The sequence below is a fragment of the Pistacia vera genome, unplaced genomic scaffold, assembly GCF_008641045.1.
Source record: "Pistacia vera cultivar Batoury unplaced genomic scaffold, PisVer_v2 Contig112, whole genome shotgun sequence".
Classification (NCBI taxonomy): Eukaryota; Viridiplantae; Streptophyta; class Magnoliopsida; order Sapindales; family Anacardiaceae; genus Pistacia; species Pistacia vera.
The window spans coordinates 1-144,179 of NW_022195160.1; the positions used below are offsets into that span (position 1 = coordinate 1).

General features: G+C 37.8%; 8 protein-coding genes and 2 pseudogenes across 9 annotated transcripts; 5 read left to right on the forward strand and 5 right to left on the reverse strand.

Moving 5' to 3' along the window:
- Window positions 1-3,584: 3,584 nt before the first annotated feature.
- LOC116141805 (epidermal growth factor receptor substrate 15-like 1) lies at window positions 3,585-11,189 on the forward strand. Of its 2 annotated transcripts, XM_031427288.1 has the most exons (14): window positions 3,585-3,792; window positions 4,222-4,933; window positions 5,075-5,452; window positions 5,813-6,031; window positions 6,132-6,337; window positions 6,855-6,929; window positions 7,418-7,489; window positions 7,583-7,681; window positions 7,829-7,897; window positions 7,977-8,091; window positions 8,601-8,669; window positions 8,852-9,191; window positions 9,380-9,503; window positions 10,182-11,189. In XM_031427288.1, the coding sequence occupies exons 1-14, from the start codon at window positions 3,649-3,651 to the stop codon at window positions 10,989-10,991; spliced, it is 3,432 nt and encodes a 1,143-aa protein (XP_031283148.1). In that variant the 5' UTR covers window positions 3,585-3,648; the 3' UTR covers window positions 10,992-11,189. The 2 variants fall into 2 exon arrangements, with proteins under 2 accessions (XP_031283148.1, XP_031283146.1); XM_031427286.1 differs by having other exon boundaries at window positions 4,222-5,452.
- Window positions 11,190-11,962: 773 nt separating this feature from the next.
- LOC116141894 (amino acid transporter AVT3B-like) lies at window positions 11,963-13,568 on the reverse strand. Its single transcript, XM_031427376.1, has one exon. It carries the CDS (start codon window positions 13,413-13,415, stop codon window positions 12,129-12,131), a length of 1,287 nt encoding a protein of 428 aa, XP_031283236.1. The 5' UTR covers window positions 13,416-13,568; the 3' UTR covers window positions 11,963-12,128.
- Window positions 13,569-16,589: 3,021 nt separating this feature from the next.
- Window positions 16,590-18,779, reverse strand: LOC116141913 (pentatricopeptide repeat-containing protein At2g17525, mitochondrial-like). The gene is given in 1 exon segment (XM_031427398.1): window positions 16,590-18,779. A coding segment is annotated over 1 exon segment (1,878 nt). The 5' UTR covers window positions 18,491-18,779; the 3' UTR covers window positions 16,590-16,612.
- Window positions 18,780-20,770: 1,991 nt separating this feature from the next.
- LOC116141926 (54S ribosomal protein L19, mitochondrial-like) lies at window positions 20,771-21,474 on the reverse strand. Its single transcript, XM_031427403.1, has one exon. The coding sequence runs from the start codon at window positions 21,436-21,438 to the stop codon at window positions 20,971-20,973; it is 468 nt and encodes a 155-aa protein (XP_031283263.1). The 5' UTR covers window positions 21,439-21,474; the 3' UTR covers window positions 20,771-20,970.
- A 1,544-nt stretch (window positions 21,475-23,018) lies between these two features.
- On the reverse strand, window positions 23,019-25,950 carry LOC116141905 (probable protein phosphatase 2C 47). The gene is made up of 4 exons (XM_031427386.1): window positions 25,212-25,950; window positions 24,213-24,407; window positions 23,814-24,019; window positions 23,019-23,739 (listed from the first exon to the last, which is right to left on the reverse strand). Exons 1-4 carry the CDS (start codon window positions 25,419-25,421, stop codon window positions 23,184-23,186), a joined length of 1,167 nt encoding a protein of 388 aa, XP_031283246.1. The 5' UTR covers window positions 25,422-25,950; the 3' UTR covers window positions 23,019-23,183.
- Window positions 25,951-32,373: 6,423 nt separating this feature from the next.
- Window positions 32,374-34,973, forward strand: LOC116141819 (annotated as a pseudogene).
- Window positions 34,974-45,519: 10,546 nt separating this feature from the next.
- Window positions 45,520-51,555, forward strand: LOC116141795 (stemmadenine O-acetyltransferase-like). Its single transcript, XM_031427277.1, is given in 3 exon segments — window positions 45,520-46,387; window positions 46,390-46,533; window positions 51,287-51,555. Coding segments are annotated over 3 exon segments (1,281 nt in total).
- Window positions 51,556-52,688: 1,133 nt separating this feature from the next.
- On the reverse strand, window positions 52,689-54,912 carry LOC116141830. Its single transcript, XM_031427305.1, has 6 exons — window positions 54,633-54,912; window positions 54,284-54,537; window positions 53,856-54,185; window positions 53,710-53,769; window positions 53,261-53,392; window positions 52,689-52,796 (listed from the first exon to the last, which is right to left on the reverse strand). The coding sequence occupies exons 1-6, from the start codon at window positions 54,910-54,912 to the stop codon at window positions 52,689-52,691; spliced, it is 1,164 nt and encodes a 387-aa protein (XP_031283165.1).
- A 16,175-nt stretch (window positions 54,913-71,087) lies between these two features.
- LOC116141840 lies at window positions 71,088-72,453 on the forward strand (annotated as a pseudogene).
- Window positions 72,454-112,750: 40,297 nt separating this feature from the next.
- LOC116141848 (classical arabinogalactan protein 1-like) lies at window positions 112,751-113,134 on the forward strand. The gene has a single exon (XM_031427320.1). It carries the CDS (start codon window positions 112,751-112,753, stop codon window positions 113,132-113,134), a length of 384 nt encoding a protein of 127 aa, XP_031283180.1.
- The last annotated feature ends 31,045 nt before the right edge of the window (window positions 113,135-144,179 follow it).

Sequence of the window (144,179 nt, forward strand, 5' to 3'; positions counted from 1 at the left end):
TTTTTTTTATATGAATTAAAAACATATATCAAAAACTTTTTTTTTTTATTTATTTTTAAATCATAGAGTCCTTTTAATGCTAATCCAAAAATTAAAAATTGTATAGATCACACAGCAGAAAACAGACATTCAAGATTAATAACTTATGAATAAAATCACACCATACAAAGAGGTACAATATTTACGTGATTTGGCATAACTCGCCTACATAGTTTCATGATCACGATATACAAGAGTACACAACACCATAAACCCCGATATATAACCAGTACACTTTCTAATGCACATCTAATAACCTTTACATTAAATGCATTATGTTCTCATATTCTCTCACAATATTGAATTGGTTATTACCTTTATATTTATAGGTAATATAAGACATTATATTTCTAATAGAATCAATATTTTAATTCCTAATAAAACTCCCATAATTATATTTCTATTTACAATTGTATTATTTATTAAATAGTTTTTCCTAAGGACATATTATTTTACATGAGAACATAAAGGAAAGCGAGTCACAATATCCAAATAGTGATAGCTATCATACATTTAAATCACAAACTATTATTTTACAAGATTTATGTCTTTCTTTATTTTACTTGGACAACAAAGAGCACAAACATAAATGAATTAGTGCCTCACATTTTTCAAAGACCAAAATATGAAAATAGAGAATTGAGTATATAAACAAACATACCCAAAATTTTTATTAGATGTTTTTGTTAACATTCCACATCGTTTGGGAATGAGAGGGCTGAACTAGTTAAATATCCTAAGGTTTCTCAACTTGTTAGACGCGTTTTGGGGATAGCCCAAAAGCAAAATCGCGAGGGTTAGGAAGGGCAAGGCCCGAAGGAGAACCCAAAGCGGACAATATTTGACAGTTGGGTTGGTATGCAGATGATCAGAGTAGGCCCAAGAAGGGTATCAATGAGGATGTTGAGCCCAAAGGGAAGGTGATTTTGGGCAAAACCATGAGGCACATGAAGGGCAAGTCCTGAGCAAAAAACTAGAGTAGCCCCAGGAAAGGTGTCAACAAGGATGTTGAGCCGAAAGGGGAGGTGTTTTAGGCCAAACCGTGAGGCCCAAGAAGGGCAAGGCCCGAGCAAAGCTGTGAGATACATGAAGGGCAAGGCCGGAAGGAGGGCCCAAAGCGGACAATATCTAACAGTTGGGCCGGGGTGTTTCCGTTTTATTCGAGTATGTTAAAAATTAAAATTGGGTAAATATATTAAGATAACAAAGTTTTTTTTTTTTTTTTTTTTAAATATCTCAGAAATTTTGATATGTTTTCTTATTTATTTTACAGTGTGTTTGGTTCAGGGAATGTTGTATTATTGAAAATGTTATATTAATAGAAAGATAGATTACCTTGAAAATTACTATAATGTTTAGGAAAATGTGTTTGGTTAGGTTAGAATAAATTGGTGGATATATTATATTGATATGTTTGGTTGGGAGGGTAAATTGATGGGTATGTTATATAGATTACTAAATTGCCCTCCTTTTTAAATATTAATATAATATTATTTTTTGAATCATTTCATTTAACTCCGTACATTTGAAATTTTGCTAAAACACCCAGCTTATATAAAACTTTAACTTGTAACAAAATCGCCCCCACCCATCCCAATCCATTGTTGGCCGGCAGCCACCATTGCCAACCGTCATCGAAAGTGGCTGAAATGGTGCACGACCGACAGAATCTAGCCGGCTATGCTATAATCTGGCCGAAAACAGCTAGATCAATGGTCGTTAATGGCCAGATCTGTGGCCATGGATCTGGCTGTTAATAGCCAGATCTATTCTAGCGTCTACAACCATGGATTTGGCCGTTTTCGGCCAGATCTACGACCATCAATATGGCTGAAAACGGCCAGATTAGTGCACAATCGCCCAGATTCAACTGATTGTGCATCGTTCTGGCGATTGAAGGTGATGGTTGGCCAGCTACCGGCGGTGGTGGCTAGCGGGCGGCAATGGTCTTAGGTGGATTGCAATTTGTTTTCAATATAATGATATTATTGTCCAAAGACTTAATTAATTAGAGGTAAAATTATAATGCAAGGTTCGTGTAAATTAATTTCAAAATAAAGACATTATTGTCCAAAAATTTTATTAATAAAGGGTAAAATGGTAACAAAAATAAGATTACTAAGTAATCTTAAAATACCTAAGGTAGCTTTTGGTTCGAGGTGATATAACATTAATCCTGTAATCTTTGTTTAATTTTCAAGATTCCCTCATTTGGTTGTCAAGTAATAAAATATTACGTAATCTTTTATTGCAGATAGTGTTTACTGTTGGTAATATTTGGGGGTAATCAGATTACCTTCCCAAGGGGTGTTAATATAAGATTACCGAGGTAATCTTAATTTTGACCATATTTTGCCCTTAATCTTTTATTATTTCGGACAAATTTGCCCTCTTATGTCTATCAAATAACAATTACCTAGACCCCATACATTTGAGAATTTAGCTAAAATACCCTTGCCACAAAAAAAATTTAAAAGTTAACAAAATACCCCCAACCATGTAAGACCACCGTCGGCCGCTAGCCACCACCACTGGCCACCAGTGAAAGTCGTCATATCGGCATAAGACCGGCAGGATCTAGTCGGTCATGTGCCAATAAGGACGTTTTTAGCCATGGATTTGTGATCCATGGCCGGAAACAACCTGATCTGGCTGTGAAAAGGTTAGATCTTTGGTCGTGAAATGGTCGTTGTTTCACAGCCAGATCTAGCTGTGAAACGGCCATATCACGGCGACACGGCTAGATCTAGTCGGATTAGTCCTTATCGGCGCACGACTAGCCAGATTCGGCCGATCGTGCGTCATTATGGTGATTGTTGGTGGTGGCTTGGGGTGAGTGGGGGTGATTTTGTAATAAATTAAAGTTGTATATGGTTGGGGTGTTTTAGTAAAATTTCAAACGTAGGGAGGTTAAAAGAAAAAATTTAAAAAATAAATTAATAAAAATAATATTATATTATTATTTAAAAATGAGGGAAATTTAGTAATCTATATAACATATCCACTCATTTATCCTCCCAACCAAACATATTATTACAACATACCCACCAATTTATTTCAACCCATCAAACACATTTATCTAAAGATTCCTTAGTAATCTATCTTTCTAGTAATACAACATTCTTCAGTAATATAACATTCCCTAAACCAAATGTACTCTATATAACCAATTTTTAAAGAATGGAGGTTATTATTACCTCCTATATAATCAATATTAATTATTATTGGTTTGGAAAGATTATACGAATCTTATATTACTTGACAACTAAACGTAGTAATTTAAGTAATTAAACACACCCTTAGTTTTAACACGTGTAAAGGAACGTCAGTACACGGAGGAATGCCGGCGCTTATATAAATCGTTCCTGTCTACTCATAACTCGATTCCGTCAAACGACATCGTTTCAGGGCAGACCAAACCGTACAGTTATTGAAATACTAATTCCTCCGCTTAGCGAATGAGATCAAGCCAACTCTCGGCATTTTAAGGACATTTTTGGGCTTCCCCACACTATTTTTTTTTTTTTTTTTTACAGCCTCTCGAAACATTGATTTATTTAATTATCTCGTCGCGATCCGGCGAGAGTTTCATCTCTCGATCGATCAGAAATGGCGGGGCAAAATGCGACCAACACTGATCTATTCGATGCGTATTTCAGACGAGCAGATTTGGACGGTGACGGTCAGATCAGTGGAGCTGAAGCCGTCGGTTTCTTCCAAGGCTCAAATTTACCCAAACAAGTCCTCGCGCAGGTATTCATCCTCTAATTCAATCCAATCCGTACCGTTTTTGTTTTCCTTCGATTTTTTCGTTTTCGAGAGTTGCTTGTTTCGTTGAATTTGTTGCGAATTTTGAGTTGGAGATTTAGTTTGTGGGACAGTTAGTTAGGGCTAAGCTTTGGAGTTTGATTGAGATTGAATAGAATGGCGATGTTGAATTATTTGGCTTTGTTTTGATTGGATGTTTGGCATTTCGTGTTTGTAATGGCTGTTTGGTTTTGTTGAGATGCTAATAGTTTTAGTTTCGTTTTTGAGTCCAGAGGCAGTGTTGGGAGAAGAATAAGCGTTGTGTGTGTGTCAGGATTGAGTGATTTACTATAATGGTTTCGCAATTTTTTTAACACACTTTTTTGTTGGGAACTTGATCTCTTGGCACTCTATGGATGGTTCTGTTTTGTGCAGGTATGGACACATGCTGATCAGAGAAAAGCTGGCTTTCTTAATCGAGCAGAATTTTACAATGCTCTTAGACTCGTTACTGTGGCACAAAGTAAGCGAGAATTGACTCCAGACATAGTGAAGGCAGCATTATACAGTCCTGCTTCAGCTAAAATCCCTGCTCCCCAAATAAATCTTGCAGCTACACCGAGTTCTCAGTCTAGGCCGGGAGCACCTGCTCCACAGTTGAGTGCTAACCAACCACCATCACCTCAAAACATTGGTGTTAGAGGACCACACGGCCTTGGTAATGCAAGCACTGTTGGAAATGCTCCACAGTTGAGTGCTAACCAACCACCATCACCTCAAAACATTGGTTTTAGAGGACCACAAGGCCTTGGAAATGCAAGCACAAACCAACAGTTTTTCCCATCTCAACCAAATCAGTTTAGGCCACCCCAATCAGTGTCTTCTGGTGCTGGACCTCATCCCCAACAAATGCTTGCAAGCCGAAGTATGCTAAGTGGAAGTACTATGCAAGTGGCTCGCCCTCCAACTTCAAATGTATCAACTAATTATCTTGGTGGAGCTACAGGTGGTCCTTTGGGGCCTGCAACTTCACAAGTGCCTACCAGAGGGATTAGTCCTTCCAAGGCTCAGGATGGATTTGGTTTGACAGCTTCAAGTTTGACTCCCTCTGTTCAACCTAGACCACCAGCAACATCAGGGCAGACTCCAGCTACTGCTCCAGCGCACCAAGTTTCAAATTCTGAAGCTTTGGTTGTTTCAGGCAATGGGTTTGCCTCTGGCTCACTTTTTGGAGATGTATTTTCTGCAACTCTAGTTCAACCAAAGCAACCTGTCGTGACATCTTCTGCAGGTAGCTTACCTGTCTCAAGCACAATTGTTCCAGCATCCTCTGCGCCTGAACCATCAGTGAAACCCAGTTCAGTTGAATCCTTACAGACTTCAATTCCTCAGCAACCTTTGGGTGGTCAGTATCAGCAAGGTCGGTCAGCAGTGAAACTGAATAACCAGTTTCCAGTTCAGAGTACCACTGCTTCTACTTCAACTGGGTTTCCTGTTGGAGCTGCAAATCCAGCTTCTACTCAGCCCAATATTCCATGGTCAAAAATGACTCAGTCTGAGGTTCAGAAGTATACTAAAGTTTTTGTGCAAGTAGACACAGATAGAGATGGGAAAATCACTGGTGAACAGGCGCGTAACCTGTTCTTGAGTTGGAGGCTCCCAAGAGGTAGTATTTGAGATGTTGAGATGTTCCTTTTTTTTTTTTTCCTGCTAGGATCCTTCTGTTGGTTAAGTGTGAGCTCAATTTTGGTCTAGTCTAACTTGTATCTCTATATTGATTGTTAGTTATTTTTTGGTTGTAAGGCATGCTATTCATTTAAAGATAAGGTTTGTGGTCATCTGGTCAGAAAGAGATAACTGTTGGGATGTTTTGCAATATGCTTTGCTAGCTTTTGGCTGAACATTTGACATGACACTATAATAAATTTGGATTATACAAATTTGTGAACAGGTTGGTTGTTGGTGGGAACTAAATTTTTCTCTTACCACATGATAATTGTGTATGTTATTCTTGTTGGTGTTTCAGAGGTTTTAAAACAGGTGTGGGATCTATCTGACCAAGATAACGACAGTATGCTCTCTTTGAAGGAATTCTGCATTGCTCTCTATTTGATGGAACGTTTCAGAGAAGGGCGCCCTCTTCCTACGATGCTTCCAAGCACCATCGTGCCTGAAGATGCTCTATTTTCTCTTCCAGGCCAGCCTACAGTTCCACATGGTAGTGCAGCTTGGGGCCATGTTGGAGGTATAGTATTTCTTACTGTGTCACAATCATTCGATGTAGTTGCAACCCTGTCTCCCTTTTATTTATGTATTTGCAAGTTAAAAAGGAAAATTTTGAACAGGTTTACAACCACCACATGGTGCTAGACCTCCTGCAGGAAAGCCACCAAGGCCGGTTCCTGCTCATCAGCCTGATAGAACTGTACAGCCGGTTCAACAAAAATCCAAAGTTCCTCCTCTGGAAAAGCATCTTGTGGATCAACTAAGCAAAGAAGAACAGGAATCGTTGAACGCAAAGCTTAAAGAGGCAACTGAGGCAGATAAAAAGGTACTTACTATGCAATTACTATGTCTAGTTTAAAGCATGCATCACCTGTTAAGGCTCATGCGTTGTATTTCTTTTAATATAAAAGTCATATATGTTTACATCATTTCCAAATATATCTGGGAATAATTTCAATCGGAATCCACATTTAAGGAATCTCTTCCAAATCATTTGAGCAATTTGTTAATTCTTTAATCATTGACCTGACACTGATTTATCCAGTTAAATCAAATTTTACATGTTTGTTTATTCTATAAATTATGGTTGTGTTCCAGAGTATTCGGTCTACAGTTAATTTTTTTTTCTTTCTGTGTGCATCAAAATCAGTAGAATTTGACTGACTTTCGCAGTCTTATATATATTGTTTTGCATTTAAGTGAGACCAATCAATTGTATTGAGACGTGGAATGGTTTGAATTGCACTAACTACTGTTCTTATGGCTATATTTTGAGTGGAAGTACTCATTGTAGCTTTTTTTGGAAATCTTAAATCTGATTTGTTTCTCCTCTATTATTTAAGGTTGAAGAATTGGAAAAGGAGATATTGACTTCTAGAGAGAAGATACAATTCTATCATGCCAAGATGCAGGAACTTGTGAGTATGCCCCGTTGAAGTATTTCCTTTTCAACAACCATCTGATTTTTAAAAGTAGTCATATTGATTTGAATTATGCCAAACGACCACGATAATCATAGATAAACTTAGGTTTGAAATGATTTCATGCTTTTATGCTCACATGTTATGTGAGTTTTGGGAAATTAAAAATAGTTATGCAATAAACAAAACAATTAATATTACATAATTAAGTTTTCTTTCCGTATAAAATCTGTTTAGCTGCCTTATCCATACATATGGTGCAAGTAGTTGCAGATTTCTCTTTTATATTTTTTTAATTTTTTATTTCTTGTAAATATTTTTTGGGGTGGTTGGGGTTTTGGCTAGGAATCATTAATTTATGATAGTTCATTGAAGGCAATTTAGGGGGAAAATTTTTATATTTGTCATTTTTGTGATGGAAATGTCAAGATGAAGTGCTGATATTTCCTTTTCTTTACTCTTTATTTTTCTTTTACCCGGTTCAGATTTTATACAAAAGCAGATGTGACAATCGACTAAATGAGATCACAGAAAGGGTGGCTGGTGACAGACGTGAGGTATCTCCTTTTGTTATTTGCTTATTTGCTATACATGTGTTCGTTATATTATTTTGCTTTGTATTGGACCAATTGGGGTGACTTGTAATTCAGGTCGAGTTGTTGGCGAAGAAGTATGAGGAGAAATATAAGCAGTCTGGAGATGTAGCCTCCAAACTAACTCTTGAAGAGTCCACATTTCGTGATATTCAGGTAATTTTGGTTCAGTGATGGCCAATGAATGTTTTTTCTTCTTTGGAGTCAGTTGAGGTCATTTTGCTATTAATTTTGGCTTCTCTAACTGCTGTATAGTTCTCCTTTTATCTAACTATATGATATTGCAATTGGTTTTACTTGCAGGAGAAAAAAATGGATTTATATCAGGCAATTGTCAAAATGGAAGGAGATAGTGGTGATGGTTCTCTTCAGGTATGCTTTTTACTGTGATTAGTTAGGCGGAGATTTTATGAGAACATATATTTAAGTCAATTTTTATTGGGCTTTGCAGCAACGTGCTGATACAATCCAAGTAGGCCTGGAAGAACTAGTGAAAAATTTGAATGAACGCTGCAAACAATATGGATTGCGTGCTAAACCAACTTCACTGGTTGAGCTTCCCTTTGGTACTTTTCTACTGTCTTACTAATGTTATGGTCTGCTTAATTCATGCCCCATTGGAGGCTTTTATTTATCTGACTATGATGAGGAATATCTTTTAAATCAAAATATCTATTTTCTGCAATTATTTTTAGTATATGAGAATCACAATTTTTGTACGTTAATAAATCTCTTGTATATGTGTCGTTTTGATCTTTGAATAGAGTAAACCATACTGAATATGATGTATTTGTACATTATATAATGTGCTCTTTGATGTATGTATAGGGATATTGTTTTTTGAAATGACAAGGGCTGTACTTTGATAAAATGGGTTACATAGGTTTAATTGTATAGATAAAAAAGTTGTTATAGTGGGTTTTTGTGTGTTATAATTTTTTTTCTTGAGTTTTATATTATCTCTCATCCTTCTAATTTTCCTTTTTATCTAGTTGCGTGATTGATATTTATTTATTTATTTATAAGAGATCATGCTTTAACTTTTCTCAATTTTTTTTTAATGGTATTCCTTAAGGTTGGCAACCTGGAATCCAAGAAGGAACAGCTGATTGGGATGAAGATTGGGACAAGTTTGAAGACGAAGGTCTGTCAAAGAGTTGCCTTTGGGATTTGTTATTATTATTATTTGTTTGGCCTGAGAATTTGTAACACAGAACTTATTTGGTATCATAGAATTGTATTCTTTTGATGGTTTGTTTAAACTTTTTAGTTGTAAATTGCATTGCAATATTATTTGGATGAATTGTTATCTTTTATGTATTTCAGGATTCACTTTTGTCAAGGAACTCACGCTTGATGTGCAAAATGTCATAGCCCCGCCAAAACCAAAATCTTCACTAGTTCGAAAAGATGTGACTTCTATGAACAATGGTTTAAATACTTCATCCTCAGATACTGAAGCTAAACCCGAGAAGGTCATGAGTAAAGGTGAAGAGAACACTGAAAATGAATTGGCCCATGATCAAACTGAGAATGGCTTGGCAAGAAGTCCTCCTGACAGTCCAGCTGGAAGTGCTGCAGCAGAGAGCAAATCTCAAGAAGTCCAAGATTCCCAAATGAGGAACATTGGTGCTGATGGCTCACCCCATGATAAAGAAACACGAAGGTTTGTGGCTTTCTTTCTTATTTTAATTTAATTTAGTTTGTTTCATTTTTCATCTTTGGAAAGGGTCTGCAGGAAGCCAATGTTGTGTGAAGCATGCTTGCAGTTGGGATTCTGTTTCATTATCATTTCTCTACTTCGTTTATGTTATGCTTCATTAGACTGAAACTTTTGGTGATTTACTTGTTCAGTGATCAGGACGGTACTGAATCCGTTTTTTCGGGAGACAAAGTATTTGATGAACCTAGTTGGGGAACATTTGATACTCATTATGATACAGAATCAGTTTGGGGCTTTGACACAGAGAGTACCAAGGTTTGTGAACTATTATTGTTGTGCACTGCATTCCATGTGCTAGTCGTGCCGCACTGCAATACTGGAGAGCGCCACTGAATGCAATGCTCTTTTATTTTGATTTATCTTTTCATATGATCATTTATTTTCTCTTATATTATTGTGTAGGCTACATGAATCCTATTTTAGCATCCAAGTATTCTGTAATCTGTTTTAAGTTGAAGCAGGAGGCTAAAATCTGTTTTATCTACTTTTAGTATGTTTTGTTTTGGTTTTATACTGATAGGTGAAAAAGAAGAAGAGAACTTTATATATTATTAATATTTTTATATCTGCAAGGCTTTTGGTGTTAGCCTGTTAGTTTGTTTTTGGTTCTATTCTAGACATGTGAACTGGCTCAGTTATCCTTGGAGAAATTGCTCAGATTAACTCATGCATCAAAAACCTAAATATTTTATTCTTCTTCTGTGTTTTAGAACATTTTATTGTATCTAATGCGTTAGATGTTGCTTTAAAAACTGTAATTTGAAACGGGGATCATTTTGTAAAGCTAGGGAACAATTGGCTGCTTGCATGCTTGTTGAGAAATTTGTGAAAGCTTTTTGGTGAACTTGTTGCATGAGAAAATTTGTCAAGTGTGATGAGTTCTTAAAATGCACATACATTGGTTCAATGATTTTTCTCTCTTTTCCAATGCAGGACATGGATCATGACAGACGTGAAAGTTCTCTATATGGTCTTGATGACTTTGGTCTGAAGCCCATAAAAACAGATTCCTCTCGCAGCAATAACATGTTTCTGGGGAAGAGCTCATCAATTTTTGCAGATTCTGTTCCAAGCACCCCTGCTTACAGTACTTATGGAAACTCTCCACGGAGATTTAGTTCAGGGCCAGATGATTATTCCTTCGACAAGGGGAAGAGTATATTTGCAGATTCTGTTCCTAGCACTCCTGCCTATAGTTTTGGAAACTCCCCACGAAGGTTTAGTATGGGATCAGAGGAGCCTTCGTTTGACAGCTTCTCTAGGTTTGATTCGTTCAACACACGTGACAGTGGATTCTTCCAGTCTCCACGCCATACTCTTGATAGATTTGATTCTATCCGTAGCACCAAAGATACTGAACAGAGTCATGGTCTCTCAATGAGGTTTGATTCATTTAATGCAAATGATAGCGGATTCTTCCAATCGTCACAGAGTTCCCTTGCAAGGTTTGATTCCGTCCGCAGCGCCAGAGACTCAGATCATGGTCATGGGTTCCCAGCATTTGATGAGACAGATCCATTTGGATCAAGTGGACCATTTAAGACATCATCAATAGAGAGTCAAACTCCAAAGAGTAGTTCTGACTTCATTGATCCATTCGGGTCAACCGGACCATTTAGCATGTCAGTAGAAAGTCAAAAGAGAAGTTCTGAGTACTCAGATCCATTTGGTTCAACAGGGCCGTTTAGCACATCAGTAGAGAGTCAAACTCCAAAGAAAACCTCAGAATGGAGTGCATTTTAGTAGGAGAGAAGGGAGTGCGGTACTATTAGATTACATGTTGTCTTTCTTGACAAATTGAAGCCTTCCTTCCTTTGCTGGTAAGATTTATTAAATATTGGATTAGGTGTGGCGGCTTTGGGTTCTTTGAAGAGAGTATATATAATGTGACAATTGAGTGATTGTGCTATAAGGTTAATTTTGTTCTTCAATTTTTGTTTTTCTTTTCTTTTCTTTTTTGATGATTGAATTACTTATTGTGTTGTATTCTTTTGTAATATCTTCTTCTTCTTCTTCTTCTTCTTCATCATCATCATCAGGATAGCCTCGATATACATGTAATTCGCTTTCAAGTATCAGGCGTTAATCATTATTTGTGATATTTATAATCTGCATCATCTTGTTCCTCGACTACATTTTCTTACTCTTTTGTTGGTCTTTATAATGGAGGATCCAAGTTTGCCATGGGATTTTTGAAATGTGCTTTTTGGGTACACATATGTGATCTACATTTATTTTTGTTGGGCATTTGTGAAGGCTTTATAACTGTAATGAGTTCTTGGGTTGACGCAGGGTTTACTATAACTCAATGAACAAATGGGTTGTCGAATTCGCATTTTGATAGAAAGGAGCCATAAATATTAAATAATAGATGATCATTTGTATTTGACACGTAATCTCTTCTAAACTATGGTTGTCCAACAATTTTATATGTAATCTCTTCTAATTTATTTATTTAATTTTTTAAAGCTTTAGTTTAAAGTAGTATATAAAATATTGTACAAGGAATCTTCTAAATAAATTAACAGGGACAAAAAAGGAAAAAAATTTATACAACTCGGTTCCTTTTGAGGGGCTTAAAAAAAGGGAGAATTCAAATGGTACACGCCTTTGTGTAAATCTAAGACGTGTGGATCCATCTAATTAACCATTTCAGGGACGCACCCATTATTTCATCCAACATCAAAACATTGATAGATTTAAAACATTACAGATAAAATAATAGATCAGCTGCAATTGATTGATTAGCTGTTCATAATAATTTTGAACAAGCTACACATAATACTAATAATATTACAACACACACAATTTCACATTCAACAAACTCATATTAACAACATTGGTTTATTTCTTCTAATAACAATCAAAAGGCCTCAACTCTTAAGCTTTGGATGCAAAAATCTCCATTAGTGAAGAGTAGGTTCCTGTGATTCCAATGATCACTCCAAATACCACAATGCAAGCATCCCAAGCAATGCCGCTCCATCCCAGTTCTTCCTTGAACACCAACCAATGGAACAAAGCAGGCAACACAAATCCCAGCACACAGCACACACTACTCCCCACCAGTGATAAAAAATCTGCAAAGTTAGGCACCAGTAGAGCCACCAGACTCACTGCCAATACAATCAACCATCTCAGCCACATGCAGTACCTGTAATCACAAAATCGCCTCTCGAAAACCTCATAAACTGGGTTCATCATCAATGGAAAAGTGAAGAACAGATTGATGCACAGTCCCAGCTGCACCAGAGTGCTCACCACTCCTGGTCCAAGGTTGGTAGTGATTATATCTTTCGTGTCTTCACCAAATGCAAAGTAACCTAAAGCCCCAAATGCTCCATATAACAAAGAAATGAAAACCATACATAAGGCTAGTATTTTCCCAAATCTACCTTTGTTTCTAGTCTCAGATTCCAGTGGCATTATCATGCCAACACCTTCAAAAGCATAAACTGCCACACCAATACCATAAGCAAACACAGAAAAATCACCAAAAGCCTTTAAATCAGGCATCTTTTTGAGGAAAATCATGACATCCTCCACCATCACCACCCCCATAGCTCCAAGATCAACCACATCAGCAAAAATACTCAGAGGAGCCAAATGGGTCAATGATGGAATTGAATTTAACCCCAATTGAAAAGGAAAACAACCCCAAATATATAAAGCTTTTGGGGTCAAAAAACCTAGAATTTTACCAGCACTAGTAACATCATCGTATGATTTATTAAATAAATGAGCCAAAGTATTAGCAATAAAAATGAGGTAACTGATACAAAACCCAGCTTGCGCAAGGACAATCATGGCATCAACAACAAGACGACCAATTGAACCACACACAGCAAACCCGAGATCACCAAATGAGGCAATTTTTGAGAAGCCATTAAGAGTGTCAAGCTTCCGGCGTGTGACAACCAAGAGCATCATACAGTAATAGGTCAAAGCTGCAACAGAGAAGAGCATGAGTGAGCCCATGATCCATCCTGTTTTTTTGAAGGTGTACGGGAGGCCTAAAACTCCAGCACCAACTATGGCTATAAAAACGTTTGCAAAGGTCTTGGATCGAGTAGAAAGTTGCGGTGATTTGGTTAAAAGTGGAGTATCTTCTCTGGGAAAAGGAGGCAACACATGTGAAGACGAACTTGCCTCTTTATCAAACCCCATGATTTGATTTTAATTAGCTCCAATTTTGATCGAATTGGTGAAATTTTGAGAGAGAGATGGGTTGATTTGCAAATGGGGATTCAGAAGTTTTGAGAAGAGTTGTTGAAAGATTGTTGCTTTATGGCGATGAAAGATGGAGACTGGAGATGAAGAAAAGATTTATAATCGCGAGAGTTCGTACTGTTGTGTAATGTTAAATAATAGGTGTTGGGATAAATACATTTACATCCCTCAAGTTAAAAAAGTAACACATTGATCCACTTTTTATTTGGTTAAAAAGTAACACATCATCTACTCGTATTTTCGGTTTTTTTTTTGTGATCCCTAAAATTTAAAAAATATCTCCAACAGTATAATGTCGTCAGGTTTCAACTGTTAAAATAAAACAATGAAATTACAAGAGCACCCTTTTCTTTGTAAACGGATAGAAAGCAAAGTGTTACTTTATGTCTTATGATTGATAAGTGAAAAATGAATAAAGATAGGTTTACAAACACTTTTCACAATTTTCTCTCATAAACGCTAACGTGGCAGCTTGCAATTGGTTAGCTAACATTTGGACAGACGAGACTCATTACGAGCTGATAAATTATGAGTTGACATGTCATGTTTGTGAAAGAAAGTTAGTAAAAATGATTTGTGAGTGTAATATTATTAGTGGAAAATTAGTCTAAACTCGAGGGATCTATATGTAATTAACTATTGTGGTTTTAATTTCTTTTGGGTAAAAACTAAAAAATCTTAATTTATTTTAATTTCAAGGGAAGCCCTATAATTTAACAAATCTCTCCGACAGTATAAAAGTGATTAGATTTCCTTTATTAAAACCACTGAAATATCAATAATGCCCTTACTTGTCCGATATATTGTTGCTTACTTTTGTTGACTAAACCTTTTTGTATCTATAAAATAATAAGAAAATAAACCTCGTGCCAATATTTTTTATCCAATACATGAACCCACAGAAAACAAACCCCGTGTCCGAATTGTGATTATTGTGAATTACTATCCATACAAATTATATATAAACTCATATATACCCACATGGTTACCTCTACTAATTCTTGGGTTTTTTTTTATATCTTAGATTGTTCGGGTTAGTTTACGCATATTTCAATTAGTTTTCTGGGGGTTTTAAAGTTGATAGTTAGGTAAAGCTCTGGTGACTACCCATTTATTAGTAGTCGTGAGGATTCGAACTCAATATCTCTTGAATAATACATTCAAAAGTCCAAAATGAACCACCAAACTACCTAGAGGTAGTTATGTGTAAGTTTTTCTTTACCTTTTAATTGAGCAAATAAAGTAATAATAATGCTACGGACACTGGTATTTTTACACCGAAATCTTGTACCACCTTACGTGTCCTGTGATTCACACCAGCAAACCAGACACGTTTCATGTTATTAATTTTTTTCTAATGAACGGCTATTCACTTACATGGACTCCCGTCCATATTATTGGACGAGAGTCCATTTACTACAGATGGACATCCCGATTTAAAGGACACCCGTCCATTAGTAAAATAGAATAAACAATTTTTATAAAAATTAGGAACGACCGTTCATAGGTTATGGACGGCTGTCCCTAAATATTGGACGAGTATTCATATTTTAATGGACGTCAGTCCATTAACAATTCTATTTAAAAAATTAAAAAGCATTTAGGGACGGCCATTCATCAGTTATGAACGGTCGTCCCTTTATTTTGGATGGGCGTCCGCAAATAAGAGACGTCCGTCCTTAATCGAAATATGAAAATTAAAAAAAAAAACTTTGGGGACGCCTGTCTATAACTAGTTTTCTAGAAGCTTTAAAATTAATAGTCAGGTAAACCTTTAGTAACTATCCATTATTAATAGTTATGAGGATTCAAACTCAACCCCTTTTAAATAATACATCTAAAAATCTCAAATGAACCATTAAACAATAGTTATAAAGTTTTTCTTTTACCTTTAATTGTGCAAATAAAGTAATATTATTGTGATTGATAGAATACCACTTGACAAATTTGAATCATGAAAGAAGCCAATTGGAAAAGAAATGAAGTGGTAAGAAGTTGGTAGAACGTCCAAGAACCCACATGGAAATTGACATCCTCCTCCATCAAAACGAGATCTCAACATAATATAAAGCGAAAAAAAGGCCGAAAAAAAATAAAAATAAAAATAAAAAACTCTTGTCATAGATATGAATCTTTGGCAGAATGGGGTCAAGGTAAAATCATTTTCATTTGATAAATGCGTTATGCGATCATAGACAGTAAGTAATAAGCAGCCCAGATTTTTATGGCCTAACAAAAACAACGAACACAAATCATTGAGTCAACATCTAATCAATCACACAGTCAATTATAACGGCTAATACAATTACAAAAAATGTTTGATAAAAGTGTCGCTATGCACATAAATTCTGCAACCCTCCACCATACAAATGGAAAAATACAAGGAACCTAACATGTTGTGGGCCAAATGACTAAGACTTTATTATTATCCGTACACGTTAAGGCTCAGTCTTATTGGACCAGGTTGCCTGCCTGTCTTTGATTTTTCTTTCTTATCTTTGTATAGAGGCAAGTCATCTTATCATTTATATTACTTATATCAATTCACTTTGTTTTCTATTATATAGCCAGGAAACCATCTTATAATCAAATAAGTCCATTTACACATATTTCAATTAATTTTAAGTAGAAATTAACACAATAATTTATTGTTAGATAATTAAATTTGAAACCATATGTTTATTCATATCATCTCCAATCCATCTTAACTATCTGGACCACTCACAAATAAGTTATATAGACAAACTCTTATTAGTTAATTATATGTCTATTTGATGCACTAATGCTATATTATGTATACAATTAACTAATAATGACGTATTATATCAACAAGAATAACATAAACACGTCTCATGGTTAGTTGGTTGTATGAACATCCATTGTATAGAAGATTTCATTTTAATGGTAAAACTAAAACTCCTTACCACTTCTTTAAAACTGTTATGCGGAGAAAGTGACATGACAAATTTGATAAGTAAGCAAGAACTCTTGTGATATTATACCTTTCTGTTCTAGAATTTTGACAGTTTTGTTCATTAATGACCAGTTAAAACCATTTGGGGCACATCAAAATACCACTGCAGATAATATGTAAGTGCTATAGCTCCAAGAATGATGATTCAAGTCTTTATAATCTATTGCAATAATTTGTTTAGATTGGACATATTCTTGCTCTCTAACCATATTGTTTGTTGACTAAGACAAAGAAGCAAAGAGTTCCATGTTGAATAATCTGGAAGGAAACCTTTCTCAACCATGTGTGAGAAGATCTTCAGAGCATTCTGGATATCTCCCTTCCTACAAAAAGCATCAATCAAAGGATTATAACTTTCTCTATCAGGTACAGAGCCTCTCCTTACTATATCCTCCATCAGCTTCAAAGCTGTCACAACATTTCCTTGCCTGCAAAACTCACTAATCAGAGCATTGAATGTCGATGCAACTGGAAAATAGCCATGCTCAATCATCTCATTCATTAGTTCAAATGCTTCTCGCACGTGCTCTTTTCGGCAAAAACCATGGATTAAGCAATCATAAACAAGAACATTTGGAACTCCCCCTTCTTCAGTCATCTGATTGAAGACCTTTTTCACGTTATCTATGCTACCATCCTCACAAAAGCCTAATATCCTTAAGCTTCTATCAACAGCTTTTGGGAATAACTTTTCCATGTTTGTTAGAAACCTAAGTGCTTCATCCTGTTGATTGTCCTTGTACAAACCATACAACACACTATTATATGGACTAATGCGGCCCTTGGAATCCTCTTTACCATCCTCCATCAGTTCTAAAATCTTAAACCCGTCTTTTATCCTCCCTCCTGAGCACAAACCCTTAATTAATGTATCATATGTAACAAAGTTCCAATTGATCCCATCTGTTTTCATATCATTAAACATATCAAGAGCTTAATCCAACATCTCAGATTCACAAAAACCAGAAATCAATATATTATATGTGTCTGCATTCGGAAGACAACCCTTCCTCTCCATCTCTTTCAAAAACCGATGCCCAACTTTCGCCTTCCCTAATCTACAAAAACCCTTTATCAAGGTGTTATAAGCAGTGACATCAATTACACCTCCCTTGCTCTCTACTCTCTCAAAAATTTCAACAGCTTCCGTTACACGGCTTGCATTGCATAGAAGTTCCACAACCTTAGTAACAGTGACAATATTAGGTACATAGCCAAAATTAAAGCATTTCTCCAATAACACAAGAGCATTAACTAAATTCTCTTCTTTGCAATAAGCAGATATCAACACGTTAAAAGTTACGTCATTGGGTTCCCGCATCTCATTCATCAAACTCCTTGCCCTCCCAACTTTTCCATTTTTGCAAAGTGCATGAAGCAACGTGTTATAAATCACACTACTCGGCTTTACACCCCGAGATTTCATAACTTGCAAGACCTTAAAACCATCACCAATCCTATTGGTCAAGCAAAGACCCTTCATCAAAATACCATAAGTGTATTCATCACCTTGAATCCCACTTGCCATCATCTTCTTCCTATAAAATGCTCTTGCCAAATCAATATCTTCCTTAACAAGAACGTCAAGAATGGCATTAAAAATTTTAAGGGATGGCGCCTTATTAAACCTTGAAACCAAATCAACGACTTTAGTAACTTCTTTAATCATCCGCGCCCTGCCAAGACCGCGGACAATTGTGATGAAAATAGATTCATCCGGGGGTGATTGAATTGAGTGGGGCATTTCATCAAGCAGTTCCTTGACGGTGTCAAAGCGTCGGAATGCACATAATTTGTAGATCAAAGCACGGTAAGTGGATTGTGAGTGGGTGAAATTTGGGACTTTTGAAGCCCATCTGAATGTCTGAAGAGCTTGGGAGGCTGATTTTTGATCTAAAATGAGACGGGCTATATGTTCGTGAGTTGGCACTGGAAAGGATGACGAGGAACTGGGTTTTGATTGCGAGGTGAGAAGTGGGTTTAGACAAGCAGTAGCTTTTATTAGCGTAAGCTTTAAAGGGTTTGAGATATTGAGCATTGAGGGAGTTCTTGGACGCTCTTTCCAATGGTTAATTACGACTTTCTTAACTGACTCACTTCTGCTTGGAGTGTTTCAGAGTCGATACTTCGTTACTTCACAACTTAAAAAGAATTTACAAGACTTCAGTTCAGTCCATTCAAAACTGAAAAATGAAGAAAAAAATCACTCTTTCATGTTTAGTTGACTAATCCAAATTGTGATGTAATGGAGTTTATACAAAACCCTTTCATCAAAATAGAACTCTTTCCACATTTATCACCCATTGCTCTTAGCAAACTCTCTTGTGTGGAAGCTGCTGGCTGGTGGATTTTGCACATGGAGTACTTAATTTATACAAAAAAGTAAATATATCTTGTTGAGTACCAAAAAATCTGCAGTTCCTAATGGAATGATAGGTGACAAAAACTTGACACAATTGCTACTTGACAGGAACTTACTGTCGCTAGTCAGTTCATAACTCACAAGATATGAAGTGATCACAGCAGTAATATGGGCATGAATAATTTAGCAACACATTAAGCTTGATAAAGTTGGCATGAATAATTTAGCAAACACATTAAGCTTGATAAAGTTGACATTCTCCTTAATTAGTTTGAATTTTAATCAATTCAAATTCTTGTCTTAGACAAAGAGATAGGAGATGATTTGTTCAGAGATCAGTCAAGGAACGAAAAGATTGCAGCTGGTGGAACCATCAATGGTCACAAGCAGAGGCCAGTAGACTGTATATTAAAACAATATACCAAGATTTGCTGCTAAACCCAGAAAATCAAGAAGAAATACAAACTCAACATGCTTAAACAAAGCAAGTTTCTATTACACTGTAAGCATGAGGAGAAAAAAATAAAAAAAATTTCCTTAATTAAAAATTTTTTTTTTTATTTTTTATTTTGTGATGTAATGCTAAGGAGGTTGGAATAGAAAAACAAGACAATAGATGATTGACTTCCAACGATCAAGTAGGAGCTAAGTCCAGCAAACTTAAGAATCATAACCCAGAGATAATTCTTCAAAGCTATAAACCAAGAAATTTATTTAGCATCCAGCGAAATCTAGGTTATAGAGCTACACAATGTCCGTATCAACCAAGCAAATAATATATAAAGAAAAAACTACTAGTATCATCTCCTTCAGCAAATCTAGTTCAAGTGTTTAAACCACAAGTCCGAAGTTATTTTTCAGCAACCTCATGACATGCTGAAAACCATTGAAATAGCTTGACAAAACACACTGTGAATGAATTTTTCCCTCAAAATTTGAAAACATATTCAGCAAATTGGCAGAAGTCACATAATAAATCCCCATTATTCCAACTTCAAAATCGTATCCAATATGGAAACAACCTTTTTCCAGAACGACCAAGTCAATGAACACTAAAGTAACAACTACCCTTGAAAAATGGAATGAAATCAGTGTCCACTGCCTAATCTTACCACATTCAGATCAGCATGAGAATGCCACAAAACCGACAAATTATGGTAACCAAAATGTCATTTCGGCAACACAATTATTAACAAAGTAACCACATATGAGATGTACAAATCATCATTTTAGTAACATAAAATAGGTGATTGATAAATGTTAACTAGCTTGATGGGGATTACACTTCTACATTAGATCTCCATTAAATCAAGATATCAAAATAACCTTTGCACTGAATCCAATATTTCAATGAACATTAAAGTAACAACAACCCTTGAAATTTCACTATCCATCTATTAAAGTGCAAATGAAGTCATTGACAGTGCCTAATCTTGCGACTTTGCATAATGCAGGTTAGTCCTACTGAATCAAATGGGTTGCTGTAACCTACAATGTAAATTTCCAAACACCTCAAATTTAATGGAGTAACGAAATATGAATAGTAAATAAAATCATTGCACTGACCTAGGATGTGTGATCTGTGTATAATAGGTATTGGAACTACACTAATGGGGAGTACTTCCATTAAAGCAGAACTTAAGAAAAAAAAATATACAAACACAACTTATTCACCTCAAGATGAAACATTAACCAAGAACAAATATTCTCCCTCAAATATCGACAACATATTCAGCAAACTGGCACCATACACAGCATAGATCTCTGTTAATTCAAGCTAAAAATCATATTAATCATAGGATATTAAAACAACCATTTGCCTGAACTCTTGGAAAACCAAAAAGAAGGCAATGTCCATGCCTAACCACGCCATGTTAAGATCATGCATGAGAATGCTACAAAATCAAAGGGTCATAGTAACCACAATATCATTTTCATAACACAGACGGCTAACAGAATAAAAAACTATGCAATATACACTACATTATCTTAGTAACGTAAAATGTGTGATTAATAAACGTTAACTAGAGAAATGGGAGGTAAAACCCATAAAAATCAAAGCTTAAGAAAACAAAAACAATTCTTATCCACCGAATAAAAGAAGTACAAACATTTCAAAATTTTTGTTTAGACAAAACCCTAAACACTGATGTTATTTAATCCAATTCCTTAACAACCTTAATCCCCATACTGTTGGCAGTCCCAATAATGGACTTACAAATACTCTCCAACGACATGTACTGGCAATACGGGTCCGACTGTTTAACTTTTGCTATCTCATAAATATGTTTAAGCGACAACGTCGAGGCCACCACGTGCCCAGGCCGGCCGCTACCGGATTCGATCCCCGCCACCTTTTTAAGGTACCACGTGACTGAAGGAGACTTAACGGTGAACTCGAAGGTGTTGTCTTTGAACGCCGTAATCGTCACCGCCATCGGCGTGTCTGGCTTGTACTTTTGTGTACGGGCATTGAAATCCTTGCAGAAAGCCATTAAATTGAGTCGGTACTGACCCAGAGCTGGACCCACCGGAGGAGCCGGCCTTGCGGCACCGGCTGGCACCGTCAGCCTGATCGTGGCGGCGACCGGGCGGCGAGTGAGGATCTCTTTTAAAGTTGCCATGGAGCCTGAGGGTTTTGGAGTGTAAACTGAGAGCAATGTAAGTTGTTTGAGTTTGAGACAAAGAGGGTTTATTTGTAATTCCTCAAACTTGGGATTGGGCTTGAGAATCCCAGGCCCAGCCCATATCATGTACTATTTATTTTTCTCTAAAAAGAGCAAGATGATATTATATTTAATCTCACCGATAATGCATGTCAATGTTTATGAAAAAAAATAATATTACACATACAACATTTTTATATAATATTTCTCATATAATATTATGTGACAAAATATGATTAGTTGATTTTAAATTAAAATTAAACTTTCACCCAATCATCTTTTACTGCTTGTATGAGAAATGTTGTATGAGAATATTATATGCGTAGTGTTATTTTATGAAAATTTTCTTCAAAAGAAAGATAAGAGTTGTTTTTATTCTCAACAATGGTAATGTTAGACACAAAATAATGGGAATAAATACAATCATTTATGACACATATCTCCTTATTCATATTGCAATTTCTTTGACTCGTTAACCGAGTTTTTTTTTGCAACCGGGTTGTCCAGACCAATTTGTGTGTATCTTAACTAATTTTGGGATCTATTAAACATCTTACAAGCCCAATGGGCCAAGTAAAGTTTGTGCATACCACAAGTAATTTATGGGGTTTATTGAACACCTTATAAGCCCAATGAGCCAGGTAAAGCTTGTGCGTACCTCAAGTAATTATGGAGTTTATTGAACACTTTACAAGCCTAATGGGCTAAGTAAGTCACTAGGGTCCATTGAACACCTTACAAGCCTGAGATTCATTAAACACCTTACAAGCCCAATGGGCTATGTAAGTCACTAAAGTCCATTGAACACCTTATAAGCCTAATGGGTCGGGTAAGTCACCAGGGTCCATTGAATACCCTATAAGCCCAATGGGCCAGGTAAGTCATCGAGGTCTATTAAACCCTACAAGCCTAATGAGTCAAGTAAGTCATCGGGCCTATTAAACATCTTACAAACTTAATGGGTCAGGTAAGAGTTGTTTTTATTCTCAACAATGGTAATGTTAGATACAAAATAATGGGAATAAATACAATCATTTATTATACATATGCCCTTATTCATATTGCAACTTTTTTTGACTAGTTAACCGATTTTTTTTTTTTTGGGATAACCGAATGTTTGAGCTAATTTGTGCGTACCTTAACTAATTTTCGGGGTTCATTGAACATCTACAAGCTCAATGAGCCAAGAAAAGCTTGTGCCTACCTCAATTAATCTCTGGAGTCCATTGAACACTCTACCAAAGTCCATTGAATACCCTACAAACCCAATGGGCCAGGTAAAACTTGTGTATACCTTAACTAATCCACAGGGTCTATTGAATACTTTACAAACCTAATGGGCTAGGTAAAACTTATGCGTATCTCAACTAATTCTCAATAAGTCAGGTAAATCACAATTATAATAAGTAACCACTTTGAAGGATTCGAACACAAGACCTCTGGAGTTTGGACAACCCAAAGTGGTCCACAAATTTATGCTCTCCACAGTGGTACACAAATTCGACATTACAGTGAAAATAAATGCAAACCATTCAGCATATTAAGAGAAGAAGAATTATTTCTCATTAGATAACATGTTTGAATATCACCATTAACTCAAAAATACAAACACTACCAAAACTGTTAAAAGACTCACATTAAGTCATATCAACAACAACCACCAAAAAAAAAAAAAAAAAAAATTACATAACAAAGTCGAAGTCTCATAAGCTATTCAAGGCGCCCTTAAGATGATCCAGGCCTTCAGCTGATATACTTCTTCTTCTATGATATTTAGGAATTTCAATCTTAGGAGGTGGATTTGCAGAAAAACAGATTACTACAACTGTAAGATTGTCACATGTGTTGCGCTGAAGTGCTTCTTTCACAAGTGCCTTTGAGCACTTTTCAGGATCATTATGTTGCATTAGTGCTTTCCTCACCATTGTCACTGCACATTGGCTACTCATTACATCCCAAAGTCCATCACACCCCAAGATCAGGAACTCATCTTCTTCTGTCAGGATTATTTCCTCCAACTCTGGCTCTGAACTTAGAGGACAATTTGAACCCTTTGAGCCCTTAATGTGCCAGTCTCCAAGAGCGCGAGCTACTGATAATTGGCCATTCAAATACCCGTCGTATATAACACCTCCTAATTTTTCGATTCTTATTCTTTCGGAGGTTACATTGGGTTTATGATCTTTCGACAATTCAATTGCTCTTCCACGTTTGCCTAATACTGCTCGAGAATCTCCAGCATTGGCTATCAGCATCATTCTGTAAGAGTGAGTGTCAAACAAACATTCATAAGTTATGGATTGGTGTCGATTATAACTAGTAAGAAACCACACCTGTCCAACATAAAAGCAGTCAAGGCAGTGGTGCCGGAGGATCTATCAAGAGACTTGGCATCTGCAAGTGCATGATCAGCCTTGGCAAAAGCATTCTTAACAGCCTTTTTTATGCCGGCTGGGAAGTGGGAGTCTTCGACTATAAACTTGAGGATGTTACTTCTGGTGAAAGTTGCTGCATCGATGCCACCATGTCCATCAAACACCTGCAGTTATGAGGAATGTTTCAGTGCACAACCGTATTGGACTCGTGATTTACAAGGTAATTTATCATTTTAGTGTTACAGATTGCCACATATGTCTTGGTTTAGGTCATGCACCAAAAACTGTCATTATGAAAGTTAACAGAGATTTCATCTATTATATCAAAGTATTTCAACCGAACAGCAAGCTAAGTACCCCATAAAATGCTGCGGGAGAAGGGAAATTTGAAGATGAAGGAAGATGTTCACGAAGATTGTCAACACAGATGAACTCATCTTCCATGTACTGTTTTGGTCCTTTCTCAGAATAGCTTCCTGAACGAAATACAGGTGAAAACACAGAATTATCAGCTGGCAGTAGCTTTAAGCCTGTAATTCCTTTTTCTAGTTCCTGCATGAAGAAAGAATGAAAATATTTAGATAAAATCTTATATCCACAATTCTACGGGCAGTGAGAATATATCAAATCTGTTTCTCATTCTCAGGTATCAAAGCAATGGGCTGAGATAAGTTTATAAAGACTTAATCAAGAAACTACTGAGAAATATGCGTTCCACCTTAGCTAACACATAAACATCCACACACATACGTACACGAACAGAAGCACACAGAATTAAACCAGATTAAGCAGACACAGATAATAGACGCAGCGGTTTGGGCTCAAATTAATCATGGGGCATTATGGCAACAGCTTCAGAAGAGAATGTTATACCACTTCCAGCAAGCACTTTGCTGTAGGAATTTTCAGATTTTGCCATGAGTTGCATGCTTAGTTCTGTCCTAATTCTTATATGTGGTGTATTACTTCCTCGGTATCAAGATTTAGAGAAAATCAGCATTTGATTTTTCCTAATTTTTAAAAAACATTTTTCAGAATTACTTTTGGCATAAAGTGAAATCAGAGAAAACAAATCTTTTTCCTGAATTTATGTTAATGATGTTTTTGAGAGAATAAACCCTTTAATTCAACAAAATTCTATGGCAAAAATGCTGTTATTTTTTCATGACGCAAGATCAATAAAGAGGATCCCCACAAAATTTCCATGAAATTCTCACAATTCTTTTTCTACACAAATCCAAACACACCACTTGAAAAAATTCTTCAACCCAAATCATAAAAAATGCATCATCCCAATTGATAAAACTTAACTGCTGAGCATACCCAATTGAAAAAAGATAAAGAATTTTTACTAACCGGTTCAGACAAAAAAGCAGAGCTACTGCAATGCCTGACAGTAGAGAGACTCCTGGGGGGTTTCCCAGCAGAGATTTGATTGGAAGTGTCCAAAATCTCATCATTTTCCTCAATTGAATTTGCTGACACATTCCCATTACACAATTTGGCATCCAATCTGGCTATGTGTTGTGGTGAAACAGCCATTCCCCCTCCACAAGTCACAGACATGAATAAAAACTAACTCCTCCTACTCCATTTTCAATATAATTAAAACCAAAAAAGCCAGCCTTTTTCGTTATAACAAATGCACTTAGCTGGATCCTTGAAAACAACTTAAAAAGAAGGCATATTTAGACAACCCCACAAATAAATAGCTGTCAGAAACTGTAAAATAAATAACTTGATCCAAGATTTAAACGGTGGGTTCACGATAACCCAGAAATCTGAAAGAATTTAGAAATTCAAAGGAGGAGGAGAAGAAGAAGAAGAAAGAAAGAAGAGGGTAAAGGCAAAGCATAGTAGTAGGGGGAGGGAAGGGGGAGAAAGAAAAGTAGTTAAAGTTAAGCCACTGGAAATTCCAGGTTTCCCGGTAAACCTGAGACGGAGAGTGTGTCACATGGGGTTCTGACACGTGGCTTGACTTTAAGATCTTCTTGTTCCACTACCCATCATGGATCTCTTTCCCCCTGTCTTTGCTTGTGCTTATGGTTGGATTTTACAGTTTATTTAGTTGATCTCGTAATTGTTTCTCTCTTAATTCTACTTATATAATTCTATATAACAATGTTGTATAAATATAAATATGTGTTGCATTATTTTATGTCAAGAGATTTTGAGGGTTGTTATTAAGATCTTTGCGAATTTTTAATAACTTATGAGGAGATTATTATCTACATATTTTCACAGTTTTTGCCTCATTTATTTCTATATTAAACTATTTTTAAATACTTTTAAGATTAACGTAGTAGGACATGCATTATGCAGAAAATTTGAAAGTTTGATGGAAAATTTAACAATTAGTGGCCTGAATATTGGTTGATCATATTCCTCCCAATCTAACCTTCATGATATCATAGAATATTTGTTGACATGTGTTACACATGTTGATAATGATTGGTCATAATATGCCTAGGTATAGTCTATAGATGCTCGGTCAAAAAGAAATATAAATTTATTTACAGATTTGGTGAAGAACTGAGACCTTTCGGTGGCATGAAAGAATTTAGCTTGTTATACTATAAACATGATAAAAAGATAACACAAAGTTTGTCTCAATTAAAGTGTTAAGCTAGCTATATGCTTTATGGATGATTCATAGAAGCACTAAAACTGTATATTGTTTGATATAAGATTATAATCAATGGGTTAAAGAGGTACTGTAGAACAGTGAGAACCCATCTGCCAATATAACTATTATTATAATCAGAAAATGGGATTCAAGAGAAAAGCTTTCATTCACATAGAATTATAAGTATAATCCTTCTTAAACATCTATTGTGAAAAGCAAAAATAATCTGTGATCAATGAAGAATATCTACACCTGTATTTGGATAATTTACCTCCGATTCCTAAGAGACTTACCTTTCAAGGCAAGTTAAGCCTGCGAGACAAATTGCTGCATTTCAACTTTTGATAACCCTCATTGTTCTTCATAAAGTTGTGCCATTTCTTGTCATTTCGTCTGAAGTTGCTCAACTATATTTTTATATCTCTATTAATAACATTAGAGATTTGCTGATGATTTCTGCAATCTGTATTTGGTTGTTTTCACCGTGACTAGAATTTTGCTGTTGGGTTTAATAGTTTTATACACTTCGTTTTCATCTGGGATTACTTCAAACGTTGTTACAATGCCCCCTGTTGTAAACATTGGGGCTATTTTCCCTTTCAATTCTACCATCGGCAAAGTTGCAGTAGACGCCTTAGTGGAAGTGTGAATTCTCAGTTTCTGACCCAAGCTAATAAGCTCAAGCTAATAATGGAGGATGCAAATTACAAACGGATTTCTGGTCATGGTTCAGGGTGAATCCTTACAACGTTTAGATAAGTTATTTGAATCACATTCATGCCATAGTTTCTCATTTTTTAAATTTTGAATCATTGTCTACAGCTTTAGTGGTGTTGGAGAAGAAGATTGTGGCTGTAATAGGCCCCCAATTTTCAGTCACAGCCCATTTAGTTTCCCACTTTGCAAATGAGCTTCAAGTCCCTTTAGCAACAGATCCAACGCTAACTCCCACTTCAGTGTCCATTCTTTGATACCACAACACTATTGTGAACTACTATGGATGGAGAGATGTAATAGCTGTGTATATTGATGATGATCATGGAAGAAATTAATACCTTTGCTGAACTCGGAGATAAGCAACAGTATTTGAATTTTATCATGCACTTCTAAAGGCAACAAAGAATTAGTATCTAAGACACTAGACATTAAGGAAAGACACTCCGGATTGTGAACAGAAAAGGGATTTTGTGACTAAATGGAAGAACAACTTGAAAGTTAATGGCCAACTTGACAGTTAATGTCTTCCTCTCAACTCACTGCCAATTCAGTATCATAGGTCAAGAGTTCAGCAGAACGGGGTGGGGATTTGTAAGTATTTCTTCTTCAATTGAACTTAATTTTGTATCATTTGGATTCTATACTTCAAATGATTATAATTTCTTGATTCTCTACCAGGCCTTTCCAAGGGACTCACCGCTGGCAGTTGACTTGTCAACTTCCATTCTACATCTAGCCGAGAATGGAGATGCTCAGAGAATTCATGACAAATGGTTTTCGAAAAGTGCTTGCAGTTCACAAGGCACAAAAGAAGTAGAACAGCTTCATCTCAGAAGCTTTTGGGGTCTATTTGTTATGTGTGGTTCTGTTTGCTTGATTGCTGTCATTTTATATTTCATAAATTTAGTCCACCAGTTTGCCAGACATCACTCTAACCTGGATAAGGTTGAGTCTGCAGATGGAAAATCACAATTCACATGTCTTCGAACATTTCTTTTATTTGTTTTTGAAAAGGCATAAGCCACTCCCAACCCAACTCCAGGAGAAGAAAATTGAAAATGGCTTCATTATAATCACCGAAGAACCTATTTTTTCTGGGAACATATTTTTGGTTGTGGTCAAGGATATAAGACGAAATTCTTGTTAAATTGTTCTATTTCAGATATTTTTCTGGTGATTTGGCCTGAAAGTAACAAAAGGGTAGTTTAAGATAGATGCAAAGAAGACATAATTATTCTGTAGAACAGAATTTTGTTCGCTTACTTCTTTTCGGGCATTAGTCTCTAAAGTTTTTCAGGATACTTCTTTTTCTTTTATACACTTAGATCGGGAACCGGTTTTGGGTTAAATTCATACTATTGGCACTGATGTTCGAGATACCAATCCAATAGACTGTTCATTCACTTTTTTGTAATTATTTCAATCATGTTTTCACTTAAACAAAAAAGTGTTTTTATCAGCTGGCTATCATGACAGACTACAAAACGTTGGAGGTTTTGTCAATGTCCAGTGGCAGACCCACCCTGCAATAGGATCACTGACTTTTCTCTAGATGTTAAAGGAGGTCACTCTTGGCAAAAGCATTAATTGGATATTGAAAAGCCCTGAATATCTCTTTGTCGAAATTGTTGAAGTGTGTCTCAAGATGCTGCAGAGGGTTGCTAACTTGGTGACTAGATTGATGAGGTGGAAGCTGGAGAATAGGTGTTTTAGTTGCTGTTGAATAAGTCAAGTTTTGAAGCTGTCAAACTAGTTGTTGCTAGAAATTAGGCATTAAGTTTGTTAGCTGCTCTTCATGTAAACGTGCAGCATTTGTGTAGGCTTTTTTCATGTTTTTTCTGTTGCATTTACTTGTATAAATTACACTTTTCATTCAATGAAAGAAATACAAAAATAGCAGTCTATTTTCCTCCTATTTTTGCTATCATTCTGCCAGTGCTCTTGTGTAAATCAACAACATATTGGTATCAGAGCTGATTTCTTAAGGGATCTGTGAGAGTTTGTCTTGTGAGTTGACCTTAAACACAAACCAAAACAACTCATCATGGCCGCAGAAGCTTATTCTTCAACAGTACCACCTCTCTTTTCTAGAGAAAATTATGAGACTTGGGCTGTCAAGATGACAACTCATCTGCAAGCTCATGATCTATGGGAGGCAGTGGAAGAAGACTACGAGATTGCACCATTGCCAAACAATCCTACAATGGCTCAATTGAGGAATCATAAGGAGAGGAAGATAGGGAAGTACAAGGCAAAGGCTTGCTTATATGCTGCTGTGTCAGATGCATTATTCACCAGAATTATCAAGTTAGAGTTAGCAAAAGATATCTGGGACTTCTTCAAAGAAGAATATAAAGGGAATGAAAGGACCAGAAACATGCAGGTGCTGAATCTGAGGAGGGAATTTGAGATGCAGAGAATGAAAGAATCAGAGACAATCAAGGAGTACTCTGACAGGCTTCTCAGCATTGTCAACAAAGTAAGAATTCTTGGTGAAGAAATGTCTGATGGCAGAATCGTAGAAAAGATTTTGGTGACTCTTCCTAAAAGGTTTGAATCCAAAATATCTACTCTAGAAGAGTCTAAGGATCTGTCAAGTATTTCCTTGGCAGAATTATTGAATGCATTGCAGGCACAAGAGCAATGGAGGTTGATCAGAGAAGAGGGATCTGTGGAAGGTGCTTTACAAGCTAAGTTGCAGATTCAAGATGATGGCAAAGGAAAGAAAAAGAAGGGAAGAAAATACAATGCCAACAAAGGAGATGCTGGAACAAATAGCAATGGAGGAAAACATCTTCCATGTCAGCATTGTGGCAGAACTAATCATCCTCAATATAAGTGTTGGAGGAGGCTTGATGTGAGGTGTAGAAAGTGCAATCAGATTGGCCATATGGAAAAGATTTGCAAGAACGAAGGCAATCAACATAAGAATGAGGCTCAGGTTGCTGACCAACAGGTGGAGGAGCAATTGTTTGTTGCTACTTGTTTTGCAAGCAGTAGCTCGAGTGATTGTTGGTTGATAGATAGTGGTTGTACAAACCACATGACAAATGATGAGGAGCTCTTTAGAGAGCTTGATAAATTTGCAATTTCCAAAGTGAGAATTGGAAATGGTGAACACATTGCTGTTAAGGGCAGAGGGATTGTGGCCATTGAAAGCTTGTCAGGTACTAAACTCATTACCGATGTTCTTTATGTGCCTGATATTGACCAAAATTTGTTAAGTGTTGGTCAGTTGTTGGAAAAGATTTTTAGAGTGCTCTTTGAGGATAAAAAATGCAGGATCAAAGAAGCAAATGGCCAGGAGGTGTTCACAGTCAAAATGAGAGGCAAAAGCTTCTCTCTAGATCTAATGAAGAAGGAGCAGTCAGCTTTTCCAAGTTTTATGAGCAATGTAGAGATATGGCACAAAAGGCTAGGTCATTTTCATCATAGAGCACTTTTGTTCATGTAAAGGAATGAGTTGGCATAAGGCTTACCAACTTTGGAGGAGGACTTACGTGATTGCAAGGCCTACCAATATGGCAAGCAAGTCAGGCTGCCATTTTCGAAGACTACTTGGAGAGCATCACAAAAGCTTCAGCTCATTCACACTGATCTTGGAGGACCTCAGAAAACACCATCATTGAAGGGAAGTAAATATTATATAACATTTATTGATGATTTAACTAGAATGTGCTAGATTTACTTTCTAAGGTTCAAATCTGAGGTTGCTGTTGTGTTCTGGAAATTCAAGGCATGGATTGAAAATCAAAGTGGCTGTAGAATGTAAGTGTTAAGATCAGACAATGGCAAAGAATACACTTCAGATCAGTTCAACAGGTTTTGTGTGGAAGCAGAAATAGAGCATCAGTTTACAGTTCCTTACACTCCACAATAGAGTGGAGTGATTGAAAGAAAAAACAGAACAATTATGGAAATGACCAAATGCATGCTACATGAGAAGGGCTTGCCTAAAGAATTCTGGGCAGAGGCTGCAAATACTGCTGTTTTCCTGCTGAATAGGCTTCCAACAAGAACTTTGGAACAAAAAACACCTTTTGAAGCCTGGCATGGGTATAAACCATCCTCGCAGAATTTTAAAATATTTAGTAGTTTATGTTTCTCACATGTACCTCAGGTGAGAAGAGACAAGCTAGACAAGAAGGCAGAACTTGGGATTTTTATTGGCTACAGTAGCATCTCAAAGGCCTACAAAATTTTCCAACCTCAAACAGGCAAGATTCTGGTAAGCAGAGATGTCACATGCATGGAAGATGAGTAGTGGAGTTGGGAAAGGTAGAGAGGAATTGAAACTCTGAGTTTTTGAAGCATTTTGAAGATAATGTTGATGATGTGCCAGTTAGAGGAACAAGGTTGCTGTCTGATGTTTACCAAAAGTGTAATGTTGCTGTCCTTGAGCTTGCAGGATTTAAAGAAGCTGAGAAAGAGCAGAAGTGGGTGAAAGCTATGGAGGAAGAACTAAGAATGATAGGGAAGAATAACATTTGGGAGCTAGTGGAGAGGCCTCAAAACAGGAAGACTATTAGGGTTAAATGGGTGTATAGAACCAAATTGAATGTAGATGGTTCTGTCAACAAGCACAAGGTAAGGCTTGTGGTAAAAGGCTATGCTCAGATATTTGGAGTGGACTTTTCTGAAACCTTTGCACTTGTTGCAAGGTTAGATACAATTAGAATGTTACTAGCAATTACAGCTCAAAAAGGCTGGAAAGTGTACTAGTTGGATGTTAAATCAGCCTTCCTAAATGGATTCTTGCAGGAGGAGATATATGTGGAGCAGCCAGAAGGATTTGCTGTAAAGGAACATGAAGACAAAGTGTACTTGCTGAAAAAGGCTCTACACGGTTTTAAACAAGCATGAAGGGCTTGGTACAGCAGGATAGATGATCATCTGCGGAGTCTAGAATTTGTGAAAAGTCCTAGTGAAGCTACCTTGTATGTGAAAAAGATTGCTGCTGACTTGATTATAGTATCTGTTTATATTGATGATTTGCTTGTGACAAGAAGCAATGAAGAACTTATTAAGGAGTTTAAGGCAGATATGTTAAAGGTTTTTGAGATGACTGACCTTGGCATGATGTCTTACTTTCTTGGAATGGAAGTGAAGCAAAGTTAGAATGAAATTTTTATCTGTCAACACAAATATGCAAAGGAGATCCTCAGAAGATTTCATATGAAGGACTACAAAGCCACAATTACTCCTATGAATCAAAAGGACAGATTCAGCAAAGAAGATGGAGCTGACAAGGTTAATGAAGGGCTTTATAGAAGTCTGATTGGGTGCGTAATGTATCTTACAGCAACTAGGCCTGACATAATGCATGCTGTGAGCTTATTGTCTTGGTTTATGCACTGTGCCAGTGAGACACACTTTCAAGCTGCAAAAAGGATTGTTAGATATATCAAAGGCATAGTCGACTATGGTATTAGATTCTGTCACTGTCAAAATTTTAAATTTCATGGATTTTCTGACACTGATTGGGCAGGTTCAGTTGATGATATGAGAAGTACAACTGGATTCTGTTTTAGCTTTGGTTCTGGGATGTTTTCTTGGTGCTCAAAGAAGCAAGAATTAGTGGCACAAAGTACTGCAGAAGTTGATTATGTAGCTGCTATAGCAGCTGTTAATCATGCTTTATGGTTCAGGAAGGTGTTGATAGGTTTGCATATGGAGCAGAAAGAAAGCACAGAAATATTTGTAGATAACCAAGTTGCTATAACTATATCTAACAATCCAATATTTCATGGTGGGACCAGCATTTCAAAATTAAATATTATTTTCTGAGGGATGTGCAGAACGAAGGAGAAGTACAATTGTTTTATTGCACTGCCAAAAGCCAGATTTGAGTTTCTGAGAGGAAAGCTGGGAATTTACAGCATCTGATACAAGGAGGAGTGTTGAAGTGTGTCTCAAGATGCTGCATAGAGTTGCTAACTTGGTGACTAGATTGATGAGGTGGAAGTTGGAGAATAGGTGTTTTAGTTGCTGTTGAAGAATAAGTCAAGTTTTGAAGCTGTCAAACTAGTTGTTGCTAGAAATTAGGCATTAAGTTTGTTAGCTGCTCTTCATGTAAACGTGCAGCATTTGTTTAGGCTTTTTTCATGTTTTTTTCTGTTGCATTTACTTGTATAAATTGCACTTTTCATTCAATGAAAGAAATACAAAAATAGCAGTCTCTTTTCTTCCTATTTTTGCTATCATTCTGCCATTGCTCTTGTGTAAATCAACAACAGAAATTATTTGATTGCTTTAATGCCTGTCAAATTGATATGTCAGAATTTCATTGATTTTACATGGCTTAAGCTAAACTCGTGTCTTTACAAGATACTACTGTTCTTTCCCTATAATTCCAGCATTGCTTAGAAGTTAGAACTGTGTGCTATGTCTTCCCTATTCAATTAAGCTTTAACTTTTGATCAATTTTCATCTTTTGGGGACATAACTTTATAGAATACTCTCGACTGATTTTGACCAGGAAATCAAGAGTTGTTCACACCACTACAGATTACCACATTAATGGATTGCCCTTGTTAACTCTGCTTGTTTTTTTGTTGCCTGTAAAGAGTAGAACATATCTAGTTTTGAGCCCATTTATCAGTTATTACTTTTAAATTCTTTCCCCCTTTATTGTTAGCAAACTCTTGGATGAGCTTAATCTGCAAGTAATGAAAATGAAGGGGTAATAAAATATAGCCCCAACTCCAATTCCATACAGTTAAGTTTCTCAAGAAATTGCTGCCATTCAATTTTTGATCAGCCCCATTGTTCTTCATAAAGTTGTGCCTTTTCTTTTCATTTCTTCTCATGTTGCTCAACTTTCCTTGATTTTTTAGCTTGGTCTTTTTCCTTTTATATCTTTATTGAGTTCATATTTACTCAAGTCTTTGACGGGTGTTCCTTTCATATTTTTATACATTGAAGATTTTCTGATAATATCTGCAATCTTTATTTCGTTGTTTTCACCATGACTAGGATTTTGCTTCTGGGTTTAGTTGTTTTCTACAGTTTAATTTCGTCTGGGATTACTTCAAATCTTGCTATAGTGCCCCCTATTGTAAATATTGGGGTTCTTTTCTTTTTCAATTCTACCATAGGTAAAGTTGTAAAAGTTTCTGTAGACGCTGCAGTGGAAGATGTGAATTCTGACCCAAGTATCCTCTGTGGAACTAAGCTCAAGCTAACAATGCAGGACACAAATTACAGCGGATTTCTGGCCGTGCTTGAGGGTTAATCCTTAAAACATTTCATTTTTGTTCTTTCTAAAAGCTAAGCATGTCAAGAGTTTCTCATATTTTTATTTCTTTTATCATTGTCTCCAGCTTTGGTGTTGTTGGAGAAGGAGACTGTGGCTGTAATAGGCCCACAATTTTCAGTTACAGCTCATTTGGTTTCACACATTGCTAATGAGCTTCAAGTCCCTCTCTTATCATTTTCAGCAACAGATCCAACGCTAACTCCACTTCAGTATCCATTCTTTGTTAGAGCAACACAGAGTGATCTCTTTCAGATGGCTGTAGTAGCTGATATTGTGGACTACTATGGATGGAGAGATGTAATAGCTATGTGTGTTGATGATGATCATGGACGTAATACTATTGCCGCACTAGGAGGCAAGCTGGCCGAAAAGCGCTATAAACTCTCATACAAAGCACCCTTGAGTCCTACCGCCAACCATGATAACCAATACACTTGCTACTGTGGCTTTAATGGAGTCTCGGGTTATTGTTCTTCATCTTTATGATGATGACAGTTTATACAAGTGCTTGGTGTAGCACGAGATCTTGGGATGATTAAATATGAGCATGTGTGGATGATGAAGTTGGTGATAATCTACTGGAAATGGAACAAAATTCGGCTGAAGGTTGGAACAAAATTTGGCTGAAATAATTCTGTTTTGGTCAGGCTGCAATAGTTGATGCAGCAGATATTTGGCATAGTCAAGTTGCTTTTGTATGACATGTTTAGTTGAGATTAAAACTTGTTTTGGTATATGTATTTGTTTAAATTCAAATGTAATATTTTTCATCCACTGTAGTAGGTTGCTTTAGGTAAAACAGTGGGACTGCTTTGGATAAATGTTTTTTTGTTTAGTGAATGATACATACAGAGAAAAACTTTCAGATTTTGTCGTCCCTTTCTATTGCAAAACACTCTCACTTTACTCTCATCATCTCTCCATCTGAACCAACAATTGGTATCAGAGCTCTACTAATCTTAAGGGCCTGATAAACTCATCTCTTTTCACCCATTTTCTCAGCCTTTGTTCTGGTGAAACCTCCTGTCAAACTCCACATAGCCTTATTCAATGGCACAGTACACAACCTCTCTTACTCCTCCAACCTTCAACGGTGATCAATACCAACTATGGGCTATCAAAATGAAAACCTTTCTGAGGGGACAAGGTTTATGGCAGTATGTTGAAGAAAATAGACAACCACCAGCATTGGGGCCAAACCCCACTCTTAATCAGATCAGGTTGCATGATGAGGAAGCCACCAAATCTCCTAGAACTTTGTCACATATTCATGTAGCAGTGACTAAACAAGTGTTTAAAAGAATCATGGCATATGAGACAGCCAAGGAAGCATGGGATAAACTCAAGGACGAGTTCGGTGGCAGTGATACAACAAAAAACATGCAGGTGTTGAACTTAAGGAGGGAGTTTGAAATGCTGAAGATGCAGGAGTTATAATCAGTAAAGGATTATGTAGATATGTTGATGAATGTGGTGAATAAAATCAGGTTAATGGGAGAGGAAATGATAGATAAAAGGATAGTGGAGAAAGTCGTAGTTAGTCTACCTAAGAGGTTTGAATCCAAGATATCTTCACTTGAGGATTCTAAGGATTTGTCCTAAATTACTCTCACCGAATTAGTATATGCTTTGCAAGCTCAAGAGCAAAGGAGATTGTTGAGGCAAGAGGATTCAAGTGAGGGAGCAATGGTGGCAAGATTTAAAGGCAAACCAGGTCAGGGAGGAAGCAAGAGTCTTACGGGAGATAAGAATGGGAAGGAGAAGATGGCCAACTAGTGGAGCAAACCAAGTGGAATGAGAGACTTTCCACCGTGTTCTCACTGCAAGAAGAAGGGTCATGTTGAAAAAATGTGCTGGTTCAGACCTAATGTCTAATGTAGGGCATGCAAGCAATATGATCATATTGAAAAAGTGTGCAAGAACAGACCAAATCAGCCAACACAGCAAACACAAATTGTTGAGGATCAGCAGCCAAATTTAGATTCTGAGCAATTGTTTGTGGCTCCATGCTATGCAGTTCAAGCTTACAATGATGCATGGCTGATAGACAGTGGGTGCACCAATCATATGACAGCAAACCTGGAGGATTTTATCAATTTGGACAAGTCATACCATTCCAAAGTTAAAGTTGGAAATGGGGAGTTTGTGGTTGTCAAAGGGAGAGGTTATATTGTTGTGCAAACAAGTTCAAATATCAAACTAATCCCTAACGTTTTGTATGTGCTTGATATAAGCCATAATTTGCTTAGTGTAGGACAAATGCTAGAAAGGAAGTATGCCCTACACTTCCAGGATCAGTTTTGCACAATCTTGGACAGTGAAGGCAATGAGTTAATGATCGTTAGAATGATGGAAAAAGCTTCCCTATTAGGCTGGAAAAACCAAAACTTGAAGCTTATGTTGCTGATGTGAATTAGTCAGAATTATTGCACAAAAGATTAGGCCATTTCAACTATCATGGTCTTAGGGAAATTCAAACCAAAGAATTGGTCTACAATCTACCAGAATTTGTGGAAACCAAAGTTGTATGTGCTACCTGTCAACTTGGTAAGATGAGTAGATTACCATTCCCTGCAAACAAAGCTTGGAGAGCTGCTGAAAAGCTCTAGCTTATCTTCACAGATGTGTGTGGACCTATGCAAACACCATCTTTAAATGGAAGCAAATAATTTGTTTTATTCATTGATGACTTGTCCCGGATGTGTTGGGTTTCCTTTTTGAAACAGAAAAATGAAGTTGCAGCTGCGTTTGAAAGGTTTAAGCTGTAGGTTGAAAAACAAACCAGACTTACCATCAAAACTGTAAGGAGTGATAATGGGAGTGAGTACACCTTTAGTGAGTTTGGAACAATCTGCAGGAAGGCTGGAATTGTGCACTAGTTTAGCAATCCCTACACTCCACAACAGAATGGAGTTAGTGAGAGGAAGAATAGGACTATTATAGAGATGGCCAGGTGCATGGTTGCAGAAAAGAAGCTGCCCAAGTCTTTTTAGGCGGAAGCAGTAAACACAGGGGTCTATTTGCTTAATAGACTCCCTACTAAGGCCTTAACAAATCAAACACCCTATGAGGCCTAGTATGGAGTGAAGCCTTCGGTTAGAAATTTGAAAATTTTTGGGAGTGTAAGCTATGCACTCATTCCAGCAGTTAAAAATAGCAAGCTGGATGAGAAGGCTATGACATGGATCTTTATAGAATACAGTAAGCAGTCTAAGGCCTATAGAGCTATGTTCCAGCAACCAAGAAAATTCACATCACTAGAGATGTGAAGGTAGATGAAAGAGGGTTCTGGAATTGGGAGAAAAATGAGGTTGAAGAAGACTCAAGAGGGCAGATTACAGAGATTGCAGCAGATAGATTTCATGATACAGAAGAGGCAGATTCAGTTGATGATTTTCTAGTTCGGGGTACAAGGCCTCTGGAAGAGGTTTATGAGAGATGTAATGCAACCTTACTTGAACCTGCAAATTTCAAAGAGGCTGCTAAGTCAGAGGTTTGGAGGAATGCAATGGAGGAGGAGATAAAAATGATTGAAAAGAATGGCACATGGGAATTGGTAGGTAGACCAGCAACTAGGAGAGTAATTCAAGTAAAATAGATTTACAAAAGGAAGCTGAGACCTGATGGAGCAATGTACAAACATAAAGCAAGATTGGTTGTCAAGGGGTTTGCTCAACAATTTGGAGTAGACTTTTCGGATACATTTGCACCTGTGGCTAGGCATGACAAAATTAGGCTTCTCTTTGCCTTGGCAGCCCAATTTGAGTGGAGAATCTATCAACTAGATGTCAAATCTGCCTTCCTAAATTGTTGGCTCAATGAGGAAATCTATGTGGAACAACCGGAGGGTTATGAAGTGGAAGGGCAGGAGAATAAAGTCTATTTGTTGAGGAAGGCCCTATATGGTCTGAAACAAGCTCCTAGAGCCTGGTATAGTTGGATCAATGAGCATTTGGTTAGCTTGGGATATGTAAGGAGCTCAAATGAATATACACTATATGTGAGAAGGATGGAAGGGTAATTCACTATAGTGTCATTATATGTTGATGACTTACTCATCATGGGGAGCAACTCCACTCAGCTAGAACAATTTAAGATGGCCATGCACAATGAATTTGAAATGACTGATCTTGGGGAAATGTTATATTTCCTTGGAATGGAGATTCATCAAAGTCGGCATGGGATATTTGTTAACCAAAGGAAGTTTGCCAATGAAATTCTACATAAGTTTGACATGGATATATGCAAACCAGTGGACACTTCATTAGTTGCAAATTTGAAGCTGAGCAAGGATGATGGGGCTGTGAAAATTGATTAAAAAATGTATAGAAGTCTGATTGGGTGCCTACTGTACTTGACTGCCACCAGACTAGACTTGATGTTTGCAACAAGCATTCTCCCTGGATTCATGACCAGCCCAAGTGAAATTTATCTCAAGGCAGCCAAGAGGGTGCTGAGGCATGTTAAGGGGAGTGCAGAGCTTGGTGTACGGTTCAAAAAGACCAAAAATCTGCAGCTTATTGGGTACTTTGACAATGATTAGGCTAGATGCATTGATGATAAGAGAAGTACTTCAGGTTATGTCTTCTTTTAAATTCAGGAGCTATATGCTGGCTTTCCAAGAAGCAAGACACCATTGCTCAGTCCACAGCAGAAGCAGAATACATTTCTGCTACTGCTGTAAACTAGGCCATATGGCTTAGAAAAATTCTGCAAGATTTGAGACAAACTCAGAATGAACCAACTGTGATGTTCTGTGACAATTAGTCAGCGATTGCAATGGCAAAGAATCCCATCTTACACAACAGAACCAAGCATATCAAAATCAAATTCCATGCTGTGAGAAAGGCAGAGAGTAATGGTGAAGTGAAGCTAATCCACTGCAAGGGTGAAGAACAAATAGCTGATATATGACTAAGGCTTTACCTAAAACCAAGTTTGAGAATTTAAGACTTAGACTTGGTGTTTCCAGCAAGATTATCAAGGAGGAGTGATGAAGTTGGTGATAACTTGCTGGAAATGGAACAAAATTCGGTTGAAGGTTCAAAATATATTTTTGGCGCCAACAATTCTGTTTTGGTCAGGCTGCAGTAGTTGATGTAGCAGATATTTGGCACAGTCAAGTTGCTTTTGTATGACATTTTTAGTTGAGATTAAGACTTGTTTTGGTATATGTATTTGTTTAAATTCAAATGTAATATTTTTAATCCACTGCAGTAGGTTGCTTTAGGTAAAACAGTGGGACTGCTTTGTATAAATATTTTTTTGTTCAGTGAATGATACATACAGAGAAAAACTTTCAGCTTTTGTCGTCCCTCTCTATTGCAAAACACTCTCACTTTACTCTCATCATCTCTCCATCTGAACCAACAGTGGATAGCTACAGACTGGCTGTCAAGTGTCTTGGATACTAATTCTTTGTTGCCTTTAGGGGTATATGATAATATTCAAGGAGTTCTCACATTACGAAAATACACTCCAGATAATGAGCAAAAAAGGGAGTTTGTGATAAGGTGGTAGAAGAACTTGACACTTAATGGCTTAATTGGGTTGACTGCTTATGGTCTCTATGCTTATGATACAGTTTGGCTTCTTGCTGATGCAATTGATGCATTTTTCAATCAGGGGGGAAATATTTCATTTTCCAGGGATGCTAAATTATCAAATATACAGGGAAAAGATTTTCATTCTGATGCAGTGAGCACATTTAATGGAGGGAATCTGTTGCTACATAATATTTTACAGGATAATATGACTGGTGTGACAGGTCCCATGAGATTTACTTCAGATAGTGTTGAGAATATGTCTCAGCTGCTGATTTGGCATGATGAGGTGGTTACTGATTTGGTCAAGGATTGCTGCATAATGGATGGTTGCTGATTTGGTGCTGAAAGTTGTTAAACGTGTGTATTTCCAGATTTAGTCTTTGAAGTAGAGCTGGTCATGTGCTTGTTTTTAGGAATACGTTATCTCAGTAGTGAATAAGTTGTTAGTGGGTGGAGTCATGTTCAGTGTTTTTAGCAAGTTTGTTACGTATTTTTGTTACAAAATCCTGTATATATTTGCTGCTGATTCAATAAAGATTGTTGCAGTTTGCTGTCTGTATTAAGCCTTTTTTTGCATTATAGTTGCTCAGATTTTTTTCTTGCACAATTAAGACTACAAATTGGTATCAGAGCATTTTTTTCTTAAGGGATCTGTGTGACGTTTGTGAGTAGTGTTATTTGCAAACACCAAACCGGAAAACAGAAACCTTGATTTAATGGCTTCCAATGCATTCTCTCCAGTTTCTCCACCAGTTTTCACTAGTGAAACTGCACACTATCATACATGGGCAGTTAGAATGTCTGCTTATTTGCAAGCTGTGGACCTTTGGGAGGCAGTCGAGGAAGACTATGAAATTGACCCATTACCTGACAATCCCATTATGCAGCAAATTAAGGTTCACAAGGAGAGAAGAACTAAGAAGTTCAAGGCCAAATCATGCCTCTATTCAGCAGTGTCTGAAGCATTATTTACCAAGATCATGAACTTGGAGTCAGCTTTTGAAATCTGGCAGTATCTCAGGGAGGAGTTTCAAGGCAACGTGAGAACAAGAAGTATGCAGGTGTTAAATCTCAGAAGGGAATTCGAGCTCCAGAAGATGAAAGAATCTGAGACTATCAAGGAGTATGCAGACAGGCTTTTGAGCATTGTTAACCAAGTGAGGCTTCTTGGAGAGCAGTTTTCTGACAGAAGGATTGTGGAGAAAATTCTGGTGACCTTATCTGAGAAGTTTGAAGCCAAGATATCTGCTTTGGAGGAGTCTAGAGATCTTGTAGAGGTCTCATTGGCAGAACTTTTAAATGCTTTGCAAGCACAAGAGCAAAGGAGACAAATTAGAGAGGAGGGGTCTATTGAAAGTGCTTTACAAACAAAGTTGCAAATCTATAAAAGTGGTAAAGACAAGAAGACAAAATGGAGGAAACACAAAGGTGCTGGAGCCAACAGCAGTAATGGGAATGCAGGTGCTCAAAACAACAACAGTAATGCTGGAAGGTTTCCTTCATGTCCTCACTGTGGAAGGACTAATCACTCTCAGAACAGGTGCTGGAGTAGGCCTGATGTTAAGTGCAATAGATGCAATCAAATGGGCCATGTGGAAAGAATTTGCAAGAGCATAAGTAACCAGCAGGAAGATGAGGCTAAGGCTGTGGTTCAAGAGGAAGAAGAGCAACTGTTTGTTGCATCTTGTTATGCAAGTAGTAGCTTGAGTGAGGCTTGGCTTATAGATAGTGGTTGTACAAACCACATGACGAATGATCCGGAGCTCTTCAAGGTGTTGGATAAGTCTGTCTTCTCCAAAGTCAAAGTCGGCAAGGGAGAGTATGTTGAAGTTAAAGGTCGAGGGACCATAGCTATTGAAAGTGTTACAGGTACTAAACTAATCAATGATGTTTTATATGTACCTAGGATTGACCAAAATTTGCTAAGTGTTGGACAGCTTCTTGAGAAAGGGTTTAAGGTGTTTTTTGAGAACAAGAGGTGTATCATTAAGGATGCGGAGGATCAGGAGGTGTTTACTATAAAGATGAGAGGCAAGTGCTTTTCACTAGATCTCATGGAAGAGGAACAAGCTGCATATCAAATTTCATTAAACAATGCAATGACATGGCATAAGAGATTAGGCCATTTTCACCATCAAGCACTCTTGTTTATGCAGAAGCATGAGTTGGTACAGGGCCTACCTCCACTGGAAAATCACTTACCAAGCTGCAAAGCTTGTCAGTATGGCAAGCAAAATAGGTTGCCAGTCCCTCAGAAATCCTGGAGAGCCTCACAGAAGTTGCAACTTGTGCATACTGACCTTGGAGAACCACTGAAGACTCCATCACTTAAAGGAAGTAGGTATTATATTGTTTTTATAGATGATCTAACAAGAATGTGTTGGATTTATTTTTTAAGTGTTACAAACAGAGAACTGATTGTAATTTTCTTATGTATTGCATTGACAAATTATACATCAATATATAGGAAAATAAAGAACTAATCTAGGAAATAAATAATCTAATCTANCTAAGCTCCAGAAAAAGTTGTATATATCTCACAAATGGATGTGGACAGAATAGGGAACATTATGCCTAAATGCATGATACTTCTCCAATTTCTGTTTTCACCAGATTTATTTAAGATCCAAGTGGGAATTTTTTGAACCAGTTTAAGTGCTTTGATAAAGGGCTCTACCTGAAAAAGGGCACAGCTTCTTGTAATTAAGCAAATGTTGTCTAAGCTTCCTAAGCTCCAGACTTTGAAAGTGGATCTTCAGGACCAATCTGTTCAAGTATGGCTTATAAAAATTTAATACTTAGTTTCTCATTATGGGTAATCTTGTGTCTTTAATTCGGGGTAATTTTGTGACTAAGTTAGTGTGAGATGTGGCTACGGTTCAGCACAAGTATGAGAGAGAACATGAGCAAGAACTCTTAACACGAGAGATTTTGAGTGATTAAGATATAGAAGGTGAGAAACGATTATATATTGTAATTGTATTGTTCTCTTTAATCTAGTGAAGTATATAACCTCCTGTGAATGTAGACATTTTTTTGATGAACCACTTACAATCACTTATATATTGTGTTGCGGTTGTCTGTTTGCTTGTTGATTGGTTCTTTATTGTCATTTGTATCACTTCGGTTCATTAAATCCAAGGTCTTAAGATGTTCTTTGTATTATTATTTGACAAAAGTGCCAACTGAGCATAAGTGACACTAATTTTGGTTTCAAACATTGTCTTCATCACATACTATTGCAGCACTCACATCCAAAAATAAATGGGTGGGGTTTTGATAAATACTAAGCAGATTATCTACCTTCTTTAAATCTCTCATGAGTTAGCACTACCTCGGAGAACCCCCATGACAGTGACAATCCAATTTTCACATTGCATTTTCCTATTTTGATCAACGTGAGCTTTCTTTAATGAACTTCTGATCCGATACATGTACTATTATTCTAATTATTTTCTTTTCATAGTGGAATTGCATTACTATGGCCAGTGTTTTGCATTTTGTTATCCGGTAAATCACGAAAGAATGATTCCCAATTTGGCTAGGAGATATCTCGTGATAAAGACTTCGCAAATCAAGAGGTGAAAATTAAGTCAATTTTTTGTTTCATTGATTTTGTATTTACTTACAATTCGAACTTGTAATTGGTACAGTATATAAACCCAAACCCTGGTTCTTTTAAGAAGAAGACATAAGAGTCATTACACAGATTTATTCACAAAGAGACTGAGAAAAGAGATAACTCGAGAGATTCGCCATTCTTATAAACTCTCAATAACATTATTTTTCCATTGATCCATATCAAATCCGTAAGTCTCAAGTAGATTCCTACACAGATTCATGCATCTAGAATCATGCATACTTGTGGTTGGTGCAAAAAATCACACCAACACGTCTTATTTGAACCAAGATTTGGGCCCAATTGTCTAGTTATAACAACGTTGAGTTTTGGGTCGTTTGAAGGTGTTCCTAATAGCACCCAGCAATATTTAACACCTAACTCTCTATATTACATCAAGGCATTCAGCAACAACCCATTAGATTGCATTTTATTATTATATTACGGTTGAAAGATGGACTAAGGGACCCTTGATTTTGGAGAAACTGGTGAATAAAACTTCAAGGTTTAGATCAACGCAATTTTTTTTTTTTTTTTTTCTTTTGCATTATGCTCTCGATCTTTTATTTATTTCACCCTCATAAATTTGATTGTGTGAAAGATGAGGTCCATTAAGGTTAAAAAAAAAAAAAACCAGACCCAGTGGCTGGCAGCTGCCGGCATGCTTATTAATGCCGTAAATATGATTCCACCAATAATTTTCTATTAATAATATACACGTATATATTCATGCATGTACCAATCACCATTCCTCCAATTGGACTTCAATGGAAGACACAGTGCAATGATATATTGCCTCTTCATTTTTCAGTAACAAGTTTGTCCTAAACAACTAATATCGGCTTCAGGCTCTACAATGAATTTTGCAATTAATAATCTATATACATGTATTCAGGACTTATATTAGTTTCTTTTTGACCATGATTTATTCGCTAATTTTTAGTAGAAGATCATAGGAACATAAGCATGGAGGAGCAAAATGATCTATAAGGGAAAAATTAAGGCTGCTGGGGAAGATGGTGTGATGGTCTCTCTCTATTAAAGATCACTTTTGTAAAGCACCATCAACTCCAGGAGGAAACGCTGTACCTATTCTGTAGTTTGTGATTGAGATTATATTTCCTATGTTGTGCATTGAACTCTCCAGCTAAGCAGCCGGCAACTAATCTTAATGAATGGAATGTATGACGACAAATTTAATTTAGGCAGCGACTCAATTAGGTCAACTATTTGTTTGGTAAGGTAATTAACAAATATTCTCTCATTAAACAAGGCTGAAGACCCTAGCTAACTATTGTTAAATCCAAAGCTTAATTATATTAAAAAAGTTTCGATTATTACATCACCTGATGTAATCGCTATGGATTAAATTAAACGAAGAATTAAACTGACCATCTATTTGATCAGAAAAGGGAGACTTATCGAAGCCAATTAACACAAGTACTGGAGGATCGTCGGCGTGCATGCAATTCAAGATTATATGCCTGGTTGAAGTTTTGAACCAAACTTCGCAGTAAGGTACGCATGGACATTCTGCTCATGGACTTTTGTGTTTTAATTATAACGCTTAAGTCAGAGTTCGAGATTGTAATTACTTGTGTCAAATATGTTAATTTTGCCATGCATATTACTGATAATTTCTGAGCCCAAAACTCAGTACAATTTGGAGTATTCAGAGTACAGGGAAGGATGAGTAACAATGGTGTTCAGTGTTATATATAATCACTTTACAGTTCTTTAATTAAAGACACCAAATTTGGACTGCATTGGGATTATTTATTATAGATACATATCAAGAAACCATAATTTTTTTTGTTTAATTACCTTGTCATACTTGATACAGGTGAGATTTGCAAGAAATTCGATCCGAAGGTTTCTTTAAATTTCTTCCAAAGAAAATGGACTTGAATGTTCAGATCATCTCAAGAGAAACCATCCAACCTTCTTCTCCAACACCATCTCACCTAAAAATATATAAGCTCTCTCTTTTTGACCAGTTAGCTCCTCCTGTTTATGCACCTATTATTCTCTTTTACTCACCAACTGATGAAAATGATTCCAGCAAAAGATCTAATCATCTTAAAAAGTCCTTGTCGAAAACATTAACCAAATTCTACCCATTTGCCGGACGCGTCAAAGATGGTTTCTCAATAGAGTGTAATGATCGTGGTGCCATATTTATTGAAGCTCTTGTTGATTGTGATATGTCCATGGTCCTTAAACAACCAGAAATTGATCAGCTTCAACAGCTACTACCTGAAGTCAGTTCTGATCAGACGCTCCTAGCCGTCCAGGTCAATTACTTTGGTTGCGGCGGCATAGCGGTGAGTGTTTGCATTAGGCATGTGATTGGCGATGCCTCAGCAGCAGCACATTTTGTTAAAACCTGGGCCGCCATTGCATGTGGTGAAAATATTAATATTGATGATGCGATTTTAGATTGCACCTCTTTATTCCCTCCACAAAATTTCTTCGGCTTCTCAAAGAATATCAGCAAAAACCATGATTTGTTACTTAACGTTGCAATGAAAAGGTTCTTGTTTGATGGCTCCAAAATAGCCGCTCTGAGATCAAAAATAGGGAAGATTGGTCCGAGTCTGGATCATCCAACGCGTGTTGAGGCCGTCTCAGCACTCATTTGGAGTGCTGTGATAGCAATAGCTACAGAAAGAGACAAGACTATGCCGATGCATGTGGCAGCAACTGCTGTAAATTTGCGAAAGAGATTGAATCCACCGTTGCCGCAACAAAGTATTGGTAACATCTACCAAGGACAATGGCAAATTGGTTGATGGGGAAGACTACAAACTACAATGATTTAGCAGAAAAAATTCATGAATCCATAAAGAAGATGAACAATGAGTATATAAGGGAGCTTCATGAAGGTGGTGGGTACTTGAATATAATGAGAAATGCAGCTGAAGGACTTGTGTTGAGAATATGTCTCAGCTGCTGATTTGGCATGATGAGGTGGCTGCTGATTTGGTCAAGGATTGCTGCATAATGGATGGTTGCTGATTTGGTGCTGAAAGTTGTTAAACGTGTGTATTTTTAGATTTAGTCTTTGAAGTAGAGCTGGTCATGTGCTTGTTTTTAGGAATACGTTATCTCAGTAGTGAATAAGTTGTTAGTGGAGTCATGTTCAGTGTTTTTAGCAAGTTTGTTATGGATTTCTGTTACAAAATCCTGTATATATTTGCTGCTGATTCAATAAAGATTGTAGCAGTTTGCAGTCTGTATTAAGCCTTTTTTTGCATTATAGTTGCTTAGATTTTGTTCTTGCACAATTAAGACTACAAATTGGTATCAGAGCATTTTTTCTTAAGGGATCTGTGTGACGTTTGTGAGTAGTGTTATTTGCAAACACCAAACCAGAAAACAGAAACCTTGATTTAATGGCTTCCAATGCATTCTCTCCAGTTTCTCTACCAGTTTTCACTGGTGAAACTACACACTATCATACATGGGTAGTCAGAATGTCTGCTTATTTGCAAGCTGTGGACCTCTGGGAGGCAGTCGAGGAAGACTACGAAATTGACACATTACCTGACAATCCCACTGTGCAACAAATTAAGGTTCACAAGGAGAGAAGAACTAAGAAGTTCAAGGCCAAATCATGCCTCCATTTAGCAGTGTCTAAAGCATTATTTACCAAGATCATGAACTTGGAGTCAGCTTTTGAAATCTGGCAGTATCTCACGGAGGAGTTTCAAGGCAACGCGAGAACAAGAAGTATGCAGGTGTTAAATCTCAGAAGGGAATTCGAGCTCTAGAAGATGAAAGAGTCTGAGACTGTCAAGGAGTATGCAGATAGGCTTTTGAGCATTGTTAACCGAGTAAGGCTTCTTGGAGAGCAGTTTTCTGACAGAACGATTGTGGAGAAAATTCTGGTGACCTTACCTGAGAAGTTTGAAGCCAAGATATCTGCTTTGGAGGAGTTTAGAGATCTTGTAGAGATCTCATTGGCAGAACTTTTAAATGCTTTGCAGGCACAAGAGCAAAGGAGACAAATTAGAGAGGAGGGGTCTGTTGAAGGTGCTTTACAAGCAAAGTTGCAAATCTATAAAAGTGGTAAAGACAAGAGGACAAAATGGAGGAAACACAAAGGTGCTAGAGCTAGCAGCAGTAGTGGGAATGTAGGTGCTCAAAACAACAACATTAATGCTGGAAGGTTTCCTTCATGTCCTCACTGTGAAAGGACTAATCATTCTCAGAACATGGTGCTGGAGTAGGCCTGATGTTAAGTGCAATAGATGCAATCAAATGGGCCATGTGGAAAGAATTTGCAAGAGCAGAAGTAACAAGCAGGAAGATGAGGCTAAGGCTGTGGTTTAAGAGGAAGAAGAGCAACTGTTTGTTGCATCTTGTTTTGCAAGTAGTAGCTTGAGTGAGGCCTGGCTTATAGATAGTGGTTGTACAAACCACATGACGAATGATCCAGAGCTCTTCAAGGTGTTGGATAAGTCTGTCTTCTCCAAAGTCAAAGTCAGCAATGGAGAGTATGTTAAAGTTAAAGGTCGAGGGACCATAGCTATTGAAAGTGTTATAGGTACTAAACTAATCAATGATGTTTTATATGTACCTAGGATTGACCAAAATTTGCTAAGTGTTGGACAGCTTCTTGAGAAAGGGTTTAAGGTGTTTTTTGAGAGCAAGAGGTGTATCATTAAAGATGCAGAGGATCAGGAGGTGTTTACTATAAAGATGATAGGCAAGTGCTTTTCACTAGATCTCATGGAAGAGGAACAAGTTGCATATCAAATTTCATTAAACAATGCAGTGACATGGCATAAGAGATTGGGCCATTTTCACCATCAAGCACTCTTGTTTATGCAGAAGCATGAGTTGGTACAGGGCCTACCTCCACTGGAAAATCACTTACCAAGCTGCAAAGCTTGTCAATATGGCAAGCAAAATAGGTTGCCATTCCCTCAAAAATCTTGGAGAGCCTCACAGAAGTTGCAACTTGTGCATACTGACCTTGGAGGACCACTAAAGACTCCATCACTTAAAGGAAGCAGGTATTATATTGTTTTTATAGAGATCTGACAAGAATGTGTTGGATTTATTTTTTAAGGTTCAAGTTTGAAGTGGCTGGAGTGTTCTGGAGATACAGGGCTTTTGTGGAAAACCAAAGTGGCTGCAAGATGCAAATATTAAGGTCAGACAATGGGAAGGAGTACACCTCGACTCAATTCAATCAATTTTGTGAAGAAGCAGGCATTGAACACCAATTGACAACCTTCTATACTCCACAACAAAATGGAGTAAGTGAAAGAAAAAATAGATCGATCATGGAAATGACAAGGTGCATGTTGCATGAGAAGGGAATGCCTAAAAATTTTTGGGCAGAGGCTGCTAGTACTGTTGTTTCCTCTTAAACAGGCTGCCAACAAGGGCTTTGGAAAATAAAACTCCTTTTCAAGGCTGGTGTACCCTCCTTATTGAATCTAAAAATATTCGGTTGTTTGTGCTTTTCACATGTTCCTCAAGTGAAGAGGGACAAGCTTGATAAAAGGGTAGAGCCTGGAGTGTTTATTGGTTACAGCAGCTCTTCTAAAGCTTACAGAATTTTCCAACCACAAACTGGAAAAATTCTGACTAGCAGAGATGTTATGTTCATGGAAGACGAACAATGGAATTGGAATCAAACCAAGGAGGAACAAAGTTTAGAAATTCCATGTACTCATGACAGCAACATAGATGATCCACCTGTAAGAGGAACTAGATATCTCTCAGACATCTATCAAAAATGTAATATTGCTATGATGGAGCCTGCAGAGTACAAAGATGCTGAGAAACACCAAAGATGGGTGGAAGCCATGAAGGAAGAAATAAGAATGATTGAGAAAAACCATACTTGGGAGCTTGTTGATAAACCCCAAGATAGGAAAATTATTGGAGTTAAATGGGTGTTTAGAACTAAATACAACTCAAATGGTTCAGTCAACAAGTATAAAGCAAGACTTGTTGTTAAAGGGTATGCTCAAGTGTTTGGTGTGGACTTCTCAGAGACCTTTGCACCTGTTGCAAGGTTAGATACCATCAGAATGTTACTGGTATTAGCTGCACAAAGGGGTTGGAAAGTGTATCAATTGGATGTAAAGTCAGCATTCTTAAATGGTTTCTTGCAGGAGGAGATTTATGTTGAGCAACCAGAGGGATTTGTGGTGAAAGGTCATGAGGACAAGGTGTATCTACTAAGGAAGGCTTTGTATGGTCTTAAGCAGGTACCAAGAGCCTGGTACAACCGAATTAATTATCACTTGTTGAGCCTAGGCTTTGATAAGAGCCTTAGTGAAGCCACTTTGTAAGTGAGAAAGGTGGATTCTGACTTAATTATTGTATCTGTTTATGTTGATGATTTGCTTATCACAGGAGGAAATGAAAAGCTTATTAAAGACTTCAAGACAGAAATGTTCAAGGTGTTTGAAATGACTGATTTGGGCTTGATGTCTTATTTTCTTGGAATAAAGGTGAGGCAAAGGCAACAAGACATTTTTATTTGTCAGACTAAATATGCAAAGGAGATTCTAAAGAAGTTTCATATGGAGAGTTGCAAGGCTACAACAACTCCTATGGTTCAGAAGGAGAAGTTCAGCAAGGATGATGGGTCTAACAAAGTTGATGAAGGGTTATATCGAAGCTTAATAGGCTGCCTGATCTATCTCACAGCAACCAGGCCTGATATCTTATATGATGTGAGCATGCTCTCAAGATTTATGCACTGTGCTAGTGAAGTGCATCTTCAAGCAGCAAAGAGAGTTGTCAGATATGTGAAGGGCACTGCCAACTATGGTGTTAAGTTCTCATAGTGTTCAGTCCTTGAATTTCATGGCTTCTCAGATAGTGACTAGGCAGGTTCAATTGATGATATGAGGAGCACAACTGGATTTTGTTTCAGTTTTGGTTCAGAGGTGTTCTCATGGTGCTCTAAGAAGCAAGAGTTGGTTACTCAAAGTACTACAGAAGCTGAGTTTGTGGCTGCTACAGCAGCTGTCAATCAAGCTCTTTGGTTTAGGAAGGTGCTAATTGATCTACATATGGAGTAGAACGAAGGCACAAAGATTTTGGTTGACAACAAGGCAGCAATTTCCATTTCAAATAATCGTGTCTTTCATGGCAGGACAAAGCATTTTAAAATCAAATTATATTTCCTAAGGGAAATACAAAAGGAAGGAGAAGTATGTTTGGCTTACTGCAGAACGGAAGATCAAGTTGCTGATATATTTACCAAGGCCTTGTCCAAAACCAGGTTTGAGTTTCTAAGAGAAAAGCTAGGAATGTGCAGCATTTGATCCAAGGAGGAGTGTTGAGAATATGTCTCAGCTACTGATTTGGCATGATAAGGTGGCTGCTGATTTGGTCAAGGATTGCTGCATAATGGATGGTTGCTGATTTGGTGTTGAAAGTTGTTAAACGTGTGTATTTCCAGATTTAGTCTTTGAAGTAGAGCTGGTCATGTGCTTGTTTTTAGGAATATATTATCTCAGTAGTGAATAAGTTGTTAGTGGAGTCATGTTCAGTGTTTTTAGCAAGTTTGTTACGTATTTCTGTTACAAAATCCTATATATATTTGCTACTGATTCAATAAAGATTGTAGCAGTTTGCAGTCTGCATTAAGCCTTTTTTTGCATTATAGTTGCTCAGATTTTGTTCTTGCACAATTAAGACTACAACTTGGAAAGAGTTCAAACATAAAGGTATTTGGTTTCAGTAGTTGGTGTAGATTTCCTTTTTATGAAGCTGATTTTGGGTGGGGGAAGCCCATTTGGTTAAGCACGGCTCTGAAACTTAACAAAGTTGCTATATTCTTGGACACGAGTGATGGAAAGGGAATAGAAGCATGGGTGGGATTGTCCAAAGAGAACATGGATAAATTTGAACAAGACCCTGATATCCTTGCTTATGCTTCTTTCATTCCAAGCATTTGAGTGTTATTCATAATTAACACTTCATATAATAAGGGATTGTACTTAAGCCAGTTCAATAAGCTGAACACTCGGCACATCCAACTGCTAGAATATAAATAATTGCCGTTGGAAGGTCATAAAGTGCTTTATAATTGTATTTCTATGTCACTCTAGTTACAATGCTTTACAAAAGTGTTTTACGGAAGTGATTTTCCATCCCCACTAAATTATTTTAGTGAACATTTTTTTTTTTTTTGGGTGAATGGAAATAGTATTAAGAAAAAAAATGAATGAGACCCCAAAGAGAGTCTCTACAAAAGTTTATGCATCTTGGACATTCCCAGGAACCAAAAAATACAGCATATACAAAAAAGAAACAACATCATTTACAATCCTGACTACCCGTGATCTAACCTGAAGGAGGTCTAAAATAGCAAACCAACAGCACAAAAAAAGGGAGGCCTTGTATCAAAAAGTGTAGCCCCAAACCTTGTAACCAGTCCACATATTTGCAACAACATGCACTCCTGTCATTGGGGAGATAATGGCCACAAACAGAAGGTCTCTCTCTCTGAAGTGAAAGCCACATCCACAAAAAGGTCCAAACTTATATATTAGCAGCAACCTCACTACAGACCACAAACCAAAGAATCAGCCAACTGTCCCGCGGCCAAACTAAGTAATATTTGGTCTCTCTTTGGAAATCCCTATGAAAGCTAACCGAGAGCCACTCATCAGCCCACAAACAATTCCTGACACCAGCAAAAAATATAATAGACCTCGAACATGGGCAACAGCATGTCCGAATAAAGATTGATCCAAAGGCCATGATGGGTGGCGGCGGCAACATCAACCAAAAGAAACAAGAGATACAACTACAAAGGGCATACATAAAAAAAGAATGGGGCATCCTGCCGAGCATAAACAAAAATCTTCCTTTCATGCAAAACATAAACCAAAATTCCAGATTCCTTAGCCAAGAAGGGTAGCGCCAATAAAAATCCAGACTCCTCACACTCCCATAAAAAGGCCTCATAAAAAGGAATGGTAAAACAAGCTAGGGTGTGCCAGTTTTTATGCAATCCTTAGGAAGATTCCATTCTTCCACAACTTTACGGACTCTTCTGTTATCTTTGAACTTCAAAGAATGAAGTCTAAGTCTGACCTCCCCAAACAACAGAATTTCTAGCATATCTGTACTTCTCCGTGTGTTTTTGAATAATCGAAAGTTCCGCTCCTGCCATAAGAAATACACCATAGCCCTAAATAACAATTTACAGACAACATTTTGAATCTTTTTACCTCTAAATTTAGTTATGCACCAGTTTACAATGTCAATCCATTCCCCTGGTGGTGGTCGAAACTGCCCCTTAATTTGAACAGCCTTCCACACTTTTTGGGAGTAAGGGCAATCAAAAAATAGGTGTTCATGTGAATCCATGGGGCCATTGCAGAGTCTACAACAAAGTTCTGCTGAATTCATCCATCTTTGCATTCTGTCTTGCGTTAGAAGTTTTCAGTTAATGGCAAGCCAGGCAATAAAAGAATGGCGGGGTATACAAGTGCCATTCCAAATTAAAGAACACCAAGGGGCAGACCCATTTTCCATGTAAAGGTCTTTCCAAACTTGTCTAGTGGAGAATTTGACCATTTTTCCATTTTTATCCTGCCAATATAGGGTGTCCCTTGTGCCAACCATGGAGACAGGAGATGTGTGATTGGTTACCACTGGATATTCTTCTCCAAGAATTTCAGGCCACTCCCATAACCCATTTCTAAAAATGTCACTCACTCGGGCATTATGCCCCAACCCTGAAAGGTAGAAGATCTGTGAAGGAACAATCTCGTCAAGGGGTCCCTATGGGTGCCAATTATCAAACCACGAAAAAGTATCTTGTCTATTACCAAGAGTAGTCCGAATATGCTTTCTGACTTGTTCCCTCATTTTCAATAATTTACGCCAACACCAACTAGCATCCCATGCAACATTGATATTCCAAAAACTCCTCCCCTTCAGCCTGTACGTATGGATCCATTTGACCCATAAGGAGTCCTTTCCTGACAATATACTCCAAAGGTGGTACACCATCAATACAATGTTCTTACTTTCGAGAGACCGAATTCCCAGACCGCCTCATTTTTAGGAATACATACATCTTTCCATGCAACCCTTACCTTCCCTTTGCTCATGTCATTGCCAGACCACAGAAACGAGCACATAAGTTTTTCTATTGTCTGGATAACCGAGCCAGGAAGAATGAAGACAAAAGCCCAATAAATATGAATAGAAGAGAGCACCGAGATAATTAACTGTAGCCTACCAGCATAAGATAAACTTTGGGGACACCAAGATATCTGATAGGGAGTTTTCCCTTATCAAAGCCCATAATATTGTTAATAACAGCTTGGTGCTCATCTTTCACATTAAAGAAAAATGAGGAATTTTTGGCAATGTTTGGAACCAGGCCAGATACTTCAGAAAACTCTTTAAAGGGGTCTCTCAACACTTGAACCAAGAAAGGGTCCTCGTGGCAAAAGAGGAATAAGTCATCCGCAAAGCAAAGATGACTTATCCCAAGTTTATCACAACGGAAATGGTATTTGAAACCCCCTCTTTCCCGAGTTTTATGACGGATAATGAGAGATAAAACCTGCATTACCAATGTAAATAAGTGAGGGGAAAAGGAGTCCTCTTGCCTCAATCCTCTTTTCCTTGAAAGAACCCATGATGTTCCTCGTTTATAGCCACCGAAAAAGAAGGAGTGGTAACACATTCTTTGATCCAGCCTATCATTTTTTCCGAGAAGCCAAAATATTTCAAGGTTTGGATCAAGAAGCCCCAATCAACACTATCATAAGCTTCTTGTATATCCACTTTAAAAGCACATCTAGCAGCTCCAGTACTACTGTGGTAGTTCTTAAATAGCTCTTGAGCTAACAAAATATTGTCACTTATACGCCTGTCTAGAATCAAGGCTAATTGATTCACTTCCATAAGGTCTCCTAAGCACCATTTCACTTGGTTAGCTATAATTTTGGAAATGGCTTTGTAGAGCACATTACAGCAAGATATTGGTCGAAAATCACCCATTTTTTACGGCATTTCAGCTTTGGAACAAGCGTTATCACCATAGAGTTCACCTCCCTCAAAAGTTTACCATTGTTGAAGAAGTCAATAATTGCTTCTAACTCTTCATCCCCCACAATACTCCAAGCTGCTTTGAAGAATTTTGAGGAGTACCCATCTAGACCCGGAGCTTTGTCATCCTCAATATAAAAAATAACACTTTTAATTTCTTGTTTACTAAGCTCACGGATCATGTTCATGCAATTCACCTCAGATACTCTGGACTTGAACAAACTATTAAAGCCTTCCATACTTGAGACCAAGGGAGCTGTACCAAGGAGATTCTAATAATAATCCACAAAAGCTTTAGCCATAGCTTGACCTTCCACAATTTCATTCGAATCAAGAGACATTCTCTCTATTCGCCTGACATTCAAAGAAGATTTAAGAGATTTATGAAACAAGCCAGTATTCTGGTCCCTAACACTTAACTAGTGAATCTTGGACTTCTGTTTCAAAAGCCTTTCCTCATCCAACAATGCTTTCCTAAACGCCCCTGAAAAGACTACTTCTTGTTCCCTTAATTCTCTATTATGAGGGTCAACGTCAAGGACACTTTGAATATTTTCAACCACTTTCCTAAGCACTGCCACCTTCTGAGTGAGATTACCTTGCTTCCTATTAAGGGCTCTAAAGTAAGATTTGAGGGCTTTCAGCTTCTACACCACTGAGAATAATGGGAATCCAGGTATATGAGTATCCCAAACCTATTGAACCAATGGTCTAAAATCCTCCTTGTACACCAAATAGTTGAAAATTTTGAAAGGTCGAGGCTTACTCGACATGAGTTGGGGAAAAACGGTCACAGCAGGGTTGTGATCACTTATCCCTTGAGGAAAGAAAAATGTATTAGCTCTCGAAAAAGTAGCCATAAAAAGGGAATTACCCATCACCCTATCCAACTTTTTCATAACCCCATTAACCCCATGGGGTTTAACATTTGGGGCAGTTTATTAAAACAACCTCTCAAGTTTGAATTTAATTAAAAGGCTATCAAGTTTTAAAGTTTTAAGTAAATAGCCAAATTATTGATTAAGGGTAATTAAACTTGATTAGTGCTTAATTAGGATTAAAGAAGTATTATGTAATCTTTTAAAAATTATACTATATTCCCAAAAACCTGAAATTCTTGCAAACAAATCCAAACACCTTCTTCTTCCTCCCGCCATTAACGCATCTCCACCTTGGTTGCTATTTCTTCTTAGCTTCGTCTACATCTTCTTCTTCGTCTGCATCTTCTTCTTCGTCTACATCTTCTTCTTCCTCCTTCCTGTACATCTTCTTCTTCCTCATTCCTCTATATCTTCTTGTTCCTCCGCCATTAACACTTTCTTCTTCCTCCACCATTAACATCTTCTCCGCCAAAGATCCCCCTCCTCCTCCTCCTGACATTTCATGTAAGTATGTGTATCTCTTCTTTACATTTTATATTTAGATTTACAAAGATTTAATAATAGATAGCATTTGGGTTATGATTTTGATTTAGTTGTTTAGGTTGTTGGGTTGTGTTTGACGTAATGCAAGTTGAAAGGAGTGAAATTTGTAGAAAATTTGTTCTAGGTATAATGGATCGATTATAGATGGAGATGACTAAAAATGTGTTCTGGGTACGATGGATCGCTTAAGTGATCTGGTGTATCGCTTAAGCGATCTGATAGATCTGGTAATGCAGCAGATAGATCGCTTAAGCGATCAAGTATGTGGCATAAGATCGTTTAAGCGATCTAGTAAAAGTCTGGTGTATAGGAGCAAATCACTTAACCGATCAGTAAATGACATAAGATTGCTTAAGCGATACAGCAGATCATATAAGTGACTGTGCAGATTCTTTTTAAAATATTTGAACCCTTAGTACAACATTTAAGAATATTTTTTTTCTTGCATTACAGGTAGTTGGCTATTATCACACATGAGACAAGTTGTTTTGGGTATTGAATATTTTGGTGAGTGGGTGGAGGAAGAAAGTAGCTGGAAGTGGATTGGGAAGAGCAAAGAAGTTATACCAATTGCTATGAGCACAGAGGTTAGTTTTGATGAGTTGATTGATGAAATAATTAGAAGAGGTAATTTGAGTTGCTCGCGTAGTGATATAGTTGTGAAGTATGTTTTAAGCAGAGTTCCTGAACATTATAAGATACCTCCTACTATATTAAAGTCGGACGAAAGTGTGAAGTTATATATGATTGATGTGGCCGATAATAGTTCGAGACCGATTTTAAGGGTTTCTTTTATAGAAAAACCATTGGAAGTTGGTTCAAAGGAAGGGGATAGCGAGGAAGTAGGCGGAGATTTGCCTGGTTTTAATTTGAACTACGAGGCCATTGATTTGTTAGTTAAAAAATCAAGATTAGACGGTGAATTGAGTGGTGAGGAGGACATTGTAGAAGAGGTTGGTGATGGGGGGTAGAATGAAAATGTTGAGGAGGAGGACCCCGTACATGTTCCCACAGATGTAAAGATTCCTTTAAATACAGATTATGCAGAAGGCGTAGATTGTGAGGAAGAGAACACTATGGTCGTTTATGCAGGTTCAGAGGGGGCAATTGGAGGTAATAGTGAATCAGCTCATGTTTTTACAGATGGATCGGAGTTGCGCATAGGGTATTTATTTGACAACAAAGAGGAAGTGGTGAGGAAGCTAAAACTTGTTGCCGTGAGAGGTAATTTTGAGTTCATCACCAAAAAGTCAAATTCATTGGCTGTGATGGTTGCATGTCGTGACCGAAAGTACAAGTGGCGGGTTTATTGTAGAAGGTTGGCAAAGTCGGAAAAATTTATTCTTAGCACATATACCCGTGAGCACACATGTGGTTTGGGACACATTTCAGGTGAGCATCGACAAGCGTTCGCTGATGTTATTGGACAATTTGTCAAAAGTTGGTTCGTTGAAGGGAAATGTCCATCTCCTAAAGACATTCAGAGACTTGTGTGCAGAGAATTGAGATGTGCTGTTAGTTACTGGAAATGCTGAAAAGGGAGACAACATGCATAAGATTTTGTGAGGTACACGCTAGAGCACAGGTACGTAGTATTAGAAGTGTACCATTATATGCTTGAGTTGACCAACCAAGGTAGCAAGACGGCTTTGAAGTGGGACAGGAATATGATGTTTAAATATTTTTTTTGTTGCTTATGGTTCTGCTATAAGGGGTTTTGTAAACATGAGAAAGGTGTTGGCTGTTGATGGTTGCTTTCTGATGGGAAAATATGAAAGTACATTATTGGTGGCCACTGCACAGGACAGCGAGAATCACACATATCCTGTTGCATGGTGTGTGGTTGACTCTGAGAATGACGAGTCGTGGACTTGGTTTTTTTGGCAATTACGTACGATAGTGCCTGACAGTGACGAGTTGTGCATAATATCCGATAGGCACAACTCTATAAAAAAGGGGATTGCCACTATTTACCGTCAAGCACATCACGGATTCTGTATAAGGCACCTTGGTGAGAACATAAAACAAAAGTTTAAGTGTGTTGGCCTTCCTCAGACATACTACATGGCAGCACAAACTTATCGGGGTTGATGAGTTTGAGGAGCACTTCTAGCAAATCCGAATCAAGGATGATAGAGTTGCTAAGTATCTTGGACATGATGTTGGGTTCAAGCGATGGAGTAGAGCTTACTTTCCTGGAAGAAGGTTTGATGTCATGACCACGAATATAGCGGAGTCCATAAATTCGAAGTTGTTAATAGAAAGAGAGTTTCCAATAGTTGCACTTTTTGATGCAATCCAGAAGACATTGTCACGGTGGTTCCATGAGCATCGTACGGAGTTAGATAATTTTACTACAACCCTTGTTCCGTCAGCTGAAAAATTATTGCGAGAACGTATGGAACTGTCAAATGCACTGTTTGCCTATCCTCTTAATGCTCAAGAGTTCACTGTGCGCGGCTATAGTCCGGATGCCCTAGTTAACCTTGTTAGTAAAACTTGCAGCTGTAAAGTGCTTGACATTCAACGTTTACCTTATCCTCATGCACTAGCAGCATTGAAACACCAACGGAAGCCGGATTTTGGTTCAAGAATTTACATGGAACTTTGCTCCCCTCTCTATATGGCAGATCACTACATGCTAGCTTATTCAGAAACAATATATCCAGTGCCTCCAAAAGAGCAGTGGGTAGTGCCGCCAGAGTTGGCTAACATTATCATCCATCCGCCATTCAAGAAGACAGCAAAGGAGAGAAAAAGAGTCAAGCGTATTCCATCAGCCTCTGAGGTTCCCCAAAAGATGAATAAGTGCTCAATTTGCAAGCAACCTGACCACAAGAGAAGCAGTTGCTAGAAGTAATCACATGCAGATCCAGAAAATTAGGTTCGAAGAAGGATGGAATTCAGGGAGTTGCGAAAGCCAACCGTTGATGAGTTATTGTTTTCAATTATTGATGTTATAAATTTTATTGTTACCTTTAATAAATCATTCTTTATATTTCTTGTTACATGGCCTAAATATTTATTGGTGATTTTAGTTTGGAATTAGGTTGTCAAATTGAGGAAAAAGTATGGAATTAATACGTGTTGGTAATTTTAGTTTGTCAAAATTCAGGAGAAAAGCTGGAAAGTATATATTGCCCATGATCGCTTAAGCGACTAAGTATATCGCTTAAGCGACAAAGGGTTTTTCAAACAAGATCGCTTAAGCGATATCGACGATCGCTTAATCGACCAAGTGACAAAGAAAAGAATCGCTTAAGCGATATCTATGATCGCTTAAGCGACCCTGTGTAAATGAAGTTCCTTTAGTACGATCACTTAATCAACGAACGAAAAATTTTAAAATTTAACAAATGCACCCCCAACCTACCCAACTTCCCAGATTCCGGCCACCACCATTGGAATCCTATCGGGAAAGGGCGTTACGACACATAGTGGTCGGATCAGGCTGATAGGGCATCGATATGGCCTTTTCCGGCCAGATCAACCATGGATGTGGTCGGAAAAGGCCAAATCATGGCCAGATCTAGCCGTCGACGAATGAAAAAGTCGATATCTGGCCGTTTGTGATGGCCAAATATATGGCCATCGTTTTCGGTCAATGATGCCCAAGATTTGGCTGTCGTTGGTCGTCAACGTCGGCCATTTCTTTGAAAGTCGATGACGGCCAAATATGGCCTTTTTCGGCCAGATCCACAGTGGATCTAGCCGAAAAATGTCAAATCTGTGAATTACCAGCCATTTTCGATCGTTTGTAGCCGTCGGTGGTGCCAGAATCTGGGAAGTTGGTTGGGTGGGGGTGTTTTTGTTACTTTTTAAACTTTTTAGGCTGTATTAGAAATTAATTCAGTTAATGGGTCTAAAATTTATTAAAAATATACTAATATTTCCTAAATAATTAAACAAAGAAATATTTTGGGAATAGGATTTGTAATATTTATAGGAATATTCAACCAAACGCACCCGTTATGTTCTGAACAAAGAAGAAGAACATATGTTCACTAAGATTCCATGGTTACCTTTGAAATATAATAACGGTCATGATCCACTGAACACCTTTGCAAACCCTCTATGTTTAGCATAGACGTAAACAGTCTACACCTTACATGTTTCATACTGACGTAAAAGAACTATATGTTTAATATAAATATAATAACGGTCATAGTCCACTGAACACCTTTGTAAACCTTATATGTTTAGCATAGCGTTAATCGGTTAACCGATGCTCTGAAATACAATAAATAATATCTGAATACATAGGATCACTTAAGCAATCCTCTGTATTTACATAGTCGGTTAAGAGATCCGTCTGTATCGCTTAAGCGATTCTTTGCTTTTACTCTGGTCAATTAAGTGATCCGCCTGTATCGCTTAACCGATTCTTTGCTTTTACACCTGGTCGCTTAAGCGATCGGTAATCGCTTAAGCGATCTAGCCCGCGGCAGATGCCCATATCGAAAATCGCTTACGCTATCCATTTGTATCGCTTAAGCGATTTTCGTAAAAGACTCTTGATCGCTTAAGCGATTTGAGGTCGCTTAAGCGATCTTGGCCAAGGCAGAATGAATCTGACCAGATCTATGATCGCTTATGCGATCTTATCCGAGGCAGTATGAATATTTGCCCAGATCTATGATCGTTTAAGCGATTCTTCCTAAACGAGACTCTGTCGCTTAAGCGATTTAGGATCGCTTAAGCAATCTTGGCCAAGGCAGAATGAACATCTGCCCAGATGGATAATCACTTAAGCGATCTTATGTATCGCTTAAGCGATGCTTCGTAATAGACTCTTGGTCGCTTAAGCGATTTGAGATCGCTTAAGCGATCATATCTGGAAAAGTCTTGGTTGTTTAAGAGATATATGAGGTTGGCCATATACGTAATTGTTTGGTACCATGCCATTCTTTAAGTTAATTAATTTCAAAATGACTGTGATTGGGAAACATTTGTACATCACCCATTTATATCAATCTAATTCATCACAAATCAAAATATAAGAGACATCAATGTAACCTGTTTATCGAAACACAAAATAAAAAATAGGCATGGGATGCGGCAAATATCTAAATATATGGACAAGCTAACCATTAGCCCCAACTATGATGAATCAAATAATCACACCAGTACATCACACGTTGTAGTGATACACAAAATGAAACAAAACGCTAAAAAACCATTATCCAACTTGGGTGAAGCAAATGATCACACCATACATAGTAAATTCAAACTGCTAATGAGATATCTTATATGGAGAAAAAAAAAATATCTCCCAAATGTCAGATCCAATTCTTTACAATGATTTTGCAGGCACAAGGCTTTTGGCTGCCGCAAGAAGAGCCACAGCACAAGAATTTCTATACACTGCCTTTAATTTACTTTTTGATGCCAAAGAGTTTAATGTCACTAACACCTTTGCACAATCCCTTTATTGCAGATGCCTCCTCCTGCCAACCAGCCTTTGAGATGTTTTCGAATTCTGTTTGCCAGCAACCTCTCTAAGATCATTGTTTGGTACCATACCTTCCCAGCAACCTTTATTGCAGATGCCTCCTCTTGCCAACCAGCCTTTGAGAAGTTTCCTCTCATTATTTGCCAGGAACCTGCAAAATTTTTCGGCACACACCTGCAGACACATCAACTTTTGTAAATAAAAAAAAACACGTAAAAAAGTTACAGAGTGGATAAGTGAGAAGTTTACTCAGTCCGTGTCTTTCGGTAAAGCTCCATATAAGCATGACACCTGCAACATCAACACCACAACCTAAGTATCAACATCAAAATCACATAAACAACAAAATTCAAAGTCCAACTTTCATACCTTTTTATTGGGTTCTACTCACTCAAAACGGATTCATCTGCCCATGGAAGCAGTTGACAACCCAGCCCTCCCGACAGTCTCTCATTGTTTCGTCATTCAACCCGTCCATCGGGGTGTTGGTCATGTCGAACTCAATAAATTTCAGGGCATAGACCCCACATTCAGCACTACAATAGGAAGAAGACATTAGCATTAGAATAAACTTATAGAACAATTGTATTATGTAAGTTGGTTTTATACAAAATTTATCTTGACTCATTTATTGGGCTGGTAGAACGCTTAATTGGCCACTTTCCGGTTAGTACTTGATCACCCAAGTGCCCAAACATCCCGATGTCATGCAACTGTGCGGGAACAACCTAGACAGTGGCTCCAACTCGACCTCCAACTGCTTGTCTTGACAAATAGTGGGGTTGCAGTCAAGGATCTTCAGCAACCCCTCCTCTAGATGCGTAACGATTGCTATCCAGTGCATCTCTTTGACGAGGATGATGCAGTACACTCTTTTAACAAAGGTCCAACCGTGGCCATATTTGGGCCGATCCCCCCATATATACTGCATAATTCTGTCATCAAAATGAAAATCATCAGGGATGTAATCCAACTGTACTGGGGCCAATCTTTTTCGCTTCGATCCTTTTGCTGCACCACTAGCAACGACATTTTTAATTAAAGTGCAATATGCCGAAATAAACGTTTTTGGCCAAACACCACATCGGTGATGGCACAGTCTGGATACAACAGATCACCATCAGTAGTCCGTCGTAGCCTCATCAGTGCCAATATCTCATCGATGTGCTGCATCAAATAAAAACAACAAGATAAGTATGGAAAACATAGGCAAAAATAAGAAAAATTAAGCGAAAATAACTCACCGAGTCTTCAAGCCACGTGCCCATCGTCAACAACTTCTCAAACCATTCCTAGGGATAATCCCCTATCTTACACTTTATATGGCCATTACTTCCTGATCCATTGTAATAGGCATAGAAGAGTTTTTCTTTTCCTCTATTGGCCTATACAAATCGACATTTGAGTCCAATTTCCCTTGCCCACTTCCTCCCCCTTCCTCCATTTTTACATCTCCGCTTCTTTCGTCTCCCACCTCGCCCTCATCCATTATCACCACCCCACTTCCTCCACCAACCTCCTCAACCTCCTCCATTTCTGGTTCTTCCTCCATTTGTTTCTTAATTTTCTTCTTCTTTACCTGTGTCACTACCATGTAAGGCGATTTCACAAACTTGCTTCCTGCTCTCTCTTTTCAAGCCAGTTTGCACTTCAACCGCCTTTAATTCTCCAACAACTTCCTTCTCCATTGTACCAACTTCCCCCCACTGTACCAACTTTCTCTCCCAGCTATATCCACTTTCTCCTCCACCCTTTTCATGCACTCTTCCATCTTGTCAAACCTTGCATAAACGGCTGTTGTAAAAAATCTCAAACAGGTCATTTATGAGGTCAACAACCTCATTCTCTGACGCCAAGTCTCGGCAAAGTGGTACTTGTTGTACTGGTTTGCTGAGCATACGAACCTCTTCTCCCCTTCTCCCTATCCTCGGGCCTCCCGCCCATTGGAGCTTCATAATCCTCGTATCAACGACGTTGTCAAGCAATGGCATAACTGTCGTCACATACGTGACCTTTTAGGGCCCGTATTAGTGGTCTATCCGTTCATCCTTTATCCTCTATTGCTTTGAAAGAGTGCATAGTCCTCTTCGCTTCATCCCCAGTAGCGGTGAGAAAGGGACGGAGACTCCTTGCAATAAGAAACAAAACAAATCATTGATTGAAGCAAAATCAAAAAAGCAATGCTATTCAAAAGCTTAATCTTTTAATCTTACCCAGCCGCTTGAATCTCAACTCTATTAGTCGTAATCCAAATGGGTATACCTCTGGACATGCCACTACAACATCCTAGGGAATTCCTGTTCCACTTGGACTGTTGCTTCTCCCCCCTCTTAGCGAACACGGGATGGCCTCGTACATCCAAGCCACATTGTAAAAAAACAGTCCATATCATAATTCAAAAACATATATTATAAAAAATATAACAGAGAGCTATTAATATTTACCTACATTGCATGGAAGCCAAACAATTATACGTGCTTGGTTTAGCCTTCCCGCCCCATTCGGCATGCTTTAACTCCATGTCTGGTTTTTTCAAGCTCTTGATGGTTCGCTCAAAGATATCCGTCCCCAGGATAAGAATTAAAGAACTCTAAGTCGCTTGCAAACAAAACTAATCTTTCTCAACAGCTTTTGTTGAGTCACAGCCAATAAGATAGAATGTAAAAACAATAGCAAGCACACTTTATCTTCTCTCCATCATTAAACTGAACTGTTTCTAGCCTCTTCTCTAAAACTTGTCCTGTAATAGACTTTGCCCTCTGCAAAACCTTATTACGAAATTATGGCTCTCAGACTCGTCCTTATTACATCTGCCTCCGCCTTATGGCACTTCCCCGCATCGTAAGCCCGTCACCAAGGCATACTCCATCATCCCAAACCGTAGTGGCTTTCCGTCCACCACGAACCACATTTCATTTTTTTTCTTGCATTTACTGAGTGCAGCAACATGTAATGCACTCCCTGGCCCCAAAATGCGCTTTTCTAATTTGTTCCGATTCTTAAAAACTACTGAAACAAGTGCCATCGAAATCTCTTTCACCATGCCTCATTCCAGCTAAAATGACCCTATTCTGTCAAAAACATCCCAACTGACCTCACCATCACCCTTGCAGGGAAGTTGGTACATTCTCACTTATAGGCTCTAACTCATAGTCTCTACAGTTTACGGTCCGCACAATCTGGACAATCGATATAAAAAATGCAGCAACAAAAATAAACCAAAACAACTAATAAACAAAATATCAGCAACAAAAAATTACCACTGAGTCACTTAAAGATCTTGACTTACCTCGTGCAAGATCGCTTAAGCGAAAGAGTAAATAAGAATCTCTTAAGCCATACAAAAGATCGCTTATATATCTTTGATTCTGCCTCGACAAGATCGCTTAAGCGACCAAGAGTAAAATGAATCAATGCTTAAGCGATACAAAGGATCGTGCGATCATGAGTAAAACAGATTAATCGCTTAAGCGATACAAATGATCACTTAAGCGACAGTACAAGCAATATTCCCAAACAACGTACGCTTTCTTTGCCGGTCTCCCTCTGTCACCTGAATCCTCGGACGACTCTTCCTGGCCTGAATTCTCGCGAAATCTCTCCTGGCCTGAATCTCACTTGACTCTCGCTTCAGAACGTTTCGTTCTTCCTCGTCTGTGACGATGCGTCTCCTCCTGGGCTCTGGTGCTTGTCGTGTGTCGACTCGTGGTTGTATTGGTTTCTTGTGTTTTGGGCACTGCGTGCTTCTGGGTGGACACCTCACTGATCGAGATCGGAGCAACCATGAACTGTTGCGCCACCAGAATCTAAGATTCGAAGTGGGCTGGGTTTTCTCGTCATTGTAGTGTCAGCCATGTTTAGATTGAATTGTGTCAAAGTTTGCAGTTTCGATCGGAAATGGGGACTGTATCGCCAGAAATCGCATAGATTCCATTTAGGGTTAATGAATCGATTTTAGGGTTCAACAAATCGATCGAAAATCACAACTATATCGCCGGAATTCGCGACTGTATTTGGTTTAGGGTTCAGAAAATTGATTTAGGGTGCAAATTTGCAGGTGTTCGATAGGAAAAAATCGCGTCTCCCTTTCGTTTAAGATATCGCTTTTTGCCCTAATGAATTCGATTAAGCGAGGTGATATGGGGCTTGTTTGAGAAATTTCAAATTTTAAAAACTTCATTATTTTTGATTCGGCCCACATATGTTTTAATCTTTTCATTTAACCCATTTTACGTGTTAATTAATCCTAACTATGGCACGTCATCTTCTCTAAATTAAAAAAAAATGAAAAACAGTTTCAAGGCCATTTTCTTAAATCGAAACTTGGGATGGCCGGGCAGCTAATTTTCTCTTTAACATTCCACGTATACAAAATTCCGCTCTTATTAATCCTCCACCTTAGATCAACACATTCCCTAAATTCCTTCATGCTATGGTAAAATAAGAGACCCTCCCAGACTTTCACTATTTAGAGTTACATGAAGTCGCGATTAACAACCACGAATCATTTAGCATTTTCTCCTAAAATTCCAAATTACGCCAAAGCTCCCTCTATTATATGGTAGTTGGCAGCATAGATGACAGAGTAGAAAAAATAATTATCACTAGTAAGCCTTCGTGGAGACAATGCATAACTTGATCAGTTTTTCTCTGAACTTCCACCTGTAGAAAGCTGGATCCCATCCTAAACAATCATGCAGCCCTGATTCCCTTCATCAAAATTGCAATCCAATTCCATTTCTAAATGTATTATCAAAGATACGCAAACAATTATTGCAAGCTTCTCTGGTTTCAAGTAAAGCACAAAAAGAAATACAACGATCCTTCACAAAATTACGAACCTCCGCTTGCTTTAGGGGTTGGTAAGGCCCCTAAATTCCAACAAGCAATATAACCATAAAAATTAAGAACATACTGGGAGTTGCCCCTGCCTCCCCTGTATTAGTACCCTGTGGATGGTCCAAGTCAACAACCCCTTCCTAATGAATTCCACCCTTGAAGTCTTATCCGATTCAACATCCGAATTGCCCAACTCTATTCTTCTTCCATATCTTTCCTTGTCTTCACAACCACTAAGGACCCTGTATTCTTAGGATGACTAGGACGTTCATCTAGTCTCACCTCTAGGGTTGCGTAGACAATTGGAAGACATTACTCACACTGACAGTTGAATTTACTTTTTGTTCGCACGACTTTTGGAGCCACTAGCACCTAAAATGTCTCCCTCTAGTGATGTCCCTTTACCTTTTCTAGTAACAAGTTGGAACCATTCATTATCCACAGATTTCGCTTTATGCAAATCCCCACTCTCAACTCTACCCTCATGCTAGGCTGTTGTGGGCAATTTGCTCTTTATGACTAAAAATAGAGGCACCGATCACACGGAGAAGGTCGCCATTGAAATCAACATGAACACTCATCATCTTAGTCAAACCAGTCTCCTCACAGGGGTACAACATTCAACATTTCGAGTAGTTTATGAGTAGCTTCAACTTCCACAAGAATTCTGGCATAACCAATACGTCCAGAGCCTAGTTACAAGTGTCCTCCGTGACCCTATCCATTCCTAGAGGCTGCCTAATCCACTGGTAATATAGTCACGCCAACATTATTCCAAAAATCCAAGGAACATCGAACAATTTCACCTATAGTGAAATTACCCGAGGAGCTTCTTTACTAAGTTTCGTAGCTGGACGCCATTTCTGAGAAGAAGAATTGGACGGTTTTGAAAGAGCCATGGACCATCCTTCAAACATGAATCATATCATATTCATTCCCGAATTTAAAAAGAAGAATGCTTATCATTCATCATCACCTCAATGATCCCATATTTCTCCACATTTTCATCGCATAAGATTGAAAAATATGAAATGGCGGTTTATATCTATAAAAGAGCCCACTAAACAATTTGCCCAGCTTCTTCCCTCAATAGCAATTGAAGTTGGTGGGCAAATTGTTGTCACTCCTATTGATCTGTAACGGCTTAAAATATGTCATCGCCTTTTAACTTTGATTTCGATCGCCAGCAACTAACACTCAACTTGTTGCTGATTGCCTATAAATCTCCTTGCTTGGTTTCTTCAACACCCCCACATGAGAGCCCTTTCCACCTTTTTGAAAATTTTCCAAAGAAATGGCCATTTGGTTGTCCTTGGACTGGAATAGTTAGTCAGCAACCCCTCCCTATTACTCAACTCTAAAGGAAGCAGCACCCAACCCATATCCTTCTCTAGTTCCATCTGATCAACCCCAACTTGAGAAGTATCCAGCCCATAAGGAATTGTATTGTTTCTATAATAGTCCCCTTTCACCCCATTCGAAGCTTCCTAGGCAAATTACCCAATCATTAGCATTACCTCCAAGGAGATTTTTCAGCCCATTAGAAATAAAATGGCCTGTAAAGCTCCATCCCTATCTAGCCCAAGAGGCTAACCTTGCACCATCAACCACGCACACAACACAGGCCGTCGACATCTTGCCTTCTGCCGCTACCAAGGATTCTCCCTTATCTCGTGACATGGAGTGAACCATACCATTAATTGGACCTTCACGCCGTGGAGGAGGGCTTCGCGACATGTTTTTCCTGCAATCATCAGCTCCCAACAGAGGAACGTTTTCAGAAGGAGAACTGATCGACTTGAGATTGCCTCCCAATACCATCACCATGTTCCTTTCTCCGCGCAAGACGAACTTCGAGCTAGTTGAAGAGCTTGAGTTCATTCCTTGCATTAGTATCATTTAAGGATTCCACTGATTCCATAGAGATGGGATGTTCCAGTTCGATGATTATTAGTAAGATTATTTCAATCTTGCCCCCTGTGAGTGAATTCATCGTAACAAAAACCTCAATTTCATCACAATCTGCGATTATTTTACCATCCCCCCTAGTGTTCTTACTACCAAAGAAACTCTTAATTCAATTCCTTTCGCAAGCCCTTCTTTACCAACCCCAATTTCTCTTTCATCCCTTTTGTTTTCATAATCTGGACGTCACAAGACGTCAGAATCAGGCGATCCCCCTACCGAAATTACAGGGTAGTGAGTTTCAAAAAGGCACAGACAAGACTCCACAATGTTTTTTATTGTTCACTTTTTGTTTTTTCTGAACTGAATTCTATCTTAGTGAACATTATTAGCTCGTGTGCGAGCAAACCCATAAATAATTTTACAGAAGTGATTTACTAACCCGATAAATTTACCCCTAAAACTAGTTTATTTCTTAATTATTTAATTCAGAATTTACATATACATCTTACAAGTATTTTTTGAAATTTTAGAGATGTCAAAATTATAATAATATACAAGAAAAATAGATGTGTGATATTTTAATACATTAATTAAGAGGTACAATAGATGTAGTGTAACAATGTTTAAATACCAACAGGGTGAAACCTAGCAAAGTTGCAGGTCTCGAGTTGACCAGTCAAATCGGGTTTCAAAAAGTTTAAAATTAGCAAATACACCCCTAAAACTAGTTAAGTCCCTACAAGTTTGAAATTTAGCAAACACACCCCAAATACAAATCGGTAGTCAACTGGTTGCGGAGGCGACACACCAAACGCAATCCAAATCATCTATTGAGCGATCCCTAGAAAATATACCAAAGATTTGGCCGAAATGGAACCACCATCGCCAGTGTTGACAACCTAGGCTAGATCTCACCATTGTTGACATCGAAAACCCTCCCACAACCACGAAAATTCTTCCCCCAGCCTCCTGACCAAAACCCATCTCACCTTACTCCTGTTTACCTCGCCAATCGCTAGCAAAAGTCAGTTGTTGTCGCCACTGGTTTTTTTTTTTTCGCTGATTCACTCACCAAAAATCACTTGTCCACCATTGCACTCACCAGGCACTCTCTTCAAAAGGTTCGACTCCGGCCTTCAATTGTTCACCGATCATCATTCCAAATTCTAAGAAATTGGTGAATAGGGAAATTGGTAACCGACTCAATGAAGGCTCCAGGTCCCGATTCAACCAGCCGAGCCAGACCGGGTTTTAAAACATGAGTGTAACAAGATCGATTTTTGTGAGGAAACATAAGAAAAAGATTGTGAGAAACAACAACTACCAACCACCAACATCATATAATAATAATTGCCATCAACCAACGACCAACTTTAACATCTTTACACTCCTTATAAGTTATAACTCACTCTTTTATCATATTCAAATCATAAATCGTACCTCCAGTCATTGTTCAACCAATATAGTTTATATACTCATTACGCGTTACATTTCTTAAAAAAAAAAATAAATACTTATTAAAATTACTAAGTGAAAATTTGAACTATTAAATATAAGGAATTAATTTGACAAAACCAAATGTGCATATTACCCACCCAGGAAGCCTCTGGTATTGAGCTTGTAAAGTGTTCATGGACCTTAGGATTAGTTGAGTGTGCCTTGGTATTGAGCTTGTAAAGTGTTCAATGGACCTTGGAAATTAGTTGAGTGTGCACAAAACAACTTAGATGTCTCAAACACCCCGGTACTACAAAAAAGGAAAAAAAAAAAGGATAGCCCCTGGAATATTATAAAACTAAAGTAATATTAATAAAGAGAGAAAGTAATATAAAGTAGAGAGATCAAAAAATGAGGAATCATGAGTTGTTACATTCAGTTGTATGAAATCTCAATTTATAAACTTATTTATATATTTTTTTAGAAGATTTTCACTTAAACATCACAGTCACTAATGATACATACATCATCGCAAGACCCCAATAACTTTTACGAGATTTTTGAATCTATAACTTGACTTGACTAATCAAGAATCTCAAACAAAGCATGCTTTAGGGTTAATAATAAATGGCTAAAAGGGAAATGCCCAAAGTGAAATTGAGTTGGTGTAAATTGTTTACATCATGAATCAGTTGATGATACAAAACAAACAAAACATTTGTTAATGAAAATATTGAGCCAATCAAAGCTTCAACATTAAGCCATCTCTTTCAAGTTCCCCAGCTACCCACTTTGTGGCCATCTGTAATCCACTTCTTCTTCTTCTTGAAGAGCCACCAGCCTCACCCACCACTCTTTCACTTAACTTCTTCATCAGTTTAATTTCTTGGTATCTTCTTACATTAATTTGATGAAGAAGCTTCCCTAACATTCCCTAAGATTAGAGTATCCTATTCTCTCTTGGTTCGACTTTATATATCTTCGAAAATAAAAGAGAATCTTAATAACTAAAAAAAATACTTTATAACAGCTTTAGCTTTTATTTATATATATTTTATGTAGTTGACTGACTGTTCACTACTATATAATCTTCTAGATATAGTCATATAGACGATTTTATTCTTACTGAAGGTGTACTTTTTAAAACTGTTTATTTTTGTTATTTTTCAAATCTTACATGATTAAAACGTTATAATAACTAGTTATACAAAAACCTGCTTTCCAATATGATCATCAACCATTTCTTATTCCTTATAAATATGTGTTTGAGTGATACGGTTACTTGTACTGAATTAAACAAAATCAGTAAAACCATACTTTCCAAATCTGCTAATAAAATTTGCAATTTGAGAACATGCAAATCCAAACCATTTCTAGAGAAACCATCAACCCTCTTCTCCAACCCTGACCATTTAAGAAAATATAAGCTTTCTGTTCTAGATCAGTTAGTCTGAGGTCACTCCCCATCATTCTTTACTCTTCACCAGGCAAAGATACGCCGAAACTTCTCGCCATCTCAAAAACTCCTCTCCAAAAGTATTGACCTCTACTACCCTTTCGCAGGGCGCGTCAAAGATGATGATACTGTTGATTGTAACGATAATGGAGCCCTCTTCATTGAAACCAAAGTAAGCAGCCAGATGTCTGACATTCTTAAACGACCGGAGAAGGATGTGATCAAACAGCTGCTACACTATAAGATACATGAAAAGATAATGGTGATCCCGTCAATCTAAGCGTGCAGGTCATACTTTGCTTGCGGTGGTATTGCGTCGGTGTTGGGTTTAACCATAGGGTTGCTGATGCAACAGCTGCGGCAAACTTTGTTAAAAACTGGGCTAAGGTTGCAATCCCAGTAACAATGAGGAAATTAAGAATGTGATTTTTGATTGCACTTTTTCTTCCCTCCGCAGGATTGTAGAATTAAGGAAGAGTAGTCTTTCCAAGGTCAATATGCATCGACGGACCCGAACGTATATCAAAGAGGTTTAATTTGAAGCTGCTAAGATAGCCGCTTAAAAGAAGAATCGGTAAAATTGCAGAATCAGTGGATCGTCCATCCACGTTCGAGGCAGTGTCTGCGGTTATGTTGAATGCTATAACAGCAATGACAAAGACCCTGCACAATTTGTGGATTCATTCCTGTGAATCTGCGAAACAGAATGAAGCCAGAAATACCGGGGGATTGTATGGGGTGCGTGAGTCAAATGACAATGGCAAATGGTCGAACATGGAGACCGGAGTTGGTAGGAATTAGTAGCGGGAGATCTTCACGAAGCTATAAAGATGATGGATGATAATTTTGAAGAGAGTTTCATGCATCTGGAGGGTACATGAATTTCGTGAAAAGTTTACCGGTAGAAGAAATGGCTAAGAAATATAAAAATGAAGTCGTTTGTTATAACTTCATGGTGCAGACTTCCATGGTATGAAACAGATTTTGGGTGGGGAAAGCCCTTGTGGATGTGGGGAAGCTCTGCGGCCAGGAACGAAAACATTGCCATTCCACGGATAACATTGATGGTGATGGCATAGACGCATGGGTTGGTTGTCAAAGGAAGACCATGATTAAATTCGAACAAGATCCTGGCATCAAGGCTTACGCTTCTTTCGAACAACAAAATATGAAATTCACTTTCACTTTGACATTTCATTATTCAATAAGTGAGCTATTGCCCGAGCAGCAAGGTGGATGGTCGGTTGATGTAACATCAGTTTAATTAGAATATATCTTTCTGTTTCCATTGCATTAACTCATAAAAGTAAGCGCTTGAAAATCTTCTGTGTCTTTAGTGCAAACTTTATGAAGTTTAATAATTAAAAAAAATTTTCTTTTTTTTTTTTTTTTTGGGGGCTGTATTATACCATTTGAGTGTTTGTAATTTTGGATATGAATTGTTAGAACAAGGTTCTTGTTCTAATGCTAGGAAGTTTAACCAAGAAAAAAAAAAGAAAGAGATCTTAATTAACCATACAGTCTTATAGTAAAAATTCTTACACTAGATAAGAGGGTAACATGATTCGTTAAATCATAATCCCTATCATGTTCAATTTATATTCTTAGTTAATGAGAGCACCTTTTAACGGCTTGGCTTAGTTTTTCCTACTTATCACTTAAATATTTTATTTATGCATGTGACATTTTATCGAATGCTTGGTGTACATAAGTAGCCGAGCGAGTATCTGGGCACTCGAGCTCGGTTTGTGATGAACAGTTAAGTTCAAGTTGAGTCGAGCTCGTTCAAGCTTGAATACTTGGACTCGAGCTCGAGCTCACGAGTATGGATGGGTACTGAGCTCGACGAGCTCGAGCTTCGAGTTTATTGTGAGAAGGGGATTGTTTTGTCATTTAAAACTTAAAAAAAAAGGTTACAAAACTTGCAATTTAGCCTTTGAGCGCAATGAGGCTCGTGAGCATCGAGTTGAGCTTCGCTTGGATCGAAATCGACTCGACCCTTTAAACGAGCACTTGAGCTCGAACTTGACTCAATTGACTTCGAATCGAGTTTGAGCTTTTCACGAGCCGAGCTACAGTAACTTGCGAACTGCTCGACTTGCTTCCATTCTCTATAAGCTAATGTGCAATAATCTCAAGCATAAACTGGCCATTTGGCCAATTTATGAATTTCATGGAACATTATTTGTATTCGTATGAAAATGAAAATGTATTCAGTATGTTGTCATTTGAAAACATGAAAAATGAAAACATCTTTGCGTGCGTGACTATCTAAACACATGAAAAAAAGAATAAAAATAAGAAATTTATCACAACCGATAAATCCTTTCAAGTGTCACTTATTTTGTTCCTCCCAAAAACTTGTCTTAAATATATCAAATATTTTATTGTATGTAAAAAATCTTTTATTTAAAGTAAACGTTTGTTTTGTTTAAGAGAGGGGAGAAAATTATAAAAGGTGAAATAGAATAAAGGAGATAATCTTCCTCTTCCAGCCTTCCTATTCTCTAAATATATTATATATGGACTCCTTAGTCATCCTTTTATGAAATAACTTCATCTTCCTACTCTCCTGTTAATCAATGTTTTATATCGGCACCGGGCCTTGACTTGGTCAAGGGGCCAGACCCCAGGTTGAGCTATTGACTAGTCCGAGCGAGGACCGGTGACGTCAGCTATGTGACATGACGTAATAAAATTTTAAAAATCTAATAATTAATAAATTTCTAAAATAAATTCACTGATTTAGCCACCAGTTCTCTAACCTAATGGTTGAACTGCGGTTTGATATTTTTCCCTCGGTTCAACCCCAAGTCAATCCAGTCTAATGGCTAAAACAGGTTTATATAATTTAAAAAGTCAGCCAATTTCCTCACTTTACACACAACTCAGTTGTGAGAAAGAATTAATAAAAACTTCTCATTTCAGCCCTCTTTATTCTCCTCTTTTATTTGCAATCTCTATTAGTTTATTTTATTACAATTACACCACTAAGATCAACTTTATGATTTTTTTACAACATTTCAGAGGATCCATCGTTCTTGTATTTATTTATTTAAGCGGTACATGCTTAGTGATTTTAAAGCTTCTTAACCGATCACATTAACTTTTTATTACAATTACAATTACAATTTGAATTTAAATTTATATTAATGTTTGTGTTCAACACAAGTAAAATTTATCTTTTCATATGTTTGTGAACATGGGTATTATGAATTAGGAGAAGCTAACTATTCTAACTAATTAAACATAGAGAAAAAAAAAAAAAATAGATGTTGGATTGTGAAAGCATTGTTGTGAAAAAAATGATTGTAGAATCAAATGAATACACAAGAAGAAGATCATTCCCCGTTCTGTAGATTTGCAATGATTTTTTTTGTTTTTTTTTGTTTTTTTGGTTTAAGTAGATAATTATTGGTACATTAAGGTTGTATCTTAGGGATATTATAGTAAAAATGTTAAAAGTGGGGGCTATTTGGCACCGCTCTTTCCAAATGGATCATTTTATTTGCTTGTATGATCAAGAGCACTATTTCAAAACCCGGCCCAACGACCGGGTCCCAGGTTGACCAATCCAACCGGTTGGATTGATGAAGTAGCAACAAAAGTATTTTTAAAAAATTATAACTATCCCTTAAATTTTAGTATATTGCAAAAATACCACTATAAAATTGCAAGTTAATCCCTAGAATTTTAATTTATTGCAAAATTGACCAAAGGGTCCCTAAAGTTTAGAAACATTGCAAAGCACCCCTAGAAAATTCTGAGTCTTACAAATTTGAAATGTAGCAAAAACCCCCTAAAACCTGAACCAGACCAGAGAGGCTACAGGTTCCCGGTCCAACTGGCCAATTGGGTTCGGGTTTTAAAATAATGATCAAGAGTGGTGGTGGATCTTTTCTAATTTACAGTTGGATGCATTGTGCCACGAATAAAATGGCAATGTGTTAACCGTAATTACATTTGATTTTGTGCAGAGTTTCCGTTACAATGGGATGCATGTTCTGAGTAATCTTTTTCTAAAGACAGTGATTAATGAGCATTGAGCCGAACATGCATGTACAGTTTGTGTTGAAAATGGACATCTACGTAACATTGCTAGCTAGAGCCCACTTACCACCAAAGTAACATTGTAGGCATGCACGTCACATGGTTTCAGAAACAACAAAACTAGTGCCACAGTGTCATGTGTCATGTCTGGTCAAAGGACAATACTAAGGAAAATTACGATCACCAATGAATGTACGAGAGGTTCCTAATAATCAGTCGGGCAATATGGCTCTACCATGTGTGCTGCACCATTTAGCATGTGGATATAACAGTTTAATAATGCATTATACACATCTTCTTTGATAGACTTCAAGGAAGTAGATATTAGCCTCACAGTCACAGCTTCCAACCTAGCCACAAATCATGGAAAGAAACGCTTCCCTTTCAAATTCAACTTTTTTGGTTTTGAGTTTTTACTAAATTTCTTGACCAACTATACATTCATTCTGAAAAACAACTATATGAACTATGTCGCAACAGCATTTCCTCAGTTCTCGTATATCAATTTTTATTACATTTCTACATGTGTATTCCGATGTTGCCATGTTGGCGTTTGTATTGGCTAAAAAGCTAATCGATAAAACACATTTTTCTTGTAGTGATTACGTTCAAGTATTCAGTTTCAATTTATAGTCAGGGATGAAATTATATATTCATCTCCATGCAATAATTAGTGTTACTCGTGTCTGTACTGCTCTTCTGCCTTCCCCAGCTAGCTGGGTCCTCGCATGGAGGTTCAACCTTGGGGAAATTAAAGCATGCATATGAGAACTAAAGTGTGTGGATCCATTGGCTAAAATCCAGCAGAAATTGGCCCCCTCCATTCCAAATGAACCCGTTTCTTAAACTCAACCGAAGCATGTCTTGTGTTGCTATATGTGTATTTACATATACTATATATAAGATCTTGAGCAATTAAAGTGGAAGATGCAGAATTTTATCCACTTTTTGTCCTTGCTAGCTAATTAAAGTAGAGGAGCTGGAGCCCGAAGTTTGGGTTGGGAGACAACAAGAGAGCTTTCTCCATACACATTAATGGAGAAGTTAAAATTAAACACGTGAAAAATTAATTAATTAAAAAAAAATGTATGCAAATAAGCACTTATTATCAATAGTTCGATGAACAAATACATCAAAAAAGGTAGAGAAAATAAACTTTAATTTATCATCAAGATTAGTTCTAAGGAAACATTTAGAGAAAACGAGATAGAAAGAGAGAAAGTACGATACACCTATCGGCTATATCTATAGCTGCACTATATAAAAGAAAAAAAAGAAACTAGTCAGTAGGAGGGGTTGCAAGCAATACAAGCAAGCAAGAGAATTGCAGAGGAAACACCATCCTCTTCAAGATTGGAGCTGCTCCTTTTGAATTTGGAAGCTTTTCCTTTGTTGCATTGTATAATATTCTGCTGATAGCAATTCTCCTTACGACCCTTGTGTTCTTGTTGCTGTGACACCTGTTGCTTCCTCTTCATGGCTTCTTCTACTTTAGACACCTTTTTTTTTTTTTCCAATTCTTCTGCAAGTGTATATCTGATATTTGATAGATAAAGAGACACCGGAACTTGTGCATGGGAAACAACCATACATTCACATCCTCAATTTATAGCACATTCCCCTACAAAAATGCCCTTCCTTTTTGCATATTATTACGTTCATGTACTTCCAAGACCCACCCCATCATCATCTATCTAATAATTAGATATTTAAGGTTTTTTTAATCATGGTTATTAACATATTAGTCCTTATGATCTCTACTTTTCAGACCAAAACTCCATAAACATAAGATTATCAAAATAATAAAAGTAATTTTTTTTTTCACTTTATTTTATAGTTTTGTATGTAAAGAATTTCTTACCCAAAATTTACAAAAAAAAAATTATATATATGGGCAAAATTTTCAATAAACATATGCAATAAATGTACATACGTGCATGGAGATATGGCATGGTTAGTTTAGGGTTTTAATTTTTTGCCTGAAATGTGGGTTCAACATGTTCCAACATGTATCTTAATTTTAGCTATGGATAATCCAATGTACAAACCGTTGGACCCAGAAAAATATTATACAAATAAAAACTCAAATATATATCATTCCAGCTGGAATTTTGGGCGAAACGGCGCATTGGATTCTCTTCAAATGCCCAATATTATAAATTGGTATTAGCTGGTGTTAAATTAAATAATCAGCTTCGTTACAATCTGCAGATAAATATATGAAGAAGTCTTCAACTAACAAATGATTTTGATGATTGGTTCTTTGTGCTAAAAGAGGAGATATCAGATATACTGTATATTTATTGAAACGAAGATGAAAGCATTATTGAAGAGGTCAATTTGTAGTATTTTTATGAAATTGTATGGCTGAATAGTGAGTTTGGTGACAGTCTTTGTCCCGACCTTTGAGTAAAGGAAGGTCTTCATGTGCAAAGCCATGTGAGCATGTGTTCATGTTCTTGTCCTCTTCTTTCCTAATTCTCATTCATAGGACCCAACAGTCTTCATCCAATAGGAAAATCCAGTTTTGGTCAGATATCCAGGTTAATTTAATTAATTACTTATCTTACCTAGGACTACTTAAAGTCTGGAGTTTATTTACATAATTTAGAATGAGAAGATTATGATAATTTAACAATTTTATAATTAGTTCCCATAACTTAGAAAGAGTGCAATGAAGTACATTCTTTGTATCTGCCAACTGATGCATGAACCAACAAAATGTTCATATATAACGGTCTCGATTGGTACAGTACTTTTCTGTTTTTATTTAGTCCCCATTAATTTAATTACAAGTGCTTCTCAAGGAAGCACTTCATTTGGAAGACACCCTTTTGTCATGTTTCATAGATAAACACACCTTAAATTAATTAACCTCAAATCATAAATTTTACGTAGAATTATAATGAAGTATTCTGTAATTAACCATGCAGATTAATTGATTAGGAACTAAAATATTAAACATGCGTGGGATTGGGGAGATTATTGAGAAACATTGTGGACCAAGCTAGACATATGAGCGACCGAAAGTTTGATTGAAATTTGGAAGTTGATACATGCATGAACCAAAAACTTGAATAACTGAGACTGTTTGTTGCAATTGATACAGACAAGAAAGAAAGAGATAGGTCATGAGCCCATAATTCCAAACAGGAAGGGGCCATGGCTGTAGGAAATGGGATGTTGGTCATTTGGGAACACACCATTTTGGTTTGGTTTGAAGCATTATGAGATATAATAGAGCACACCATTGACCCATATGTATGGTTAAAGCTAAGTGTTCAAATCCAATAATATATTTTTTTCTTATAAATCAAGGAGGAGAGATTAATAATAGGGCATTTACATTATATTACATTACAGACTGGATGTTTGCCTTTTCAACATACCTAGGACAATATATATTGGTCAATGTAACAATAACTTGCCTCTCTGGCTCTATGATTTATTTGATTATTGGGTATATTGTATACCTTGGATATGACTTAAAAGAGTAGCAAAGATTAGATCAATTTGCGGGTTGTGGATGGATACGTTCCTTTTCTTGATAACATCAACAAATATTTCTCCACCAACTTTAACTAATTGATGCATTAATTATAATTTGCTATAATCCATCCCAGCAGGTTAACTTACGCGTAACACAGTGAAACTCGGTTGTTGTATATGTTAGAAAATTTCTTAATTATGGGCTACCATTAATTATGTTATGCCTGAAAAAGTAGGGCTAACGCAAAACTCAGTCAGCATAAAAAGTCAGAGCTTAGGTAGGTCCCCAGCCAATCAAGGGCAGCCATGTCACACAATGACAAGGACGACATGCTCCTGTGAGGGCAGTGGGTGTGCGTCAGACCAACCAGGAGCTAGAGTGATTCCACGTGTCTAATCTCTGCACCAAATCACGTAAATCGCTTTAGAAGGTGGGCAATGGGACACAAAGAAGGATTTGCACGGATAATCCCACCAACTCACAGATTTAGTAATCATAACCTTAATCAATCCCACTATAAATTGAGAGCTCCCTTCTCATTTGGGAGATTAGCTAATCTCTCTAAAGAAAAATAGCATTCTCTCTCTCTTGTAATCATTTGTAAGTCAGCCTGCTGAACGTGACCTGACCATTATTATTAATACAAAATCAGTGGACATAGGATTTGCTTCTTTAAGCAACCGAACCACTTTAAACGCTATTTCCCATTGCTTTTACTCTCGCTCTCTCATCCACGTGTGTCTTCTGGGCCAGCTCAGCATTTCACATGTGCGTTTGGTTGGTGTCCAAAATCACGCATCAACAAATTATATTATGGTTTGATAACCGAAAATGCATAGTTCAATAAGATATTCTAAGAATGATTATAACACTTAATTTTAATAATTTGGGTTGACGACAAAGTGTGTACTCTAGGACTCATTGGGCCCGTAATGGGAGGGCCCAGTAAGTTAATATAATATTGGCTAGGTCTCATTTCCAAACACGACAGAACAACTGAAACTCATTTTAAATGTCATCATTCGATGCGTTATTAGAAAGGAAGACTGGTCACTCCAATTAGCAATTCAAGAATTCAGAAATCATGGCACAAACAGGTATTTCGATAATCCCTTGAAATTCAATTCAGTATTTTATAATCTATACGTTGAATTTGGGAAATTGAAATTAAGATTGAATTATGTGGTACGTTGTTTGATTAATATTGATTGAATTCATTATGAAAATCTCTTAAAGTATAACCTGAATTTTGGTTTCTTTTATTTGGGAAATAAATTTTACTTTTATATACACAAAATTGATTTTGTATGTAAGCTTTGCTAGAATTTTAATTTAATTAAAATTCATTAATTCATTATTAATAATTGGTCGAACACTTTTAATTCAATTATAGTTTTATAAACTTCTTAGCAGTTAGTGAGAAGTTACTAAGCAGTTTTCCCTCGCAGTTGTCTTTGATGGAAAGACTACTGCATATTAAAAGGGAGCATCATAGGTCTCCAATTTAAGCGATTCATTATCTCACATTCCCAAAACCATCGTACTGAAAATTGCTTTTGAATTGGAAGTATCTGTAGACTTTAAGAAGATAGTACTATGAAGACTAACAAGCGATCTACAATCAAATTGCTATGGTGGGAGGTTAGTGCCAATTTAATTTCTGCTGCTTTCTTCATATAAACATGTATATGAATTTATATATTATGGTTATATACATGTTGATTGGTATGAAAGAAAATGTATCATAATCTCTGCCTAGCATGTTGTTGTTATTTTGCCATAATTTTGAGTATGCTATGCCTTGATGATCTTTAATATATACGATAATTTTTTAAATGCAAATTTGAAGTATATTGCATGAAAATTGTGATTTTTTTATATTAAAACTCGTAACTGTAAATAGGGCATAACTTTTAGAATAAAACATATCTATTTTTGCTTTTGGTATCATTGGAATCCTTGTTGAAAACGAAGTTGTGATTACAAAGTTATGGTTATTTAAACTTTTGGAAGAAATCGTCGTTTGGGCGATTTCAACCATCATTTACGGCATCGATTTGGGATCGCAATAGCTTTTAGGCTACCGTCAGTATAGGCCATAAGTCCACGTTCAAGTTTTGTCTCTTAAATGTCAGAAATTTGGTCGAAATTTGGTTGGAAAATCATACAGAATCTGAGTTTGAAAATTGGATTGCGGCCCACATATGTTTTAATCTTTTCATTTTAACCCATTTTACGTGTTTATTTATCCTACCTATGCCACGTCATCTTCTCTAAATTAAAAAAAAATGAAAAACAGTTTCAAGGCCATTTTCTTAAATCGAAACTTGGGATGGCCGGGCAGCTAAATTTTCTCTTTAACATTCCACGTATACAAAATTCCAGCTCTATTAATATCCTCCACCTCTAGATTATCAACACATTCCCTAAATTCCTTCATGCTTATGGTAAAATAAGAGACTCCTCCCAGACTTTCACTTATTTAGAGTTACATTGAAGTCGCCGATTAACAACCACGAATCATTTAGCATTTTCTCCTTAAAATTCTCTAAATTACGCCAAAGCTCCCTCCTATTATATGGTAGTTGGCAGCATAGATCAGAGTAGAAAAAATAATTATCACTAGTAAGCCTTCGGATGAGACAATCATACTTGATCAGTTTTCTCTTGAACTTCCACCTTGTAGAAAGCTGGATCCCATCCTATAACAATCATCAGCCCTGATTCCCTTCATCAACATTGCAATCCCAATTCCATTTCAATGTATTATCAAAGATACGCAAACAATTATTGCAAGCTTCTCTGGTTTCAAGTAAGCACAAAAAGAAATACACGATCCTTCACAAAATTACGAACCTCCGCTTGCTTAGGGGTTGGTTAAGGCCCCTAACATTCCAACAAGCAATATTAACCAAAAAGATTAAGACTACTGGGGAGTTGCCCCTGCCTCCCCCTGTATTAGTACCCTGTGGATGGTCCAAGTCAACAACCCCTTCCTTAATGAATTCCACCATTGAAGTCTTATCCGATTCAACATCCGAATTGCCCAACTCTAATTCTTCTTCCATAATCATTTCCTTGTCTTCAGCAACCACTAAGGACCCTGTATTCTTAGATGACTGGACTTTCATCTAGTCTCACCTCTAGGGTTGTAGCTAGACATTGGAAGACATTACCACACTGACAGTTGACTTACTTTTTTGTTCGCACGACTTTTTGAGCCACTAGCACCTAAAATGTCTCCCTCTAGTGATGTCCCTTTACCTTTTCTAGTAACAAGTTGGACCCATTCATATCCACAATTTCGCTTTATGCAAATCCCCACTCTCAACCTACCCTCATGCCTAGGCTGTTGTGGGCAATTTGCATCTTTATGACTAAAAATAGAGCACCGATCACACTGAGAAGGTCGCCATTGATAATCAACATGAACACTCATCATCTTAGTCAAACCAGTCTCCTCACCGGGGTACAAACATTCACATTTCGAGTAGTTTTATGAGTAGCTTCAACTTCCACCGAATTCTGGCATAACCAATACGTCCAGAGCCTAGTCTACAAGTGTCCTCCGTGACCCTATCCATTCCAGAGGCTCTCACTCCACTGGTATATAGCTCACGCCAACATTATTCCAAAACTCCAAAGGAACATCGAACACATTCACCTATAGTGAAATTACCCGAGGGGTTCTTTACTAAGTTTCGTAGCTGGACGCCATTTCTGAAGAAGAATTGGACGGTTTGAAAGAGCCATGGACCATCCTTCAAACATTGAATCATATCATATTCATTCCCGAATTTAAAAAAGAAGAATGCTTTACATCATCATCACCTCAATGATCCCATATTTCCTCCACATTTTCATCGCATATTGAAAATATGAAATGGCGGTTTATTATCATAACGAGCCCACTAAACAATTTGCCCACTGTTTTCTTCCCCAATAGCAATTGAAGTTGGTGGGCAATTGTTGTCACTCCTATTGCATCTGTAAACGGCTTAAAATATGTCATCGGCCTTTTAACTTTGATTTCGATCGCCAGCAACTAACACTCAACTTTGTTGCTGATTGCCTATAAATCTCCTTGCTTGGTTTTCTTCAACACCCCCCACAGAGCCCTTTCCACCTTTTGAAAATTTTCCAAAGAATGGCCATTTGGTTGCTCCTTGGACTGGAATAATTGATAGTCAGCAACCCCTCCCTATTACTCAACTCATTAAAGGAAGCCAGACCAACCCAATATCCTTCTCTCTAGTTCCATCTGATCAACCCCAACTGAGAGGTATCCAGCCCATAAGGAATTGTATTTGTTTCTATATATAGTCCCCCCTTTCAACCCATTCGAAGCTTCCATAGGCAAATTACCCAAATCATTAGCATTACCTCCAAGGAGATTATTCAGCCCATTAAAAATAAAATGGCCTGTAAAGCTTCCATCCCCTATCTCCCAAGAGGCTAACCTCTGCATCCATACCCACCGACACACCACCACATGCCGTCACATCTTGCCTTCTGCCGCTACCAAGGATTCTCCCTTTTATCTCGTGACAATGGAGTGAACCATACCATTAATTGGACCTTCACGCCGTGGAGGAGGGCTTCGCGACATGTTTTCCTGCAATCATCAGCTCCCAACAGAGGAACTTTTTCAGAAGAAACTATGATCGACTTGAGATTGCCTCCCAATACCATTCACCATTGTTCCTTCTCCGCGCAAGACGAACTTCGAGCTGTTGAAGAGCTTGAGTTCCATTCCTTGCATTAGTATCATTTAAGGATTCCACTGATTCCATATTGAGAGGGATGTTCCGTTCGATGATATTAGTAAGATTAATTTCAATCTTGCCCCCTGTGATGAATTCATCGTACCAAAAACCTCAATTCATCACATCTCTGCGATTATTTTACCATCCCCCCTATGTTTCTTACTACCCAAAGAAACTCTTAATTCCAATTCCTTTCGCAAGCCCTTCTTTACCCACCCAATTTCTCTTTCACTCCCTTCTTTGTTTTCATAATCTGGAGTCACAAGACGTCAGAATCAGCGATCCCCCTACCGAAATTACAAGATTAGTGAGTTTCAAAACAGCACAGACAAAGACTCCACAGTTTTTTATTGTTCACTTTTTGTTTTTTCTGAACGAATTCTATCTTAGTGAAATCATTATTCGGTGTGCTGAGCACCCTAAATAATTTACAGAAGTGATTTACTAACCGATAAATTTACCCTAAAACTAGTTTATCTTCTAATTATTTAATTCAGAATTTACATATCCCTTACAAGTATTTTCTTGAAATTTTTAGATGTCAAACTTATAATAATATCCAAGAAAAATAGAATGTGTTATATATTATTACATTAATTAAGAGGTACATATGAATAGTGTAACCATTGTTTAAATAACCAACCCATGAAACCTAGCAAAGTTGCCAGGTCCTCAGTTGACAGTCAAATCGGGTTTCAAAAAGTTTAAAATTTAGCAATACACCCCTAAAAACTAGTTAAGTCCTACAAGTTTGAAATTTAGCAAACACACCCCAAATACAAATCGGTAGTCAACTGGTTGACGGAGGCGACACACCAAACGCAATCCAAATCATCTATTGAGCTGATTCCCTAGAAAATACCAAAGTTTGGCCGAAAATGGCAACCACCATCGCCAGTGTTGACAACCTAGGCTAGATCTCACCATTGTTGACATCGAAAACCCTCCCATAACCACGAAAATTCTTCCCCCAGCCTCCTGACCAAAACCCATCTCACCTTACTCCCTGTTTACCTCGCCAATCGCTAGCAAAAGTCATTTGTTGTCGCCACTGGTTTTTTTTTATTTTCGGTCGATTCACTCACCAAAAATCACTTCCGTCCACCATTGCACTCACCAGGCACTTCCTCTTCAAAAGGTTCGACATCCCGGCCTTCAATTTTCACCGATCATCATTCCAAATTCTAAGATAATTGGTGTAGGGAAATTGGTAACCCGACTCAATGAAGGCTCCAGTCCCGATTCAACCAGCCGAGCCAGACCGGGTTTTAAAACATTGAGTGTAACAAGTCGATTTTTTAGGAGGAAACATAAGAAAGATTGTAGAAACAACCAACTACCAACCACCAACACTCATATAATAATTATGCCATCAACCAACGACCAACTTTAACATCTTTTACACTCCTTATAAGTTATAACCACTCTTTTATCACTATTCAATCATAAATCGTACCTCCAGTCATTGTTCAACCAATATAGTTACATATACTCATTACGCGTTACATTTTTCTTAAAAAAAAATAAACTAATTAAAAATTACTAAGTGAAATTTGACTATTAAATTAATGAATTAATTTGACAAAACCAAATGTGCAATATTACCCCCCATGGATAGCCTCTGGTATTGAGCTTGTAAAGTGTTCAATGGACCTTAGAGATTAGTTGAGTTGTGCCCCTGGGTATTGACTTGTAAGTGTTCAATGGACCTTGGAATTATTTGAGTGTGCACAAACCACACTTAGAGTCTCAAACACCCCGGTACTACAAAAAGGAAAAAAAAAAAGGATAGCCCCTGGTATATTTAAAACTAAAGTAATATTAATAAGAGAGAAAGTAATAAAAGTAGAGAGATCAAAAATGAGAGAATCATGAGTTGTTACATTCACGTTGTATGAATCTCAATTTTAAAACTTATTATATATTTTTTTAGAAGATTTTCACTTAAACATCACAGTCACTAATGATACATACATCATCGCAAGCACCCCAATAACTTTTACGAGATTTTTGAATCTAATAACTTGACTTACTAATCAAGAATCTCAAACAAAGCATGCTTTAGGGTAATTAATTAAATGGCTAAAAGGAAATGCCCAAAGTGAAATTGATTGTGTAATTGTTTACTCATGAATCATGTTGATAATACAAACAAAACAAAACCATTTGTTAAGGAAATATTGAGCCAATCAAAGCTTCAACATTAGCCTCTCTTTCAAGTTCCCCAGCTACCCACTTTGTGGCCATCCTGTATCAACCTTCTTCTTCTTCTGAAGAGCCACCCAGCCTCACCCACCACATCTTTCACTTACTTCTTCATCGATTTTTAATTCTTGGTATCTTCTTCAATTAATTTGATGAAGAAACTCCCTAACATTCCCTAAGATTAGAGTATACCTATTCTCTTGGTTCGACTTTTATATATCTCGAAAATAAAAGAGAATCTTAATTTACTAAAAAAATTACTTTATAACAGCTTTATGCTTTTATTTATATATTTTTATGTAGTTGACTGACTGTTTCCTACTATAATAATCTTCTAGATATAGTCATTATAGACGATTTTTTTTCTTACTGAAGGTGTACTTTTTAAACTGTTTATTTTTGTTATTTTTCTACAATCTTACATGATTAAAACGTTAAATATAACTATTTACAAAAACCTCTTTCCCAATATGATCATCAACCATCTTCTTCACCTCTATATAAATATTGTTTGAGTGATACGTTACTTGTACTGAATTAAACAAAATCTAAAACCATACTTCTCCAATCTGCTATAAAATTGTGCAATTTAGAGAACATGCAAATCCAAACCATTTCTTAAAGAACCATCAAAACCTCTTCTCTCCAACCCCTGACCATTTAAGAAATATAAGCTTTCTGTTCTAGATCATTATGTCCTGAAGTGCACGTTCCCCATCATTGCTCTTTTTACTCTTCACCAGGCCAAAAGATAACCGGCCGAAACTTCTCGCGCATCTCCAAACAACTCCCTCTCAAAGACGCTATACCACTCCACTACCTTTTTCGCAGGGCCGTCAAAGATATGATACTGTTGATTGTAACCGGATATGGAGCCCTCTTCATTGAACCAAGATGTACGCCCAGATGTCGACATTCTTAAACGACCGGAGAAGGATGTATCAAACAGCTCGCTACCATATAAGATATCAGAAAGAGATAATTGTGGTGTCCGTCAATCTAAGCGTGCAGTCAATTACTTTGCGGGGTGGTAATGTGCGATCGGTGTTGGTTTAACCATAGGGTTGCTGATGCAACCAGCTTGCGGCAAACTTTTTAAAAACGGGTGGCTAAGGTTGCTAATCCCAGTAACTGAGGAAATCAAGAATGTGATTTTTGATTGCACTTCTTTCTTCCCTCGTCAGATTTAGTGAATTTAAGTGAAGAGTAGTCTTTTCCAAGTTCAATATGCATCGACGGACCCGAAACGTTATATCCAAGAGTTTTACTTTTGAAGCTGCTAGATAGGCCTCTTCATGAAGAAAGACGGTAAAATTGCAGACATCATATGGATCGTCCATCCACCGCAGCCCCCCGGTTTCTGGAGGTTGGTTATTATGAATGCTCATAACAGCCTGACTAAAGACCCTGCACAATTTGTAGGATTCATTCCTGTGAAATCTCGAGCCAGAATGAAGCCAGAAATCCCGGGGATTGTATGGTGTGCGTGAGTCCAAATGACAATGTCAAATTGGTCGAACATGGGGAGACCGATGGTAGTATAGGTATAGCGGAGATCTTCACGAAGCTAATAAGAGATATGATATGATAGATTTATGTAAGAGAGTGTACTGCCATTCTCGAAGAAGTTACATCTTTTGAAATTGTACCGGAGAAGAAATGAGCTAAGATAATATAAAAATGAAGTCGTTTGTTATACTTCTCATGGTGCAGACTTTCCATGGTATGAAACGATTTGGGTGTGGGAAAGCCCTTGTGATAGTGTGAAGCTCTGCGGCCAAACAACGGACACACTAAAGGGGAAGAGACGCAGGGGGACAAAGGAAACGAAAAAGAGGAAAGAGGCAAAAGAGAGGTTGAGGCAAGAAGAAGAGAGAGGAACAAGGATCAGACGAGAAAGACCTTGCATAGCTCACGCTGATAACAGTAATGTGGCATAGGGGCTGTGGTTTGAACAGGGGCTTTTAGAATGGGTCAACAGAGCACGTATTGGTCTACGCGTCCGGATGTAGTGAGGCACACAAACAAATAGAGATTCCTTTCAAGTAGCATTTCAATTATCAAATAGTTCGCTGTATCCCGGCCCATTGAATCAGTGATAGTAAGCGCTTGATGTACTGTTACTCCTTAAAGAAAGAAAATGCTGTGTGTGCATCCATTTAGTAAGTAATAAAATATGAGACAGGTTCTCTTCTTGTTTTGGGTCATAGTAGGCAGAAGTTGAAGTGAACTTTAAGTCAGTGGAAACCAAAAAAGAAAGGTCGCGTTTGTTTATGTATTTCGGGGTGCTGGGTAATTATACCTATTTTATTTTCAAGTCTTTTATATGTGGAAAGACACACTAAATTGTTCATTGTATTCTAGAGTGCGAGAAGTTTAAATAAACCAAAATAAAAGAAAAAAGCGATCACGTAATTGACCATACGAGTCTAGGGTGAGACAGAGTTTCAATGAGGGTAGTCAGTCTAATTAATACATGCCCGATCATGATATATGTATATCCACAAACTTTGCGTTCAGAAGGCTTGGTTTAGTTGTGAAAGATGTGTCCATTCTTAAATATTTAATATCTTTTCATTAAATTATTATTCATTGACAAATGGTTTATCGATGCATTAATGGTCGCATAGAAGCCGGCCGAGTGATCTAGGTCGACGGGTGGAGACTCGGTTGGATGAGGAACTATGTCCTAATTAAGAATTTGTCTCTCGAGGGTTCAGATTGGTACATTGTCAATCGTGAGCGCTATACAATGGTCTTAGCTTGAGCTCGAACGGCTCGAGCTTCGAGTTTATTGTAGAGGGGATTGTTTTGTCTTTTAAACTTGAAAAAAAAAAGTTACAAACTGCAATTTGCCCTTGAGGCAATGGAGCTCGTGAGCTATCGGTTGAGCTTCGCTTGATCGAACTCGACTCGACCCTTTAAACGAGCCACTTGAGCTCGAACTTGACTCAATTGCTTCGAATCGAGTTTGAGCTTTTCACGAGCCGAGCTCAGTAACTTGCGACTGCTCGACTTGCTTCTCATTCCTCTATAGCTAAGTGCAATAATCTCAAGCATAAAACTGGCCATTGGCCAATTTATGAATTTCATGGAACCATTATTGTATTCAGTATGAAAATGAAAATGTATTCTATGTTTGTCATTTGAAAACTGAAAAATGAAAACATCTTTGGCTACTATCTACACATGAAAAAAGAATAAAAATAAGAAATTTATCACAACCGATAAATCCTTTCAAAGTGTCACTTATTTTGTCCCCCAAAAACTTGTCTTAAATAATCATATTTTATTGTATGTAAAAATCTTTTATTTAAAGTAAACGTTTTGTTTTAAGAGAGGGAAAAAATTATAAAAGGTGAAATAGAATAAGGAGAAATCTTCCTCTTCCAGCCTTCCTATCTCTAATAGATTATATATGGACTCTTTTCTTATCCTTTTATAAATAATCTTCTCTCCTACTCTCCTGTTAATCAATGTTTTTATATCGCACCGGCCCTTGACTTGGTCAAGGGCCAGACCCCAGGTTGAGCTATTCGACTAGTCCGAGCGATGGACCCGGTGACGTCAAGCTAATGTTGACATGACGTAATAAAATTTTAAAACTCTAATATTAATAATTTCTAAAATAAATTCCTGATTTAGCCACCAGTTCTCTAACCTAATGGTTGAACTCGTTTGATATTTTTCCCATCGTTCACCCCAATCAACCTAGTCTAATGGCTAAATATAATTTAAAAAGTCAGCCAATTTCCTTCACTTTACACACAACTCAGTTGTGAGAAAGAATTAATAAAAACTCTCATTTCAGCCCTCTTTATTCTCCTCTTTTATTTGCAATCTCTATTAGTTTATTTTATTACAATTCACACCACTAAGATCAACTTTATGATTTTTTTACACATTTCAGAGGATCCATCGTTCTTGTATTATTTATTTAACGGTACATGCTTAGTGATTTTAAAGCTTCTTAACCGATCACATTAACTTTTATTACAATTACAATTACAATTTGAATTTAAATTTATATTAATGTTTGTGTTCAACACAGTAAAATTTATCTTTCATATGTTTGTGAACATGGGTATTATGAATTAGGAGAAGGTAACTATCTACAAATTAAACTAGAGAAAAAAAAAAAAAAAATAGATGTTGGATTGTGAAAGCATTGTTGTGAAAAAAATGATTGTAGAACAAATGAATCACGAAGATCATCATTCCCCGTTCTGTAGATGCCATGATTTTTTTTGTTTTTTTTGGTTTAAGGAGATAATTATTGGTACATTAAGTTGTTATCTTAGGGATATTATAGTAAATGTTAAAAGTGGGGGCTATTTGGCACCGCTCTTCCAAATGGATCATTTATTTGCTTGTATGATCAAGAGCACTATTTCAAAACCCGCCAACGACCGGGTCCCGGTTGACCAATCCAACCGGTTGGATTGATGAAGTAGCAACAAAAGTATTTTAAAAAATTACAAACTATCCCTTAAATTTTAGTATTTGCAAAAATACCTCTATAAAATTACAAATTAATCCCTAAATTTTAATCTATTGCAAAATTGACCAAAGGCATTAATTGGTCCCTAAAGTTTAGAAACTTGCAAGCACCCCTAGAAAATTAAAAGGATTCCTAAAATTTGAAATATAAGCAAAAACCCCCTAAAACCTGAACCAGACCAGAGAGGCTACAGGTTCCCGTTCCGACCGGCCATTGTTCCGGTTTTAAAATAATGATCAAGAGTGGTGGTGGATCTTTTCTAATTTACATTTGGATGCATTGTACCCGAATAAATCGCAATGCGTTAACTGTATTACATTTGATTAATGAGCATGTACAGTTTGTGTTGAAAATGGACATCTATGTAACATTGCTAGCTAGCCCACTTACCACCAAGCACGTCACATGGTTTCAGAAACAACAAACTGTTGATCAAAGAACAATACTAAGGAAATTACGATCACCATGAATGTACGAGAGGTTCCTAATTCAGTCGGGCAATATGGCTCTCCATGTGTGCTGCACCATTTAGCATGTGGATATAACAGTTTAATAATACATTATACACATCTCTTTGATAGACTTCAAGGAAGTAGATATTAGCCTCACAGTCCACAGCTTCCAACCTAGCCACAAATCATGAAAGAAACGCTTCCTTTCAAATTCAACTTTTTTGGTTTTGAGTTTTTACTAATTTCTTGACCAACTATACATCATTCTGAAAAACACACTATAGAACTAGTCGCACAGCATTTCCTCACGTTCCGTATATCAATTTTTATTACATTCACATGTGTATTCCGATGTTGCCATGTGGCGTTGTATTGGCTAAAAAGCTAGTCGATAAAACACATTTTTCTTGTAGTGATTATGTCAATAGTCAGTTTCATTATAGTATGATGAAATTATATATCATCTCCATGCAATAATTAGTGTTACTCGTGTCTGTACTGCTCTTCTGCCTTCCCCAGCTAGCTGGGTCCTCCAGGAGGTTCAACCTTGGGGAAATTAAGCATGCATATGAGAACTAAAGTGTGTGGATCCATTGGCTAAAATCCGCAGAAATTGGCCCCCTCCATTCCAAATGAACCCGTTTCTTAAACCAACCGAAGCATGTCTTGTGTTGCTATATGTGTATTTACATATACTATATAAGATCTTGAGCAATTAAAGTGGAAGATCAGAATTTTATCCACTTTTTGTCCTTGCTAGCTAATTAAAGTAGAGGAGCTGGAGCCGAAGTTTGGGTTGGGAGACAACAAGAGAGCTTTCTCCATACACATTAATGGAGAAGTTAAAATTAAACACGTGAAAAATTAATTAATAAAAAAATGTATGCAAATAAGCACTTATTATCAATAGTTCGATGAACAAATACATCAAAAAAGGTAGAGAAAAAAATTAATTTATCATCAAGATTAGTTCTGAGGAAACATTTAGAGAAAACGAGATAGAAGAGAGAAAGTACGATACACCTATCGGCTATATCTATAGCTGCACTTATAAAGAAAAAAAAGAAACTAGTCAGTAGGAGGTTTGCAAGCAATACAAGCAAGCAAGAGAATTGCAGAGGAAACACCATCCTCTTCAAGATTGGAGCTGCTCCTTTGAATTTGGAAGCTTTTCCTTTGTTCATTGTTAATATTCTGCTGATAGCAATTCTCCTTACGACCCTTGTGTTCTTGTTGCTGTGACACTGTTTGCTTCCCCATGGCTTCTTCTACTTTAACACCTTTTTTTTTTTTTTCAATTCTTCTGCAAGTGTATATATGATATTTGATAGATAAAGAGACCACCGGAACTCGTGCATGGGAAACAACCATTCACATTACCACCAATCAACTCTATCACACTTCCCCAATCCCTCCTTTTTGCACATATACTTACGTTCATATCTTCAAGACCCACCCCATCATCATCTATCTAATAATTATATTTATTTTTTAATCATGGTTATTAACATATTAGGCCTTATGATCTCTACTTTTCAGACCAAAACTCCATAAACATAAGATTATCAAATAATAAAAGTAATTTTTTTTTTCACTTTATTTTAGTTTTGTATGTAAAGAATTTCTACCCAAAATTTACAAAAAAAAATTATATATATGGGCAAAATTTTCATAAACATATGCAATAAATGTACATACGTGCAGGAGATATGGCATGGTTAGTTTAGGGTTTTAATTTTGCCTGAAATGTGGGTTCAACATGTTCCAACATGTATCTTAATTTAGCTATGGATATCCAATGTACAAACCGTTGGACCCAGAAAAATATTATACAAAAAAAACTCAAATATATATCATTCCAGCTGGAATTTTGGGCGAAACGGCGCATTGGATTCTCTTCAAATGCCCAATATTATAATTGGTATTAGCTGGTGTTAAATTAATATCACTTCGTTACAATCTGCAGATAATATATGAAGAAGTCTTCAACTAACAATGATTTTGATGATTGGTTCTTTGTGCTAAAAGAGGAGATATCAGATATATCTGTATATATTGAAACGAAGATGAAAGCATTATTGAAGAGGTCAATTTGTAGTATTTTTATGAAATTGTATGGCTGAATAGTGAGTTTGGTGACAGTCTTTGTCCCGACCTTTGAGTAAAGGAAGGTCTTCATGTGCAAAGCCATGTGAGCATGTGTTCATGTTCTTGTCCTCTTCTTTCCTAATTCTCATTCATAGGACCCAACAGTCATCATCCAATAGGAAATCCAGTTTTGGTCATAATCCAGGTTAATTTAATTATTACTTATCTTACCTAGGACTACTTAGTCTGGAGTTTATTACATAATTTAGAATGAGAAGATTATGATAATTTAACAATTTTTAATAGTTCCCATAACTTAGAAAGAGTGCAATGAAGTACATCTTTGTATCTGCCAACTGATGCATGAACCAACAAAATGTTCATATATAACGGTCTCGATTGGTACAAGTACTTTTCTGATTTTATTTAGTCCCCTAATTTAATTACAGTGCTTCTCAAGGAAGCACTTCATTTGGAAGACACCCTTTTGTCATGTTTCATAGATAAACACACCTAAATTAATTAACCTCAAATCATAAATTTACGTAGAATTTAATGAAGTATTCTGAATTAACCATGCATTAATTGATTAGGAACTAAAATATTAAACATGCGTGGGATTGGGAGATTATTGAGAAACATTGTGGACCAAGCTAGACATATGAGCGACCGAATTTGATGAGAATTTGGAAGTTGATCCATGCATGAACCAAAAACTTGAATAACTGAGACTGTTTGTTGCATTGATACAGACAAGAAAGAAAGATATAGGTCATGCCCCATAATTCCAAACAGGAAGGGGCCATGGCTGTAGGAAATGGGATGTTGGTCATTTGGAACCCTGTACCAACTTTCTCTCCCAGCTTATCCACTTTCTCCTCCACCCTTTTCATGCACTCTTCCATCTTGTCAAACCTTGCATAAACGGCTGTTGTAAAACTCTCAAACATGTCATTTATGAGGTCAACAACCTCATTCTCCTGACGTCAATGTCTCGGCAAAGTGGTACTTGTTGTACTGGTTTGCTGAGGCATACGAACCTCTTCCTCCCTCTTCTCCTCCTCATCCTCGGGCCTCCCGCCCATTGGAGCTTCATAATCCTCGGTATCAACGACGTTGTCAAGCAATGGCCCTATAACTGTCGTCACATACGTGACCCCTTTTAGGTCCCGTATTATGCGGTCTATCCGTTCATCCCTTTATCCTCTATTGCTTTGAAAGATGTGCCATAGTCCTCTTTCGCTTCATCCCCAGTAGCGGTGAGAAAGGGACGGACGACTCCTTGCAATAAGAAACAAAATCAATCTGATTGAAGCAAAATCAAAAAGCAACTGCATATTCAAAAGCTTAATCTTTTAATCTTACCTCAGCCGCTTGAATCTCAATCTCTATTTAGTCGTAATCCAAATGGGTATACCTCTGGACATGCCACTACAACATCCTAGGAAATTCCTGTTCCACATCTGGACTGTTGCTTCTCCCCCCCTCTTAGCGAACACAGGGATGGCCTCGTACATCCAAGCCTACATTGTAAAAAAACAGTCCATATCATAATTCAAACACATATATTATAAAAAATATAACAGAGAGCTATTAATATTTACCTACATTGCCCATGGGAAGCCAAACAAATTATACGTGCTTGGTTTAGCCTTCCCGCCCCATTCGGCATGCTTTAACTCCATGTCTGGTTTTTTCAAGCTCTTGATGGTTCGCTCAAATGATATCCGTCCCCACGGATAAGAATTAAAGAACTCTAAGTCGCTTGCAAACAACAACTAATCTTTCTCAACAGCTTTTGTTGAGTCACCAGCCAATAAGATAGAATGTAAAAACAATAGCAAGCACACTTTTATCTTCTCTCCATCATTAAACTGAACTGTTTCTAGCCTCTTCTCTAAAACTTGTCCTGTAATAGACTTTGCCCTCTGCAAAACCTTATTACGAAACCTTATGGCTCTCAGACTCGTCCTTATTACATCTGCCTCCGCCTTATTTGGCACTTCCCCGCATCGTAAGCCCGTCACCAAGGCATACTCCATCATCCCAAACCGTAGTGGCTTTCCGTCCACCACGAACCACATTTCATTTTTTTTCTTGCATTTTACTGAGTGCAGCAACATGTAATGCACTCCCTGGCCCCAAAATGCGCTTTTCTAATTTGTTCCGATTCTTAAAAACTAACTGAAACAAGTGCCATCGAAATCTCTTTCACCATGCCTCATTCCAGCTAAAATGACCCTTATTCTGTCAAAAACATCCCAACTCGACCTCACCATCACCCTTGCAGGGAAGTATGGTACATTCTCACTTATAGGCTCTAACTCATAGTCTCTACAGTTTACGGTCCGCACAATCTGGACAATCGATATAAAAAAAATGTCAGCAACAAAAATAAACCAAAACAACTAATAAACAAAATATCAGCAACAAAAAATTACCACTGTAGTCACTTAAAAGATCTTGACTCTACCTCGTGCAAGATCGCTTAAGCGACCAAGAGTAAACTAAGAATCTCTTAAGCCATACAAAAGATCGCTTATTATATCTTTGATTCTGCCTCGACAAGATCGCTTAAGCGACCAAGAGTAAACTGAATCAATCGCTTAAGCGATACAAAGGATCGCTGCGATCATGAGTAAAACAGATTAATCGCTTAAGCGATACAAATGATCACTTAAGCGACAGTACAAGCAATATTCCCAAACAACGTACGCTTTCTTTGCCGGTCTCCTCCTCGTCACCTGAATCCTCGGACGACTCTTCCTGGCCTGAATTCTCGTCGAAATCCTCCTCCTGGCCTGAATCCTCACTTGACTCCTCGTCTTCAGAACCGTTTGTCGGTTCTTCCCTCTGTTCTTGTGCCGCTGGCGTCTCCTCTGCGTGTGGACCACCTTCACTGATCGGATGATCGGAGCAACCATTGAACTGTTTGCGCCACCAGAATCTAAGATTCGAAGTGGCGCTGGGTTTTCCTCGTCATTGTGAGTGTCAGCCATGGTTTTAGATTGAATTTTGTGTCAAAGTTTGCAGTTTCGATCGGAAATGGGGACTGTATCGCCAGAAATCGCATAGATTCCATTTAGGGTTAATGAAATCGATTTTAGGGTTCAACAAATCGATCGAAAATCACAACTATATCGCCGGAATTCGCGACTGTATTTGGTTTAGGGTTCAAGAAATTGATTTAGGGTGCAAATTTGCAGGTGTTCGATAGGAAAAAATCGCGTCTCCCTTTCGTTTAAGATATCGCTTTTTGCCCTAATGAATTTCGATTAAGCGAGGTGAATAGTGGGGCTTGTTTTGAGAAATTTCAAATTTTAAAAACTTTCATTATTTTTGATTCGGCCCACATATGTTTTAATCTTTTCATTTTAACCCATTTTACGTGTTTAATTAATCCTAACTATGCCACGTCATCTTCTCTAAATTAAAAAAAAATGAAAAACAGTTTCAAGGCCATTTTCTTAAATCGAAACTTGGGATGGCCGGGCAGCTAAATTTTCTCTTTAACATTCCACGTATACAAAATTCCAGCTCTATTAATATCCTCCACCTCTAGATTATCAACACATTCCCTAAATTCCTTCATGCTTATGGTAAAATAAGAGACTCCTCCCAGACTTTCACTTATTTAGAGTTACATTGAAGTCGCCGATTAACAACCACGAATCATTTAGCATTTTCTCCTTAAAATTCTCTAAATTACGCCAAAGCTCCCTCCTATTAATATGGTAGTTGGCAGCATAGATGACAGAGTAGAAAAAATAATTATCACTAGTAAGCCTTCGGATGAGACAATGCATAACTTGATCAGTTTTCTCTTGAACTTCCACCTTGTAGAAAGCTGGATCCCATCCTATAACAATCATGCAGCCCTGATTCCCTTCATCAACATTGCAATCCCAATTCCATTTTCTAAATGTATTATCAAAGATACGCAAACAATTATTGCAAGCTTCTCTGGTTTCAAGTAAAGCACAAAAAGAAATACAACGATCCTTCACAAAATTACGAACCTCCGCTTGCTTTAGGGGTTGGTTAAGGCCCCTAACATTCCAACAAGCAATATTAACCATAAAGATTAAGAACATACTGGGGAGTTGCCCCTGCCTCCCCCTGTATTAGTACCCTGTGGATGGTCCAAGTCAACAACCCCTTCCTTAATGAATTCCACCATTGAAGTCTTATCCGATTCAACATCCGAATTGCCCAACTCTAATTCTTCTTCCATAATCATTTCCTTGTCTTCAGCAACCACTAAGGACCCTGTATTCTTAGGATGACTAGGACGTTCATCTAGTCTCACCTCTAGGGTTGTAGCTAGACATTGGAAGACATTACTCACACTGACAGTTGACTTTACTTTTTGTTCGCACGACTTTTTGGAGCCACTAGCACCTAAAATGTCTCCCTCTAGTGATGTCCCTTTACCTTTTCTAGTAACAAGTTGGAACCATTCATTATCCACAGATTTCGCTTTATGCAAATCCCCACTCTCAACTCTACCCTCATGCCTAGGCTGTTGTGGGCAATTTGCATCTTTATGACTAAAAATAGAGCACCGATCACACTGAGAAGGTCGCCATTGATAATCAACATGAACACTCATCATCTTAGTCAAACCAGTCTCCTCACACGGGGTACAAACATTCAACATTTCGAGTAGTTTATGAGTAGCTTCAACTTCCACAAGAATTCTGGCATAACCAATACGTCCAGAGCCTAGTCTACAAGTGTCCTCCGTGACCCTATCCATTCCTAGAGGCTTGCCTACTCCACTGGTAATATAGCTCACGCCAACATTATTCCAAAACTCCAAAGGAACATCGAACAATTTCACCTATAGTGAAATTACCCGAGGAGCTTCTTTACTAAGTTTCGTAGCTGGACGCCATTTCTGAAGAAGAATTGGACGGTTTTGAAAGAGCCATGGACCATCCTTCAAACATTGAATCATATCATATTCATTCCCGAATTTAAAAAAGAAGAATGCTTTATCATTCATCATCACCTCAATGATCCCATATTTCCTCCACATTTTCATCGCATAAGATTGAAAAATATGAAATGGCGGTTTATTATCTATAAACGAGCCCACTAAACAATTTGCCCACTGTTTTCTTCCCTCAATAGCAATTGAAGTTGGTGGGCAAATTGTTGTCACTCCTATTGCATCTGTAAACGGCTTAAAATATGTCATCGGCCTTTTAACTTTGATTTCGATCGCCAGCAACTAACACTCAACTTTGTTGCTGATTGCCTATAAATCTCCTTGCTTGGTTTTCTTCAACACCCCCCACATGAGAGCCCTTTCCACCTTTTTGAAAATTTTCCAAAGAAATGGCCATTTGGTTGCTCCTTGGACTGGAATAATTGATAGTCAGCAACCCCTCCCTATTACTCAACTCATTAAAGGAAGCAGCACCCAACCCAATATCCTTCTCTAATTCAATCTGTTCAACCACAACTTGAGAAGTATCCAGCCCATAAGGAATTGTATTTGTTTCTATAATAGTCCCCCCTTTCAACCCATTCGAAGCTTCCATAGGCAAATTACCCAAATCATTAGCATTACCTCCAAGGAGATTATGGAGCCCATTAGAAATAGAACGGGCCTATAAAGCTTCCATCCCTTTATCCAGCCCAAGAGGCTAACCTCTGCATCCATCAACCACCGACACACCAACAATGGCCGTCGACATCTTGCCTTCTGCCGCTACCAAGGATTCTCCCTTTTATCTCGTGACAATGGAGTGAACCATACCATTAACTGGACCTTCACGCCGTGGAGGAAGGCTTCGCGACATGTTTTTCCTACAATCATTAGCTCCCAACAGAGGAACGTTTTCAGAAGGAGAACTATGACCGACTTGAGATTGCCTCCCAATACCATTCACCATTGTTCCTTTCTCCGCGCAAGACGAACTTCGAGCTAGTTGAAGAGCCCGAGTTCCATTCCTTGCATTAGTATCATTTAAGGATTCCACTGATTCCATATTGAGATGGGATGTTCCAGTTCGATGATTATTAGTAAGATTAATTTCAATCTTGCCCCCTGTGAGTGAATTCATCATACCAAAAACCTCAATTTCATCACAATCTGCGATTATTTTACCATCCCCCCTATGTTTCTTACTACCCAAAGAAACTCTTAATTCCAATTCCTTTCGCAAGCCCTTCTTTACCAACCCCAATTTCTCTTTCACTCCCTTCTTTGTTTTCATAATCTTGATGTCACAAGATGTCATAATCAGGTGATCCCCCTTCCGAAATTACAAGGATTAGTGAGTTTCAAAACAGGCACAGACAAAGACTCCACAATGTTTTTTATTGTTCACTTTTTGTTTTTTCTGAACTGAATTCTATCTTAGTGAACATTATTAGCTCGTGTGCTGAGCAAACCCATAAATAATTTTACAGAAGTGATTTACTAACCCGATAAATTTACCCCTAAAACTAGTTTATCTTCTTAATTATTTAATTCAGAATTTACATATACATCTTACAAGTATTTTCTTGAAATTTTTAGATGTCAAACTTATAATAATATACAAGAAAAATAGAATGTGTTATATATTAATTACATTAATTAAGAGGTACATATAGATGATAGTGTAACCAATGTTTNGGTTGGAAAATCATACAGAATCTGAGTTTGAAAATTGTAGAAACCAGGTCAAGAAGACTTGGTCAAATTGGATCAACGGGTCAAATCAATCCGGTCAAGGTCAAACCAGTCAACCCAACTAGGTCAAACTCAATCAACGGTTGAACGGGTTAATTCGACTGGGTCAAAACCGGTCTAAGGTCAAACCAAGTCAACAAACCGGTCCATGAGTTAAACCAAGTCAACAAATCGGTCAATGATTCAGACCAGACCAACAAACCGATTAACAGTCAACCGAGTCAGCGGGTCACATTGGGTCAACTCGGTCTGGTCAACGGTTTATACAGACTCAATTTGACCCGACACATGGGGGTGTGTGTCGACGCATGACACGCACATGAAGGCACGTGGAGGCATGTGTCAATGCATGGTGTCTTTTGGAGACATGTGTCAGCACGTTAGAAGGTCACGTAGGCGCGTGGGGGTGTGTGAGAGTCTGTGATGGCGTGTGTGATGGTTATTATGACATGTATTGGTCTTTTATGCATAAATAATGTGATATTCTTGTTTTAATTTGTGTTATTTTGTAATATATGCAATAATATATAAGTTATAATTATGTGATGTCATATGATCGTATATGTTTGATTAATTTAGAGTGGCCACAACATCTTAGTTATGCATTAAGTAATATTAATTATGATCATATTAAAGTTAATGACATCGTTTTGTAGTTAATTATGTTAATATAATCATTTTATCCACATGCTCATGATTAATTAGGATGAAATAGAAATTATTTTTTATCTCTTAATTAGCCCACAGGTATTATGAAATATTAATAATTTTTAGTTTCATCATTAAAGGATAATGAATTATAATTTGTAATGTCACCCACAAGGAGATTTTATGATATGCTGATTCATTTGTGATTTGTGATTTGTTTTACATAGGTAAACTTATAATTGTTGATGGTTTATGCCTCATAATTTTATTTAGTAAGCATATCTGTTGATATACCTGCAGTTGATCAAACTTTGATGATGATTGATGATAAAGTTCCTTATTTGAGTGGTGACAATTACAAAAAGTGGAGGGAGGATGTCCTTCTTCATTTAGGGTGCATTGATCTTGACTATGCTCTTCGTAAAAAAGTGTCACTTGCACCTATGGATACTAGTACTTAGGCTGAGATTGTTTTGTATGAACGGTGGGAGCAATCCAACCATTTAAGCATGATGTTTATCAAATCTCATATTATGAGTAGTATTCGTGGGTTGATACTAGAGTGTGAGAATGTCAAGGATCTTATGGATGCTATTNAACTACCAACCACCAACATCATATAATAATAATATGCCATCAACCAACGACCAACTTTAACATCTTTTACACTCCTTATAAGTTATAACTCACTCTTTTATCACTATTCAAATCATAAATCGTACCTCCAGTCATTGTTCAACCAATATAGTTACATATACTCATTACGCGTTACATTTTTCTTAAAAAAAAAAATAAACTAATTATAAAATTACTAAGTGAAAATTTGACTATTAAATTAATGGAATTAAATTTGACAAAACCAAATGTGCAATATTACCCACCCATGGATAGCCTCTGGTATTGAGCTTGTAAAGTGTTCAATGGACCTTAGAGATTAGTTGAGTTGTGCCCCTTGGTATTGAGCTTGTAAAGTGTTCAATGGACCTTGGAAATTAGTTGAGTGTGCACAAACCAACTTAGAGTCTCAAACACCCCGGTACTACAAAAAAGGAAAAAAAAAAAAGGATAGCCCCTGGTAATATTATAAAACTAAAGTAATATTAATAAAAGAGAGAAAGTAATATAAAGTAGAGAGATCAAAAAATGAGAGAATCATGAGTTGTTACATTCACGTTGTATGAAATCTCAATTTATAAACTTATTTATATATTTTTTTTAGAAGATTTTCACTTAAANGAGTAGGTTGACACTGGTATTAAAGGAGTCCATGAGCACACTATGAAGATGGGGGGACATTGTTGTTAAGTGAAGTCCCTTCAGATGGTGATTAATGATGATTTCCTAGTGCATTATATCCCGAACTCTCTCTCATCTCATTATACTCCTTTCAAGATATCTTACAACACACAAAAGACTAATTGGTCAATCAATGAACTTTTAACCATGTGTGTTCAAGAGGAAGAGGTGAAATTGCACATCTAGTGACAGGAAATATCAAGTACACTTCGAGCAAGAACAAGAAGTGGAAGGGGAAAGACAAGTTGCATGAGGTTACGAGCAAAGGAAATAAGGACAACACCAAGTGTTTCTTCTGTATAAAGAAGGAAAACATTAAGAAGGATTGTCCTAAAAGAAAGCCTGGCTTGACAAGAAAGGCAACCTCACCTCTCTTGTGTGTTATGAATCTAATATGATTTGTGTTTCTCATAATGATTGATGGATTGATTCTGGTTCTACAATCCATGTTTCTAATATAATACAGGGTTTTCTGGACCAAAAGAAACCGATGGGAAGTGAATACATCTATAGGAGACAAGATACTTGCACGTGTTGAAGCTATTGGAACATTTAGACTTATTTTAAGTACTAATTTTATTTTGTATTTGAACGAACCTTTTATATTCCTATTTTTTTTTAGGAATTTGATTTTAGTTTCTAAACTTGTATCTTGTGGATACTCTTTCAACTTTTATGGTAGTTCTTTTAATTTATTTGAGAACTCATATATCGTTGGAAATTGTACTATGGTTGATGGTTTGTTTAAGATTCATTTAAGTGATACTGTTCCTTGTAGTTTAATGACTTCACATGCTAGTACTGGTATTAAATGTACTATCATAAGTGAAAACTTTTCTTTTTTGTGGCATCCGAGATTAGGACACATCTCTATTGATAGGATAAAAAGGTTGGTAAATGCTGGAGTTCTTGAAACTCTTGATTTTATTGACTTTGATACTTTTATAGACTACATTAAGGGAAAGCAGATTAACAAATCCAAGAAAAGTGCTAGGAAGAGTTCTTAACTTTTAGAAATCATACACATAGATATTTGTTGGCCTGACATGAGCTCTAGTGATCAAAAATATTTCATCACTTTTATTGATGATCACTCACAATACATGTATCTCTACTTGCTTCATCACAAGGATGAAGCGTTGGATGCTTTCAAAATATATAAAGCATAAGTAGAGAAACAATGTGGAAAACAAATAAAGATTGTGAGATTTGATAGAGGTGGTGAATACTATGTTAGATACACTCGTAAAGGACAAGCACTTGGTCCATTTGCTAAATTTCTTCAAGAGCAAGATATTATGGCTTAATACACCTTGCTTGACACATCATTTCATAATGGTGTAGCAAAACAAAGAAATAGAACATTTACATTCCTTGTGGATTAGAGCTCTTAAAACTACAGCATATTCCAATTAAGGCGGTTCCCAAAATGCCATTTGAGTTGTGGAAAGGTTGGAAACTAAGTTTAAGTCATTTACGCGTTTGGGGTTATCCAGTTGAAGTTAGAGTTTATACTCCAAACGAAAAATAGTTAGATCACAGAACTATTAGTACATATTTTATTGGCTATGATGAAAAATCCAAGGGATACAGGTTTTATTGTCCGAATAATTCCAGTAGAATTGTTAAATCAAGAAATGTCAAATTTCTTGATAATGACGTGGCCAATGGGAGTGATCAACTCAAAAACTTAGTCTTCGAGAAAATTGGTGTTTTAGATAATGCTTCCATATCAAGTAAAGGATTGGTTGTTCATCCAAGCAAGGTGAACAATGAGGAACCATTCATTCAATATCTACATTTTGTTGAGATTGTTTTAGAAGATCATTATGAACAACCTCCACCACAGGAGGAACAACCAGTTATGCAACAGTCTCAACCAAAAACTATTGATACAACTTTAATAAGATATCCTATAACAAAGAAATTAGCAATTCCTACTGATTATGTAATGTATCGGCAGGAGTCGGTGTTGAAGATGATCCAGACACATTTTCACAAGCTATAAATAGTAGCAAAATTTGAGTTGCGGTATAATTCTATGATAGATAATAAATTTTAGGACCTTATTGATTTGCTTGTTGGGAAGAAACCTATTGTTTGTAAATGGGTATTTAAAACCAAGAGGGATTCATTGGGCAACATTGAAAGATACAAGACTAGATTTGTTGCCAAGGGATTCACACAAAAGGGAGGGATTGACATTAAAGAGACTTTTTCTTCAGTTTCTAAAAAAGATTCCTTCCGCATCATCATGGCATTAGTTACCCATTTTGATTCAGATTTACATCAAATGGAAGTGAAAACAACTTTTCTTAATGGAGATTTGGAGGAAGAGGTTTATAAGAAACAACCCAATGGATTGATTTTAGGTGATGGTGAACATTTGGTATGCAAACTTAAGAAGTCCATTTATGAACTTAAACAAGCCTCCCGACAGTGGTATTTAAGATTTCATAACGTTATCTCTTCATTTGGTTATGTAGAGAATGTTATGGACAATACATATACCACAAGGTCAATGAGAGCAAAATTATCGTTCTTGTGTTATATGTAGATGATATTTTGTTTGCAACCAATAATTTGAGTTTGCTACATGAGGTGAAACAATTCCTCTTTCAACACTGCAGTATGAAGGATATAGGTGAGGTGCCTTATGTCATTGACATCAAGATTCATAGGAATAGTTCTCAACATGTTTTGGGACTATCTCAGGAAGTCTATATTAATAAAATTCTTGAGAGATTTAGGATGAAGGATTGTTGACCCAGTGTTGCACCCATTGTTAAGGGTGACAGGTTCGATTTGAACCAATGTCCTCTACTTGAGATTGAAAGGAACAAATGAAGACCATTCTTTATGCTTCAGTTGTTGGAAGCCTAATTTATGCTCAAGTTTGTACAAGACCTGACATTGCTTTTGTAGTTGGAATGTTAGACATATATCAAAGCAATCCAGGTTTAGATCATTAGAGAGCTACAAAGAAGGCAATGAGGTATCTTCAAAAGACTAAAGGTTTCATGCTTACATATAGACGGTCAAACATTTTAGAAGTCGTCGGATATTCAGAATTAGATTTCGCTAGTTGTGTTGATTCTCATAAATCAACATCCGAATATGTTTTTTTTGCTTACCAGTGGTGTTATATCTTAAAGAAGTGCCAAACAATCCTTGGTTGCCACTTCTGTCATGGAAGCTGAGTTTGTTTCCTGTCTTGAGGCTACTACACAAGGTATTTGGTTGTGAAGTTTCATTTCTAGGCTTGGAGTTGATGAGTCTATCTCGAGGTCAATAAGGTTGTATTGTGGCTATTCAGCTGTTGTGTTCTTTGCTAAGAACAATAAGAGTGGAAGTCGAAGTAAACACATCAACATTAAGTACTTAACAATAAGAGAGCACATTAAAGCCAAGGAAGTGCTCATTGAACACATACATACCAAGCAGATGATTGTTGATCCTCTGACAAAAGGCATGTCACCAAAGATGTTCAAGGATCATGTAGATCAAATGGGACTACGTCCCGATTTGTCACTTTATTCTCTGAAACTTTGTATTTTAGTTTGTTTTCTCTTTTAAGTTGTATACATTTTGGTTAGAGGATAACAAATATTATGAAGGACTTGGAACATACACTTGAGATTTGTTCATAAAGTAATTTTCTACATTTTTGAGTTTATTTAGAAAGAGAAAAATTGCATAGTAATATATGGAAGGTAATACTTGTTTAAAAGGGACTTACTACTATGATTCATGCAATTCTATTTTTGTAATTAAACATAAAGAATATAAAACTACTATGTTATGGATAGACCTGGCAAAAAGGTACTCATACCCACAAGTCAACGGGTACTTGCATCATACGGGCGGGTACGAGTACCCCTAAAATTTACCCATGAAAATTTTACCCGTACCCGACCTTCCCGTGAACAATGTGGGTGGGCCAAGTAATCCCCACGGGTACCCACATTTTATTAAAAAAAAAATTAAAACCCTTAAAGCATTTTCCCAATTTCTCTTACATAGAGACATCGACGCCACATGTCTCTCAATCAGTGAATCTCTCCTAAATCACGCCATTTCTCCTTCTCTTCTCTCAATTTGAAGTTTTTCATGCCATCTTTGATCTCTCTCAGACTCTCACGCAGTCATCTCGGCATCTCTCTCACCGTCTCATGCTCATTTGGCCATTTTTCTAGTTGCCATTTCTCCTTCACACAGCCATCTCTCCAGTCGCCATTTCTTCTTCACGCAACCATCTTTATCACGCTCCTAGGATCCTCTTCAAAGCGCCATTCATCTGGGCTCTCAAGTAGACCTCCATTTTCTATTTCTTGTTTGCAAAAACCGATTAATTAGTAATTCTCTTGTGATAATGTTAGAAACTAAAATGTTTGCTGGAGTTCTAAAGGTTTATGATGTTGAATTTGAATGAGTTATTCCTTTTTGTTATTCATGTTTTCTCCCATATGGACTCCAAATTTTAGATACATAATCAGAATAGAAGATTTACAATGCATAGAATCCAATCCTTTGTTAGATTGTTGGTGAATGTGGCTCACATTTACTTATTAGTGTTGATTGGTGGTGTAAATGTGAACGTGTGAGAGAGTGAATGACCATTGTTGTTTGCTAATAATTATATTGCATGCTCGGATTGTATAGCTGTTTTTTTTGTTACTTTGTTTTCTTATTATTCAGTATATGCTATTAATTTACCGAGGAAAATTTTGATTTGATATGCAAGTTATCAATTGGAGGATTTAACTTTGTGCTGAATCTGCTGATTGACAAGTTTACACTCTGGTGAGTGTTGCTGAACCTAAACGTGACTCTACATTTTTTTTGTGTTGAGTTGGAAAAATCCAGCCATTTGGTGGGGTTGGTTTGCTTGTGATATATTTGGGAGTGTTTTGTTTTTTATTCTTTTGAATGAATTACGATGGTTTGTTGATTAAATGCCTTTTTTGTTTGAGTTGAGGAGTGTTGAGTTGGAAAAATATAGCCATTTGGTGGGGCTGGCTTGCTTGTGATATATTTGGGAATGTTTTGTTAATTAAATATAAATATTCTGTTGTACTTGTGTTGAGTTATTTCCTTTAGATTGTGGCAATCTTACTCTATTGTATTTGGGACATTTATGCTTATATTTCATTGTCCTTTAGATTGGCATGGAGGAGTCTACAGATTTGTTTAATAAGGCGATAGAAAGTGGCTGTAATGTAGATCAACCTCCTTCTAGTGCTAGTGTTGTTTATCCAAAAAAATGTAAAGTTTTAATTATTTGGGGTCAATTTACAACATTTCTAGATGAGAATGGGAATGAGAGGGCAAAGTGTTTGATTTGTAGTAAGTCTTATGCATATGGTAGTTCCACTCATGGGACTAAAAATTTGAAGCGTCATATGAAAGGTTGTCCTAAATTATGATGTTTGAGGATTTCTTAAGAGATTTATTGTGAGAAGATGGCAATAGCAATCATAAAACATAATTACCCATATTTAATAGTGGAGCATGAAGGAACTAGGGATGTCCATATGTATTTGAATCATGAAGTTAAGCCTTATACTAGGAACACCACTAAGGTGGATTGCTTAAAGATATATAGTAGGGAGAAGGAAAAGATTAAGCTTGCTTTAGAGAGGGTTTCAGGTAAAATATGTTTGACTTCTGATATTTGAAGTTCTTGTACGACTGACAAGTACATTTCTTAAACGGCTCACTATGTTGATGAGAATTGAGAGTTACAAAGTAAAATTCTTAATTTTTGCCATACTCCTCCTTCACATTCAAGGGTTTTTTCTGTTAGAAACAGTGTATGATTTCTTAAAAGATTGGCGAATTGAAAAGAAAGTCTTCTCTCTTTCTTTGGACAATGCAAGTAATAATGATAAGATGGAAGACATTTTAATGAGTCAACTTTGTGTGCAAAATGCTTTATTATGTGGGGGGTTCTTTTTTTCATGTGCGATGTTGTGTACATATCTTAAATCTCATAGTCCAATAAGGGTTAAAAGTTAGTAGTGCGGCTTTACATAAGATCCGAGAAAGTGTGAAATGTGTTCAAGGAAATGAGACTAAAAGAATCAAGTTTGGAGAACTTGCTGCACAAATTGGTGTGATAAGCTCAAAATGATTGCGAATGGGTGTTCCCACAAGATGGAATTCCACTTATTTAATGCTTGAAAGCAAGGTTCTGAAACCCGGACCGGACTGGGCGGTCGAACCGGTCGAACCGTCACCCGCTCATATTTCCGGTTTGAAGAGAGTAAATAACCGGGATTTGCTATTAAACCGTTTCAAACCGCGGTTGGACCATCGCACTGTAGCAAACCGACGGTCCAACCGTTATTTAAAAAATTTCCGGTCTTGGTTTTTCCGGTTTAACGCATGAAAAACTGAAATAAAAAAAAAAAGTTAAAAACATTTAAATTTCAAAACAATCACATGCAAAACAGCAAAAGTCAAACTGTTGTCAGAACCTTGAACCAAACCCTCAAAATAATTTTATTAAAAAAACAAATTCTTTTTACTTTGTTTTGGCTACAGATACACTGATAGTGCCGTGACTGTCGTCGCCTTCTTCCTTCAATTTTTCAGTTTTCACTTTTTCTTCTGGTTTGCAGTTTGCACTTTGCCGTTTGCTACTGCCATTCACGATCTCCTCCAGTCTAGTCCTCCTCTTCGTGTCCTCCATTCGAGATCTCAGAAGCAATGTCAGATCTCCTTCAAGCTTTCAGCTAAGCTTCAGCGCCTCACGTCTTCACTCTTCAGTCTTCAAGTCTTCGGTCTGCAGTCTGCTCTACTCTGCTTCAGCGCTTCATTCTTCAACTTCCAGTCTTCTAGTCTTCAACGTGAACTCTTCAATCATCGCCATCTCCATTGCTGATCTGCCGGATAAGTCATTTCAGCTCAGATTTCAGCTTCAGCCTTCACATCTGCTGCCGTCTGCCGCCGTCTGCTGCCATCTACGAGCTGCCATTTGCCGTGACCAAGTAACAATCTACAGATTCCTATATTCTCTGTCTTCTATGCTTTATGTACAGATTTATGAATGCTTATAGATTCTATCAAGTTTACTACTGCTTATCATGTTTTATTATATGCTTGATTCCTTTGGTTATTGGCTTACTTTTAGAGTTTTAGTTTATTTCTGTTATTTGTGCCACACTTGTTCCGTTGTGCTGTTATTGTTTGTAACTTTTACCTGCTTTGAATTTTCTTAATAAATGTGTTTCTTGCAATATTGCAATGGATCTCAACTCAACTCTCATGGAAATTACGTGAAGATTTTACTTTTCTCTATTTCAAGCTGTTGTGTGATAGGTCTAATCGCTAGGATAAGAAAGATACAGTGAACAAATAAAACTATGCATCATCTATCCAAGATTTGTTTAGTGATTTCCATCAATAATGGTTGAAATTAATTATTCGAAGATATATGTGGAAATTATGTGGAGCTTTACCCAATTTCATTCGAAGATATAAACTTTATTACATCGAAATATTATTTTATGGGCTAAAACAGAGTTACGACAGAACAAAGTTGAAACATTCTCCTGTGATTTTGTTGAAATCTAAGACATTAAGTGATGTCGAAGTTGCTGGTTCTCATAGTAATTGATGGGTAATATTATTTAGTAACCTTTGGTTTCTTCTCAGCTTGGTTGAATAAATAAAACTATGCATCACCTATCGAAGATTTGTTTAGTAATTTCCATCAATAATGGTTGAAATTAATTTTTCTTATTTTTTTAACTGGGAAAAGTACAAATCTTTGAGTGATCAACTGCAGCGTAGAGCCGTAGATATTATATTGTATTAATTATTTTATAAACTAGGCATTTGCTTGGCATTCTCCTCCTGCTCCTTGACTATCAACTCCTCGTTAATGTCTTTTATAAATGGCTCTTTTGTTTCTTCCACAATTGGAAGCAAAATTATAAAACAGGCGTCAATCAACCACCTAAGGTATGGATGAGATGTTGCCGAGCCTGCGCAATTCTGCGGCAGAAGGGGATGTGTACGCATTATTTTCAACACTTGCGGAGGATCCTTTTGTTTTGGAGCGCATCGATGTGATACCATTTGTGACTACTCCCTTAGACACAGCTGCCAGCGAGGGAAAGATCCATTTCGCTAAGGAAATAGTGAACCTGAAGCCTTCATTTGCTAGGAAGCGAGACCATCTTGGGCGTAGCCCCCTTCCTTTGGCTTCGGAGAGGGACACCAAGAACTGGTATCATTGTTCATAACAAACGACAGCGAGCTTATCCGTGTAAAAACAAAAGGGATGGTTGCTCCTTTGCACTTAGCCGCTGAAATAGACTATGAATCCAATTTGGCTGATTTTTTGAATGTTTGCCCACCATCTATAGTAGATTTGACAGTTAAAGATGAAACTGCTGTACATATGGCCCTAAAAAACAAGAGTTCTGGAGCTTTTAACGTGCTGTTTTGATGGCTTCGACACTTCGAACCAGAAGAGGTCCTACGATGGCAGGACGAAGATGGCAACAATGCTTTGTCGTTGACTATTACCACCATCATCACCACTGCTTATTATAAATTCATTTAATGCTCTAAGACAAGTCAATCTTTCAAACAATCCATTTTTCCAGAATCATTAGGATATCATCCACAACTTTGATTGTGACTGCATATTCATTCTATATATTAGTGTCTCTAATGGGATTTGTAGCGTATTGTATTCCATTCCTTTTATATTTCCCAGACTGGCTGGTTAAATTTTACGGGCGGGGTTCGTCTGGAAAGCTTCAAAGTTCAAACAATCAAGATGTGATGTGATACCATTCTATTCTGCAAGTTTTACCGGGTTTGAATTTTCTTAATAATTTTTTTTTCTTTTACCATTGTAATAGATCTCAACTCAATCTCATAGAAATTATGTGAAAGCTTTATCCAATTTTATTGAAGCTATAAACTCAGTAACATTGTACTGCTATTATATGGTCTAAAACAGCTAGACTCCTCCGGACCCGGTTCACTTGATTCGGATGTAGCCTGGAAATTCTTCGCTAGTAGTGTCGTCTCTGAAATACGTCAGAATCTAGAGATTGTGATTGAACTCATACTAACCCCATACTTTTAAAGTAAATTATATATAGAAATTTGAAAGTGTCCCCGTTGGACTAAAACTATTTATTCAACTAGTCAACCAGCGTTCGCCTATTCGTTTAGTTCCAGCTGCCGTTAGTGATTGAGAAAAAGTTGGAAGAACAGAGATTCGAATAAATGGCGGAATCAAAGTCATAGCAGTCTGCCGTTAGTGATTCATCCAATTTTGAATTTAAAAGTCTATTTTACCCTTCTTATAATTTACCAACTTAAATCAATTTCCTTTTTATTCCTCGTTATTTATATAAATATATAAAAATCATTAAAATGTTAGAATAGTTTTTGTATAATTTATTATTCATTTATAAATTTTAGTTTAATTAGTTTAGAGGAAAAAACTTATTACCAAAATACCGATTATTTTGATTTTGTCTTAACTATAGTTATTTTAATGTTGATTATAATTTTCAGCCTTTGATTATGTTATAATATAAATTTCAAAACATTTTACTTCAAAAGATTTTGTTTTAAATAAATATTTATCTTTTCATATTTTATTAAATTCATTTATCTTAATCAAATTCAATTTTAATTTGAAAATTTATTCTATTAAATGTTTGTTTAGATTTGTTACGTAAATGTGTAACATTGAAAAGTATAATTGTAAATTTAAGGTTGATTTTATGGATTTGAATATTTGAGTGAAGGATTTAAAAAATTGTTTTAAGTTAGTAAGTGATGAGAAGGGTAAAACAAATTTAAAATTTAAAACTAAATAGAACCTTATCATATCACTAAAAACAGTGATTTTTTAATATTTTTTTAACGAAGTCGATGAGTTTAAACCTGATCGATCTAACAAACGTGTAAATAAAATAAATCTATTTTTTTTTTTTTTTTTAAAGAAACCATAGGGCATGCAGGACCATTCAAAAGGAATGATATGTATTTTCACATATTTGTAAAATTTTCTCTTTTAATGACCTGCCTCATTATCATTCATTAGTAAATAGTAACCATCTCCATGAGAAGTGGTTTTGAAAATTAACAATAAATGTCTTTATTTAATTGGATAGTCGCACTATCTCATTTTGGTGACGTGAGGAGACTGTCTTATCTAGGTATTTCTCTTGTTTGACATATCCATTTTTATCCATATGTAAATAATAACCTGATTGGATGAATTTAGGTTTGTGCATGCTTGAGGGTTTAACAGAGATGGAACAGTAAGGCTATACATATATATAATAAAACAAAATTAGATCTTCAGAAAATACAACACGTGTAATACGTTATCTTGTCTTAAGCTGAAAGCTTTATGAACCAATTAATGTTTGCAGTTTGCTGCCAAATTGAATTGCATATTAAGCATCACAGATTTGGCTTTGAATTATTCCATGGAGTCACTTGGACCAACGACCAAATTAAAGTTTCTGAAAGATATGACCAACTACAGCTAAACATCTGGTCTTAGTTAGTAAATACGGATATGATAAAAAAAGAGTACGAGAATTTTATGGGTATAATACGACAAACAGTAAAAAATATGTTTATAAAAATTCAGTCATAAAATTCAGATACTGAAAAAATACGATACAGATATATACGGATTTAATATGATTCATTATTAATAATATATTTTAAAAAATAAGACAATATCAACTTTATTTTAACACTTTTATAGATTAATTATTAATGTACCTTTTCATTGACTTCAATTAAATCTTTGCTTTTGCTTAATCTTTTCTTTGCCTTAACAAATTCCCAGGCCAATTATAAAAGATAATTATTTATTTTTTTTGTTTGTGCAATAGAAACGTAATCTGCAGTGTTGAGTGTGACACGTATACTAAAATCCACCACAAACACAAAACACCCATGACTCATCTTAAAAACCCCCCTCCCTCTCTCTTCTTCAATCAAATCATCTCTCAATGTCTCACGCTCACCCACAAGCCTAGTTAGTTAATTCGCGTATTATACGCGAATTATACGGACAGCCGTATAATTCGCGTATAATACGTGCGTATCCGAATTTTGTAAAATCTGCCGTATAATTCGCGTATAATAAGGTATACCGTATAATTCGCGTATAATTCACGAATTATTCGCGAATTATTCGCGAATTTTTGAAAAAAAAAAAACATAACCTCACACCCCCAAAACGACGTCGTTTTGGTGGGTTTATACAAAAAATTATAACACAAACAGATCTGGTTCACTTCGCTATGTACAAACAAACAAACACAAAGCACAACTCTTTATATCTCTCCTCAAAATTCATCATCTCTCTGCAACTGTAATGGCTTTCTCAAGAACACCTCTCATCTCTTTGCTTCTAATCTCACTCCTCTTTGCCTCCTCAATGGCTCAGTCTCCAGCTCCTGCTTCGGCTCCGACATCTTTGCCTCCTTCCGCTTCCAAAACTCGACCAGTAGCTGCGCCGTCTCCTTCGAAGATTACACCGGCGGCTGCTCCTTCTCCTGTCGTCGTCACCTCACCGTCGTCCCCTCTTCCGTCAATTTCTTCTCCAGCTCCAGCAACTTCTCCCTCGTCGATCGCCTTCCCACCGTCTCAAGCTCCTGCTCCAGCAGAGAATGCTGCCGTTTTTAACAGATTTGCCGGTACTGGATCTTTGGCAGTTGGGTTGTTCGCTGCCGTTTTGACTTTTGATTATGTAGAGTGATGTGAAATGAGTGCAGTGTGAAGTTAGGATCTCTTTATTTATTCGTTTATTTATATTATCTGTACCATTGTATTTCATATTATTTCATTATTCATTTAATAATATATTACCGTTCTTTTAGTAATTGATATTTTAAAGGAAGAATTCATGTTGTTATAAATTATAATATTATTTGATTGTGTTAAAGGGGTGATGAACTATTTTTAGGACAAAGTTTAGTCAATTCAGTATTTCAATTTGGTGGGAATATTCAATTAATATTTGATTACNTACAATACTTAATTAAATGATTAACAATTCAAGTGTTGCTTAGAGATTACATGTTATGAGTTACATTGGACACAAATGAATGAATAATGAAAATTTGTTAGGGGTGTATTTGTAAATTTATAAGGTGTTTTTGTTATTTTTAAACTAATAGGGGGGTAATTGATTTTTTACAGGGTGCCCTGGAAAGGAACCGGAACCTGCATTTTAGGTTCCAGTTCCTTGAATTGAAGAACCTGCACTGTGCGGTTTCGGTTCCGGTTCCTTTTTTTGGGAACCTGCACTGTGCGGTTCCGGTTCCGGTTCCCTCGGAAAATGCAGGGTACCCGGAACCGCTCACCCCTATTAAAAATCTCAACTAGTTCGCCATTCTTCTCCCCCAAACACAAACACAAACACAAACACAAACCCATTAAAAATCTCAACCAGTTCAACTTATTCTTCTCCCCCAAACACAAACACAAACACAAACCCATTAAAAATCTCAACTAGTTCGCCGTCCGAGCTGAGGAAGGGAAAGTATTGGCAGAAAAGTTGAAAACGTCGACGAACTGAGGAAGAAAAGCTGAAAATGTCATCCGTCGAAGAACTGAGGAAGAAAGAAGAAGAGAAGAAGAGAAGAGATTCTGTTTAATTTTTGAATTAAACCCCACTAAAACAACGTCGTTTTGGGGTGAGCAATGGATATTATTATTATTATTATTATTATTTTGCAATAATTCGCGAATTATACGCAAATAATTCGAGAATTATACGGGTATTCATATTATAAGCGTATAATTTGGGAGTTTTTATAACATACGTTAAAACGCGTTTTATATGTGAATTATACGGTTGACCGTATAATTCGTGTATAAAACACGTATTTACTAACTAAGGATCTGGCTATAGTTGACGACCAACTACAGCTAAAGATCTGGCTGTCAACAGTCAGATTTTTGGTAATAGATATGGCATTTTTCGTCTAGATCCACGGTGATTTGGCCGAAAAAAGCTAGATCGGCGCACTATCGGTCAGTTCCAGCTGGTAGTACGCCATTATACCAAATTTTGGCCACTTGTTGGTGGTGGTAGCCAGAATCTGGAAAATGTGGGTGGGTGGGGGTGCTTTTATCAATTTCTAAATTTTTTTTTTTTTTGTATTTAGTTAAATTAACAAACTGTTTAAAAATAATTAAATAAGATTTTCAAAATAGGGAAACAAATGTGTATTTTGAAAAAAATAGGAATTAGATATTGTAAAAACAGGAAACAAACGCACCCATATTTTGTAGTCAAACATTGAATAATGGAATTTCTAATTTATGTAATAGGAATTAGATATTGTAATGGAAAAGTGACCATATGTGCTCTGCAAAATTTTATCATTCATAGATTTATGTAGTTTATCTCCCTGTGGATTATATTACATAATTATATACTTGAATAAGAGTGTAGGCATTGTTGAAACAATTGCTACATCCAATAAGTAATTGTAGTTCATGAATAGAAAAGTACTTAAATAACAAGATCATCATATTCCATATTGTAAAATCTACTATATATTATTACATAATTTTTTAATTAGGAGTGTAAACAGAGTAGTAGGAATTCTTGTCTCTGTGGATGAAGCAAAAACTTGGTTTTGACAATAGACGGGCTTGGGTTTTGGAAGAGAATCAGCAAATTCTATGTATCTTTCTAAAATTTGTTTTCATCAATTTCAAGCTGTAAGCCTTTTTTTTTTTTTTTGGTTGGATAATTAGGGCGTTTGGGTTAGTTTGTGCTCACCTCAACTAATCCTCAATATCCATTAGACATCTTACAAGCACAAAAGATCAAGTAAATCACAATATTATTATGGTAGGTGTCCCCAAGGTTTGAACCTAAAAATTTAAGAGAGCAAACTTCCTTGGCCACCAGATTATGCTGCAAGCTTTATTGACTTTGGCAATGAGTGTATGGTGCAATAAATGCATTAAGATAGGCCTAAAAAATAAGAATACTTGACAACAGCTGCATATTTAGGGAGTATACTCATGATTGGGATTTCCACATATAGTTGAGTGGATATTAATTTACCTTTTTGTGATTCACATTAAAAAAAAAAAAACTCTAATAAAAATTTTATTGATCAATGCAATAGCATATGAATCCCAACAATAAGCACAGTTCTTCTTCTCTCTATTGAGAGTAACCAACAGTACTAGTGTGAAATAAACAAATGCAAAAGAGGAGATTATTCGAACTTAGATTTGTTGTTTGATTATGTTGATGCTTGATTTTGACACTAACAACTAGCACGTGCAAAGTGCTAAGCGAGATTGAAAATTACACGTGATGAATTCAAAAGATTTGAATATGATACTGAAACGTAAATAAAAGATTGGCAAGACGGGTTTTTATAGTGGCTCGGATGCTTAAAGCAAATCCTACATCCACTGTTATTTTGCTATTCTCTGGCTGTTTCTATGATATTGCCCATAAGGCATACAAAGATGAAGAAATACTTTGCTTATAGAGAGAAAGAATGAAGCTCAAATCTATGCCTCGCTCTCATATACCCCACCCCCTTTTCGTGAAGAGAGGTGCTCATTTATACACCTTTTAGGTCAATGTAATGAATGCTTTTGCAATTTGCCCTAACACATGGGGACCACTCCTTAATCCTTATCAACTTTATTTTGATAAAGTTAGGACAAGTGTGCAGTCTTCATCCACTCATAGACAAAACTTGAATCTGTTGGGTTGGTGACAGCCGTATCCCTTCTGTCTTGGGGCAACGTGGCAGCTCATAGATGATACAAAGCCTTCCTGAACTCTAATTGGTTGGTGCTGATATCAATGCGATTTTTTAGGCACAACAGATCCCCTCTAGTTTATGGAGTGCGTAATTACACTTCAAAAACTCATGTCTTATTTCTGAATGACTGTTGCACTATAGGCTACAGTCTCAAACTGAAGAGCTTGAACTATGCTTGGCGTGATCGGGTGCTAAGAGCTAGGACTGCGATCTAAGAGCTTGGAGCAATTCGAAGTTGAGCGCGATCTATTAACTGACATGAAATGTCCAGTAGATGAATCCCTGAAGGGAGCTAACATCAGAAGCCCAAACGCACTTCTTAGAGGCCTTAAACAGATAAGCCAAATTAAAATAGCCATAACCTTTGATCCGGGAGGAGTTTTGGAGCCTGTAAGATATCCACGAAAATTTTGTTCCGAGCTCTACGTCGTGGCAACAAGGGAACCCAATTAGGGCCATTTTTGGGGTCAAAATCCACCGTTTCAGCATGTTTCAGGGCTGTTTTGAGTTTTCTACGTGTTTTTTCTAATGCTGGCAGCTGGCTGTGATCTAAGAACTGAGAACTGATCGCGATCTGAGAGTTGAGAACAAGACCTGAGGCTAGCCAAATATCAGAGCTAAGAGTTGATTGCAATCTGAGAGCTGGGAGCTGATCGCGATATGATAGAAGCTCGACTTAAGAGTCTGAGGCATGCGATCTAAACGATCTAATGCACACAATCTCAAGTAAACGAGCGAGTTTATGAGCTCAATTAGAGACCATAAGGAGCTTGATCAAAGATCATAAAAAACTCGATTTGATAACTCAAGATTTGTGATCTAAGTGCTCGGAAGCATAACCTAAATGACTAGAATGCGTGATCTTGACGATCTTGAATGCGTGATCTGAGCATGCGATCAGTGATCTAGCCACGCAATCGGAGAGCTGAAGATCAGCAATCTAAAGCTGAAGATCAAAATGATCCGAGCATGTGATCTACGATCTGACCACGTGATCCGAAGCTAAAGATCAGCGATCTGAAATTGAAGATCAAGCGATCTGAGCATGCGATCAACGATCTAACCACGTGATCCGAGAACTAAATATCAGCGATCTGAAGCTGAAGATCAAAATGATCTGAGCGTGCGATCAGCGATCTGACCACGTGATCTAAGAACTCTAATGTGTGCGATCTACAATCTGACCATGCCATCAAGGAACTCTGATACATGCGATCTGTGATCTGGCCACGTGATCAGAGAACTCTGATGCGTGCGATCTACGATCTGATCATGCGATCAGAGAACTCTGATATGTGCGATCTGACCACACCATCAGGGAACTCTGATGCATGAAATTTACGATCTGGTCGTGCGATCGGAGAACTTTGACGCATACGATCTGCGATCTGGCCATGCGATCGGAGAACTCTGATGTGTACAATCTACGATCTGGCCATGCGATCAGAGAGCTAAAGATCAGTGATCTGAAGCTGAAGATCAAGACAATTTGAGCGTACAATCAGCGATCCGACCACGTGATACGAGAGTTAAAGATCAGGGATTTGAAGTTGAAGATTAAGACAATCTGAGCGTGCGATCAACGATCCAACCACGCGATTCGAGAGCTAAAGATCAGCGATTTGAAGCTGAAGATCAAGATTATCTGAGCGTGCGATCAGCGATCTGACCACGCGACCCGAAAGCTAAAGATCAGCGATTTGAAGCTGAAGATCAAGATGATCTAAGTGTACGATCAGCGATCTGACCACACGATCCGAGAACTCTGATGCGTGTGATCTGCGATCTGACCACACAATCGTAGAACTCTGAAGCGTGTGATCTCCTATCTGGCCACGCGATCGGAGAACTTTGATGTGTGCGATCTGCAATTTGGCCACGCGATCGGAGAACTCTAATGCGTGCGATCTGTGATCTGGCCACGCGATCGGAGAATTCTAACGCGTGCGATATGTGATCTAGCCACGCGATCGGAGAACTTTGACGCGTGCGATCTATAATCTGGCCACACGATCGGAGAACTTCGACACGTGCAATCTGCAATCTGGCTACGTGATCGGAGAACTCTGACGTGTGCGATCTATGATCTGAGCACGAGATTGGAGAATTCTGACGCGTGCAATCTGCGATCTGGCCATGTGATCAGAGAACTCTAACGTGTGCGATCTACGATCTGACCACGCCATCGGGGAGCTTGGACGCTGGTTTCAGACTTGCATGGGCCACCAAACTGTTGATGCTTGATTTTGACACCAACGACTCACACATGCAAAGTGCTAAGTGGACTTAGAAATTACGCGTGATGAATTCAAGAGATTTGAATATGATGTTGAAACGTAAATAAAAGATCGGCAATAAGGGTTTTTATAGTGGTTCGGATGCTTAAAGCGAATCCTACATCCACTGTTAGTTTGCTATTCTCTGGCTGTTTCTATGATATTACCCATAAGGCATACAAAGATGAGCATATACTTTGCTTACAGAGAGAAAGAATGAAGCTCAAATCTATGCCTCGCTCTCATATGCCCTACCTTCTTTTCGTGAAGAGAGGTTCTCATTTATACACCTTTTAAGTCAATGTAATGAATGCTTTTGCAAGTTGCCCTAACACATGGGGACCACTTCTTAATCCTTATCAACTTTATTTTGATAAAGTTGGGACAAGTGTGCGGTCCTCATCCACTCATAGACAAAACTTGAATCTGCTGGGTTGATGACATCCGTATCCCTTCTGTCTTGGGGCGACGTGGCAGCTCCTAGACGGTACAAAGCCTTTCTATACTCTGATTGGTTCGTGCTGCTATCAGTGTGATTTTTTAGGCACAACAGATTATAAGAGTTTTATTATCAATTAAGGTATATGGTAATAACCAAGTTTGCGTAAGAAAGGGGAGCCACACCCTTATTATTGGAGAAATAAGGAAGAGACAAGAAAGAAAGATTTAGGAAAAGAATGAGATCGAAGTCCCCTGGAAATTGGAAAGAAAAGTGTAAGGAAAATAAAAAAAAGCAGGAGCTTATTTTATTATACAATTAATAAAGTATATTGAGTATGTGAAAGAGAAGAGTTAGGAATTGGGTTTGTTGCATGGAATTACAGAAATTAAGAAAAAAGGAAGAGAGAAAGAGAAATCACTTTGAAAAAAGAGAAAAAGAAACTGTATAAAATCTTTTTCTTTTATCATAAAATTGTAGTAGACTAACTAACCTCACTTAACTATTATTTTGGAGAAATTAATCAGAGAGAAGAAAGAAAGACTTAGAAATAGTATGAGTAGTCCCCTAGAAAGTGGACAGGTTAGTGAAGAAAAACAAAAGGCAAGAGCCTATTTTATTATAACATTACTAAAGTTGTTTGGATTGGAGTGAGAATACTTTGGTAAAAAAGAGAAAAAAGAAGAGATAATTATAAATGTAATGTAAACAGTTGTTTTGAAGAAAAAATAATAAAATAATGTTAAATAATTGCATTTAATTTTTTTTTTTTGTAGATAGCTGTAATTATAATTCACTTAAATAATTGCTACCAATAATTTTTGGAAAGTATGCCAACCTATATCATTAAGAGTGCATTTGATTTAGGGAATATGAATACTGGTACATCCCGTAGATATGTAATGGAAAGTACGAAAGTTGGAAAGTTAGTTACGCTTGAAAATTACTGAGAATCTTTAAGAAAATGCATTTGGTTAGTAGAATAAATTGTGGATATGTTGTATTAATATGTTGTTGGAGAAATAAATTAGTAGGTATTTTATTTAAATTATTAAATTGCCCTTTTTTAAATATTAATAATATTAATTTTTTTATTATTAATTTGAATAATTTCTTTAATCCCCACATTTCAGATTAGTTTAACACCACAGCTTATAAAACTTTAATTATAACAAAATCACCCCACCACCCCAAGCCGCTGCCTACCACCACCATCTGCCACTGGTGGTTGGCTGTGGTAGGCGGCGACTGGTGGGGGGGGTGGTAGCTTGGGTGAACTGCAATTTGTTTTGAATTCAAGGGTAATTTTGTCCAAAAATTTAATTAATTGGGTGAAATAGTAAAAGTCAGATTATGTAAATTAATTTAAAAAAAGGTTATTATTGTCCTAAAATTTTATTAATATGGGATAGAATTGTAACAAAAAAAAAAAATTACCTTAGTAATCTTAATATCTAAGAAAATGGAGTTATCATATTACCTCAAATATTCCAACAATAACTATATGGTATTGGAAGATATCGAAATCTTTATTACTTGACAACCAACATGGTAATGAAGAATGTAAGATAACAAAACCTCAGTAATCCCATGTAACCTCCAACCAAACGCCCCCTAAGGAGCTTTTGATAATCTCAATATTCGGAAATTGTCTTTGTAGAAAATGAAATGGGAAAGTATTTAACCCCGGTTTTAATTATGAGTAATGTTCTTGTTATGCCTAAAAATCACGCAGATGTCAGCACTACCTAAAAGACAAAGTGTATTAGTTGTCAAACCTAACCGCCTCAAAGAGATATTACTAAACACCTATCCCACCTTTATCAAAGAAAGGATCAGGATGAATGAGAGCTCTCTTAGTGTATGCCCTTGGGAACCAATCGTGTCGTCGATTCCAAGGCATTATGTTTTGTATATATATGTTAATGATATTTATTTTGTATATACATTTTTATCTTATCAATGAAAAAAGTGTTCTTATTTCCCATGTGGTTTATTGCTTCATTATATACATGTATCACATGTGAAATGTCTGGATAAACAAATCTTTAGAAGATTAAAATCATCAAAGTATTCCCTACATAGGTAATATTAATTGGGCATAATATTACTACTAGGCATGTTGAATGTCTCCATAGAATATCATAGATGGTATTATGTGGGTGATTATAAAGTTATATCACTAGGGCATTAGCATGGATAAGCGGTTAGAGAACTGTTTATCGAATATGGCATTTATGATGAATCACGTAGATATTTAAAAGTAGTCAATGATTCATCATAAGATCGTACTAGTGTATTATTAATCCTTAGACCTGAGATATAACGGTTGGATTCTGCATAAACGCATATGGTTATATGATGTATAAACATGAGCTAATCATATCATGTGTTAATAAGCCGATTTGGCCTATTCTTATTTATGTGTGAGGACAATGTGTCAAGATGGGATCCATTGACTTGGTATAGCTTAATATCAAGTTCCTAGACAATGTAAGATATATTGGAAAAGAGAAATACTCCGACTGAGGTATATAAAATGTTACCTAAAAGGTTGTTTCATGGTAACACGTTCCATTGTATTGATTGTCATTTGATATAAAATTAAGATAATGATTACCATAATCCATTCTTAATTGGGATTAGACACTGAAGGATTTGATTATAAGCGCGTATGATTATAAAAGGGTTCGTTGGAGTATATCTTCTTTGTGACTTAGGGTTATGAGCATTTGCTATATGCTCCATAATCGATGAGAGTTTTGTTCATAAAGAGTTATGAACAGAATATATAAGAATAGATTATGATATTGGGCCCACGGCTAGGCCACAGTGAACCTAAGAGGTCACACATAAAACTAAGGAGAATGGAGATAGCCAAAGAGAGTTGATTATCTAAGATCGCTAGCACCTACCAAGGGTAACAAAATTATTTATATTATATTATTGAATTAGATTCAATGGAGGGTTATATTAGTTATATGAATAATTTAAGAGTTAAATTGCTAATTGGAATTAAGTGGAATTCCAATTCATAATAATCATTTCTTTATAGTAAATTAAATTTACAATGGGTTGTAATTGTAAACATATGAACAATTTAAGGGTTAATTGTTAATTATGATTAAATGTTAATTCAATGTTATTATTTAAAGAAGTTTAACAACTTCATAATAATTATGGAATTATTTATAACTCCAAAACAATTATGAATTGTTTACAATGTGCATATATAAAGAAAATGATATATCAATTTTGACATAGAGATCAAAAATTTTTGAGAACCCTAAATGTCTCTGTTGCATAATTCTTCTTTTACCTTAGTAGGATACTCTTTGTTTAATTTCTCTTGAAAGTAAAACTCTCCAAGGTTGCTAAGGACTTAAGGTAAAAGTTATACCTTCTTTCAACTGATTGAATTTTTTTGCAAATATGAATGCACATGTTATATATCACATGCATCATTCTCCATACATTCCATCTTTCAAGTTCTCCATATGTTAAGGCAACTTGCAAAAGCACTCATTATGTGAGATTAAAAGTGAATAATGGACAGCTCTCTTCATGAATGAGAGGCAGTTGTGCATATGAGAGCTAGACATACGTTTGAGCTTTATTATTTTTTCTCTGTACACAAAGCATTTCTCCATTTTTGTACGCCTTAAAGCAATATCAGGAAAATAGTCAAAGAATAAAAATAAATAGTAGATGTAGGATTCGGTTTAAGCACTCGAACATTATAAAAATCCCCCTGTCAGTCTTTTATTGTTGTTTCTACAAACATATATATCCTCAACTCCATAATAAACTCTTATAATCGTATCACATGTAATTTCTAAGACCTGCTTAGCACTTTACACATGCGAGGTTTGGTGTCAAAATCATGCATTAACTGTTATATATATAAATTATTCCTCATAAACTGATGTGGCATCTTTGCATGTGTGACATATCATCTACCTAGTTATTAAGCTTATCTCCAATTCAAAATCATATAATCACATTACAATGCGTCAGTTTGTATAGATAAGTTTATATGAAAATTTGTATATGCAATAGTATTAGTTAATTATTGAACTAACTCTTTTAAGGGTTTGTCATAAGTTAAAAATCATGGATGCTAATAAGTTCGGAGGTGAACAATAATATTATTATGGGTGCTGATGAGATTAAGTGATCCTGTTATTCTAGTTAACTGGTAAGCAACGTGTCAAGAATCAGGATTAAAATATAATAAAGTTTTTTGTGACTTTCTAAGCGAAATGTATCACAAAAAGGGGTCCAAGGGGTTGGATTTTTCGTTTCTTTTTCCTAGAAAGGGCTTAGACTCGTGCAAAACGTTTGAGAAAGCCAGAAAAGACTTGAAATAGGAATTTAAATTATTTTGAAACCAGTTGGATAAAATTATAATTTATTAAAAAGGAAAAAAGAAGAAACATTAGTGTCATTGTAATGTATAAAAGCATTATGTAAAAATTTTGGTTTGGTAGGCGACGAATTTTTTATGACGAGTGAACATTCTTGGATAAATGACCTCATTGCAAGGTTTTTAATTTTTAATTTATTATTTATTGTCTTTTAATAACTAAATTCCTTTTCAAAAATAATAATAATAAGTAATTTTTTGGAAGGCATGATATTTATGTAATGCGGTTATGAAGGGTTAGAGTGATAATCCCAGTTTCAATGATGCAAAAGAATAATGTTAGGATTATAAATTTTATATACAATTTTTTATATTCAAATTGATGTGATACAAACTGATTGAATAAATGCATAGTTGGATTGACGTTATTTGTCCTATCTTTTATATCAGGTTTCTATTTAATATTTTAGTTAAGAAAGAAAACAAAAGAGAAAAGTGTACTCCAACTTAGACTTGTTGTTTGTATCATATATATGAGTTTATTATTATTATTCTTATTATTGGAGAAATTAAGGGAGAGACAAAAAGAAAGATTAAGGATAATAATGAATCTACAAATAAAGAGTTTTGATTTCTATTTTTCTTATGGTATTATGAAATTAATAAAAACATTAATAGGCTTGTAAAAGAGAAGAGACTTCAGCTGAATGTTACTGTATTGTATGAATTGGATAAAGGAAGTGAGAAAGAGAGAAAACTTGCAAAAAGATTGACAAGTCCCAACTTAATTTCATACGAAAGGAAGGGAAAAAAGAGAAAAATAAAAATAAAAACTTTTTAATTTTATTATAACGCATCTCTCTCTTCGACCTCATCTAATGATTTCTGTTGGAGTTGTCGACCACTTCAACAATTAGAAGCAAGGCAGTCACATTTGGAGGTCCCATTGTATGATTTTTTTTAAGTAATTAATTCCTAATTGGTTTTGGACTTGGAAAAAAGGATCTTTGTAATATTAGGTTTTCCTCTTTAAACCTAGTATATGTTAGGGCTAAAAAATGTCTCGGCCCAGGTAGGCCCGAAGATGAAGACACATTTAACAAAGCTGAAAAGCTCGGGCCCAATTCCAATGGGGCCCAACTCGGAGCTCTGCAAATGAGGCCCATCTTGTGCTCCTTCCCAGTCCTCACCATCTGGATCCAGGCCTTCTGATCTTGGGACACCTTCTGGACTTGCGATCAACTCGGAACCCACAGTCGCCTACGAATGACAATACTACTTGAACTCTACTAAGGAAGTCAAGGGTTATCCCAATTTGTCTAAGGTCCATATCCTAGGCGTACTAGGACACCTTTTCTTACGGAGATAGGGGAGCCAAAGGCTCCATTCTTTGAGAAGACCACCACTGCGAGGACTCCCAATCCTACCAAGTTTCGAAGAGTGTGTAGTCGCTATTTAAGCAGAGGCCAGCCTTCTCACAACACACAGAGACATTACACCTTCAGACCCTGGCCTTCCCACTTGAGAACATCACATTACAGCAGTAGTCATAGTCCTTGACTAGACTGCCGGTAACCTTTCCTCTCACTAACCCTCACTAAACTACCCTCACTCAGTCTTGCTAACTTGAGCGTTGGAGTGCCTATGGCAAACACCACCCCGGTGTTTTCCGTCTGCTTCATGCTTGTTTTCTCACGTGTGTAGGTACAACAAATGGCTAGTGGCCTCAACCTCACAAGATCAGTCCCTCTTTCTGTAACGGTAGATTTTTGCATCTACAGTTTGGCACCCACCGTGAGGCCTCTGGCAATCATTCGTCTCACAAACCTTGCTACATGAAGAAACTCTCTATGGCTGACAATTCTGATAACACTAATCCTAGCCTCAAGGCCAAACTGGAGGCTCTAATCGCCCTCATGCAACAACACTCAGACAAGGTGGTTGTATAGAAGCTGAGAACACTGCCATCCAGACTGAAAACGCCTCCATCAGGGTTGAGAACCAATCTCTAAAAGAGAAGGTGAGTCAGTTTTATGATCTTGAGCTTCTGCCTTGTCAAGTACAACCCAATCAGTTTCACGCCTCGGTTCCGTCTATGCAACCTCTCCAGACCCCAGAGCACGGGCCTGTAATCTTGGATATGAGGTTGTGCCAACTATGTTCGTTATTAGTTGACGATTCGGCCTTGACTGATAGGGAACAGGGGCTGCCGATAGAGCCACTCTCGATCGATCTGCTTCAGGCACGAGATCAATGCATCCAAGTGATAGAAAGCCCACCATAACAAGAATCGCCCATCCTCGCCATCCCATCCCACATTCAGTCAGTCATCCCTACCCAAACTGCACTTGGCTCAACTCCACTTGACTGATAGTCAGTCATCCCTACCTAAACTCTACTTGACTGATAGGGAACAGGGGCTGCCGATAGAGCCACTCTCGATCGATCTGCTTCAGGCACGAGATCAATGCATCCAAGTGACAGAAAGCCCACCACAACAAGAATCGCCCATCTTCGCCATCCCATCCCACCTTTAGTCAGTCATCCCTACCCAAACTCCACTTGGCTCAACTCTTCCTCGTAGGTCGAGCGATCCCCCTATCCTTCAAACTACCTTGCTCGAGTCCATCCATCCCAATGCGCCAAATGAATACCAAATAACACCCTTTACAATCCATGTGGGGCGAAACACCCGATCGGTCACTAGGGGAGTCATCTAATCGGAAGGAATGAATGGGGATTGAAGCTACCAGGCGGCGTATAACGAAGTGATCCATCAGACTACACCACACAGATTAACCCACCAAAACGCATTAGGTGTGAATCGCGTGGTCGACCAGGTTAACCAGGATGACCTAGTGGTATCTGTATCTCCCATAAAGCACATATTGGCCAAGAGACTGACTGACATTAGGCAGTGATGAGGCATATACCTGGAATGCCAATCCCAACAAAAAAGAGCCAACCTCACTGCTATGTCGATTCACCCTTTGTAGACGTAATCGCATTAGCTGAGATACCACACAAGTTCACCATCCCCAACATGAAGCCCTATGATGGCACAACCGACCCAGATGACCACATAGCCTCGTACAAGTAGTAGATGTTTACCATATACCCAAACACTGAAGGAAGCATGCATGTGTAAAAGCTTTGGTTCAAACCGCTCTAGCCCAGCCATTCAGTGGTACACTAACCTCCCAAACTGTTCAATCAACTTATTTGCCTAACTCACCGACACCTTCGTTGAACAATTCGCCAGCAACAAGAAGCTAAAAAAACTATTGACCAATCTGTACAGAGTCTATCAGAAGAGGGGGGTCGCTGAGAGAATACGTCAACAGGTTCAACAAAGAAAAAATCTCTATCCTTTCCTGTAACCAAGAGATGGTAGTAGACGCCTTCAGAAAGGGTCTCCTTCTGGATGGAGAACTATACAAAGACCTGACGAAGCTCGGTTGCACCATGATAAAAGAGGCATTAGCTAGAGTTGTAATTGAAATAAGGTGGGAGGAAGATGAAATGAACCAGATGAGGCATGCTAGGTATGATAACCGTCCCCAAAGGCGGAACGATAGAAGGTTAGAGTCCAAATCAGTTGAGCCCCGTTAGCAACCCCCTCCACGCAATCTGAACAAGGTTAAGAGAACATATGACCTCCTGCCAATTAGAACTAATAGTAGACCATCTGGGTTGAGCCAATACAAAGTTTCGGAGTACAACCTCAATGTCGAACCAGCCTAGGTCGTGGCAATCATGAAAGGAATGGGACCTACCGTTAAGTGGTCAAACAAGCTCAATCCTGAAGCAAGGAAGAACACGACCAAGTGGTGCGAATTCCACAGCAACCATGGTCATAACACTGCAGACTGCATCGCCTTGCGGTTTGAAGTCGTCGCGTTACTAAAGAGGAGACATCTTCGAGATCTATTGACAGATAAAGGGAATAATACAATCAGCTAGAAAAGCTCGAAGGAAGCATCCTCCCCTCCCCCCCCCCCCCCCCCCCCCTCTTACGAGAACCTACACCAAAGGGTTTCTACTCCATTATCTCTGGTGGGTCAGAGATCAGTGGGGGTAAGCTACTCCTCAGTCAAGCGCTACGTTCGAGCTAACCATCACCTAGAAGTCCAATCCATCTATCCGCCCTCTCAGCTACACAGTAACGAGGTAATCCAGTTCGAAGATGACAAGCCAGTCACCCGAGCTACCCTTTATCGTGACGCTCTAGTCATCTCCCTCCAGATCACAAACATCCTGGTCAAGAGAGTATTCATCAACGGAGGATCCTCGGCAAACATCCTCTTCCTTGAAGCAGTGAAAGCCATGGGACTAGACGAAACAAACATCAATAGACAACCAATTATACTGGTAGGGTTCAGTTCCGAGCAAAAGTACACCATAGGAGAAATCGCTCTGCCTATTTACACTAGCGGAGTCAACAAGCAAACCATCTTTCTAGTCCTTGATTGTCCTTTACCATACAACGTCATCTTGGGCCAACCTTGGATCCACAACATGTGAGCTGTTCCACCCACCTTTCACCAAACCATCAGATTTCCAACGAAATGGGGACTAAGGGAAATCAAAGGCGACCCCAAGGCATCCAGAGATTGCTAATAAAATGCCTTCAAAAGCAAAGGTCACGCTTCATAGCAACTATAGTCTCATCCAACCCTTCCGACTGAGCCAGATCAACTATTTATGGAGGAGTTGGATGAAGTATAGATACACCCAGATAACCCCGAAAGGAAGACCTAGATAGGCTCACACCTTGGGCCAGAAATAAGAGAAAGACTCATAGAATTCCTCAAACAAAACCAGGACTGCTTCGCTCGGTCCCATGCAGACATGATAGGAGTCAGCCTAGAGGCAATCATCTACCACCTCAAAGTAGATCCAGATCACCCCCCCCCCAGTGAAGGAGAGGCATAGGAAATTCGTACCAGAACACAACCGGATCATCAATGAGAAGGTCGACAAATTACTAAATAATGGTCTGATCAGAGAAGTCTACTATCTTGACTGGCTGGCAAACGTGGTGGTCATGAAGAAAAAGAACAGAAAGTGGATGGTCTGCATAGACTTCACATATTTAAATAAAGCATGCCCTAAAGACTCCTTCCCGCTCCTGCATATCGACATGATGGTCGATGCGACAGCAGGCCACGAACTCTTAAGCTTCATGGATACCTTCTCAGGGTACAATCAGATTTTGATGCACCCGGACGACCAGGAGAAAACAACATTCATTATAGAGAGGGGGACCTACTGCTACAAGATGATGCCTTTTAGTCTCAAGAATGTCGGTGCTACCTATCAGTGGCTAGTCAACAGGATGTTCGCTGAACACCTTAGGGACACCATAGAAGTGTACATCGACGACATGCTCGTCAAGTTCCTCATGGCTGAGCAGCACCTCAACCACCTCAGCCAGACATTCATGTCTTAAGGAAGTATAACATGAAGTTGAATTTGACCAAATGCTCGTTTGGAGTTTCATCAAGGAAATTCCTAGGATACATGGTAACTCAGCATGGGATAAAGCCAACCTCGATCAAATTCAAGAAATCTTCAACATACCATCACCAACTTGCATCAAAGACATCCAGCGCCTAGTAGGATAAGTAGTCGCCTTGAGCCGCTTCATCTCAAGATCCGCTGACAAGTGCCACCATTTCTTCCACACACTTAAGAAATCTGAGAAGTTTGAATGGATCCCTTCCTGCAAGGGAGAATTGCAACAGGTGAAGAAATACCTGACCTCCCCCCCCCCCCCAACCACGCCTTTCCAAGCCCAAAGATGGGGAAAAGATTTACACCTATTTACCAGTTTCAAAGACAACAATCTCAATAGTGTTAGTTCAGGAGGATAATACGAAGTAACTGCCGGTCTACTATGTAAGCAAGTCATCCACCGATGCAGAGACACCATATAGTCAGTTGGAAAAATTAGCACTCACCCTCATCCATGTATCTAGGAAGCTCAGGCCATACTTTTAATGCCATTCCATAGTCGTACTCACCTCCTTCCTGCTCAAGAAGATACTACATAAGCCAGAGTTATCAGGCCGACTCACACAATAGACAGTAGAACTTAGCAAGTTTTATATATCCTTCCAACCACGCACCACCGTCAAATCCTAGGCACTGGCAGACTTTATTGCTGATTTCACCCAAAACACCACTGTCCAAGCAAAAAGAGAGTTATTGTGCATGAATAGCAGATCGCCTGCAAAATGGACTCTCTCAGTGGATGGCTTAAGTAATGTGAATGGAAGCAGGCTCAGTGTCGTACTTACTATTATGGAAGGAGACGTCATCCAGCAAGCCATACGATGCGGATTCAAGTGTACCAACAACAAAGTTAAATACGAGGCACTTATCACTAGACTCTCTCTAGCCAAAGAAATCGGAGTAAGGAAGCTAGAGGTGAAGTCTGACTCCCAACTCGTGGTCAACCAGCTACAAGGCACTTGCCAAGCCCGCTACTCGAAGATGACAGCTTACTTGAACTTGATCAAAGAATTGTAGGCCACCTTCAAAGAATTCACCATCACCTAAGTCCCAAGAACAGAGAACACCCACGCTGATGCCCTTGCTAACCTTGGCTCAACCCTCAAATGTTCTTCCCAGTCATCCATCCCTCTGTTATTCCTCCCATAGCCGATTGACTAGAAGGAAGGACCAACAAACAAGTCGCCAAAGCGATAATGGACATTGAACTAACTGACTCCTGGATGACCCTGATAATAAAATACTTGGAACACAATGAGCTCCCAGCCGACAAGAATGAAGCACGCCGCCTAAGAGCGAAAGCCGCCAGGTTCACAATATACGAGGGCTAGCTCCTTAGGAAGTCATTTTCTGGTTCTTACCTTAAAGGCATAAGCCTAGAAGAAGCCAAACGAGTTCTTGTCGAACTCCATGAAGGCAAATGTAGAAACCATGCCGAATGATGCAGCCTTGCCCACCGGGTGATCACCACTGACTACTATTGGCTAACCATATGCACTGACTTAGTAGCTTATGTGAATAAATGTGACAGTTGCAGAGGTTCGCCCACGTCTCACACCTCCCACCCGAACGACTCAACTCCATTCTCATGCCTTGGCTATTCATAAAGTGGGGAATGGATATAGTTAGAAAGCTCCCAACAGTGCTCAGGCAGCAGGTCTTCATTTTAGCGATCACCGACTACTTTACTAAGTGAATCAAAGCCGAAGCACTCGTACAAGTCAAAGACAAAGAGGTAAAAGCTTTTATCTGGAAGCATGTCATCTGCAGGTTTGGGATACCGAAGGAAATCATCACCGACAATGGATCTCAATTCATCAGTTCAGGATTCAGATATTTCTGCGACATGTGGGGAATCAAGCTTAGCTTCTCTACCCCCCGCAACCCCCAGTCCAACTGGTAAGCCGAATTGTCAAATAGAACTATCATGTAGACTTTAAAGAAATACCTACAGAAAGCCAAGGACGCATGGGCAGATAAACTACTCGGAGTCCTTTGGTCCTACCAGACGACAGCCCAATCACCCACTGGTGAAACTCTTTTCTCCCTCTCATATGGACCTGAAGTAGTCATCCCAACTGAAGTATCAGTCACTTCCACTAGACTTCAATGGGTAGACGGAGAAACCAACAGCCAGAACCTCTACCACAACCTGGACACCGTCAACGAACTACACGAGCGGGCGGCCATTCACAACGCAATTTATCAACAGCAGTTAAGGAGTACAATAGTATTTTTTTTCCGATCACCCACTTGTTTGTAGGGAAGAAAGAAGGGTCATTATGAATGTGAATAACCGATAGTGAAGAATAAATGCCCGTTACCATGGACGGATGATCTTTAGACCAGTTAAGGAGTACAATAGTATTTTTTTTCCAAGAGTGATTGGAGGTCGGGTTATCATCAGGGTGTTTCTTAATTGTCTTGCTCAGTTTATAGTATTCTTTACCCTGAAGTTTGAAGGCATTACTTTTATGGTGCCCAGAGTAAGATCTACACCGACCCTAAGAGTTTAATGAATCTCCTTACTTAGAGGGAGTTGAGTATGAGGCAGAAGAGATGGTTAGAGCTAGATCAAAAGTATGAAGATTGAGATCATTTCAGCAAGGATTGCCACGTTAGGAGTTCAGTCTACAAATAAGATGGCTCTTTACGAGACTTGGCATGACAGACTATGTTGAACTCCACTGTACTGAGATGTGTGGGCAAGAAAGATGAGTTAAAGACAGTTCTTGGGCTAGAAATGACTCAGGAATTGATCGAAGAGATAAAGTTAATCAGAAATAGAATAGATCAAGCCCAAGCGAAATAGAAAAGTTTGACAGATTTGAAGAGAAAAGTTATTGAATTCAGAGTGGGTGTTAGAGTGCTTTATTTTAAGACTTTTCCCCCTACAACAGAGTGACGTGTTTAAGAGCAAAGGAAAGTTAGCATCGAGGTACAGAAGTCCATGAGAGATATTTTATGAGTGGGAAAGGTGCCTGACACTACCCCCTAGTATGGACGAGTGTGTATATTGTGTTACATATTTCGATGCTTCGAAAGTATACAAGTGACCCCTCCCATGTTTTGAGCATTGAGGATGGAGATTAAGAATCCTAAGTTTGAGGAGTGTCCAGTTTAAATATTGGATAGAGAGATCAAGGAGCTCCCAAAACAAGAATTCCCCTCTAGTGAAAGTATGGGAGGTAAAGCAAGGTATGCAGAACCATTACTCGGAGTTGTTCATTGAATTTCGGGGACGAAATTCTTTTAAGGGGGGGAGAATTGTAACACCCCACTTGAAATACGTAGCCACTGTTTAAGATATGGCCTAAAGGATTACTGAATTGCCCCTAAATGAGTTTGTATATTGTTCATGTTGTTTGGTTGGCCTTTGGTTGAGTTTATGTTTTGGGTTTGGCTGAGTGTTTATCATGGAATCAATCAAGACTTAGCAGATTTTGGAGTTGCAGTCTTCGCCGGGGCGAGGGAGAAGCTTCGCCGTGGCGACATTGGTTCTGTGTTGGCGGTGTTGGTTCTGGAATGTTTCGCCGGGGCGACAGGAAGTTCTTCGCCGTGGCGACAGGACGGCAGAAAAGTTCCTTGAGTTTTCTAGAGAATTCTTCATGGGGGTAAAATGACCATTCTACCCCTAATTAGCAGGAAAAGTGGGGAGTAAAATGTAAGGAAATTTCATGGAGAATAGTGTAAAATGGGGGTGAGTTTGTAAAGAATTAAAGGATAAAGGTGAAAATTTCAAGAAAGAGTAAGGGCGAAATGGGAAAGAGTGGATGTTATATGAGTTAATAAGGGTTGAATTCTCTAAACCCATTCTTTTCACCCATTTCCACCGCCTCTTCATCTCCCATTTTCTCTCAATTCCTCACTCAATTTTCCAAGAGATTTTTGAGAGTTTTGAGTTGGAATTTGACAAAGAAGTGATCCTAAGCAAGAAGAGGTAAGAATCCCTACTCTAAAGATGAGTTTTATTTATGTAAGGGTTAAGTTCTTACTAAATTTATGCTTAGGAAATAAGGGAAAGCTATGATCCAACAAGAGTGGAGAGCTTTAGTGGAGACTACTCAAGTATGAGGTAAGTAAATCCAACTCAAGCTAAAGTTTAAGAAATTCTTAACTAGAGATTTATTTATGCATGTATATATGATGCTTATTGAGAAATTGAGTAGAGATGTATGTCTATTTGTTGAGGAATTGAGTTGAGAAGAGTATTTATGTTATGTTTGTTGGATATTTCCTTTATGGGAAGTGTTAATGTGTGATGAGTTTGAGATGAAGTTGAAGGAGATTGAGTATGTATTTTGGGAGTGTTTTTCTATGGTAGGGTTTATGCCCATGGAAGGGAATTTACTTCCAATTTTGGATGGTTAAAAAGAGAAGGAGAGTTGTAGTTAGAGAAGAGTGTTTGTATGCACATGAGTTGTTTGATGAAATGCCTAAGTGAAATCTGCCCTGTCACAGCCGTGACTTTCTAAGTGATTTTTGGAAAACTTACAGATTGAACTGGGCTGAGACCAAAACATAGAAGTTATAGCCCTGTTTCTAATCTTTAAAACGAGACTCAAACCGTAGCAATCAGAGGTGTATAACGAAAGTTATGGCCTTTTTAGTGTGACTTGTGCAGAATGACTGTTTTGAGGAAATCTTGCATTTGGCATTTCAAAAGTGCATTAATGAGTATGAACCATCCATATGCATTAATTGTGCATTAAGAAGTAGCTTGAGAAAGAATAGAGAATGTTGAGTATGAGCTACATTATGAGTATTAGCTTAAGAGTAGAGAATTTTGAGTATAAGCTATACTATGAGTAATAGTTTGAGTGAGAAAGAGTAGAGAATGTTGAGAATAGCAACTCTTAAGAGTAAAGAGAATGAGAACACTCTGATAGTAAAGAGAAAGAGAGATTGAACACTAGAAGAGAGAAAAGTGCTACAGAAGAGAATAGGGTAAGTTGTGCGATGGGGAACCTGTGAGTGACGAGTAGAGTCATGAGAGTGGGTGCTTTGTGATCCCCAGCCGTGCCTCCTGTCAGATGAGGCCATGACCGTCACGCAGAGTGGAACACGAGGTTCCAGCCGTGCCTCCGGTAAGATGAGGCCGTGACATTCAGAGAGATAGAGATTGTACACTCACATGGCCAAAGGTTCCGAATCCATGCATGACTAAATCCGATCGGTAGCGAAATGAATGGAAGTCACGTAGAGTGGTAGCGCCCAGCCGTGCCTCCGGTCAGATGAGGTCGTGACATTCTAATGAGTAAGAATGAGAAAGAACAGAAATAGAAAGAACAGAGATGAGAAAAGCTAAAAGTTAAGCTATATTATGAGTACTAGCTTGAGTATGAGTACTAGCTTGAGAAAGAGATGAGCAAACACGAGAAGAATAAGAGAGAGATAAGAGCGTAGAGTAGGTTATGCGATAGGGAACCCGTGAGTAATGGGTAGAGTATTCCCGCATGTACGCCGCATTGAGAGAGCGGCATGAGTATGATATAGAGAAGTGGTGTAGCCCGTGAGAGTGCATGCGGATGAGGGCTATAACCGAGTACCCGAGAGAGAGATTATACACTCACGTGGCCAAGGGTTCCGAATCCATGCATAACCAAGTCCAATCGGCTAGAATGAGTAGAAGTCACGTAGAGCGGGAGCGAGTCCCGGCCGTGCCTCCAGTAAGATGAGGCCGTGATTACAAAAAAGAGTTAACAAAAAAGAATTATGAGAAACAGAAACAGAAATGAGAATGAGATAAATAGAAAGAATTAAAGAATGAGAAAGCTTGAGAAAGCTTGAGAAAGAATGAGATAGAAAGAGAGAGAGAGTAGAAGAAAGAAACATGCAGTTCTTTTGTATTAATTGCATGTAGAGCTTATACAGGCGAGAACCATGATTTTTCCTTCATGGTGAGTATGATGAGAATAAGAGAGAACCATGATTTTTCCTTCATGGTGAGTATGATGAGAATAAGAGAGAACCATGATTTTCCTTCATGGTGAGTAAGAGTAAGGGAAAAAGAACAGAGAGAAAGAAAGAAATAAGAGCAGAACAGAGTTAAAGGAGAAGAACAGTATTAGAAAGAAAGAGGAACAGTGAGAAATAGAAATAGAAGAATAGTAGAGTAAGGAGAGAACCAAAGAGTGAGTTGCGGGGACAGGTAGTAGAGGTTTTACTTACTGAGCATTGTTGTGCTCACCTCGTTGTTCTTCTCTGTTTTGCAGGAAATAGGAGTAGCGGTCGGATGGACATCAAGGAGCGAAGAGTATTGGCACCACTGTCCACCAGCTATGATATTTTGTATTAATTAGAAAGTTTTTAATACATAGTATTTTGTATTTGTAAAGAAGTATATTTTAATGAGTAAAGAAAAATTTGAGCCCACTATCTTTCATATTATATACATATCTATATTTTACATAGTATGTATTATAAGAATAGTACTAAAGAGGAGGTATTACACCCCAAAAATACATAAGCAACAATAAAGCTAACTATCATCAGTGCGAGTCGTCTCACCCATCTTCGACTCGATTACCTTGTCATCGGCCCCAGCACTCGCCCCTATAGTCTGGTCACCCATATCTTCTATAACTGATTGCCCTGGCTAGCTGCCAAGGTCGAACACCTGCTCATCAACCCACTCCTTCATACGCCTAGCTACCTCCTCCTCCATCATCTCCCGCAAGAGCTAGATGTCCTCATCTGGGTTCCAGTGAGAGATGTTCCCAGCCTTGTACTTGAGCATGAGCTCTCCCCTAGCCCTAATGATGGCATCATCTGCAATGCTCAAACACTCCTCCCTCAAGGACTCGACCTCCGCAGTCTTCTCAGCCAGCTCTCTCCCCAGCCGCTCCAACTCACTCTCAGCCTCCTTTAGACGCTGCTGGCTCTCTCACTCGACTTTCTAAGCTACCGCTTCTCTCTGTCGTAGATTGGCATTGGATTTCGTTATATCCTGAATCCTCTTCTCTTGCGACATGATGGATTTCCTCAGGTACAGGCTGCTGGTGAATGCCTGCATAACAAAACAACTTGATCAGTATACGACCACAAAGTATATGACCACAATAAACATGGTAAAGTAAAACTCCTACTCATACCTGAAAAGCACAAGAAACCCCTCAGTTAGCGGCCGTGACTGCACCCATCTGGTTCAAATGAGTCTCATCCACTGGGAACATGAATGAGTCGGCTAACTGGCTCATAGAAGCTGCATCCGAGTAGGCCGACGTAGAAGCTGGGATGCTAAAGGTGATCATGTCTATAGCTGCTTCCGAGTAGGCCGACGTAGAAGCTGGGATGCTAAAGGTGATCATGTCTATCTCCTCATCCAAGACTACAGTCTTGGATGACCCAGCTTCGGCCGCAGGCTAACGACTTGGTGGGGTCGTCACCACATCCTCCGCTCTCCTCTCCTCTCTGGCCAAGGACTCACTCTTCCGTTTCTCCCGATGCCTAGCAATAGACTCACTTGCACTTGGGACGGTCAGCTTCTTCATTAGCTTTTCTGCAATCGCAAACTCTGTAACAACTACTTTCTTTCTACCAGATTCGTAATATCAATTAATAAAAAGATAGCATTTTTATCAAAACAAGTTGGGCCCAAAAAAAAATTTCTTTACTTAGTAATCACATTCGTTACAAAACAAAACATCATATGTACAAGGACTTTCAAAACAAAACGAAACAAGGGACAGTGCAGTCAAATCTCCACGCTTGCCGACGTCCATCCGACCAAGTCCTCACCTATTTCCTGTACAACAAAGAAAACAACGGAGTGAGCACAAAGATGCTCAGTAAGTAAAACAGGCTCTTACGCTATCGTCCCCGTGCATTACTCATCAATTCTCTTTGTATTTGTTCAAATTTCTAATTCAAATTCTAGTTTTTCTTTTTTCTTTCTTTTTTTTTTTCTATTCTTTTTCTTTCTCAATCCATACCGCCTTTCTCATGGCGGAAACCGCTCCTCTCTCTCATAGGGTTTAGTGTATTCCGCTCTCTCATGGCGGAGTCCGTCTTTCTCATAAGGATCACATGCATTCCGCTTCTCATGCGGAGAGATCGCTCCTTATCATAGCGATTTACACGCGTTCCGCTCTCTCATGGCGGAGACCGTTCTTTCTCATAACGTATACATGAGGTAACTCTATAATCTACGAGTTCCATCGCACGATCTAGTTTTTTTCTTTTCTATAGCACTTAAGAATCCTTTATCTTCTAGTGCTAGTTCTTTCTTTCTCTTTAAGAGAATTTGTTCCTTTCTTTATCTCTATTCATAGAGAGTTTCTTTCTCATTTCTCATATTTCTTTCTTATGTCATTACTCAATAAACATATGCATATGGATGACTCATGCCTAAAATCTTCCTTATATGCATTCATGACATGCAAATAGCTACATTGCATAAGGTAAAGTTCTCTAATTCTACTTAGCTTCTTTTAGGCATTTCATCAAACAAATGTGTGCATACATAAACTCTATTCTAACTTTAATCATATTTCTTTCTAACCATCCAAATTGGAGTTCAACTCCTTTGATCACACACATCCTGCAAAGAAAAACACACTTCAACAATTCCTCCCAATTACTTCTAATTCTACCCATACTCCTACCAAAATTCACAACACAATCCACCCTCCTCATGGTGGAAAAATCCTTCATATAACAACATTGAACCCATTCATGAAATTCATCAACTTATTTCAACAAAACAATTCAAGCATTAATCATGATCTAAAACTCTACACATCTTCAATCAAGTAAATCACAACTTAAATGATTTACTACCTTGGACACAAGTAGAACCACTTAAACTCTCCACTCTTGATGGCTTGACACTTTCTCTTAGCCTTCAAACAAAACTTAAATAAGGATCCCCTTCTTTCAACAAATGAAAATGTCTAGAGTAAGGAATCTACCTTTTAGTACTTAGGATCAATTTGTAACAAATTCTAGTCAAAAAGCTCTTCAAGGATCCTGGAATCTTGGATGAAAAATTGAGAGAAATAGGGGATGAAAGAGGCGGTGGTGAAAAACAAAAGAAGGGTTTTCTAAAAAGCTAACCCTTAATATCACATATTTTTCTCCACTCTTTCCCAAAATACCCTTACTCACTCTTTGAAATTCCATTTAAGACCTTTCATTCTTTGCAAACACAACCCCAATCAAAGTATTCTCCATGAATTTTCCTTACAATTCACTCCCCACTTTTCCTGCTAAAAAGGGGTAGAAAGGTCAAATTGCCCTTAAGGAAGAAAATATCTAAAACTCAATCAACATTTTATTCGGGTTGTCGCCGCGGCGAAGAAACTTCTGTCGCCGCGGCGAAACTGTCCAGCAGATTCCCCCGTGGCTTCAACCTCTCTTCGCCACGGCGAAGATTCTTCTTCGCCCCGGCGAAGCACGGCAGACTGAAATTCTTCTGTTTTCAACCAATTTTCAGGGCAACATTCAACACAACACTTAATCAAACAATCATAACAAAAACCAACTCGATTAAGGGCAAAAGAGGAAACGATAACAACGTACCTCAAGCAGGGCGTTACAAACTCTCCAATAGTTAGTGGGTCCAGTCTCGTCTTACCATACAAGGTATGATTGTAGTAGCGAGTTAGCAGCACACTCCAAGTTTGCTTGAGCGAAGGGAAGGGGATACCTTGCTGGATCGCGTGTACTCCAGCCTAGAGATGATTTGTCCTAAGATTAGCCTCCTCCAACACCACCGACCAATCCCTCTGCGCTTTCAGAATGGCTAGAACCTTCTGGGTCTGCATGTCCAAGTCGTCTTTACTCTGCCCGGCTTGGTTGAATTCAAGCTCTGCAAAGAAGAAACACAATAAAATTTTAATAATCAAAATCTGAGGTAAAGACAAAGTTTCTCATCAGTAGCTCGCCAAGTGCATCTCTCCCTGAAAACCGCGTCACCCATCATAAAAAAGTACTGATCCTTCCAATTCTTGTCACTCGATTGGAGGTCGGTCACAAGGTGAGTCCGGTCGTGCCTAAGGTTTAGCAAGTATCGACATTTGTCCTTGTCGTTCTCCTTTAGGAAATATGAATATAGCAACTAGTGCAACCCAAACATCACCTGATGTGGCACGCAAAGGTCCTCTAGAGACATCAGTAACCTCTATCCATTCAGCATGAGTTGGGACAGAGCGATCATGAAGTGGTTCAGGACCTCCCATAGAAGGCGAGGGATGGGAAGCCTCAGCCCATTGTGAAACCATTTCTCATAGGCACTCACCCATCCCTTTGCCTCCCAGTCGACCCACTTGTACGACCGAGGTGCCCTAATCTTAATGGAATCTAGAATATGATACATCGTTTGGATCTGCCACATGTCATTCTCATTCAATAAGGGCGGATAATCTCGACTCAGTATCCCACCACTTGGCCGACTCGACTCGACTCGTCCTCAAAGCCACTACTAGTAGAGGGTGAACTCCCAAAATCACCAACTCCATTAGAGTCTTGCCCACTCCCCCCTGCATGTTAGACTCATTATCACTCAGGTTAGCCCCACTGGTCCCAAGGACAGCTACGTTCACTCTGGTCGGTATACCGACCGGAACGCCCCCACCTTTGGGCATCATCACCATGGTAGGGGCATTCTCGTACTCATTCCCAACCTTTGCCTTAGCCCCACTCGAACCGCTGGACCCTAACCCAAACATTAAGCAGTCTACCCAATCTCCCCAGGCAACCGATCACTCCTAATTTAGGGCTTACTCTTCAAAACTTCAATTTGATCACCGTTTGCCCTGTACCTCCGATTGACTTACTCATCAAAACTTATAACCATTTGATCCTTACACCACTGACTGACCTACTCTTTTCAAAACCTATCACTGCCTGATTTCTGCTCGCCCCGAGTCACCGACTAAGCGATCCCCAAACACCAATTTTTTCAAACTCCAAACCAGTCTAGCAACTTCTACTCGATCTTGAAAACCATTCGACCTAAGAAAACTCAAATTCCTAAACCTAGCTTAACCCTGCGCGACTTGGTTAGGCAGATTGAGACAAGTCGNTCAATCAGTTTCTGAGTCATCTCTGGCCCAATAGCTAAATTCAGCTCATCTTTCTCACCTATCTCATCCCAATGTAGTGGAGACCTACATTGTTTACCATACAAGGCCTCATACGGTGCCATCTTAATTGTCGACTGATAACTGTTATTGTAAGCAAACTCCACTAAGGGCAGCATCTCATGCCAGGATACTCTATAATCCATACAGCAAACTCGCAACATATCCTCAAGCACTTGATTTGTTCTCTCTGTTTGTCCATCCGTTTGAGGATGGTAAGCGGTGCTAAAAGCCAATCTAGTACCCAGGTTCCTCTGTAAGCTCATCCAGAAAGCGGAGACAAATCTAGAATCTCTGTCTGAGATTATCGTCTTGGGTACCCCATGAAGTTTCACTATCTCTCTGATATAAATCTGGGCTAGCTGATCTGAAGTAGTGCTCTCTTTCACCGGAAGGAAATGGGCTGATTTTGTGAGTCTATCCACAATCACCCAAATGGCATTAAAACCTCTCTGAACTCTAGGGAGACCTATAATAAAATCCATCGAGATACTCTTCCATTTCCACTCAGGAATACTAAGTGGTTGAAGCAATCCTGATGGCCTTTGGTGTTCTGCTTTCACTTGTTGACAAACCAGGCATTTAGTTACAAACTCCGCAATATCATTCTTCATACCTGGCCACCAGTAGCCTTTCTTTAGATCTTGTTACATCTTGGTTGCTCCTTGATGAGCAGTGTAGGGTGTGTCATGAGCTTCCATAAGAATTCTCTTTCTCAACTCCTTATCCTGAGGGATGCACAACCGATCCCTAAAACGGAGGACACCCTCTACCAGATGGAACTCTGGTCTCTCATTCTTATGCACTCTTTGCAATAACTCCTGACACCACTTATCAACCACTTGCTTTTCTNTCTATCCACAATCACCCAAATGGCATTAAAACCTCTCTGAACTCTAGGGAGACCTACAATAAAATCCATCAAGATACTCTCCCATTTCCACTCAGGAATACTAAGTGGTTGAAGCAATCCTGATGGCCTTTGGTGTTCTGCTTTCACTTGTTGACAAACCAGGCATTTAGCTACAAACTCCTCAATATCATTCTTCATACCTGGCCACCAATAGCCTTTCTTTAGATCTTGATACATCTTGGTTGCTCCTGGATGAGCAGTGTAGGGTGTTTCATGAGCCTCCATAAGAATTCTCTTTCTCAACTCCTTATCCTGAGGAATACACAACCGATTCCTGAAACGGAGAACACCCTCTACCAGATGGAACTCTGATCTCTCATTCTTATGCACTCTTTGCAATAACTCCTGACACCACTTATCAACCACTTGCTTTTCTCTAATTTCGTCCAGTAAGGTGGACTGAATTTCTAACCTTGCAATCCCTCCTTGAATCACTTCAATCTGTTCTTTACACAACTCATCTATTAGCTCTCTCTATCTAGTGAGTCGGGATAAATGAGCTTTTCTACTCAACGCATCAGCTACGACATTAGCTTTCCCCGACTGATATTTAATCTCACATTCATAGTCTTTAACTAGCTCTAACCACCTTCTCTGCCTCATATTCAGCTCCTTCTGAGTAAAGAAATATTTCAAGCTCTTATGGTCGGTGTAGATATGACTCTTTGCACCATAAAGATAATGCCTCCAAATTTTCAAAGCAAAGACTACCGCTGCAAACTCTAAATCATGCATAGGGTATCTTGTCTCGTACTCTTTCAATTGACGAGAAGCATAGGCTATCACCCTACCCAACTGCATCAATACAGCACCCACTCCTTGTAGTGAGGCATCTGTAAAAATATCATAATCTACCCCCTCCTGAGGCAACACTAACACATGAGCTGAGGTCAACTTTTTCTTTAACTCATGAAAACTCCTTTCACAAGCAGTTAACCATATAAAAGGAATTCTCTGCTTGGTAAGAGCTGTCAAAGGCTTAGCCAACTGGCAAACCCTGCTATAAATCGCCGGTAGTAGCCTGCTAGTCCCAAGAAGCTTCTCACTTCTTTTACCAATTTCAGCCTTTGCCAATTAAGGATTGCCTCTACCTTACTAGGGTCCACTAAAATCCCTTCACTAGAAACAGTATGGCCTAGAAATAATACTTGATTCAACCAGAATTCACACTTGGAAAACTTAGCATACAACTTCTTTTCTCTCAATCGTTGTAGTACAAGTCTTAAATGCTCCTCATGTTCTTCTCTCAACTTAGAGTAAACCAGGATATCATCAATGAAAACCACAATGAATTGATCCAAGCAATCATGAAAGACCCGGTTCATCAAGTCCATAAAAACTGATGGGGCATTCGTCAACCCGAAAGGCATCACTACAAACTCATAATGCCCGTACCTTGTATGAAAAGCAGTCTTAGCTATATCTTGCTCAACCACTCTCACTTGATGGTACCCTGACCTCAAATCAATTTTCGAGAACACTGCCGCTCCCTTTAATTGATCAAATAAATCATCTATCCGAGGTAGTGGGTACTTATTCTTCACTGTCACCTTATTCAGCTCTCTCTAGTCTATACACATCTGTAACGATCCGTCTTTCTTCTTCACAAAAAGAATTGGAACGCCCCAGGGAGAATGACTTTGTCGGATAAAACCTTAATCTAAAAGCTTTTGGAGTTGCTTTTTCAATTCCTGAAGCTCGGCTGGGGCCATTCGATAAGGGGCTCTCAATATTGGTGCTGTCTCGGGTGCTAGTTCAATACTAAACTCAACCTTTCTCTCTGGAAGTAAACCCGGTAACTCTTCGGGAAACACATCCAGAAATTCTCGAACTATAGGCACCCTCTGAATTTTGGGTTGAGGAATATCACCACTCTGCACTACATGTGCAATGTATCCTGAACACCCCTTTCTCAACATCTTTCTAGCTTCCAAGCTACTGATCAACATACTTAATTGATGGCCCTCACCGAAGCTAAACTTATCTCCACTATCAAGATTAAACCTTGCTTTCTTCTTTCGACAATCAATTTCTACTCCATACTTCCCTAGGAAATCCATCCCCAAAATCACGTCGAAATCAGGCATGTCACTATTAGATCAACTAACAGCTCTCTTCCATGAATCATTACAGACTCTCCTGGAAGCATCTCACGGGTTAGAACACTAACCCCATCAGGTAACTCTATCCTAATGTGTTGATCTACCACGACAGACTTCAGACCTAGTCTTTCCATCATCCCATGAGACATAAAGGAATGCATGGCTCCAGAATCTATTAAAGCATAAAGAGGAACTGCATGAAAGAATAACTGACCAGTTACAGCTGATGGACTGGCCTCTACCTCACCCTGTGCCACGGTAAACACCCTGGCATTCGTGCCTCTAGGGGCCTGTGCTGGTGGAGGAGGAGCTTTACAATCTCTCATTAGATGCCCTGGCTGGCGACACCTATAGTAGATATTCGGACCGAACTCTTTTAGACACTCCCCCAAATGATTCTTCCCACATTTAAGGCACGGAGTGGTTCCAGCCGTTCTAGGCCGTTTACTCTGCCAATCGCCCCTGTTCTTCTTTAGCTGGAACCTCTTCTTGTTCCTCATGTCCCTACCTCTTCCAATCTCAACTCTTTCTTTCTACGGAGCAAGGGGCGGTTCATTCTGTACTATCATGGATGGCCCTTCTGAACTCATCTTGTTCACATAAATTTCTGCTCTCAAAGCCCGATCTAACGCTTCCATATAGGTATGTGGGGGCTCTGCTCCTATTATAACATCACAGGCTATTTCTGACCTCAACCCGAGGACAAATTTCTCTCTTCTCAACTCGGGAGTACTCACTATCCCAGGTACGAACCTCGCAAGAGAGTTGAATCGAACTGAATACTCTTTCACTGTACTCATCCCTTGCTTCAGGTTAATAAACTCTTGTATTTTCTCATGAACCCGGTCAACCGTTCGATACTCGGTCTCAAACACTCTTTTAAAATCTCCCCAAGTCATGGTTGCTGTGTCATGAGTCTCTTCCATTAATTCCCACCAAATTCGGGCATCAGCCTGAAATAAGAAACTAGCATAGCTAATCCTCTCTCTATCATTCATGGGAAACAGGGCCACCGTCCACTCAACGGACTTAAACCACTCTTCAACTTCTAACGGGTCCCTAGTACCCCTAAACTCTGGTGGTCGATGCTGACTTGCAAGCCCTTGAATCGGATCAACTCGATTCTATACTATCTGAGGTACCGGCCCTTCTGGCTCTTGCCTTACGGGCGGTACTTTACTAGGGGTCTCATTTCTTTCTGATACAACTCTCCCCTGACTCTCTGCTAACACCTGCTGTACAATGGTTCGAATCATTGTCGCATCAAGGGTAGGGGGAGTTTCTTCTGGCGGGTTAGAG

Bases quoted from the DNA above. Each gene is read 5' to 3' on its own strand.
- LOC116141805 (XM_031427286.1), top strand. From the start codon at position 3,649: ATGGCGGGGCAAAATGCGACCAACACTGATCTATTCGATGCGTATTTC. The intron at 6,338-6,854 runs GTACTTACTATG...CTATTATTTAAG, and splicing joins CAACTGAGGCAGATAAAAAG to GTTGAAGAATTGGAAAAGGA. The intron at 7,898-7,976 runs GTATGCTTTTTA...TGGGCTTTGCAG, and splicing joins GTGGTGATGGTTCTCTTCAG to CAACGTGCTGATACAATCCA.
- LOC116141894 (XM_031427376.1), bottom strand. From the start codon at position 13,415: ATGGGGTTTGATAAAGAGGCAAGTTCGTCTTCACATGTGTTGCCTCCT.
- LOC116141926 (XM_031427403.1), bottom strand. From the start codon at position 21,438: ATGGCAACTTTAAAAGAGATCCTCACTCGCCGCCCGGTCGCCGCCACG.
- LOC116141905 (XM_031427386.1), bottom strand. From the start codon at position 25,421: ATGTCTGTGACTTGTGGAGGGGGAATGGCTGTTTCACCACAACACATA. The intron at 24,408-25,211 runs GTTAGTAAAAAT...TTCTTCATGCAG, and splicing joins CTGCTTTTTTGTCTGAACCG to GAACTAGAAAAAGGAATTAC. The intron at 24,020-24,212 runs GTACTTAGCTTG...TCATAACTGCAG, and splicing joins CTCCCGCAGCATTTTATGGG to GTGTTTGATGGACATGGTGG.
- LOC116141830 (XM_031427305.1), bottom strand. From the start codon at position 54,912: ATGGAAGGCTTTAATAGTTTGTTCAAGTCCAGAGTATCTGAGGTGAAT. The intron at 54,538-54,632 runs GTAAAAAATGGG...AATGGTGCTTAG, and splicing joins TGTTCCAAAGCTGAAATGCC to GAGACCTTATGGAAGTGAAT. The intron at 52,797-53,260 runs GTAACCAATCAC...ATTGTTATTTAG, and splicing joins TTGGAGAAGAATATCCAGTG to GGCTATGGTGTATTTCTTAT.
- LOC116141848 (XM_031427320.1), top strand. From the start codon at position 112,751: ATGGCTTTCTCAAGAACACCTCTCATCTCTTTGCTTCTAATCTCACTC.